This window comes from Mytilus edulis, chromosome 4, assembly GCF_963676685.1.
Source record: "Mytilus edulis chromosome 4, xbMytEdul2.2, whole genome shotgun sequence".
Lineage (NCBI taxonomy): Eukaryota > Metazoa > Mollusca > Bivalvia > Mytilida > Mytilidae > Mytilus > Mytilus edulis.
Window position 1 is genome coordinate 44945432 of NC_092347.1, and position 144179 is coordinate 45089610.

Here is a 144179-nt window from a genome sequence, read left to right on the forward strand (position 1 = left end):
GTGTTTCAGCTTTTGATTTTGCCATTTGATAAGGGATTTTCCGTTTTGTCTTTTCCCCGGAGTTTAGTATTTTTGTCATTTACAACGACAAAATGTATTGTCATTGCTTTTTTGAACTTTTTATAACTTGGAAAGGCGTTTTTAATATGTAATAAATGAAATATCATTAATATATCTTTTTTATCAATTTTTCCGAAAACACCCTCGCAAATTAGGACGGAAGTGGCCGGTACATGTGTACTTACCTTTTAATCATAAAAGTTTTGAAATATTTGATTATCATATTATTACATTGCATATATGCCTCATCACATAAGTGAATATGATGGGCTGACAATAATCGGAGGGACTCCATTACCAAATTTTATTTCCATATGAGATGATATCAAATTCAACAACTTTGACTGCACCTGCAAAAGATGATGCATTGCAAAACAAAGGAAAAGTTTGAAATGTTCCTTAATTTAATGGCTGTAGCATGAAAAAAAATCATAAGAATTGAATAATTGACCATGCGCACATCTTGAATATGACGCGTAGAGATACAAACAGGAATATGCTTTGGTCAACGTTTTTAATACCACTAAAATTATAAAAAAAGAAGCATTTAATCCTTAATAATAGTTTGATAAAATAGTGAAACTTTGATAGAAAAGTATTAAAACGTACTCAATATAATTTCATAATCTTTTACGAAGTGCACGAAATACCCTATTTTATTACGACATAGTAGATCAGTTTACAATTTTGTATGCAAACTTCATCGTATCGAAATATGAAATAACATAAATGTCTTAAAGTGCTAGGGATAAGAGAACGTCTTCTTCATAAAACTAAAAGCTTTTTACCTTTTTTTGTGCAATGAAAATCGAATTTATTCAGATTTGCTTTGGGTTTGTTTTGTGCTAATTTACTGTGAATTTATTAGGATAGTTGACAGACCTATCGTCTATCAATCTGCCAATATTCTTGAATTAAAACTGTAATAGTAAAAGGTGACGTGGCCAGTATTCGTCATTGAAACAGCAACCTAACGACAAATATAACCAAGGGCAACATACAGTTTCAAGTGTCAAGTGTTAACTGTCAAACTCTAAATAGCTAAGAATATATATTTAAAGTTATGAATAAATTTAATTGAAACATTTTAAGTTCCGCCCTTCTATTCTTCTACAATATTGTACAAGAGAATTCAACAGTCTATCGCATAGATGTTAGCCTGGAATCATTATTTCCATAACGTGATATGCTATGTTTTAGTTGTTGATGACATAATGTCTCATGTCTAACGGAAAATGTATCTATCATATAGGACGATGCGTTTTATAACGAACTGAAGATAATCCTTCCACTTGTAGTTTTGTCCATCTGATGAGTTAAGCCTTTTTCAACTGATTTTTATCCCGCTAACATGTTTTACCCCGTCACATTATTTATGTATGTGCCTGTCCCAAGTCAGGAGCCTGTAATTCAGTGGTTGCCGTTTGTTTATGTGTTACATATTTGTTTTTCGTTCATTTTGTTATATATATATAAGGCCGTTAGTTTTCTCGTTTTGAATTGTTTTACATTGTCTTATCGGGGCCTTTTATAGCTGACTATGAGGTATGGGCTTTGCTTATTTTTGAAGGCCGTACGGTGACCTATAGTTGTTAATGTCTGTGTCATTTTGATATCTTGTGGACAGTTGTCTCATTGGCAATCATACCACATCTTCTTTTTATTTTATACTTTATTGTCAAGTTATATTTGTTTAAAAAAACAAACTTTTAAAACTTACTAATTGACGCGAAAATGAGGTTGAACCAGTATTCTAGGCTACCTATAAAATGTAGTACTTCGTTTTGGTGTCTATCTAGTAATTATATAGCACAAACAATGTCATGACGAAGTAAGATAATTTGTTGGAAAAGCACTTCATATTAATTTTAATTGGCAACTTCTGTGGTCTTATAGTAGCGAGTTCGCCTAGAGTTACGGGAGGTCTTTGGTTCGAAGAACATTTACATCAACAGTTATAAATAATAATTAAGAAACAACACGAACTCCACTAAAAACCGGGAGTGAAATCAGGTGCTCCGGAAGGGTAAGCATTTCCTGTACCGTATACGGCACCCGTCGTGTTATTTCTTTGTTCAGTTCGGTAATGATGGAAGGTTATTATGACTAAGAAAGAATATCAGATATGATTTCTGACACCTTTTGTCATAATGGCCAATCAGCTCCTGATCGTGACCGAAAATTTCTTTAGTGATGACCTTAGTTTGATTGATTCATAGCCCTGTCTTAGCAACTTTTGAGAAAGCAGTATTCCTCGTTCAACAAAATCAACGTACTTTGAGCTAGCTCTAGAGTAACGTATCAATTGAGACAAATATACTCCATATGCTGGTGCCGCTGGGATGTTGCTACACAGAAATGGAAAGTTGAGTATAGGAAAATTAAAATCATCGCGTTTGTCATAAATTTTGGTATTCAACCTACCATCAGTAGTCATTTCGAGAAAAAGGTCTAAATATGAAGCAGATTTATCTGTGTCGGTAGTATCTTTAATTTCAAGTTCACTTTGATATATTTAAAAATTTAAGTGATCACTGAATCTATTATTTTTTAAGTATGTGACATTTAAGAGTATCAGAGCAAAAACTGGTCGGCTCGGAGTCAGAAAGATGTGTCCAGGCAGGGGGACATGTCTATCTGCGGTCTGTTATCTTATGAACTATCGTGTCGATCTAGTGCAAATTAAGGTTGATATTCATATCACATAAACATGTTCTCGTCCTGAATATGCATTTATTTGACAATGAACGTTAAACAGCCTTCCATCAAGATCATCATCATGGAATTCTGCAGAGAAAAATCTAAAAGAAGTAAGATGAATTAATAGTAGGGATCGCGAATTCTTAACCGAAAACTGAATAAGTATTCTATAGTACATTATAAGCCAATATATGAAAATATCTAAATTGAAATGAAGAAAATAAAATAATATAAGAGTGATTATTATAAAAAGGCGAGTATTAAAAGTCAATCAACATGACTAAATGTGCATAACAGGGGGTAAATACGTAACACATAAAGTTTAATTAACAAATAAAATTGACACGTGTGACGAACATGAAAACATGTTTGTATCTAGAATTAAAATCGCAAACGCAATAAGTTTACTATGCTAAGTTATATATATATGAACAAAATATTCCTTCAAGGTCATATATTTCAATTTCAATAGCATAATTATGAGCTTAATATTATTACGTTTAAAAAGAGATTATATGAGTTATTGACACTACAATCAAACTTTTCTAAATCTTTCATAGTCAAAAAGATTTATAATGAAAACAAGAAACATTTTGAATTTTATATAAAATACCTATTTTACTGTTATACATTAGTTCTACAAATTCAGTAAGGAAGGTCATAGAAAATACTTTTATAATAAAATTAATCTGTAAAAGACATTAATGGTAGAATATTCAGTATAATAAATTAAATAACACATAGCTGACAAGTTGATAGAGTAGATTGATACCCCTGGAAAAATATTTGTTAACCTTCGCCGCGGTTGACAATGTTTTCTCGGGGTAACAATCTGCTCTATCACCCTCTCAGCTATGTGTAATTTATATAATATCTATAACGATATATAAAACAAGAAGCTAAGTGGATGAAAAGTACAAGTTTTCTAATGCAGACCCTTAATTGCACATACATGTACCAGTTATTTTAGGAATTGGTTACTATATTTTTCTGTAATTCACCATTTATTTTAAATAACTGCAAAACATTAAAAATATAAATTATAGGATAAAATCCAAAAACAGGTTGTAAAATTATTTGAAATATTCAAATTCAAGTTTGCCATTTTTTATGTGTCTACCTTTCTGAACTAAATGTGTTCAATTTCAGTAAAATGTAAAACAAAATATCCATCCATGACACAAAATATTTACAGGCATAGCAAACAACACGCAAACAATGTTTTAAGTCTCAAATGACATTGAGACCTTCAACACGGAGCAAAAAGAAATCCACTTCAGCGTAAAAACGGTCCATACCTTTTAATAGTTTCCATATGTTTATTTTGAATTTCAACTTTTAATACCATTAGGCAAGACTATCAAAATACGTTATAAACATGATTGAAAAAGAAAATCAAATTATGATTTGTTTGTTTCGTATATTATAGTTTTTTTTGTTTTTTTTTATAAAAGCGGAATTTCAAAATTAAGTTTCGTTTTAAATAGTCAAGTGGATATAATTTGTTAAAATAAGCTCAAAAACATCGCTGATTTATTATTATCTTGCAAGTTAAAATGTCAACCTAATTTAAATCCATATCCATTCGCCCGTCAATTTGACCCTTAGTTGGTGCTTGTCTGTGTCCCTAATTTTGTGCTATATGTCGGTGGTTAATTAGATTGCGTCTAAACAAAATATTCACCCAATATGAAAACAGTTGTTGTCCATTCGTTTGATGTGTTTCAGCTTTTGATTTTCCTATTTGATAAGGGTTTTCCCATTTTTAATGTTCCTCGGAGTTAAGTATTTTTGTGATTTTACTGTTTACAATGATACCATGCATTGTCATTGCTTCTTTTGAACTTTTAATAATTTTTTATATACTTTTTTTATATGATCTTTTTTATTATTTTTTTCCGAAAACACCCTCGCAAATTAGGACGGATGCGGTAGGTACATGTGTACCTACCTATTAATCATAAACGTTTTGTAATATTTGATTATCATGTAATTATATTGCATGTATTTCTCACCACATCAGTCATTTTGATCGGCTGACAATAATCGGAGGGACGCTATTTCCATAGTTTATTTGAAAATAAATTAAAACAGCTTTGATTGCGCCTGTAAAAGATGATGCATTGAAATCATTATTACCAAAACGTGATGTGTAATGTTTTAGTTACTGATGAGCGACTCGGGTAACCCTACTTGACCCAATCGAAGTGGCTTATTATGTCTCATGTCTTATAGAAATGTATCTACCATATAGGACGATGCTTTTTATAACGAACTAAAGCTAATCCTTTTTTGTCTAGTTATATTTAAGAATTTTAAAATCTTTTAAACTTACTGACTGACGTGAAAATGAGGTTGAACCAGTATCAAAGGCTACCTATAAAATGTAGTACTTCGTGTTGGTGTCTTTCTAGCAGTTGTATATAACACACAATGTCAAGACGAAGTAAGATAATTTAATTTGTCGATAAAGCGACTTCAATTTTAATATCCATCGGCTACCTCGGTTGTCTCATAGTGTCGTGTTCGCCTAGATATGCAGGATGTATTCGGTTTCGAACCCCGGTCAGGTCAAACTTAGTTTTTGAAATAGGTATTTGCTGCTTCTCTGCTAAGTATGCGACATTAAAGAGTACAAGAGCAAAGACTGGTCGACTCGGAGTCAGAAAGATGTGTCCAGGCAGGGGTACATGTCTACCTGTGGTCTGTTACCTTATGAACTAGCGTGTCGATCTAATGCAACGTAAGGTTGATATTCATATCACATAAACATGTTCTCGTCATGAATATGCATTAATTTGACACTGGACGTTACACAGCCTTCTATCAAGATTATCATCATATAATTCTGGAGAGAAAAATCTAAATGAAGTAAGATAAATTTATAGTAGGTAATTCTTAACGGAAAACTGAAAATTTGAAGAAGAAACGTTTTGTCTGTAGTACATTAGAAAGAAATTTATCATAATATCTCAATTGAGATGAAGAAAAAAAACAAAATTTAAGAGTGATTGTTATAAAAAGGCGAGTATTTAAAGTCAATCAAAATGACTAAATGTACAATACAGGGGGTAAATACGTGTGAGGAACATACTTTACTCATAGTTGTTAATGTCTCTGTCATTTTGGTCTCTTGTGGACAGTTGTCTCATTGGAAATCGTACCACAACTTTTTTATATATAACATTTAATATACATATAAAATTAACACGTGTGACGAACAATCCCCTCGTGTATTGAATGATTATAAAAACATGTTTGCATTTAAAATGCAAATGCAATAAAAAAAAACTATGCTTTGTTATGCATATATGAAAAACATATCCATTCAAGGTCATATATTTAAATTTGAAAAGCATACCCGCTTGTAATTATGAGCTTAATATTATTACGTTTAAAAAGAGATTATATGAGTTATTGACACTACAATCTTATTTCAAATATTTTCTTTTAAATCTTTTATAGTCAAAAAGATTTATAATGAAAACAAGAAACATTTTGAATTATTAATAAAATCCTCATACTATTGTTACACAATTATAGTTCTACGAATTCATTAAGGAAGTTTATTCTTGTCGTTAATACGTTCTAAATAACTGTTGAATGATTGATTGCATAGAAAGTATATATGTACTGGTGTATAGTTGTTTTTAAAAAGCCAATATTTTCAAATATGTTTATGATGTATAAAACAAGACATTGTATTGTTGTGTCTGTCCCAAGTCAGGAACCTCTAACCTATGTTAGTTTTGTCTGTTTTTTTTCTTCAAATTTTGGTTCATTTATATGTTTTTGAAGTTCAGTGTGGCGTCCATTTTGCTGAACTAGTAAACATTATTGTTAGGGGCCAGTTGAAGACATACCCGGATCTGAATTATATGTTTGCCAACCATTGGATGTATATGACAACTCTCTTTTAGAGACCAAATTACTTAGAGGTAATTAACTACATATATAAGTTACCTCGTTGCGCAATGATTGACCCTTCCAATGACTTCTAAATTGCTTATAGATGACCTGTTAAATCAATATTTACGGGTAATTGCGTCTATAAAGAGGCATGTTCGACTTATTCTTACAACATTCATTGTCGATGGTTATTTCAATTAAAAAATATCAGCTTTCTAACAACCCCCCCCCCCAAAAAAAAAAAAAAAAAATGATAAATAAAATCATAACTATAAAGCCGTAACTTATGACAGTTTAGGTCGAAAATGGATGTTGATATATTCTGACATTCTGAACATTTCTATCCCCGTTCAATTTTCTCAATCTAAAATACTATAATGGCTCTGAAGACACAAGACAATTATGAAATGATTGACATTCGGCGGTCATGTTGGTATGCAGATCGGATCGCAATTTGTTTTTACTATGTATTCTAATGATGATTGTGGCTAAGTTTGGTTTGATTTGGCGTAGTTATTCAGAGGAGAAGATTTTTGTAAAAACGTATATAGATAGCAAACGACGGACACTAAGTGATGACAGCAACTTACATCAGCGCCTTTGGCCAGGTGAGCTAAATACGAAATGTCCATTTTTCACCTTAAATGTCAAATTAAATAAATAGATATTTATTTTCCTTCACGGCAGTGAGGATTATTTTTTTTTAAACCAGGCCGATGCTAACACTCAAATATTACTTAAATGACCACTTTTAATTGTCCATATAGTGTCGGCAGTTGTTAGTCTTCCTGTTCAAACACCTCTATAGAATTAGTCAGTACGTTATAATTTGAAGGCATGAAGGTTAATTTAAACTAGCTCGAATGTGAAACTATTTGGGCATCCTTGAATACACATATCGTCTTCTGCTCTTACGGGTAGTAACTGTTGTCATTCATAAGCAAGAGCAGTGTGGAAGCTAAAAGGTGAGTTAACGTAAATTGTTTTATTTTGCATCATTATGAGTTTGTTTTCAAATAAGAAAAAAGAGAAAATAATTTAGTTGGAAAGTCATCTTTCCCTTATCATATTTTTAGATGAACACTATCTACTGTACGTTTAAAAAGTTGATTTATTTCTTTTAGTTTTTTACACTCAAGATTGTTTGAAACAGAGATGCCATTATGTGGTATTTTTTTTTTAACCTGACAGTTTTTTTATATAACTTGGGAGAAAAATGAACTCTTTCCCCACCTGCTTTTTTATTCATGAATAATTTAGTTTTCTGCCTTTCTGCATTTTGCTTTTAGAGGTTGTATGTAATTTTTTCGTCCGCGCCATGTGTTTTTATATAGCGAAAAATGTAAGTCATTAGGACTTTTAAGTAAAGTAAAAATTGTCGATATTTACTACGATAACGTTTTCATGTCATAAATCTGAGCATACATTCTTACTATTTTTAATATATATATTATATGTATTCATTTAGTGTTATGATTAATTGATTATCGGTTACTTTGCGTCCCGTAGCAAATATCTCATACATGTTCAGGACGAGGAAAAATAATAACAATTATACATATAATAGGTAGGTCATGTAAAAGATGACTTCTAGAATAAACGACGGGGAAATTTTTAATAACTGGTAAATGAGGGTATATTAGCATTGCAACATGTTCCATATAAAATATCGACTCTTCAAAGTCTTGTTGCTAAACGTTCAACAACACTATGACCAAAAATTAAACCGACAAAAGAAAAACAATACGCAGTTTAAAAAACTATGAAGTTATGTATAACTTATGATAATGATAGGATTTCATTTTCGCTTCAACTTTTTTTCTTGTCTGAATTAAACATAAAGTTAATAATTTTTTTTAAAGAAAATAAAAAGATTTTAATTTTAGTCTAACTTCTTGTGTGATGGATCTAAAAATACGTTATACAGGAAAAGGTTCACGCAAGATCAATACATGATATTCAAACATGTCAAAAGGTGCAATTTAAAAAAAAAACAGGAAGAAAAATCGTCAGAAATTTCAAAGACAATATCAACATTTAATCTTTAAGGTTGTAATTCGTTTATATGATTGTAAACTTTTGGTTATTTAAAAAAATTGACCCGAATCGACCAATGAAAAGAAATTTGAAAGGTACGAATGAACGCATTTTTTTTTAACTTTTAATTGTACATGTAAATAAACTAAACCTACGATCCGCTGAAAGCAACGATTATAGTTGTAAAGAAATTTTGCAGTTGAAATCTTTAAAAGTTTTATGGCGTTGTACATTTGGAAAGGTTAGGTGTCAGCTATACTATATATATTGAAGACAGATATATTATACTTATTACATGTAGCGATATTGTAAATATAGTGTCAAAAAATTATTTAAAAAGACGTTTTCTAGTAGGTAAGTAAGCAATATTAGTATTTTCATTATAAGATTAGTTTTTATTACAAATATCGTAACAAATTTTTCGCCGGATCACTATTTTTACATACTCCTAAATGTACCAATATTTCTTTGACATGCCGCGATGAAAGCGTTTGTGTTTAGTTAGACAATGCAGGCACACATGCTCGTTTTATTTCACCAGATTTAAAGGCTGCATACTAACTTTGAAACATGATTGAGTATATAGCAGCAAGAGTAAATCAAGTTTAGTATGCGAAATCAATACTTAATACTAGTAATATCTTCTGAATAATTTCGAATTAATTTGCAATGCTATTTTGATTTACACCGTGAAGTAAAATATTCTTTTCCAATAGCAATTCGTTAACAACCTATTGGAGCACCTGTTTTCCTGAAAAAAGAAAAAAAATTGGGGGGATGAGGGGGGGGGGGGGCTTGTTTTGTACATAAACTAGGCCGTTAGTTTTCTCTCGTTTGAAATGTGTTACATTTTAGAGGCCTTTTATAGCTGACTCTGCGGTATAGGTTTTTGCTTATTGCTGAAGACCATACGTTGACCGTAAGTCGTTAATTTGTATGTCAATTGGTCTCTATAGTGAAGAGATGTCTTTTTGGCTGTAATACCACATCTTCTTTTTTTTTATATTAACGATTTGTAAGGGTTATTGTACATCTGTTTTCAGGTATCTTATTCATCATACTTTTTTAAGAAATGCTTCTTGGCTTTCAGTTCTGAGATTGTTTTATTTGCATTGTTCTTAATCTCCTATATGAAGATAAAATAATAGTTTAAAAATATCAAAATAACAAAAATGCCGATTTACGAGGAAAATTCAAAACGGAAAGTCTTAGCAGATGGAAAAAAATCAACTCAAACACATTAAACGAATGGAAAACAACTACAATGAAACATGGCTAAACCGAACCTCTTCTGGACTTAGATTTTGTTCGATTTTGGTCGATGTTCGGTTTTATCGGGTGCATATTTGAATACAATTTGATATGATGGTGCTTAAGAACATGTTTGGTTTATACAGGTTTTCGGTTTATGCAGGATTCGGTTGGGCCAGGTTTCACTGTATATTTTAGTTTCCTGATGTATTCTTTTATGTAGAAATAAGGTACATTTCATACTTGTCTAAAACCTCTCACACGTATGACAGTAGCATAGACATCATATAAACAACAATAGATGGGCAAAACAGAAGAACATAAAAGGTAAAGAAAAATCGTCCGAAATTTCAAAGACAATATCAACATTCAATCTTTAAAGATTGAATAATAAGGTTGTAATTCGTTTATATGATTGTAAACTTTTGAACTGGTCTTAACATTTCGTTTAAAGTCAAACAAGAATATTAAATATACCACAATATTCTGTTGTAAAAGGAGTAGGTCCGGTAAGGACCGATTTTGGCCTCAAATTTCAGGTTCATCTGACGAAAGATTTTGACCACTTTTTAAACACTTAAGTGTCTATTTTATTTGAATTAATTAGTTTATGTGAAAGATTTTAACAGATTTAGTCATTAAAAACGATCCGATTCAAGCTCAAATATGAAAAATCTACCTAATATGCCGAAAAATGTCACTTTTCAGATGGTTTTTGGTAAAAATGAAAGTGAATGAAAATACATAACATATATAAAGATTGAGGATGAACACGGATGCGGCATCCGTGTTCATCCTCAATCTTTATATATGTTATGTATTATCATCAAATACAACTTACATTTCAATATTAAGGATGAACACGTGCACGAATGCTGCCACTTTCGTTTTACACGAAAACCGTCTAAAATTTAACTAAAATTCTAGAATTATGAGGATTTCAGTAATTTAGCATGACTTAATGGTGCTAGTACCGGATATATGTGCATTGTATTGTCAAAATCAGCCCATATTTATGTAGCAGAACCATTCTACTGTACAATAAATAACTAAAGGTTTACATTTTAACAATTTTGTAAAACTGCTATATTTTGGGGCCAAAAAGGGGTCTTACTGAACCTACTCCTTTAAAAAATCCAACCGTTTTCTTTATAACTAGAAATAATAAACGTACTTTTGCCAAATTTTAACATACAAAGTTCTGTTTTCCTTACGTCATAGATTTACAATGCTTTTGATTACATAAATGTGTCAGAAGCTGTCAAATATATTATATGCCTAAGTCTTCAAAAAATAATAGACAAAAAGGGACATCAGTAGCCAAATTGTCTAGTAATTAATTGAACAACTGAATCACTACTGTGTAAAACTTGGGTTTGTGAGTTCGAATCCTGCGCATGGCAGGTGTGCTTGTTACTAAGGATTGTCAATGCTCGGTGGTTCAACCGGATATCATGGCCGGCTTCCTCCTCTATTAAAAACTGACCACTTCTATTCGAGATACCACATAATTAATACTTATGTATAACAGAATGTTGAGACAAAATTCCTACAAGTTTAGACAAAAAAATTCTCATTCCAAATCTAGTGACTTTGCAGTGTCTCGATTTAACAGAATAATGTTTTATCGTTACATATATACTCGTATAAATGTTTAAAATTTAGAATAGAAATGGGGAATGTGTCAAAGAGACAACAACCTGACCAAGGTAGAAAACAGCCAAAGGCTACCAATTGGTCAATGAAAAGCGGGCTTTAGCTGACCCCGGCTAAATACATAAACAAATAATTTGTATTCGGCACAAAACTGGGGAAGGGCTCGGTAGAAGGGTTCAGGATGTCCTATCAATACGCTCAAATGTCCTCCGCCGGTTTCTCAGTCTAATGAAAAAAAGTTTTTTTTTTTTTGACATTGACCTTATATTGTATATTTATTTACGCATTTTTAAAGATGACATTTTGTAATCGTGGCAAGGTGACGTTTTCGCAGATTTGATTTTTTCCAGTGATCGCTTCATCTGTTGATATACATTGTGAACATTTTGTGTAAATTTAAATTTATTAACCTATGTTGAAAGACATGTATAATGTCAAATCATTAGAGTACATAGACAATAAACTGTTTAAGTGTCTTTATCCTGCAAATAATTCTGTATTTTTTTGTGCTTTGAGAGACAGAAAAAATCACATTAATTGCATTTAGTTTCGATTTAAAATTCCTGGAGGCCCGCGAAGTAACATTAAAATCACACTCAGTTGAAAACTGTTTCGCTAAACGAATTTCGAATGGTCAACAATAAAACATCGCTCAATAATTATCTATGCTATCATAACACCTAATTTCAACTGTAAAAATAAATAACCAAAAAAAATTCCGATTTGAAACAAAAGTGTATGAGTTGTACTACGCTTCAGAATTTTGAACTGAACTTTACATTCACTCAACATTCTGAAATTGACATCCCCTATTTCATTGTTGATTTTGTGTAACACATGTAACATATTCAAGTTTTGAACTCGATGATTGGTGCCGTAGAAAATGGAGTTAAACCTGCTTGTCATGTTTGTCTATTAACAGAAGATGGGGTTAATTCTAATTGCTCTAGAAATGCTTGAAAAAAATCAGAATAGTTCGCATAAGGTCAAGCAATACGTCATTGGAATGCGACTGCAATATACATTCTGAAGTCATGCAGGTTCATACAACACTTGTCAACAGCAATACACAAACGTAGTCCGGCAGTGGGCGGAGCTTTAAATCGATATCTGTATAGTATACAGATACAGTCTTGTAATAGGGCTGTATTTATAGTTTATCGCTATTTTACCTATGACGACGTTGTCAATTTCATGTCAATTTCATTAGCAACGCCACGTGTCTACTTAGTTTTTAGCGATAATTTTCCATCTCAAGCAAGTAGCATGATATGAAAAATTATCACAAAAAAAGATCAAAGAAAAAGTGCACAAAATAGCGATAAATGTATATAAATACATAATAAGACACCCAATTGCAGGATAAAAACTGTTAAGTCTCAGAGAAAAACTTGTAAGATTTCAACTGCTACATTTTGTATTTTTGTTAGAAAGGTGCAATGTGGGTACTCGGTGCAATTTGATTTTTTGACGTTATAACTTATTCACCTTATTTTTTGTTGAGTTGACAAGTACACAAGAACTGATGAAGAATTTCTTACTTTAGTACTTTTTTGAAGTTGAAATTAAGTGCACATATACACTGCATAACTTGATAAAAATTGTTTGAAATATGTTTTAGATTAAAAATTGTCTGCTCTGTAGAGTTTTCAAGTTTTAAAAGTTATACAATCATTGAAATTGCATCACAGAACTAAATGCACCGTTACAAATGCTAATACATGTATGATATTACATTTAATGATATAAGTCATAAACTGTTTGAAACAGTTAATTCTATGTGGAAGAGTACTGCACCATAAATGAATAAACGAATAAAGATATTCAACCTTTCAACACAATTTAAAAAAAAAAATTCAAGCTTAAATTGAGACAAAATCTATACTTATTTCAATACAACGAAAGCAGAATGGTTACCAAAGATGAGTTGACGTTCAGCAATTCAGCTTTATGAGTAGATGCTTTTTTGTTGTCGACTTTTATGTTCAAATCTAAAGGGAAAAAGTAGAAAAATCGTCTTTCACTTATCAAATTATAAATGAATACTACACTTAAGTTTATCTACTGTACGTTTAAAAAGTTGAGTTATTAAGAATTTCTTTTTTGTGTTTTTTACACTTCTATAATACTAAAATAACGAGGTCAAATTTGTCAGCCGTCATCGGGTAAAAACAACAAATCAAAGAATTCAACTTTATATATAGCTAATATAGGACAATGGTGTAGATTAAAAATTACACCACTCCAGACCCTTTTGTTTTCCACATAATTAATATTGCCAATAATTAACAAGTTTCGGGTCGAATCCGATACCGACACCAATAGTATATTCACCTGTTACCTATTACCTTATCTGTACGTTCCGCATCTGACAGGCGCACCACCAAACGGTGTATTTAGGATTTTGCTAAAAACACGGGTCATAATCACGGGGTTAACACTACTAAATTCAAGCATTGTCAAATTGTTCCCTATTGTAGTCACTGTATTTCAATTAGTAAGACTTTCTAAAATAACAATACGAATACTAAAAATCTGGACTTGAAATAAGGCGTATAGGTACAGTTTTCAATTTGATAGCGGGCATGACGTAAAACATCGAATCAAAGAATTCAACTTATAAATAATAAAGGACAATGCTGTTGATTAAAAATACTCCATTCCATGCCCTTTTGTTTTCCAAATAGTTAATATACCAATCCAGGTCGACGGATTCAAACAGAAAAAATTTGAAAGCAGAGAAAAGAGTGTATCTTATAATCGGCATGACTTTATCAGATGACAATACCAATACTAAAATGAGGCTTACGCATTGTTATATACTTTAATTCAGTCACGGATCCGCGATATCACGGGTGTGTTCTAGTATTATAATAAGATTATTTGAAACAGAGATGTTATTAATATGGTATTTTTTTTAACCTGACAGTTTTTTTATATATGATTTGGGGAAAAAATGAACTCTTTCTCCATCTACTTTACTATTTATGAACAATTTAGTGTTCTGCCTTTGTGCATTTTGCTTTCAGAGGTTGTATATAATGTTTTCGTCTGATTCATGTGTTTTTATATAGCGATAAATGTAAGTCATTAGGACTTGAAAAGTAAAGTGAAAATTGTCGATATTTTCTAAGATAACGTTTTCACGCCGTAAACCTGGCCATACATTCTTACTTTTTTATTATTATATATAAGATGTATTCATTTAAGTGTTATGATTAATTGATTATGGGTTGCTTTATGTCCAGTAGCAGATATCTCATACATGTTTAGGACGAGGAATAAATTAACAATACATATAATCGGTAGGTCATGTAAAAGAGGATTTTTGGAAAAAAAAACGTCCGTGAAATTTTTAATTACTGGTAATTTATGGTGTACTGAATGAGGAAAGAAATTTAGCATTCAAATATACCACATATTGACCCTTTAAAGACGTGTTGCTAAACATCCGACAACACTATGACCAAAAATTAAACCGACAAAAGGAAAAAATATATATAGTCAGTCTAAAAAACTATGAAGTTGTGTATAAATTATGATAATGATAATTATGATAACGTTTTCTCTTCAACTTTTTTCCTGTCTAAATTAAACACAATAATAATAATAAAAAAGATTTTAATCCGAAAATAAAAAAGCCTAGCTTCATGTGTGAAATATCTTCAAATACGTTTCAAATAAAGTTCACTCAAGATCAATACATATTCAAACATGTCAAAAGGTGCAATTTAAAAAAATCAGTAAGAAAAATCGTTAAAAATTTCAAAAACAATATCAACGCTCAATCTTTAAAGATTGAATAATAAGGTTGTAATTCATTTATATGAATGTATACTTTTGGTTATTTAAAAAATTTGACCCGAACCGACCAATGAAAAGAAATTTGAAACGTACGAATAAACGAAATTTTTTACTTTTAATTGTACATGTAAATAAACTAAACTTACGATCCGCTGAGAGCAACGATTATAGTTGTTCAGAAATTTTTCAGTCGAAATCTTAGGTTTTATGGCGTTGTACATTTGAAAAGATTAAGGGTGAGCTATAATTATATATAAAATTTAAAAGACAGATATTATACTTATTACGTGCTGCGATAAATTGTAAATAAGTGTCAGAAATAATGTAAAAAGACGTTTTCTAGTAGGTAAGTAAATCATTAGTTTAATATTTTCATTATTAGATTAGTTTTTATTACAAATATCGTAACATATTTTTTGTATTTTTTTTACATAATCCTAAATGCATACTTAAAGGGCCAAGTGAGCTTCAGTTAACTGCTGTTATTTATGTATTATTGTCATTTTGTTTATTTTCTTTGGTTACATCTTCTGACATCAGACTCGGACTTCTCTTGAATTGAATTTTAAATGTGCGTATTGTTATGCATTTACTTTTCTACATTGGCTAGAGGTATAGGGGGAGGGTTGAGATCTCATAAACATGTTTAACCCCGCCGCATTTTTGCGCCTGTCCCAAGTCAGGAGCCTCTGGCCTTTCTTGTATTTTTTTAATTTTAGTTTCTTGTGTACAATTCGGAAATTAGTATGGCGTTCATTATCACTGAACTAGTATATATTTGTTTAGGGGCCAGCTGAAGGAGCCTCCGGGTGCGGGAATGTCTCGCTACATTGAAGACCTGTTAGTGACCTTCTGCTGTTGTTTTTTCTATGGTCGGGTTGTTGTCTCTTTGACACATTCCCCATTTCCATTCTCAATTTTATTTTCTCATCATTTTCGTCCTGCGTCCGTCGTCGTCCGTCGTCGTCGTCCGTCGTTAACTTTTGCAAAAATCTTCTCCGCTGAAACTACTGGGCCAAATTAAACCAAACTTGGCCACAATCATCATTGGGGTATGTAGTTGAAAAAATGTGTGGCGTGACCCGGCCAACCAACCAAGATGGCCGCCATGGAACATAGGGGTAAAATGTAGATTTTGGCTTATAACTCTGAAACCAAAGCATTTTGAGCAAATCCGACATGTGGTAAAGTTGTTTATCAAGTGAAAATCTATCTGCAGTGAAATTTTGAAATGAATCGGACAACCGATTGTTGGGTTGCTTCCCCTGAATTGGTAATTTTAAGGAAATTTTGCTGTTTTTGGTTATTACCTTGAATATTTTTATAGATAGAGAAAAACTGTAAACAGCAATAATGTTCAGCTAAGTAAGATCTACAAATAAGTCAACATGACCAAAATGGTCAGTTGACCCATGAAGAAGTTATTGCCCTTTGTAGTCATTTTTACCAATTTTTCGTAAATTTTTGTAATCTTTTACAAAAATCTTCTCCTCTGAAACTACTGGGCCAAACTTAACCAAACTTAGCCTCAATCATAATTAGGATATCTAGTTTAAAAAATGTGTCTGATGACCCGGCCAACCAACCAAGATGGCCACCATGGCTGTAAATAGAACATTTGGGTAAAATGTAGATTTTGGCTTATAACTTTGAAACCAAAGCATTTAGAGCAGATCTGACAAGGTTTGAATTGTTTATCAAGTCAATATCTATCTGCCCTGACATTTTCAGATGAATTTGACAACTGGTTGTTGTGTTGCTGCCCCCCAATTGGTAATTTTTAAGGAAATTTTGCCGTTTTTTTGGTTATTATCTTGAATACTATTATAGATAGAGATAAACTGTAAACTGCATTAATGTTCAGCAAAGTAAGATCTACAAATAAGTGAACATAACCAAAATGGTCAGTTGACCTCTTAAGAGTTATTGCCCTTTATAGTCTTTTTTTACAATTTTCATTAGTTTTTACAAAATATTTTCCTCTGGAACTAAAGGGCCAAGTTAGTTATAGATAGACAAAATTGTAAGTAGCAAGAATGTTCAGTAAAGTAAGATCTCCAAACACATCATCATTACCAAAACACAATTTTGTCATGAATCCATCTGATGATCTGTTTTCTTTGTTTGATATGCATATAGACCAAGGTGAGCGATACATGCTCATAATTACATTAGATGTATGTTTCATTATAATATTTTATTCTGATTGGCTAACTGCACATCACGTGTTATTCCGTAAGCAGTTGCATTGCTCAATACAACTTTTAACTCATGATAACACGTGCTCCAACAATAAAGTGCACAGGTGAATTAAATAATAAAATATATAAAATTCTTAATTAAGAGCCTCTAGTTTTTGTTTGTACACAAGCAAACGACTGGCAATGTGATTTTGCAGAGGGAGGAGTTTTGAACAGCCAGCATAAACGGTTGTCGTATCTATGTCAAATATGTAAATTTCGAATTGCAACACATACAGTCATACTAAATGAATAAGTAACAACATGTGCATCATTTTAGAGTTTGGAAATGTTTTAAGTTAATGAAATACATTAAATGCATGCCAATTTGATAAAATTCATTAATCTGCAGTAGTCAATATACATGTACGCATGTGCAAACAAATTTTATAGCTGACTGTGCGGTATGTTTTTTGCTCATTGTTGAAAACCGTACGGTGACCAAAAGTGTCACTGATGAGTGTTATGTAGACGAAACACGCGTCTGACGTACTAAATTATAATCCTGGTACCTTTGGTAACTATTAATCTCTCACATGAATGACAGTTATAAACAACATAAAAGGTAAAAACGTCCAAAATTTGGGTGCAGCAGTCAATATTGCATTATTTAATCCCTAAATGTCTTGTAGAAATTAACTAGGAAGTCGGACACTCATAAATGTTATGACCATACGGAAGGGAAAAATTGTTACTAAGTAACAATTTAAGCGGGTCTAAACATTTCGTTAAAAGTCAAACAAGAACATCAAATATACCACAATATTTTGTTGTAAAATTAAAAAATCCAACTGTTTTCTTAGAAATAATCAACGTATTTTTGCAAATTTTAACATACAACTGTTTTCCTTACGTCATAGATTTTCAATGCTTTTGATTACATAAATGTGTCAGAAACTGTCAAATATATTTTTACATATATTATAAGTCTTCAAATCGACAAAAAATTTGCATCAGTGGCCGAAATTGTCTAAGCAGACGAACAACTGTATCACTAGTCTCTCAGCACTGCGGTTGTGAGTTCGAATCCTGCTCATGGCAGATGCGCTTGATAATATAAGGATTTTCAATGGTCGGTGGTTCAATCGGAAACACCGCCTTCCTCCACCATAAAAAACTGAACACTATGGGATTGCACAATTGCTAAAAGTGGCGTTTAACACAAATCAACCAATCAATAAATCAAGAGAACAAGGGTGCGTTTTATTGGTTTTTTTTAAAAACTATTCAGACTTTATTATGACTTTTATCACAGAATGTTGAGACAAAATTCATAGAAGTTCAGACAAAAATTAAATTCGTAATTTCAAATCAACTTTGCGGTGTCTCGATTTAACAGAATAATGTTTTATCGTCACATATACCGGTACTCCTTCTGTATAAAGTTGAGAGTAGAAATGGGCAATGTGACAAAGAGACAACAACCCGACCAAAGAGTAGAAACAGCCAAAGGCCACCAATGGGTCTCCAAATTATTCATGATTCTGTAATGAGGAGTACCCTAATTGTGTCCATGCTTAAATTCGCCCTTGACCAGTTTCTCAGCCTCATACAAAAAAGTTGATGTTTTTCTGACATTGTCCTTATATTGTATACTTATTTGCTCATTTGCAAGGCGATGTTTCCGCAGATTTTACTTTTTCCATTGATCGCTTCATCTGTTGATATACACTGTGAACATTTTGTGTCAATTTAAATTCATTGACCTATGTTGAAGGAAGTGTATAATGTGAAATTAGAAAAGAACTTGGAAGATTTCAACAGCTTCATTTTGTACTTATGTTAGAAGGGTACTCGGGGCAATTTGGTTTTGTGACGGTATAGCACTTTATATACTTTATTTTTTGTCACGTTGAGAAGTAAATTAGAACTGAAGAAGTATTTCTTACTTTAGTACTCTTTTGAATTTGAAATTAAGTGCACATAGAATGCATGAATTGATAAAAATTGTTTCAAATGTGTTTTAAATTCAAAGTTGTCTGCTCTGTAGAGTTTTCAAATTTCAAAATTATATCATCATTGAAATTACGTCATTGAACTAAATGTAGCGTAGATAATGCATGCATACATGTATGAGATTGCATCTTATCATATCAGTCATAAACTGTTTCAAAAATGTAAGTTTTATGTTGAAGAATATTGCAACATGAACGAATAAACGGATCAAAGCCAACCTTTCAACACAATTTAAAAAAAATACTTCAAGCTTAAATTGAGACTAAATTTAAACTTACTTCAATACAAAGAAAGCAGAGTGGTAACCAAAGGTGAGTTGACTTTCATTATATTTTTTGGCATCCTTTTGACGGCTTTCGTTGTGGAAGTTTATGTTCAAATCTAAGTAAAAAGTAGGAAAAATCATCTTCCATTTATCAATTCAGGAAGTTTGATTTTAGTTTATTTTAAAAGTCGAATTTTATTCAAATAGATTGGGCAACCGGCAAAGCATATGTAAGCCCTCTCAGTGAATTTGATTTTACGTTTCAAAAATTTATTATATTATATTATTTTATTTTCTACTATTTATATTGTTTTAAACAACAGTGTTTAACTTATCTATTTGATATTTATTTTTCAGTTGACCTCAATCCTTAATTTTGAGAAAACTCTCCCCTTTTACTTTACCATTCATTAATAGTATTGCCTATTAGGATTTTTATATTAATTAAGGGGGGGGGGCTTTTTAAGGACGTCGGGATCGAGTATTTTTAAGCTGGGGATTTCGGGATTGATCCTTTCGGGATCCTGGAATTATTTTTTCGAATTTTCCGGACCTCAGGATTTCATGTTTTTAAGCTCGGGATTTCAGACACCTCCGACCCCCCATTATTAATGTTTCGGGTATCAATTTTGTCAGCGCGATACATTTTTGATTTTGAATTAAATATATGCAAAATGGTTAGAAGATTAAAAGACTAGAAGGTGTTCAGCCAAAACTGTCGTATATCCATTTGATTAAACATTTTCAGCCTTCTTTTAAGTTCAGTGTTAAATTTATAGAAGTAATACCGCAGTCCCACTAGGCCACGATTGCACTACGATCTGCCAAAAAAAATGCAAATTTTGATGATCGTAGTACGATCGTGTAGGTCACAGTAAGGTCGTACCACGGTCGTGGTGAGGTCTTCAAGATCGTAATGAGCGTGGCCAACTTTAAACATGTTCAAAACAATCGTGGTGCGGTCGTGGCGAAATCAGGTCGTAGTAGAAGCGTAGTGAAGGCGCAGTAAGGTCGTAGTAAGATCGCAAAGGTCGCTGTACCATCGTAGCGAGAGCGTAGCGAAAGCGTGATTCTATTCGAAGAGACTGCGCTACGATCTCACAGCGATGTTATTACGACCTCACTACGACCATCACGTTCTCACCGCGACCTAACTACGCTTCCACTTTGACTATACCACGTTTACACCACGCTGTTCAAGACCATAGTACCATTCTAGCACGCCTTTGCCATCCTCATCACGCTCTTCTTACGACCTGGCTACGTTCATACTACGACCATCATTCTCATTGTCATTTTCACAAAAAATGTATTATATGTCTCCAGGTTTTGTTTGTCTGTATGTAGTCCATTTTCTCTAACGGCTCAAAAATGCTTCTCGTTCATATAGATTAGACCGTTGGTTTTTCCGTTTGAATGGTTTAACATTAGTAATTTTTGGGGGCCTTTATAGCTTGTTGTTCAGTGTGAGCCAAGGCTCCGTGTTGAAGGCCGTACCTTGACCTATGATGGTTTACTTTTATGAATTGTTACTGGGATTGAGAGTAGTCTCATTGGCACTCATACCACATGTTCCTGTATCTATTGACACATCTGTGTCATCTCTGCTATCGTTCACTAAAATGTCGTCATTTTAGCTTTATGGAACAGCAAAAGGTTGTAATATACGTTGGATTGGTCGGTCCGAAATCTCTGCTTGATCAGGATTCGTTACTATCAGATGTATTAATCAGAAATAGAAGGAATGGAATTGTATTGATATGGAACACGATGTTGACGTTATTACTGATAATGTAGTAAGATCGCGGTATGAACGTAGAACAATAGTGGTAAAAACGTAGAATAATCGTGGTAAGAACGTACTATAATCGCAGTAAAAGCGTGGTAAGATCGTGTTGCAATCGGATAACTCGTGGTATGGTCGTAGTGAGAACGTGATGAGCGTAGAAAGATCTTGATAAGCGTAGTGAGGTCGAAGAACAAGCGCGGTGAGCACGTGGTATAATCGTAGCGGTATTGTTGTAGAAGCGTAATGAGGACGTAGTAGCATCGTGAAAGCAACGAAAATTTACATTTACAGGCAGCTCATACTGCGACCTCACCACGATCGGAATTTATTTTAGATCGCGGTGAACGTAGTGCGATCGTGGTCTAGTGGGACTTGGGCTTAAAGGATGTTCATTCCTCTTGTTTTTGAATGTTTGCTAGATATTCGAAATCCTCTGGTTTTATCCATGCAGTCCAATTAGAAATGTTGCCCACTAACCCTTTTTTTTCTTTTCATAATTTATTGCACATAGTTTGATAGGCCATATTTAAAAATCTGGTAAAATCCTTGTTATTGTTTTCATAGTTTTTGAAAGAAAAAAGGTTCCGTATTAAATATAAGAAAAATCTAGAGAGAAACATTTCCCGCCAAATTTTCATTGGCTAACATCTCATCTCGAAAAAAGAAACACCTTACCCCTATTATATCAACTGTTCTGTTTTATATTTAAATTAATGTCAAGTCTTTCTAAAACTAAATCTCTTGATTTCTTGGTCCAAATAGTAAGATTTATACTGATAGAAAGAGGAAGAGAAAAAAAACCCAGTAGGACAATTTAATCAATGATCACAAGACGAAAATAAAAAGCAGAAATAGACATCATGACCAAAAACGACAAAAAAAACATCGATCAACAAATCAATTGAGTTGTGAAATATTAAGATATGATATCATTTCTTCTACTTCTATATATCCCGTTGTGATATGACGTGATGGAAATAATAAAACCATTCATATCTAAAGACTTATTAATTTGCACTCATACCACATCTTATTATTTCTATATCTACTTAACCAAGAATTATATGCTCGTTATTGTACGTTTATTACGAATTCATAACATACTCTTAAGAATAAAAACTCATGCATGTACACGCGTTTTAAATAAAACGTAGCTATTCAAGTATATTAAACATATTTAACTTTTTTTTGTATATGAACTTTCATATTACTTTTAAAAGGAAAAAGGAAAATTGACAAATACTGACATAACCTCATCTACCTACATGCATGATATACGTTATGTAAGAAGAGTTCACGATAAGTTAATCTATATCTAAGAATGAATGAATATATTCAAACATGTCAAAAAGGCCAATTGAAAAACGAATGAAGATAAATCGTATATCGATAAAAAAAAAGATATATAAAAAAGACAATCCCAATACTCAATCCTCTTTTAGGGGTCCAAAGGTGGCCATTTGAAAGGCTTAATTTCGGTCCCTTTCCAATTATATACCCTCATTTCTCCGTTGCAGTCCACATTTCAACAACCTTCATCCCTCTATTATAGGACCTACATGTTGTCTTTAAATTAGTAGAACTTTACGTGTAAATCATTTTGTAGCGTGAAACATAATGCATAAATACATATATATTATTATTTATCTCGGTGTAATCAGGGATGTATAGAATTATACACGGGTGTTGAAAATGCATACTAAAATTCTGCACAGTCATCACTGATTACGCATTAAGAAAACGAATGCATTTCTAATAAAGTGTTTCTTTGCTTAATAACCTGGATGTAAAATTGAAAAGTGCTTATGAAAAATTCCCACTTCACCTTTAACTCCGATGTTGCTGTGCGTTGTCAAATCAAATATATTTTTGTGTGTTTTATTTTACGCTGCAACTATTTTTTATTTTGAAATGTATTTTTTTTTACCTGAGTCTTCGATACATCCATTACAAAATCTATGAAGTCTAGATTTATTTACCGTGTGGATTCATTTATTTTCGCGGGTACCAAATTTCGTGGATTCGTAAACTTGCTGTTTCGTTGATATTTGATTTCGTGGTTTAGCCAAAGTATGCATATTTTTATATAGAATATTTGTACTTCGTTAAACTTTTTATTGGTGGTTCCCCTGTAAAAATCACAGGTTGGCATTGTGCTAGTTAAAATTCTTGTTAATAAAACGGTTATGCTCAGCATGCTCTCAGACATACACGTAATTGACTATGTGGTAAAGTTAATTACATCATATGTCAAACTTATCCGACTATTTAAAAATAACCACACGCAGATGTTCAGCTTCATTGAAATACATTTATACCTACTTGAGGAGCTTATAGTTATTTGTACCGAAGTACAATTTTTTTATTCAAATATAGAATTATCTACGTTCAATAATTGCTATCATGTCATTTTTAACTCAGCAATTTAACATCCATAATGTTCTTACTTGACGTCCAGTGGCAAATAGATCAAAGACACTCCAAGGTCGAACAAATATAAACAATAGATTCTGCAAAGTTGGTTGACATGCACCAAGGATCACACTATGTAGACTGTAATTAATACTTAAAGATCATTGTGCATGTGTGAAAAGTCCATAAAATTCGCTTTGAAAAGTCCATTTTAGATTGCCTATTAAAAAGTTATTAACTTGCCCAACGGAAAAGTTATATCAATAGATGAATGCTTGTAGTTTAGCGTTCATGGTGGCTAAAGGACTAGAACATGTTAATTTGACATGATTATAAACTTATTTCTTTGTATAAGAACGATTATGCTGAGCTGGAGTTTTAAAGGTCGAGTTAACAAGATATAACGGTCCGTAGGAAGACTGTTCACATTTCACAGACACAGTTAATGATCGACCAGTCTAAGTTTTTACTCCTAAATCTTGCATGATAAGCAAACAATTAAAAATACCAATTTTCAATACTTTGATCAGACCCGGACGGGAATCTAACCACGCCATGAAACACTCGAGGTGAGCAAGCTACCACAGGACCACCAATTGGGTTAAAACGGGACAGATAGCTTCATTTCTATACCTCAATTTTACATTAAAGCTATGTGAAACGAGTGATTGGTAAAACATAATTTTAATCCAATCATTAACCAATACACGTATATATATATATATATATATATCATAAACTTAGTCTTCTATGCACGATTTTATCATGCATCCATATCGTATAAATTAAATCGCCAAAAATGAATCACTTGGACTGGTTTGATATGAAAACATAACAGCTAATATAATCAATTGTCATGTTTTGAAGTCAAAGTTGATGGATTGTCACTTTAGTAAAAAAAATCAACAAAAAAGCATAGATACTGAGGTAAGCACGTGTATAACATGTACAATAAGAAATAGTTTATTTCGATGACGGGGGTATTGTGATCACCAGATTTTTACGAGTAAGGTCACGCTGAGGTCACTCCATACGGAAAAACATGTGCGCGAATTATTGTCTGGGAAGCCAAATATTCAAATAGTAAATATCTTCTTAATATGGACATATTAAAGAATTTTCTAGAGAAAAAAGAATATGCACATAATTTATATAATAAAAACTAACCATTAAATTATAAAAAAGATAAGTAATATTTTTTGTTAATTTGAAGTTTCATATGACTTTAAGCCGAGTAAAGAAAAAGTAAATCTAAAACTAAATGACGAATCTCTCTTGTATTATCTTGGTTCATTCAAAAGAAAAATAATCAGCTGGAAAAGATTGAAACATAAAATGAATTTGAATTACTTTGATAAGTAAATACATGTAAAGCATTAAAACTACTTCCAACATCATACGTAAATCCATCACAGAATTATTCAGCGATGGACATATTGCAGCTAAAAAAGATTTTGATATAACATTTCAAATTTTATGTTTTCCTTCTTATATGCCACGAAGGACACACATGACCGTAATAATTGTATATGAATCTGAAAGATAATGTATAACTGTACGGTATGATGCAAAAAACTTTTCTACCCGAGTGTAACATATGCATGTGACTTCGGAATCTAGACCACACGTCGGGCAGTAAGACCTAAATTAAGGGGTTTCAGTTTAGCTGTTTGACTATCAATACGAAGAAAGGGGGCGACACTCTACCTACACTGGATACAGGGTTAAATATCTTTTACATGTATCTGCTCTAGTTGGCTTCGTATTTATGCATCCCACACAATCAAACGAACGTCGCATCTGGAAGAGGTCTCACTGTTGAATTTTAAGAAAAAAAAAACACTTTATTTTATACCTTCTTTAACATTAGAATAAAAAAGGTGTTGTAACTATGATTGTCAATGAGACAAATATCCACTAAAGTTCAAATGAAGTGGATGTAAGCAATAAAAGGCAACCGCGCAGGCTTCAATAATGAGAAAAACTGATACCGTTTAGTCGGCAATAAAAGGCCATGACATGAAAAATAAGGTCTTCATTTTATAAATTGAATGATACCTGATTGTTTTTTTTTTTTTTATGTATAATTGCAGTTGCATGATTCTTTGAGAGGTTGCTCCCATGTAGCGACGGTTTTCGCTTTCAGTCTTATCGTGTATTGACGACAATGTTTATATGTCACATCGCATTTAGTCGAGATCGCATTGAAACAAAAACAAAAAAATACAAAAAAAAATAAAAAATCTAAAACAATGGATATTTTTTTTCTTAACTGGTCATTTGAAATGTAGGAAACCCCCTCCCCAAATTTTTAATTGTGCAAACGTACATGCATACTTTATTTTCGGCGCAAATGATACCAGATATTTTAAAACTTGAGGCGCAAACGTACAATGTAGCATTGGTGCAAATGAGTTGTGGCGCATAAGAACACACTTTCGGTGTTACAAAAATGTAATGGATTTCACACAAAAATTCAAGTTGAACCAAAACTGCTCTTGTTATTTAAAGTTTATGTTCCTGTAGTCAGAAACTGAATTTCTTACATTTTCTGTTAAAGTCATATATTTTTTAATTTTAATTTTTGCAATCGAAGTTTCATTATGACAAGATATGATTTTTTATAACACCTTAATTTATCAAGAACTCCAAATGATTATTACATTTCTAGTCTTTCTATAATCTCACCCAAATGTGTTTTCAGATGCATAACTTGAAAAAGTGCCCCGTGACCCAAACTTTATGGTATGTTAAAAAAAGCATAAACGACATGTTGGCAAATAATTAAAAAATCTATCAATTTCAATTTAGACACCCCATTTAAGTTATTAATAGTAATATAAGTAAACGCGTGTCTAGTTTCCTGTTATCTATGATGAGTTTATTATCTGTTTGATTATTTTACTTTGAGGCGCAAATTACAGCTTGATAATTCGACAGTTTTTACAAATTTATTCATTGTCCGTGTCAAATATATAATGAAAGTCCCTCCGATGGATCTGTTATCATGTAACTAGAGTTAATCTTATGTATAATGTCTGCATATTTTTTTCTGTATCACTTTATCTAAAAATTATGGAGTCTGAACATGAGAAAATATTTTTTTTTTTAGTTAGTTGATTTATAATCGAAAGTTTCATTGCACTTAAAATGTTAAAAGAGAAACAACCAGCTAAATAACAACCTCCTAACTTGGGTATAAATACTGCCCTTATGTAATATATTTCCAGAGTCATATATATGTCAGCCTCGGGTTGAAGCAAGAATGATAGTAGGTTAAAGTAGTATTTCACGGGAAGTCAAAACCTTCATTTAGTTTCGGTCACGTTATAGTCAATGTATGTAATGTGCGAATACTGAAATGTCATTTTCACCGTTTCTTATGTAGAATGATAACTAAACAGACGACAAATTCATGATTTTTTAATAAAATAAGAAATAATATATAATAAATTAATGATATAGGTATTTAATGCGGACGGGTTTTAATCGCCCCTACAGCCATCCAGGTGTATTGATACACATATAAATAAATAGTTCACGAACAGAGCAAGCAAGAGATTTAAAAGAAGCAGTTACGTTTCATTTGCAGAAAAAATGTACCTTTTTACATTATTAATACTATTGTATAACATCTAGCAGGTTTGTCTAAATTTGAGAAAAGTAGGCTATGTCATATTTGTTTTAATCTATAAGCTTTTTTTGGTAAATAAGGAAAAAGAAAATCCCATAAAAGTTTTTAGTTCATGACACAATTAAAGAACTTTGAGTTCAACATCTGTAAAAGAGTATGTCAACAATCTAATATCATTATCATTAATGTGATTTTATATAATTTTAAATAATATATCAAAACGAGGCATCCCGGTGTGCAGTTTATTTCTAGTGAACAACCCTGGAAGGTGTTTGATTATTTTTGAAGGTCAATTTTTATTATATAACTGTCATTTAAACATTAATTGTTTCCCTGTATAAAGCTTCACCAACATTTGGATTTGAACGTTTGTCGGAAGATTGACTTCTTTTGCATCAAATGCGATATGTTTGGTATCTATTATGCAATATTTGATTCTTTCAAACGACTCCATAACACGAAATTGTATTTATGTTTTAGTGTAGAAATGAGACAGTATAAACAAACAGTTCAGATGTTTGTTGATGATACGTTATGTACAGTTATCACATCTAAACGATAACGTTTAACCGACACGAAGTTTGCTTTTGTTATGAAAAGACGAACGATTGAGATCAAGATATCTGTGGTTTAGCAAAGTATTTAACTAAAGAATAAATGGGGGTATGCATTGTTTGTCAATAAATGGACGCATTGGGTGGTTTATTGTTTTATTACACAAATAAAAAAAAACCAACATGACATATAACTATAAATTGGTACATACTTACTGAATATCGAAAAAAAAAACCCCATGAACAACAAATAAAACTTATCAATATCAATCCTGCATTTATCCTCATAATCAATTGTTTTTCTTACCTATTAAACTTGCCTATAGTTGAAATAGGGGTCGGGTCGTATGGTGTGCTATGTAATTAGGCAGCAACCATTTGATTTTCGGGGGGGCTATGGTTTTTTTTGAAAAAAAAAGTTTGTTTCCAGTTTTTGGAGAAAAAAAATAATTTGTTTTTGATTCTGAGAAAAAAAATGTTTGTTTCACCCTCAGCTGCCACTATATGTGATGCTAAAATTGAAAGAAAAAAATTGTTTTCGACTTATCGCGAAAAAAATAGATTGAAAAAAATTTGTCCAGAAAAAAAAACTATAGCCCCCCCCCCCCCCCCCCCCCCCCAGAAAATCAAATGGCTGCTGCCTTAGTGTGTACTGAAGCACTTGGGCAAAATGATGATATCTCGATTTGCAAGGACACATTACTTTAAATTGCTTTCACTCTGCAAATTCAAAATCATATATGTATCAATAGGTAGAGAAATTAAAACAAATACATGTTTATGATACTCGTATTAAACAGCTTTGTTAAGAAGCTGTAAATCAATCATTGGTTACAAGGTATTGTAAAATACTTCTAGTTTAATACGTAGGTTGTTTTTATATATGGTTCTAGCAGTAGTTTAAGAAGCGTATCCAGACAACGTCAATTGATTTGTAAGAGTTTACTACAATTTCATTGACCTAGCTGATTGAAATATTTCCTTTCAGTATTTTTTGTGAAAATGACTTTTGTCATTACACTTTATGCTTAAGAAGGATCAGTTATCAAAATAATATCTCTACTTTATCTATTATCATGCATGTAAAAATTATAATTTGTATCCAAAAATCAGAATACTTTCTTCTCCGTTCATCCGAAACAGCATAAAAATTGTAACCTACATTTAAAAATATGAGATACAATTCTTTTTGATCTTATGATTAATAATAAAACTTGTTACGATACAACGATCATCTTAAAAATGATAACGTTAAATTTTCCAAGGTGTGATACTAGTGGGACTATAAAAAGTCAACGTATAATAATGCTTACATACAAAATAGTAATATCAAGTACGTTTGAACAGGCGGAAACCCGGTTGAAATAGAACAAAAGAATCGAAGCTCTTTGTTAGAGAAGGCGATAAATGCTTACTGTAATGTTTACTATAGTAACAACAAAATTAAAAGTTAATAGAAACAAATGAAATGATAATTTTCTTCTCAATTACGAAGTGTTCTATTTTAAAAACGCCATTTGCACGAGGTTTCAATTTATCTATTACATAGTTAAGCAGAACAATTAGATATCAAGTAGTCGACATGGGTATCTATCAAGTTGGATGTAGAAAATGCATAACCTCCAATTTTTTTTGAATTAATACCACGGACGGAGAACATATCAATCTATAGGTTCAGTAATTTTCGTGTCTGCCCTTCCATTATGTGACTCAAGAAAACATTCTAAAAAATGGGTAACAATTGTATCGAAAAGAGAAAATCGAGTGCACCGTTTTATGTTAGGGCGTGTTTGAGTTGAATATTTTGTCTTGAAAACGCACAAAGCAAGAATATTTGATACATCATATCGCTTTAGATTCTATCATTTTTATATATCAAAGCTACAGGTTGACTTTATAACCTAAAAATCACGGTACAAAAAGATGAAATATATGAGTCAAGTGAAATACCTATTTAATGAATCTTATTACATTGGTTGCAATGAATTACATTGATTTCCCAGTTAGATAAAAACCGATAATTTCACATGTGAAATAAACGGGGTTATTTCACTCTCTGACGTCATACAACAATAGGCGTTGTCAAGACGTCGATAACGTCGGATCAAAACAAATTGTCAATGCGTAGGAAAAAGATATAGTTCCTTACATTTTCCACATTAATTTCATAAAAAAAAAGCCATTTGCCAATGTAATAAAAAGAATAACTAATCGCCGTATTTGAATATAAAAAATAAGACAACTTGTGACCGAACGCCGCTATGGATTAAACTCGTGCTGCGCACTCGTTTAATCCATGCGTCGTTCGGTCACGCGTTGTCTTATTTTTGATATTCAAATACGGCGATTAGTTATACTATAAATAAAAACAGAGTAGGTGTGTTCGAATAGCTATTTTTTTTACTAAAAATACTTGACGACAGCCTTTCAAGTTGGATGATGAAAATGTATATCTTCAAAAATTAATATTTTTTTGTGTGTGATAACTAAGGTTTATAGTCTATAACCACTCAAAAAATCTAGTCTGCCCTTCCACGAAATATTTAATTAGAATTTTTTTTTAAATATCTATGAATTTTCAAAAATTCCACCTGACAATCGATTAGACAATAATTCTAAGATGAATCAATGCAGACAAGATCATTAACTGATTCTTATTAGCTAGTAGATACATTTGTCTTTTAAAATACAACTGACATATAAGGATCGTAATGGTGCTATGCGGATTTCAAGAGCAAAATTGGCAGCGCGTCATCCCTACAATGGCTTCCATTTCTACGATTGTGAAAATTATCTGGCGTAATGGGGAGATAATTTTGACGAAGTAGAATCCTGACTGTGAATCAGTGACGACTTAACAACAGATTTTATCCATCGGAGCACAAGCAGTGATGGTGATACAAGGCTGAAAGTACATTCTGTATATACAATTCGTATAAACATCAGCCCAACAACGTTGGATCTGTAAATTTGCTTTCGCAAATGTTTGTTCTTCCCTCGCCGGGATTCGAACTCATGCTTTTGAGATACCGTGACACCAAATCGCCTGTACTGTGCCTGACGCGCTAGACCACGCGACCATCTAGGCTCTATATGTATTTACATTAAAAAGTAATACACATTAAACATAGACAAAATAATAATAATCAAATTTGTTAAAATCATAAGTGGGGAAATAGTGGTGACCAAGAAACATTTTTTTTCTATAAGCTAACCAAATACTTCTTTAATCTAAAAACAAAAAGAAAACAGTAAGTCTAACACATGTGAACAAATAAAGAAAGTACAGTCAGGGAATAACAAGGTATTAGTCGAAGAGAGACAAATAACACTGCGGATGAAAGAAATTTTGATTTTGCTATTTTAACGCCACTTTGGGCACTATTGGCTCTTTCTTGGCGGGCAATTTCGATTGGCGGAGGAAGCCGCCGGAGTACATAGAGAGAACCTCCGACCTTCAGTTAAGATTGTAGTCGAACGTGTTGGATTTTATAAATATTTTGATATGAGCGTCACTAATGAGTCTTGTGAAGACGAAACGCGCGTCTGGCGTACTAAATTATAATTCTGGTACCTTTGATAGCTACTATTGAACCCACAATATCATTTTTGACAGACTAGTGATATTCTAGTAGAACTACTTAGACAACTTGGCAAGCAAGGCCCCCTAAACAAAACCTAGATATAGTTATCAAAAGCAACACGACGGGTGTCAATAACACAGATACTCCGGACGAACAACATGTTCCTGCTCCACTATTTGAACTCGTCGTGTAACTAATGTTAAAATAAAACTCATGTGATTGCAGCAGATTAGGTATACAATTTATAGATATTCTAAAAAGGACACTAAGTTTATTTCTACAAATTTAAAACATGTTTTTGTACATGTTAATATAGACCTGTACATTTTTGAAATCTTTAAGCACAACACAATGTATCTAATGGTTAAAAATCGAGTATTTGCATTATCATTAAGTACACATCTTCATACGGTCATATTGTTTTTTTGTTTTTGTTTTTTTTAGATTTACAACATAACCCTTGATACTGCTTTATGTAATTGTGGAAACACCCTAAGTAAACTTTCCTTATGCTGGTTCTTATGCCTTTTTTTTTTTTTATTACGATCAAGATTGAGAAATATATCTTGATATGACGAAAGTTATATATGTTGACTATCAATGGATAACTATAAATCCATTTTTAATGATTTTTAAGTCATACTTTAAACTTCTACTTTGTAATACTTAAGCTGAAGGTTGTTCAAGGACCATTCGAGTTATCAACTGTTTTGCGAAACTCAAATAAAACGGACCAGACAACACTTTTCCTTATAATTATCTGTATCTCTTTCAAAATGAAGCGTAGCCCAACCTATCCATATGCAGATTGTAATATATGGAAATTCCAGGAAAGGTGTGAAAATTATAAACGGAATTTAACAGTTAACACGCTGTGTATTCATGAAAATAGATAAATATGTAAAAACTACGTGTTGTAGAAACGATTAATCTCAACTTTAATGCAAAAAATGCCTGGATAACTACGGGTTTGAGAATAAATAAATATGCCATAACCATGGGCTGTCAACGGTCTGACAAATTGCCGTTCAGATTACGACATTCTATTTAAAGGATCACATGATAAGTGTTACTTTTATCAAAAGAATATAACGCCATCCGTTTTCTGCTAGTCATTCAGTTAACTTAAATTATGAATGAGATTTAAAAATAGAAATGCGTACATAAAGTTACATTTTTTAAAACTTTTTTTTTCTCTCAAAACTTTAAATACGTTAGTGACCGATTTGTTCGCATTCACATCATTCTGATTGAATGTAATAACATTTTTCGAATAAAAATAGCTGCTAGGGTATTACAAAACGAATCAAAATGCTGGAGTAAACTTTTTGCAATTATTTGGTGACCATCGTCTGTTAACTTTGCACATTTTCGTCCACTTTTCAGAAATGTCTATACTTATTCAGGAATATGACAAGAGTTTTCAACTTCGTACTTTATTTGGGTTTTTAAACATTTTTATTCGAGCGTCACTGATGAGTCTTTTGTAGATTAAACGCGCGTCTGGCGTAAATGAAAAAAAATTATCCTGGTATCTATGATGAGTTTTTTTCCATTAGTTTGATGTGCTCGACCTTTTGATTTTGCTATTTGATAAGGAACTTTCCGATTTGATTTTTCCTTGGCGTTCTATATTTTTTAAATCATTTTACGTTTTTAAAAAATTTAATATATAAATGTACACCTGGCGAATGATCGAAATTTTAAACATAAAAAAAATTATGACATTTTTTTTTGATCATAATCTAACATTTCTTTTCAATTGACAAATCGAGACATAAATGCAATGCAGATCATCCCCCATAAAAGGTAAATCACCATCGTGTTCAATTTACGAAATGTTGTAAATCAGTTTCCAAGAAATCTTTAATAATAGACAAACTAATTATGTCTAAATAATATACATTTTTTTGAAGAAATTGTTTTCAAACGGCATATTTGTGGTAGTATTAACGTTTTATATTTCACAAATAAGATGATCAGATAAACGCAGGTTATATCATTCAAGATAAGCAGATAAAAGCAGGTTATAATTAATCCCTTTAAAAACTCATGTGACACATCCTTTTTCTCGTTTTTCAATTATTCAGTATGGCAATAGAAAATGACAAAATAACATGCACTTTTCAATGATCATCATGATTGAAAAGATGACTCATATGTATTCATCATTTGGTTTCAATTTAAACTAAATATAGATATTGCATTTGCTATAAATACGCAGCAGATTTAATTCCAGTGCAAAAATGACAAGGCTTATCATATTGAGTCGTATTCAATATAGTAGTTGACCAAATTTAGTCTAAAGATTTATTGTTGAATGATGGAACCCGTAAAATAAGTGAGTTGTATTACACCCTGCTGCCATATGAACAACCATCTATGTTCTTCGACATTGGCATGTTTCATTTGCAAATATCAGAGCCATCATATTATTATCTGTGATACTGATATACAGAAACATTTTCTTTTTGTGAGACGTATTATTGTAACTCTGTTTTTGCCAGTCCATGCACATATGCATATATTTTATTCAGTGTCAAGTTTTTAAATTTTTTTATATTATAAACTTATAAAGTTATTTAGATTGTGCAATGTATATTCTTGCACTATGGGTACGAAAATCCATATATACATACTGTAAGTAAAGTTTTGTATAACAACTGATTGAAATAGAAAGATGAATTGTATATAAGATAAGGGAGATCCATAAATTATGTTCCAAGAGTGGTTTTAACCATTATAATGCATCAATAAATGTCTAACCCAAATTGATTGAGTGATTTTTTTCTTTTTTTTCTTTTTCTTTTGAATTGAATATTTCAAAATGATTGTCAGGAATAAAATTTGAATTTGAGTTATGACATATGATATCAAATATGCGATTGAATTCTTGGTAGCACTATCAAAATCTTCATAAGACTTTCAAGATTTTTCACAATGAATGCACCGCCGATCATTAGGTAGCAAAACCTCAAACAGCGCCCTTTTCAGATAAAGACGGTCGAACCTTTTATTAGTATTTTGCAAGTCATACCTGATGTATTTTTCTAAAGCAAGATACCATACAAGAGTGGGAAGGTGTTCTTTAAATTTCGTGGTATTCCCAACGTACGAGAGAAAGATGTCGTCAATTACAAAGTTATTGCAGGATGATCGTTATTTTGTCATTCCTTTCGTAATCGCAATCTTCACACATAATAAAACACATCATTAAACAATTGTGAAGTATTGAAAAGAAAAGAAAGAAGTGTAATATCTCAACTATTATAATTTCTTCCATTACAAGTTCTAAAATAGGTGGATGAAAAAAATATATATTAAAGAAACATTCGTTCAATTTAAAGAAAAATATGTTAAAAAAAACTCAGGGTGTATTGTTATTATTTTTTTTATATCATTTTAACTTATAATAACGTGGACAAACACTAATATTAGTTTTATAAGTCGACTAAATTTATTTTTTAATTGAATCTTTGATTGTAAACAGTTATATAAATAAAGTAAGCATACCTTGACATGTACATACAGTCACAACAGCAGATACAAAATCGGTAAATCGTATGTGTGGTAATTTTATAAGGAAAAGAAAAACAAAAAAAAAAAAATTTTTCATCCCTATACGCTAAAACATTGCATAGAAGATGCTTAAAAGTATAAATAGCAGCACATTTGACTTGTACCCTGCTAACAAATCTGTAGAGTGTATATTTAATATGAATTCGGAAATTTGGAACTTTGCAGTTCTGAAACATAGCCAGTTTAAGAAAAATAACTTTATTTGATTTGCCTTCAATTAATATTATAAATTATATTTGACACAAATTCAACGCATATTTCAAGGATCAGTTATAAGAAAGAGTTATGAAATACTATCACCAACAAAATGAAAAAGTACTTTATTTTATAATAGTTCTATTATATAATTGATTTTAAATAAGAGGCCATATATTGATCACTTCTGTCAAAATGTTAAATAGATAAGTGCAACCATAAACCAAAATTTGAATAGAGGTAAAAAAGGAGACTCTTGAAATGTTTTTGATATTTGGACTACACCCTATTAGTGGCTCCCACGATTTTTTTTATCATGCGAGGTCCATGTGACAAAAAAAGTAATATAAAACAAATAAGTTATAGATATATGTTCTCAGAGCAAGCAATCGTAGCCAGCGAAGGCCTAGAGAATGAATGAAGATTATTCTAAGATGACGTATGCCACTAATTATGTATGTATGTATAACAAAGATTTGTTCTTATTTGCGTATTTTTGTTTGTTTGTCAGAAATACATATTACAGAACTATTAAAAAAGATAAGCTTGTCTGATAGTTTAGATTTAATATTTAAAGCAAAACTATAAGATCTTTTATCAGTCATGTATAATATTGCAACCTAATGTACTCCGAAAAATGTAAACGAGTTTTTGTAACCTAATATACCATGAAATTCTTTAGAGAGTAAATGTTAAATTGTATACAAAATTTGACAAAGGTATTGAATTTACTGACCTTTTGTCATATAGAAACTTAACATCTATTCATTTGTGTGTGTAAACACATAAATACATTTTATGCAATGGTTTGTTCTAGAAAGAATTACATATTAAGAATTTCTTACAATGGGTTTTACATGTTATGATTACGCTTCCGGAGCACCCTATATCACCCCCGAAGTGTTTGTGGAGTTCGTGTTGCTAAGTCTTTAGATTTTTTTTATGTTTTTAATAAGAAAACGTTGTTTGTCTTTTAGTCTTTTTCAATTTTGCCATAGCTTTGTCTTTTTATTGGTCCCTTTTGGTATTTTTCGTCTCTCTATTACAAAATGGGGTACGTTAGAAAATACTTGAAGTGAAAATACCAAAACCAAAGATTTTACGATTACTGCTATCTCTTTGTTGTGATTTGGTTTGCATAATTTCTATTTCGAAATATGCCCCAAATGAACAGAAACTGCTTATCCAGGGATTGTTTAGCTGCGTATTGGTAATAACATACGAACTTTGTTTGGTATCATGTCCTCTTTTTGATGACTTCAGGCACTTAATCAAATTAATTTAAAAAAAACACGATTTGTTAGCTGAGACAACATATACGATTAAAATACCCATATTGAACGTAAGGAAATCATATGATTCAATAGCAACTTGACTGATGCCTCAACTGGTTAAACAAAACAATCACAAATAGGACTGTGCGCGCAAAAACCATCATAGGAAGGATTTGACTGTGTATAAATTGTGAAACTTTGCAACAGATACGTAAGGTATCTCCTTCTTGGTTCTTTTATTCATATCTTTTTAGATTTAAGTAATATCCAACGATTTATATTTTTGGTATGTAGTATGTAGTTTGTTAGTTACGTACTTTTGTTTTAATGTAGTCCTTACAGGCTTCCGTATGTTTCTTTTTTTTCATTATTCAGTATGACAATAGGAAATGACAATACAATAGAACAGGTACTTGTCAATGCACATCATAATGGAGAAGGTGTCTCAATTTGATTTTATCTTTTAGTTTAAATTTAAACTAATTATACATTTTGCGTTTGCTTTTATATACATAGGTTTAATTTCAGTCTTGAAATATGTAAAACATTATTGTAGACCGAGATCGTTTCTTTTATATATAGATTGAATATAAACTAAGTGCAAAGATTAGTACATTCAATTCCTCATAGAGATTTTTGTTTTACGAAAACAAATTTATTATCTTTATGAAATTACATTATATGTCGAATACATTACCTACGAAACTTAAACACATTGAAGTAGTTTTCCCATATATATAGCAGTACGGACGAATACAATTCATATTTTTCTGCACTATTTTTTTATGTAGAAAAACATGTCTGAAACAGCTAACTGTAATACTGAAAATCAGAAGGTGATTTTTGTTGTAGTGACCAATATTTGCATCATATTATTTTACTAGCCTATACACTGGTACATTTTTCAAAAAAAACTATTTTCCCTAGTGGCTAGTATTTTACTTGCTTAAAAAGACTAAATATAGTCACTATGCCCAACAATTTACTTAATAAGATTATAGATATGTATTCCATTATCATCATATAGCAAAGAATACCGTTCAAACCGAGAGAACCTCCATCTTTTGCCTTTGCGTCGTTTTTGACGATTTACTTTATTTTTCGGACGTCGAATGGCAATAATCGCTTTGTAATTTTGTTTTGGGAAGGCGGTTGTTGTTTTGTACGTGGAAGGATTTTTTCGTTATAAATCAACAAGAAAGTTCATGATGTACAATGCATTATTGTTCTTAATTTAAAGAAATATGGTGCAGGGCTGTCAATATCTGGTATGAAGATTTCAAATACGAAGCTTATATAAAACTTTTTAATTTTTCAATATCATTGGATCTATGTAATATTTTTATAATTTTACACACTGAATGTACTACTGAATCCCAGCTAATTAGGTTTAAATAGCGCTTTTCTAAAATTAAAGAAGACGTAACATTGTTTTCCAATTAACAAAAACTATGTGTTTATCAAATGATCATCTTCTAAATATAGAAACCATGCAAGAGTGAGAATGGGATTTTTTACATGACATCCCTCAATTGTTTTCGCATGGGAAAAAGGTTTCTTAATTTCTAAAATGTTTAAAAGAATGTTAACTATTCTATCATTCCTCTCGTTATTTGAACTTAATCGTCACACATATTTAATTTTGAAACAAAAGCGAAGTATTCGAAAAGGAAGTGCAAATAAGACATCCCAACTACTAGTATTTGATTTTTTTCATTGACAAGATCTCACATGGATAGAAGAAAACATGAACAAAGAAAATTAAGTTCAATCAATTTAAAATGGTTACGAAATACTGTTAACAAATAACAAACAAGTTAAAAAATGATAATAGAAAACAAAATAGCATTCTTTTAAAAAACATTATAATGATTTATTTACATTAACTTGCAAGAATGAGAATTTCAGGCTAACAAAAATCGTATAAATTCAAAACAGGAGAACGTGAAATTTCAAATAGAAACCCTCACCTTTTATCTGCTGCATTTTTTGTATGTGCAAATATCCTTCAGGAATTATATTTTTTTCTCTGTTTTAAGTGGACATTTGTGAATATTTGCTTTTGTTGACAAATATACTTGTATTCAATATAGCAAATTGTAATCATACCTTACATAAATCGATACAAACAAATATGAAAGGATAAAAATAACTTCATGTCAATAATTTCATAATGATGTGAAAATAACACTCTATAAATTAATGCGTCCAAGGCATTCTTTTTTACTTAATTATTTATCAGGAAAAGTCAATACATAAATTGGAACACAAATGGTGTACTACGTCTTTAAAAATCCACAAGAAGACTAAAATGTGATCTTACTAGAAAAGCCAAATATATTAAGACAAATTTGCATGAGGGGAACTGCAGCTCCATTTTCTTTTAAAAAGTGTTAAACAGCTGCACTGATTATTATTCACCGGTTCAGACTGCCTTTTCAAGAAAGGACAAGTCTGACGACGGTTATATGCCGTAGTATCATTTTTAAAGATGTGTAATAAAACATATACCCACTTTCATAGTGCAGTAATTTATGTCTCTTTAATTAATAGACTTCATTGAATAATTTAATATTTAATATCCGCATTGCTGTTTTTTTTCGGTTTGTTAAAATATGAGCTTATATTACGCGATAAATAAGATTACGTTTCAAGAATGTTATATGAGGAATATGGGATAGCAGTAAGATAATTAATAACTAGATGTTTGTCATTTGTGGTAGATTATTCTTTTTGGAACGACACTTACTTCCCTGTCTGAAGCTAACAAATCAGAATTAAGAAACTGAATGGGTCTATCAATGCCCATGCTACGTCAATCTTAAAGACCATAATACTGCAAAACACCTATTCTACTTCCATGACAAATATGTTGTTGTCCCCGCAGATAAAGCCCCAAACATCATCGTTTTTGTGTGTAAAACTCATTACATTAACTGCTTGATAAACGAATTAGGTATTGACAATTCACTTGGAAACTCAACATATACCCTCACGACACTTACCAAAGAGGAAATCCTGGATAATCATAGGTCTGTTCTATGTTTCTTTTGAATTTCAACCAAAGATGATCTGGATCTTCCATCACTGTATTGGATACCTAAACTACATAAGTGTCCTTAAAAACAACGGTATATTGCTGGGTCTTCCAAGTGATCCACGAAACCTCTTTCTAAATTATTAACATCTATTTTATCAGCAATCAAAGACGGGCTTCAAATTTATTGTGAAACTGCCTATTCTAGAGGTGGCGTGAATCAGATGTGGATACTTTAAAATTCCAAAGATCTCTTAGAGTACATACACTCTAACTCTCTTTCATCTTGTAATAGTGTTAAAACATTTGACTTTTCTACTCTTTACACAAGTATTCCACATTTCAAACTAAAAGACAAATTGAAAGAGTTGGTATTGCTTTGCTTCATAAAAAAGATTGGCCAACGTAGATACAAGTATCTTGTCTTAGGGAGGGATAAATTCTACTTTGTAAAGGAGCACTCTGATTCAAACAAAAAATTCTCTAAAACTGATATTATAAAGATGCTTGATTTCTTGATTGGCAACATATTTGTTACGTTCGGAGGACGTGTTATTCAACAGACTGTCGGCATTCCAATGGGAACAAACTGTGCCCCTCTAATTGCCGACTTGTTTCTTTATTATTATGATACGATATTCCCGTGCTTGCATTTCCTATCATGATTTTCTTGATAGAGGGTTGCTGCTCACAAGGAAGCTATTAAACCAAGAGTTCTAAATGGTGAAGTTGAAGTCATCCCTTTGTAAATTTTACGGACGCCATCACGAGTTGGTTGACCGTTATGGAATAACCGTTTCACAAATGATATCGGATATGTTTCTTACGTCGTAATTACAATCCCCTTCCCTTTCATGAATGTGACCTACCGAATTAGACTATTTACCGGATTTGTTATCACATAAGCAACACGACTGGTGCCACATGTGGAGCAGGATCTGCTTACCCTTCCGGAGCACCTGATATTACCCCTAGTTTTTGGTGGGGTTCGTGTTGTTTATTCTTTAGTTTTCTGTGTTGTGTCATGTGTACTATTGTTTTTCTGTTTGTCTCTTTCATTTTTAGCCATGGCGTTGTCAGTTTATTTTAGATTTTAGAGTTTGACTGTTCCTTTGGTATCTTATGTCCCTCTTTTAAGCTTAGTGTCGAATATCCAGTCAGTCAGGTCGCCACAACGGTCAATAGGTACGAAAATTTATCTATTTATCATCAGTTAACACTACTGTACAGCAATATCAGGTTATGGTCTCATCTATTAGAATAAAGTTGATACAAGTTCTACTTATATTTTGTAAGAGACGTTATTCAATCAAAGGTTTGTCAAGCGGAACTAAGTGATAACTAAATCGTCATAATCAATAAAACAATCCCACCAAAACGGCATCTGCAAAAGAGACAAGTACAGTTGTTCTCGTTTTAGAAAGTGAGTTTAAATGACATATACCTATTCGGATCTATTTTGAATTTCGTAAACGTTGCCGTGTAAAAAAAAGTTAACTTTCTCTAGTTCGCTTCTGATGCACTTCATACAAATTTTGATTTTTAGTTCAAATAATTTCAAGTACAAATGTATCTGTAATAAAAACATATTCGAAACACAGTTATAAAAATGGGAAGAAGTGATTTATTATATAATAGATATATCATAACAGGTCATTTATTGATCACTTCGGTCTAAACGGCCAATAGATATGTGTAACCATATACAAAAAGGTATATACTATAAAATGATCTGTTAATATTTCCTTGTGTTATAAAAAATTAAATCAGATATGTATACTGAACCAACCTTAAAAAATATAGCTTGTAATCTAAATTGACATTAAACATTTGAAGCAGCACCACCCATTATATTACCATTCATGCCTAATACTGCAACCTAGCATTCTTTGAAACTCGTAACAACGCATACGTTAATATTAATTCCAATATTTTCAACCTTAAATATTTACCCTGAAATATTTTACAGAGTTAAAGTTATTTTTTTTATTGGAGATTTGATATAGGTATTGCATTAAAGTTTTTTCTTTCTTTCGAAACTTAACATCTATTCATTCAGGTTTATATACATATACTAGTTAACAAATATAACATCTATTATTTCATGTGTATTAATAGATAAATATATTTAATCCAATGTACTTTTCCTAGAAAGGATTTAATACACAGCATATATTACATCATACAGTAGGTATTAAGCAAACACATACATTTAAGATAACTTGAAATAAAGATTTCACTATTACTGCTAACCCTTTAGCATTTTATTGTTGCATAATTACCAATTCGAAAGATGCCACCCGTGGAGCAGAAAGTTCTTATACTGGTGTTTTTTTCTGCGTATTAGAAGTATGAGACTTATTTTTTTCTAATGTTGCTGGCTGTCTTTCTGAGACTTACTTATTTTGTTTAGTATCTTGTCCCTTCTTTGATTCATTCCGACACTAATCAGTCACTTTAACAGAAAACAGTTGAAAGATAAGGTAACAAAAACGATTTAGAAACACGTGTTGACTATATTTAGGAATTCATACCATAATAGGTTTTTAAACACTATGCCAATGCATCAACTGGTATGATAGAGTACCTTGAGCTCAGTTGCCATGTCAATGATCGATTTGATACATTTTGACAGTTATTAAAGAGGCACTTGCTACGAGATATATAAAAAATCTAATATATTATTTTGTTTGCTCAATCATTTATGAAACGCAAATAGGAAACTAATAATTCGCTTTAAACAGCTAGTATGATTCATTTTTGTCAAAATAAGCTTAAAAAACACACTTGCAAGTGAATAATTTGACCTTATTGAATCCGTATTCATGTGAACTTTAATTTCACCCCTTAGCTTCAGATGAATTAGCACGTGAATTGTATGTGTAAAGTTATTTAGAATTAACAAATGACAACATCGAAAGTTAAACAAAGGTAAATCATTTGATTGACTGATTCGATCCACAAAAAACCCATTCTTGTAAGGTAAAAACGATGATAAACATTAATTTTCATCTATAATATAAAATTAAATATACCTAGAAATATCCAACATCACGAGTTTGGTTAATCTATTGATATCTATATTTATGTTTACATCGCTTATATGGTCATCGGATGACTTTAGAGGTCAACTCGGTGGTTAATTAGATGGCGTCTAAACTAAAAAAAAACACACGAAACGAAGCTACGTATTTTCAAAAGTGCCCTGTTTATTGTTTATTCTAGACTTTTAATAGTTTGGATAAATGTTTTACATTGTTATTAATCAAATATGAGAATTTGATTAATATTGGTAAACATGAATTTGACAGCTAGTGCCACTTTAAACTTGTGTAGCTGTACAAGAGATAAGGTCGAAATTCCTCAGTGATAAGTTCACTTTTGGTTAATTTTTACATTTTGTTTTGTTTTTGTGATCTCACACGTTTTATATTATATGAAGTTTTCCAAACTTTGAGTTTCGAGCAAATCTGGTGCATATGCCACAAACACATGTCATGAAAGTAAAGGGGATGCTCAAATCAATGAAGTACCATTGATACACTACTGTCAAATTTCTATTTTGGAGTTCAAATGGATGGGTCGGCTTATTCTTGGACGACGACTTCTTGCAGAATGTTTGTAAACGTTTACCATGTGTCTTCAACTCAGTTAGGCAAGGGGCAAACTGCTGCAAGTCGCACCAGTACTTAATTGACAACGGTTGCTAATTACCATGACTATGGTCCACAGTACTTCCGGATATAACGGATTCCTCTACTAATAAATGCAAAATGACCGCTATGATATATTTAAACTGTAAAATGACTTCAACACTTATGATTAAATCTTTAATTATTTGGTGCATATCCATTACAAAATTCATGATTTTTTTCAACCCAAAGCGCTACTATTTTCAGAATGCAGGTGTTGTATTTCTTAAATTAATTCGGACAGAGATATTAACATAAATGTTTACCTTCTTAAGCAGTACTTTAAGTAATTATCACTATTGTAATTGTTATACTTGGATTATATAATGTGTAATTTGATACAACTCGAAATACCGTCTTATATTTACCCATCAAATATCTTTATTGAAATAATTTGGACTAAAATGCATATGGATTAGCAAAACAGAAATATCGAAAGTATAGGAAAAGAAGAGGTTAGCATTTTTGTTTTTCTTTGCTTACATATTTAAAAGTATTTTGGAATATATATTTTTCTTAAATGAGATAAATCATCTTCCTCATATATATAAATATCTTTATTGAAACAATTTGGACTAAAATGGATTAGCAAAACAGAAATATCGAAAGTATAGGAAAAGAAGAGGTTAGCATTTTTGTTTTTCTGTGCTTACATATTTAAAAGTATTTTGGAATATATATATTTTTCTTAAATGAGATAAATCATCTTGCTCATCTATATAAAATGAAACATAGAAGAATATTCGGTAGTAGGCATATGATCAATTTAAAATAGAAATAGCTTTTAACAGTTTATTTTGAAAAAAAGGTGATATTGATATTTAAACATGTTGTATTCTGCATAAGCATGATTCATTTAACGTAAATTCAAACAACGAGATTGACAATAACCGTAACATTGCAAATTAGTTACTACAGTCGATTTATTCTTTTTATCTATTGAAAATTAGATAACGTGTTATTCAACCAAGCATGAAAGACTCTGTTATCCTAACCAATAAGGAAAAACCGTTTTTTAAACGTTTTGTTTTAATTGTATGCGGCGGATACCTATATTTAAACTTTTCTCCATAAAACATTTTCTAAAAATAAAAATTGCAATAGTGGGAGGCACTATAAGTTAAGTCAATCAGCATTATATTGTCACATATTAGAAAATTGGCAACTGGATGTACAGGATAATACACGGTAATGAAGATGTTAAATTTTACAACAAAATTTAACAATTTAACGATTTTGTTTTCATTTTCCTAATTTTATAAACATAAACATTGTGATTAAGTTTCATTGAGATATTTTTCCTGTAACTTAAAAAGCTATATTCATAAATAAGGTAAGAATCTTAAAAAGCAGATGAATCATTAAGTAATGCTTTATGAAAACGTTTACTTTATTTTTCTTAACTTTAAAATGGAAATAAAAATTCACAGTTGGTAAAATAGTCTACGAAGTATTAAGCCATAATTTTGTATTATGAAGTATGTTACTTTACAATACAGAATAGGTTATTGACAGCGCTATGTAACAATTTATGTTTAAAAATTACGGTCCTAATTGTTATAAGTTTAACAAAGAAAATGTTGTCTGTGAAAGAGTATAACAAAAGAAAAATCACTTTTTCTTTAAAAAAATTATAAAGTACTTTTCCTAATTTGATTTCTTTTTTTCAGATCTTTGAAATGTGAAAGAAAATACTTATAGTTTCCGCGCATCAAAATGTCGACAAATGAAGGCAGTGTCAGCGATCTAGCCAAACTTTTAAACTTAACCAACGAGGAGATACTCCAACACCTGAAAGACAGTTTCTATAAAGGACGAATATATGTATGTGCAAGTTAATTTTATACATAAACTAGTGAAAATATGTTTATTGTAATATCATTTTATATAGGAAAAGATACCTTTCCCAAAATACAAAAATTAATGAGTGCTTGTTTAAGTCACACGTATATATTTACATTTTGGAATGTAGAAATTTTGGGTTTGATGTGAGATATAATTAATAATTACTTTAGAACGTATTCATAACGTTGTATAGATTCCGGACAATTCTAACCTCTTGTATTATATACGTGTCTTCTGTTTACGATCGTACAATGATATGGACATTCAAAATGATATTTGAGGGTTTTGTTGGTTTCCTGTATTATTAAGGGTTGACCGCGATATCTTTTTATATACACATTAATGTATGACATTGTTCTGGGGATCCATTACCATCAGCAATGTAGATTTGTTTTAACGGATAATAACTTTTTCAGATTTATCCGAAGATTTTTATTTGATTTTCTAAAAATAACGAATTGAAGATTTCCTATTTATCAGTGAATATAAAAAAGATTTACCGAATATGATTTTCATATATCAAAGTATAATTCCTTTAAGTAAAGTGAACGGACAAAAAATATGGAATGAAAATGTTGAATAAGCAAATGGGATTATAACTCAAAGTAAGATTTATTGTCAACCAAATCCTATTAATTAAGAACCCTTATCTTTAATTTAATATTGTGACTCAAAGCATCACAAAAACTTGATGTGTATCCTTGGACAACATTTTTAGATACGTTTAAAATAAATGCCTATAATAAAAATTTTATACGATTTTCGAGATCTCAGTGTTCGAGAATAGTCGCCATTTTCTGCATAAAGATACGAAAATTAAGAAATCTGCAAAGGAAATCAAAATAATAGATAAACGCCACCGATACAACTAATAAACGATGAAATTAAATAAAGACTACAGATCGAAAGGTTCCATCAAACCTTCGCAGATACGGAAGTATAAAGCCCTAAGATGATATTTTCGGCCACTTTGTGTTTGGACGATCATTTTAAAACCCTTCGAAATCAGAATCAAAAGGTAGCGTAGTTTTTTTTAATTTGATTTCTTTAATGATCACGAGAAGTCAATGGTATCAGAGTTCAGTATTTACGTTTCTGAATTTTGTCTTAAAAAAAGTTTTTTGAGGCTTTTTTCATTTGGTGTAAAACTGCAAAAATATCATTTACAATGCTTGTAACCAATATGCCGGTGTTGATTAAAGATATTAATTGTAAATCTGTAGCTCACGTGTTACTTGATAAAAACTGTCTTTCAAAATGTCAGAAAGTAACATATGATAATTATATTATAAAACTGAGGTGTCCAGATGAGTTTTCCCCATTAATGAACACATATTTAATAGATTCGATGCAACTGTATGATTTTGCTTTCTTCTATTTTATGGTTAAAAAAGTATGAGATAATACTTTCTCTTTCATATGTTATATAATGCGTTTTTTTTTAAATAATTAAGTAAGCACTAACATGAACGAAATTCTAAAATAGAAATATTTAACAGATTGTGTGTCTTTAAAAAAAAAAATTTTTTTTTGGGGGGGGGGGGCATTTTGAAATTTTGAGGGGATGCTTGCAGGTGTTCATATTCACTTTCAATGTTGCAAATGTAGCTGTTTCATTAACACATGCATCTAGGATATTCGAAGTGGAATTTCACTGAGTTGTATGGCAAGACTTTTAAATACTTGAAATATTTCTGTCAGTACCAACTGTGTGTTTAAAATGTTGAATTACAGATTGAAGTAACATGAAGTTTCAAATATAGGTTTTAATTGGATTGCAAAATAAATATTATATGACAATTAATTGTGAGATGATTACGATGGATTGCATGGTACATAAAGTTAACTAATTAGAAAACAGTATACGCTGTAGGTGAATATGTCTTTACCCGTATATATTAGCTTATATGTCAGTTTCAGCTGGCTTCATGAACATTCGATAAGTAAATCCATAACTGCAGTTTCTAAAATAATAACTGATGATGAAAAGTTAGAAGCAATACTTGTCAATGTTGAATTCATATTACATTTTTTCAAAATAAATCAACGTTATCTTTACGTACTTTACATGATTAAATTTGTTGATTCTAGAAATTTTTAAGAATGTGAATAGGGAGAGTGAATATTGAGACGACAAAATAATAATAAATAAACTCATCATAGATATCAGGATTGAAATGATAACATTAACGGATCAAAAGTAACCATGTGAAATACAGTAAATTTCCATTTCTATAGATGCCTGTTATAGAAGAGTTTTGGGTTACCTTTAACAATTTGTTTAACGTTGAATTGATAGGACTTCCGCATTTGATAATTATGATATGTCTATAAAAGCTTGCGTGAGATTGTTGGTAATTGACAAAAGAAAACCGTTGGTCGAATAAGATTTAAAAGATTATGAAATAATGTCACTGCAACTTCGTTACGCTAATTTAGAACAATGTTATATCGGTTTGTCAAAATAAATACATTCATGTTGAAAAAGATAAATTATACTTTTTGTAACTTTGTCTCTTTAAACAAAATGAATGTTGAAACTGATAAAAGCAATCACTAACGTAGAGATATATAGGTATACATAGTGCCTATAGAAACAAAAAACATCATATTTAACTTACCTCTTGATTCCTCTTAGAATAGCAACATATAACTACAGATTATTTAAACGGTTTTGTTTCGAATACAACTTTTTGTATTTTCGAAAGTTTCGGTTAGACTTTTCTTGCTTATACGGGTCGAGATCTAAATTTACAAAATTTCCTTCAAATTTTATCACACCGGACCGAAATGCGAAAGCAAATTAGTAATCTGCATCACTTTTTTGGGATAATCATTCCTTGGGATAATTATGGTGGAACTCTGTTATTCAAAAAGTAAATTTCATTTATTTTGATAAAAACGTCAATATTTTTGAACTGTAAAATCAAGAATGTCTGCAATCTATGAAACCTTTTTCTTTATGCAGATATAAAGAGTCTTAAAAATCTCATATCAATTAGTCAAGTGCAAACGAAGATTCTTTAGTTACAATTTTTACCAATTAGAAAAAAAATCATGTAGGGGTTTCATTTGTGTTGATATTCAGTATGGCTGTTGGAACGATTTAGTGTGGTTGTTTAAATATAACAATTTTGATATAAAAGCTGTCATCAAATTCTTAATGATTAAAGAGCGCAATGTTGAAACCTTATATGTCAATTATAATAATTGACCAAAATGTACAAATATTGATCATAATCAAAGTAAACACACGGATAAGAAAATTAAGGTGACAGAGGTAAATATTGATATGACAGTAACCAACATTTACTTATGTTTCCTCGGGTCATAGCGGATCAAGGACAGCCTAGTTAACATTAGGTACCAGTAACCGTCGTATTAAATTGAAATGTTGAATGCCAAGAAGAATTAGACCATGATACATTCATTATTCGGTTTTTACATGGTCAATTAAGGAGACGGTAGTTTAACGATGTATAAATAAGGTAAATCGACGAGGAATACTAATATATGTAACATAGAAAAGCGGAGAGAATCGCATCAACTTCAAAAGATCACTAATGTCGGAGTAAGCTACAGGAACCTTTATCTTGTTTTACGATAGGTTATGGAAGACCTACTAGGAACTAATATGATTAAGAACCGCTATCATATTGGTTCTGGTATTACTTACGTTTTTTACCATGACCAGGCTGAAACTATCCACGTATCCCATCCAAAACACATCTCTTATAAAGGCTTCTTTGTCTCTGTAGGTAATTGCGAAATGCACAATACTTACCTGATCTATCGTGAAAAAAGAAAATAATCTTAAGTTGAAAAAAAAGTAAATATGGATTTCAGTATGGTCCTTCTATCGATCAAAGTAAATCAACTTTTAGTTTTTGATAGGTCTTATGATTACTTTCATCTATTAACTGGAAGTTGTTGAACCGTTTGATGTGTTTGAACTTTTATTTTTGCCATTTTTAAGTGACTTTTCGTTTCAAATTTTGCTTGGAGTTGGTTTTTTTTTTTTGTTTAATTTTTTGATTACAAACTTTAACGACAAAAGAGATAATCTCAATATTCTCAATGTACTTTAATACTTACGTAGCAATTTCACGACAACACCAGTTTTAGGAGTAAACAACTTCGTTTTGAAACGATAATCTAGGGATTGTGTTTCTAATTATTTCCTTCATTAAAGGTTAGCTACAATGACACTATTAAGCAGAAGATTCTATTTGTTCGTACATTTAGCTGTCGTATGTTGTGCTAGTTATTACAAAAACGCGCGAGGAGATAGGAGATACATGTAATTCACACATCGTTGTCAATAAAATGGAATTTTGTTCGACTGTCATACAAGTAATAGGTTTAGCTAGCAATACAACCATTTTTGATTCACCAACTTATACATAAGAAAATGCCTGTACCCGGTCAGGAATATGACAGTTGTAGTCCATTTGTTTGATGAGTTTGAGCTTTTGATTTTGCCATTTGATTTGGCACTTTCCGTTTTGAATTTATCTCGGAGTTCAGTATTTTTTTGACTTTACTTTTCATATAAAATTCCTGCTTTTGATATTGCCATTCAACGACAGGAATCAACGTTTATCCTTTCTTCTAATTAAATCCCTGTTTACATTTTTTCTTTTTTTAATATTTGACATTGTATTTTTTTTTTATCAACAATTGACTTTAACGGACCTTTTCATCATTATTCATTTTATTAAAAGAGACTCACCAGTAAGATGTCTCAGTTCATAAATTTTTATGTATTTTTTTTTATTTGCGTTCATATGTGCTTTAAAACACATATCTGATGATTTGAATAAACCAGTAACTGAACAATTATAATTTGTGACAACTACATATATCAAAACGTAATGTCACAATTGATGAAATAATAAGATTTACGTTGTAACATAATATGGTAATTTAAATAATGACACCAAATATATAAATATTGGTCACATACCGACATCTAGGTTAACATAAGAGGATAGAAAAGTACGCACTATTCATTAAATATTTATCTTGTTTTGAAATAAATGATATAACAGTGTTTAATCCGAGTTGTCAATAAACTTGACAATTTTGCAGGTATCCGCTACCGTGAAGTACCAGTAGCCGTTTTGATAATTTTAAATGTTTGTTTTGAATTTGAGCCATCAAAGGCCGCAATTATCCAAAGATTACATTATAGGTACTCTAGAAGACAATTTTTATTTCATCGAATGCAATTCATTCATGTCTTAATTTTATTATGACATGCCACACTTTCATATAGAATTAATAAAGAGCGCGCGTTGAATGAGATTGTCACATTATGTTTATGATAAGTAAATATGATTCTTAAATACAGTTGTAAAAATATATAAAATTCATGACTTTTTTCTATTGTATCAGGAAAAATCTTAAATATAATTGAATTAAATGAAATTAATTTTGGAAAACCTAAACGTTTTCTCTATTATTAGAAATTGCACTGTTTTCCTTAATGCGAGTATATTGTAAAATTGTAAAATTGATTTTTTTTTTCAATCAAATGAAACAAAGCTCAACATTTTCCGAGATATAAAAATTGAAAGTTCAAAATATGAAGACCCATTCTTTCAACACGTAACTTCATACAAATCAAAGGATTAACACTTATAAAAAGTTGTCAACAAGTAACCGTCATACATATTTGTCCGTGAATGAAGTTTTGTCTAATTATATGAACAATCAAAATTGTAACATAATCTTTCTTTTCCTTGACCTATTATCATTAAAGGTAATTGAATATACAATCCTATAGTTATTGACAATGATCGAAAACTGTACAAAGTTGGAACAACCTTTAAATCTATTTAAGGACCTCACGAACTTTAAAGCTGATACAAATGAACTAGAACATGACATATGCACTAACAATAATCTATGATTTTTATATTTTTCTAAGACAATTCAAAGCACAGTGTTTGGCCTGAATAAGGGATAAAGATTAATGTAATATTTACATTTCAACGGAGAATATTCTTCATGTAATTATGTAATTACGTTGTTCATGTTATACCATGACTTACAATTTGAGTTTTAAATCACTAGCTTTGAGATGAATCTAAAGGATCATCATATAGATATTCACGATTAATATTCGCAAAAATTACTTTTTAAATAAATACCTGATTTTAGCAAATAATAAAACAGAAATAGAATAAAGCAAGACTAAAGTTGTTTTAAACAATATCTTAAAATTGCATTTGTGCATTTATATAATTATAAACATCTTTTCGAACAGTCAATTTTTTTTAAATCTTTCAAACAATTTTAGTGAGTCTAAATGGACAAAAACGGCAATGATTGTTTTGTTAATTGATAAATACACACTGCAGTACCGTGTAGAACTATTATCTTTTACTATCATTTAACAAAGGAAGAAAAAAATATTGGGAGTTATACATATATCATCTTTATATGTTTCAGACGTACATTGGAGATGTTTTGGTTGTAGTCAATCCTTATGAAACAATTCCCAATCTATACAATAATCAGGTGAGTATTATTATCAGGTACACGTTCTAATTAAGAGGTTCTAAAGAGAATTAGTCGCACACCAATGTCTATGCTCATATCTAACAAAAGACACTCTTCAACATTGTAGACGCGTATAGACAAAAATCTCATTTGTGTTGATATTTCTGGTTGTTATGTCAGTTTGATGCTCCCTATCTTCTTTGGTTTTTGCCAAATAGAATAGAAATGCTCTTATACAGAGAAATAGTCTACAAACTTTATCAGCAGAATTTGACTTGTTTGTAAATCCTTGCCTTCCTGATAAGTTTTGCTATTTTAAAGTTTCTATTTATCTTTAAAAGTTTTTATCATACATGGTAAAACGTCCTTTGGGCCTGGTGACATAAACACAAATTTTAAACAACATCAACAGAACAAAATACAAACAAAAATAGAAAAGATTTGGGGAAACTATGTTAAAGTATTTTGTGTTTGTCAAAAGCCGTTTAAGACCCACGTCACGTGCATATGATTGTTGAAAAGAAGGATATGTTTATTCGGATCACAAATTTGATATAACTTTGACTGAGATTCATCCGTTGAGTTGAATTTCATCTAATTTTGGCATCTTTTATAGCAACATGATTATTATCAACAAGCAGCCCGAGATCCGCCACACATTTTCTGGACAGCAGAGCAAGCATACATACGTCTACGGGTGGATCAGAGAAATCAATGCATTATTGTGACTGGTGACTCAGGAGCAGGAAAAACTGAAAGTACTAAACATATATTGCAGCATCTGACCAAAAGATCTCCATGTGAAATCACTAGATTAGTTGAAAAGCTTAATCATGTAAGTGTATTATTGCAACATACTATTTTTAGTGTAATAAAAGTTGTATTTCACGAGTGTTTCATCATTTTTGTTTACGTTCCATGTTTATAAGAACCTGTTTAGTTAAAACACTATTTGCTATAATCTTAGTTCAAAGAGTATCTTATCGTTATAAGTACTATTTTCAAATGCCGTTCTTATATTGTACTGTTATACCACTGTCCCAGGTAAGGGGGAGGATTGGGACCCCGCTAACACGTTCAACCCCGCCACATTATGAATGTATGTGCCTGTCCCAAGTCAAGAGCCTGTAATTCAGTTATTGTCGTTTGTTTATGTGTTACATATTTGTACATAAATAAGGCCGTTAGTTTTCTCGTTTGAATTGTTTTACATTGTCATTTCGGGGCCTTTTATAGCTGACTATGCGGTATGGGCTTTGCTCATTATTGGAGACCTTTCGGTGACCTATATTTGTTAATTCCTGTGTCATGTTGGTCACTTGTGGATAGTTGTATCATTAGAAATCAAACCACATCGTCTTTTTTTTATACATGTATATGTTTTATTTAGTTTTTCTTTAACATTGATTAGAAATATTATAACATGTATATCAAATATGAATATAAGTTTTAATTTAAAAAAAATCATCAAATAATATATTTAAATAAAAAAAAAACTTATTCTGATTCTAATATAACCTATAAAAGTAGAAAAGTGAAGTTGCAAAAGAACCCTTGGATTTCATATAATGTATATCTAAATTATATCTTATGAATGATAATTTACGACTTTTTCAGTCTGATGTGTATTTATGAAAATAATATTTCATGCACATATAGTTAAAATATTTTTTTTAGGTCAATCCTTTGATTGAACTTTTCGGAAATGCTAGTACCTTACTGAACAACAATTCTAGCCGGTTTGGGAAACTAATAGAACTTTCATATAATGAAGAGGACAAATTAATTGGAGGTAAGAATACATTTTTATATCTATTTTCTTCACAAACGTGGTATTACATGTTGTAATATTTACAAGATTGGGTAGAAAATCGGTTATTTTTTTTTGCCCTGAATAGTTAAAAAAAGAAATAAAGTACAGTGGTTTCCGGAAATGCAGATTTTTATGCAAGTCACTTCATATTATTACATAACCTTAAATTTGACAGTATTCTCTTCTTACATCGACCCATTCATTGAAGATTTAATGCGGATACATACATTTACATATAATGATATATATGTAAATTATATAATTATTGTAGGTAAACTGAGAACATTTGTGTTAGAGAAATCTCGTGTAGTTCACCATAAAGCTCGGGAGAGAAATTTCCACATATTTCATGCCTTGTTCAGTGGAAATAATGATCATGACTTACAAGAAAAATATGCATTGGAAAGACCCAATGAATACAGGTACCTGAGAGAAAAGTTAAAATTTTACATGACGATCCATATATATAATGAGTTTAACATAGTTATAATTTTTAATATGATGATAAACCTCAGTGTAAATCTACATTATCCATGTTTTGTGATTTACAGCTATGTGTGCAGTTCAGTTTTGTTTCAGTTGTTCTCATTAAGTTTGCACTATAAATGTTTATCGTGTGTTAAATTAAAACCTTTTACTTGTAATATTTGCACAGTAAACACATAGGTTTTTAATTTTTTTTTTAAATATTATCATTAGTTTACACATCTAAAAGTTACAGGATACGAATAGATTTAAAAAAAAATTTATAATCGTTTTTCGTATTTTGATAGAATTATGCGTGAAGATGAAAAAATGCTTCATTTACACACTGGCATATTTGGGAGTCAAGAAGAAAAACAGAAATACGGGAATAGTTTCTCTAAAGGCTGTACAATCTTAAAAGAAATCGAATTTACGGAAAAGGTATTTTAAACTTTGATACTATAATATAAATCTGTATTGAGATCAAACAATATACCAGATGCAAACACTTGATAAAGTTCCTATGAATGACATATGTCTGTGCAATACATTACAGTTACACTGAATAAATTTAAGAAAAAGTACAAAATAATTGAAATATGAAATATGAATTATATAAACTTACACATGTAAAGATTTAGAAATGGGAAATGTTCAAATTTTAACAAATGGCTAACGGAGCAACTTGTACATGTGCCTCTACCAAGTGAGTTCTTTCTAGTGGTTTTAAATGATAATTAAATATTTCATCAATTACAGCATTTTTCATTGAAGCCAGATGTTTGATAGTATCTATTAAATTGATGTTCATAAATACTTTGGCACGGTTAGTTTTAAGATAAGCAAAGAATATACACCTTTCTACTGTTGAAGCCTGTCGTTTGGTCTCTAAATGTCTTTTAGTTGTGGATGTGGTTTGGTAGTCATTTCTTCAAAAAGTATATATACATCTTGTTATCACTTTATTATGTTTACTTATTAAGGAAATATCTGAGATACTGAGTATTTTAGCAGCTTGCCTACACCTTGGCAATATTGAGTTTGAGGAAGTTGGGGATGAAACTGATGGTGTTGCAATTCGGGATGACGACTCCATACGACATGGTAAACAGATGATATACACTCTGATATTTAAATAAGAAACATAAAAATGAAAAAAGCCTAATCTAAAATGACTCTCAGACAAATATGTTTTATATAGATATTATAATTTTTTTTATTATAACTTTTATATATTTATATTTTTCTTTTATGTCGATTAAAATCAGGTCTTTGAAAGGAATATTAAACTTAACAAGATATAAAATTAAACAATACACAAGACAAATCTGGGATCTGTAGAAGAGTACGTGTTAATTTACAAAAAAAAGCTTACACATACTTATATTTTTAGCAATCAAGTTACTTGGAATAGAAGATGACAACTGCGATGATATCAATGAAGTTTTTATAAGTCGACCTATATGTGTTCAAGGTATGTTCATCTTTTTTTTAAAAACATAAAACAAGTAAAAGTCCTATTCAACGAGGGAGGAATAAGATAATAGATACGTAGGATATTCTTCCCAACAAGAATATAACATAAATTTACAAAAAAGCAAGGACAATAACAAGAGAACAGTACCAAATCATAAGTGAAAAAATTCCATGGCAAAAAACGAAAACCAATAGCCTACAAAACTCTGTATATAAGGTCCAAGGACACAGTTATCGTCCTTTGGTTTTCGTTGTCTACGAATATAGTCCCTAGTGTGAACAGTGTATAACTTGCATTTTTTTATTTGATACACTTTCACAATTTATTTCTTGATATTCAATGTATGGAATATTAAGTAGGAGGATGTAATTACATGTTGAAAAAAATTTGGTGCTGAATCTTTATGCTAAGTAGTGATTTGGTTAAAAAAAAGGTCAAATTTTATTACGTCGGAAGCTGTCAAACAGAATTTAAGACCCCCTTAACACAGAATGGTCAATAATTTGAGTTAGAGCTGGTAGAATTTTCTATAAAATTTATATTATTTGTCCCACTAGTAGTTACTCTACACTGTAAAAATCTTTTTGGGAGTGAGCAGGTGCGATTTTTTAAAATTTGAATTTATTGTCTAAAAGAAATACACCAAGAAATAATTGTGTTCTCGGGCTATATATGAAAAATATTTTTATGGTTATTTTCTCATTGTCGTCAGTTACTTTAGAAAACGTGACAAGGATAATTTTATTGGACTTTTATCAATAGGTCAGACTACTCGGAAACCGTTGAACCAGATACAAGCTGCTGATGTGAGAGATTCTATTGTGAAAGCTTTGTATTCAGGGGTGTTTAAAGCTATTATTGATCAAATAAATAAGAGCATCGAAGGCAGCCTGTCTTTTACTAGAGCAAGGTATTTATCAATAAAAATACTTTTTTTTTAAATGCACATAATAATAATAAGACAAATACGACATAAATTTTTGAAATGTTACATTATTGTGAGTATGGTTGGACTGAACAAATCCACTGCAGTAATTCGACTGTAATGAAATGGGCTTCAAATTCAAAGGAGAAGGGGCTCTAAGGGGCAAAATTGGCCCCACTTCAGAATCTATTGATATTTCTTTCAATTGATATCTATGATATGGAGCTTATAAAACACCAAGAATTTTATAGTTATCTCTTACCGTTTTCTTGTTATGACGTCATAAAAATGGTATGCCGACTAAGCTAAAATATCAGCTTTTTACGTATGTTATCCTTTTTTTTGATGTATTGTGTACTTTTTACAATAGATTACACAGTAAATAATCAACGTGAATACACTATTACTTGTGAAACATTGTGTTTATACAATGAAGAATAAAATTGATATAAAATTTAACCATTTAATATCAGTTATACAGTTGCTATGGTTACAACAAAATTAACATTCGTTCTATGTATGACTAAATTAGAGGGAATCTACAGTTATTGTTTGTGTTTTCTTTTACCTTAAATTACCAAAAATGAGTTGGTGTGTACTTTTATGTACTCTGCTGATAAAGTTCACAATTTCATAAACTATGCATTTCAAAAATTACTCAAATTTATTGAAATATTGTTAGCACATTTATCTTTAGAAACTTTTCACATGTTCCTCATATCAAACTAAAAATACAATATGCAACCCCCGATCGACAAAACTGTTACTACACTATGATTCTGAATTTTTAAGCAACAGTTATCATAAATTCAGGTATTATGTTATCAATATCAATATTATTATACCAGTTTGGTGTGACAATTCAGTGTTAGCATTTACCAGTTGAACTATTGCAATAAATGTCTTCCGTTCTATATTCGTCATCTAGGCATAATAGTACCCTGATATCGACGTACGTCAGTTTTTTCCCAACAAAGACATACAAAACAAAAATGGAATATTATATGCCTATATATGTCCAAGTAATTGTTCAGTTAAATACAAATGCTAAACATGTTTACTCCTCCGGTTCACTGTCACTATCATCAACTACTTCCGGCTGGTTAGCATCATGGATATAGTCCTTCCATTGCTTTGCTTGATTTCCTTTGGTTTGATGCCGGTAAAAACTTAGAAACCATATAACTGACGAAATATGACTACAAGTACCAACAATTCGAGCACCGGCCTTGCAAGTACAGTACCAAGTTTTTATGCAGCAGTCATCATATGTAATCCATAGGTTATGCGTTTTGCTGCTTGTATGTCTACTTGCCATTCTAACTCTAATAAGTTGATGTCCCTGTTGCATGACTTCATAGTAATCGTCATTTTCTAGATGTTCCTCAGTATAACTCTTTGCTAGTTTAACCTGGTATACACCGAGAGTTATGTCCCTGATGTCCTCCTCCGACAGTTTCGGAAAATCTTCAACGGAATCGTTGCCATCTATTTTTTGCCACCTACCACTTCTGGAATGCAAGTTTTCATTTGAAACTCGTTCCATGAGCTCATTTTTCTTCTTTGACATGTGAAGCATTTTTGTACCTAAGAGAAGGTCATCAGTTTCATTACCAGCATTAAGTGGTGGTCTATACTTATTACATATGGCACTTACAAAACGTGTATATTCACCAGCATACGGTATAAGGGAATTTGGTAATACCTTGTCAAGCAAGCGCCACTGCTTGATTCTACCATTAACGGACTCAACAACCCAGCGGACCTTTGTAACTAAACGTGTTGTGTTACCGTCTTCAACCGAAAGTTGCTTCTCGTTACGTTTGAGAAAGCTTGGCATTTTAGTTTGAATACCAAATTGTTCTAAGAGGTCGATACTGTCTCGAAATCCCCGATCAACCACAACAACATCATCTTTATCGAACCATTCCTTGATTTTCTCCAAGTTATTTTTGAAAATTGAGTTTAAAATTTTGGCATCATTGTTTTTGCTGTTACAAAGGTAGGGTCCAATCACACTTACAATGTATCCTGTAGTTGTGACAAACATCATTGGCTTAATGAGGTTGCGAAATTTGTGCATGCTGTATGTACTACGTTGAAATTTAAATTGTCCACTCTTTTGTATGTAAATATATGTACCATCAATTACGAGTATGGCAGTTGTGTTTGTGATATCACCAAATAATGTTTGTGCCAGTGGACGAGTGTGGTTTTGTATAACACTTTCTCTGGATACATGATCAAATCCTAAATATTTTGGTGTAAAGTGCTGTTTAACTGCATCTCTTGCGGATGAAATAGCTTTCCTGATAGAATCTTTGCTTATATTAAACAAAGTTGCTAATATTTTATTAGACATACCCGAACGAAGTTTGGTCAAAAATATACCAATACATGTTCTCATGCTTCGTACTCGGGTATCTCTTATAGCTGAGTTTGGAATGTGAGAACATAAGTCTTCAAAATCAGTAATAGTTAAGCCAGTCAAATTTCGAAAGTCTGTGTCATTTAAAGAAGAAGATTTATCAAAATCAATTCTTGCGTTTTTATTTTTTAATGCATGTTCTCTTATTGTATCTATCAATTCAAGTAGTCCGCTGCGATTGAAGTCAGAAACAGTATACACACTAGTTATGTCTTCGTTAGCTTCTTTTGTAAAACCTTCAGTACATAAATGACGAGGACAACAGCGTGATCCGGCAGGAATAATTATATTTTTTTCCAAAAATGTATGAAATCGTGCTTCTTGTGGAACAACCATAAGTTTTGGACCACGCTTTTTGCAAAGACAACATTGTGCATGACCTTTAATTGTTGAAGATATCGGAAGCGATATTGATAAAGGAGAACTTAATTTTGCTCTTTTAGGTGCAGATGGTGGCATAAAATCAGGATCATTTGCATTTGTATCATTTGTAAGGACAGTGGGTGTATTTACTTGTGCTTGCCCTTCTCTGTAGTATTTCCGTCGACAAGTATCGCAGATAACGTCATCATCATTGGGTGAAACAAGGAAATTCTTACTGAGAAAATTGCGCAGATTTTTATTTGTTTCTCCACACAAAGGTCTTCTTTTTCCGGGTTTTGTTCTTTTTTCACACAATATACATTTAGAATCTTTTCTTCCCTTTCTTATTTTATCCATTCTGAAAAGAAAACCATAAGAGGATACAATTAATATTTGGTACATTTAATTACAAAATCTATTCAACTCCTAAAAAATTTCATTGCTATCTTTTTTTGGCAAATACATATGTGTTAACTGTATTTGAAAATCTAAAGTTAGCATGCACCTTAAAACGGTGTTTAGATCCTAAACACAATTCTTAGCACAATGTGTTTAGGGTTGTGTTTAGAATCATGTTTAGCTTTAAAACATGTGTTTAATTTCTATACACTTTCATTTTTAAACGTGTTTAAATTCACGGCAAACTTAAATATTATGTGCTTACTGAAAAATGTGTTTAGGAATTAAATACAACCCTAAACACGTTTAGATCTAAACATGTATCACTAGTGTTTAAATTCTAAGCACGATTTTTACAATGATAATTAAAATTTAATTGAAGAAAATAGAAACATCCATGTTTATGAATATAGGCGAAATGTTTTTTACAATGTGGTGTGCAAAACAGCCATATCAAATGTGGAGGCGAATGAATAAGACAGCAAACCATGCAACTACGGAGAATACCAGAACATTTTCGACATCAGACAAGCCCGGTATTATAATGAATGTTCAACTAAAATTGCTTTTTTTTTTAAGAAACAGTCTAGTGTTTGATGTTTGTTATTCACATAACACATTATTTTGATCAAACATAACAATTTATTTTTAAGATGAAACTCTGTCTTTCACTCTTCTTAATAGCGTAGATACTGAAAGTCAGTGCATCAAAAATTTCATAAGATTTTCCATAGTAAAAATAACATTTTAAGTTGCCAAATTTATTTCTCTGTTTGGTTATATGAATATTAAATGAATGTATTGACGTTTAACATCCAGTGGCAATTATTTCAAACATTTTCAGACTATAACATAATGTAATACATATTTTGTAATTTTACTTCTGGATGCTGCGCATAAATAAATAATTTTAAATCTGGGTTCACAATGCTTTTAATTGAACTATGAATCTTCTGCACTCAGTATCAAATAATCGACTGCACGAAATTATACATCTTCTCCACTCCTGCTTTCTGGAACGGGAGTGGATCGTAACCCTTAGCTAGCGAAGATGGAAATTATATAGATACTCACTCATTTCTATGAGGAAATTGTCATGTAATAATTTAGGTCCGCTGTCTCCAGTGATCTGCAGTATCCATTTATGTCTACAACATTAAAAATACAAGGTCTTAATGTATATTGGTGCATGTTGTTTTTGTTTTTTTTTTTGTATCTATCATGATCATGTGATTCAAAACGACAAATGTAAAAAATTACGAAATGATGAAAAAAAAATTTGGCTTGGATGAGATTCGAACGTAAAATATTTTCTCCGCAGCGTAGCGTGTAGGCGATGTGAACCACATAAACACAGTAGCTTAATGTAGTAAATAAGTCATATTTATGATTTTGATTCATAAACCGTAGGAACAACAATTTTGTTTTGTTTTTTATTTCTTTACTTCTTATTTACGATTCAACTTAATATCAATGAAATTACCATTTCATTGTTGTTGATTATGTCATGGTAATTTTTTTTTTTACATAACAGACGTCAGTGCAAAATGGAAACTGAAGTTTTCGTCTGCTGTGCCGTGGAATTTATAAATACGAGTTTTGTAGATCGTGTTCCGGCCGTCTTATTATTTTGTGTAGTACTTTAAAGCAATGAAAAGAAAAATAATCATAGAATTAAAATTTTGTTTCCATTTCGCTTTTTCGTAAGAGATAATAATATGAAAAGACGGAAGAACTTTTTACGTGACAAGTTCATGTGATGTAGACTAGTTTAAGCTTAACTTACCTTTCACGGAGTACGAATTCCACCATTTTCAAAAATATAATCACATCTTTTAAATTATATTTAGTTCTTTCAATTCTGTCTGTTAATACCAAGTATTTAATGAATGATACGCTGATTTCTGTTCCACTATAAAAAGCTTCTTAACAACAGCACCAGTAAAATTCCGTGCGTCAGTTCCGTAATCACTTACAATAAATATAGACGGTAAGGGCTAGGCTTAACTTGAGAGGCTATGTTTTACTTTAATATGAAGAAATACGCTTTGTAATTTACTTTCTATAGCCAAACTTTATTGTTATCAACCATTGACCAAAAAAAATGTTAAAAAAATACATATATGTTCCTTTTTTTTCCGATACCGGGAAAAACGGACGATAATTAGAGAACTTCGATGCCGGTTTTGAGCAAGTTTTTAATTAAAATTCAGTATGAGCGCAGCTTTGCCCCACGAAAATATTTCAACATAAGATGCATTTAGTTGATAATATTGCTCTGACAAAATATTTCGTTGGGGCAAGAATGCGCAGGTACTTTTTTCGTAAAAAAACTTGGCGAAAATGAGTAAAAAATTGCGAAAAGCCAACAAATATGCACGTGAAGTGTTGTCAAAACACGGCATTGTGACGTCATAACTACAAAAAAACATTTTTTTCATAAAATGAATATGTCCAACGGAAAAAGAAAGCCATACACATACGAATCAGTAGAATTTAAAAAATTCTCGAAATTGAGGCCAATATTGGCCTTTATAGCCCCTTCTCCTTTGTGGTATTTTGCAATTTGTTAAAATTAGAATTAAAAACTAGCTTAGTTACAATTCGGTCATTAACAATACCATTCAATGTTTGTTTTCATGATTTCATTATTTTGTCAGTCAAAACATCATTGGAATCCTCGATATCAGCGGATTTGAGAGTGTTTCAGAAAACAGTTTGGAACAGTTGTTAATCAACAGCACCAATGAAAAAATACATCAATACCACCAACAGCAGATATTTGAAATAGAAAACAGCGAGTATACCAAGGAAGGGATACATGTGCCTGCAAACACTTTCCATGATAACACATCAGTTCTTGGGCTAATATTTGGCGTAAGTTATTAATTACTTACTAGATATTTATTTCTATCAAAATCAATAAGTAAATTTATTTGTTTACACACTGCGACTTTAACATTTGTCTTCTGTAACTATGTGGTATCTGTCCATTGCTTACAAAGTCTTTAAAAAATCACAATAAATGACAGAATACTCTTTAAAAGAAGTAAAGATCTCCATAAAAGTATATTGGAGGGCTTAGCAATTGATGGTTTTCAATATGATAGAAGTAAAATAAACCTCTTCTTTCCCCTTTACAAACGATGCATTGAATATTGGAAAATTTTTACTGTGTACCTTACATAGCAAACTGTAAAATTTAAAGTGAATTAAACAGGGTTAAATATAGTTTTTGGTTTCAGGAATTAAATAAGTTAAAAACTTTGTAGACATCTCAGCTTAAAAAAAATATCTTACGAATGCGGCATTTTTCATTTCACACAATTCAAGTATTTACCAACTAATTAGAGTTCCAGAGAAGAAACACTACGATCTACTAAATTGAAAAAACCTAAACTATCAGTCATGCTTAATGAAAGGACATATGAACATGTTTTGTATTTCGGTAACTACCTATTCGGTAAACACAAATCTAGGTGAATTGCCCATTAAATGTTTTTTTAATTGAAATTATGTCAGGCAGACGGGATATTACCAATAGTTGAAACACGCTCAATTCACTATTCCTAATGCATTTGTAAATTGACATTATGTCAGGTAGACGAGAGATAACCGAAAATTCAAAGATACTCTATTGACAGTTCCAAATGCATTTGTTAATTGACATTATCTCAGGTAGACGGGATATGACCGAAAGGTAAAAGATACTCTATTGACAATACCAAATGCATTTGTTAATTGACATTATGTCAGGTAGACGGGATGTAACAGAAAATTAAAAATTACTCTATTGATAATTCCAAATGCATTTGTTCATTGATATTATGTCAGATAGACTGGAGATAACCGAAAGTTAAAATAAAGGCAACAGTAGTATACCGCTGTTCAAAACTCATAAATCCATGGACAAAAAACAAAATCGGGATAACAAACTAAAACCGAGGGAAACGCATTAAACATAAGAGGAGAACAACGACATAACACTAAAATGTAACACATATAGACAAAATCCCACGAGAATAACAAATATAACACATATAAAAGATACTCTATTGATAATTCCAAATGCATTTGTTAATTGATATTATGCCAGGTAGACGGGAGATAACCGAAAGTTAAAAGATTCTCTATTGACAATTCCAAATGCATTTGGTAATTGACAATATGTCAGGTAGACGGGAGATAACCGAAAGTTGAAAGATTCTCTGTTGACGATTTCAAATGCATTTGTTAATTGACATTATGTCAGGTAGACCGGAGATAACTGAAAGTTAAAAGATTCTCTATTGACCATTCCAATTGCATTTGTTAATTGACATTATATCAGGAAGATGGGAGATAGCATATGTTACAATTCGAAGTCAAGTTCAATGCGTTGTAACTATGCATGTATAAAAAATTACATTCTTATGTTAAGTGAAACTTTTCTTTAACGTCTACAGATACATAAAATTGAAAGGATATTTTCACTATTAATGACAATTTTGTGCCCTAGAATATAAGGTACTTTGCAGTGAGAAGATCTATGTGAGTTAAATGCATATCAATAATATATTATATTTTTTTGTTTGTTAATTTTGTGCTGCAGTTCTTTAATACTATTGCAGTTCAGTTTGTTTCTCATTTCCACTTTTTTGCATTATAGAAACCAGGAGTACTATCTCTTTTGGATGACCAAATCAAACTTTCCAATTCTGATGGGTCTTCGCTCGTGGCACAATATAATGCAGAATTTACTGACAAATATGATGTTTACCAGTCGACTGGACATAATATGTCATTCTATATTGTGCATTATGCTGGACAGGTATTATTCCATTATATGTAATATCTTATTGGTGTTAGTGTCTTTAAGGTGATAATTTTTTCTTGTAGAATGAGGACAAAAACAAAACGATGATGCAATAGAAAATAATAAGTTAGGCCCCACCAATTTAATTTCGTGTTCTACGGATTTTTGGACTCCACAAATTGGGGCGAGCGAGCGATTTGAAAATTTTAATACAAAATTATTTAATTTGCAAATTTTTGAGCAAACAAACAATAGTAGGTTTTGACGATATTAAAACTTGATTTATCACTTGTACTTTGACATTTCTTTAATTTATGAAGTATTTTCCCTGTTCAACAAGAAATAATTGAATAATTAATCTGGTTTATGTATGTGTGACTGACAATGAGGCAATTTTTCATCCAAGTCATGATCAGGTTCAGAACAACCCCTTAATGTTATAAATATCCCTTTTATGAGGGGTCAATATAAGTTAAGATACATTTTTTGGTAAAAAAACACTTTTTAGTACAAAAGGGCTCATATTTTCCCAAAGAACTATAATATCTATCTGGTATTAAATGGTCAAAATATGTCCAAGAATTTTGTAATATTCCTGGACTTTAACCATGTTAACACATTCACTTTAACAGTTTGATATTATTCAAAATAAGTGGACCCCTTTTTAGAAAAGTTGTTTAAAATATGATGTATTCTCCTCTTTTTCAGTAAGTTGTGAAAGGTTTTGTAAAGTAGCACTATACAAATCCTTGGTATTTCTATTTTCTTTTTTACAACAGTAAAATGACCTCTTGTCTGAGGGAGGGTTGTTCCCAACCTGATAATAACAAACATAGGTCAAAGTACGGCCTTTTACATAGTTCTTGATCCAGACCAAACAGCAAGCTATAAAGGACCCCAAAAGTATTAGTTTACACAATTCGAACAGGAAAACCAACGATCTAATTTATAAATTCAAACGGGAAAAATACCGATGAGCCACATCAACATACGATAATTAACTGCTGAACGACAGACCCCTGGATAAATCAGGACAATTGCACAAACCCACAGCGGGTATGGATAGTTTTGTTTCGCCAGCATACAATATAATTGCAGTTGAAGGCAAATCCTTCAGAAGTTCTTTGTAAATCTTTTATTCTAACAACGAACATTTTTTGATAGGGAATATAAGTGAGGGGGAAAGAAACCAATGTTTTGTTCTGTACAGGTATTTCCGCTGTTATATATTTAAATCGGAGCACTCCCACTTGGGATAAATTAGTTTCATGCTGAGACAAATATTCTTTCAGCTATCTACACAGTGTGGTGGGGTGCTTATAGGTTTAAAATCGTTATATACAGGTTAGACTGTGATTTAAAAACAGATGTTGAGATCTTTTTATAATATTTACACTTAAAAAAAAACGATGCGGGAAATGGACATGATTACATTTCCGTATGCGGGAAGCGGGAATAAAAAAAAATCTGTTTTGAAAAAAATAGGTGCTGGCAGGTCCGTTCAACAAGGAATTAACCTGGCGTGGCCTTATTGGAAATTAGAACGTTAACCGACAAACCGACGTTTGATAAAATATTTTTAAGGTACCGATGTGTCAGCTTGTTTGAATTGACGTACGCGTGATTTTACATGACCCGAAGTCTGAGTCAACCATTGAAATGAGATAAAAGTTGTCTCGATGTGACAAAAACACCATAACGAGTTGCAAATAAAACGTGAACTAAGCTCTATATGAATTAAAGCAACAGTAGTGCAATGCTGTTCAACTATTTTAACTCGATTAAGAAGATATAAATCAAGTTAATAACAAAAAAATGGCGTCAGGAGAACACATAAACAAGTGCGATGAGGCACGGTAAACTGATTCGAAACGTAAAATTGACGTGTAACGTAAAAAACTTTCGTCAATAAGATAGACAGGCACCACAAAAAAAGTGCAGAAAATTGTCATTAGAAAAGATGGAAAAGTTGTTGTATTTTCTCGAAATATTATATTTATATTTTGGTAATATATCTTCAATTTCGTCCATTGCGTCTATCATACACATTAATACACAAAAGGTATATGTTCTTGATCAGAATCATGTTCTTGTCTTATAATGTCTGGTGTTTGTGGTATTTGAGTTAGATAAAATATCTTTGCCCAGGTATCAACTTATACATAATACAATTAAATTGAAAATGGTCTTTACGGTTGGGTCAAGAAAACACTAATTATTAGTTGAACTTCATGTTACTTCGTTTGTTTCCGAAATAGGTGAAATATAGCACTAGAGAATTTCTAGACAAGAATAGAGGAACTGTTCCAGAAAGGATAAAGGAAATTTTTACAGAAAGGAGTGATTACTATATTGTCAGTGAATATTTCGATACACAGGACTCGTTTTTGACTCACCGGTAGGTATATCCTAATGCCAAGTACATGAATATCAGTTATGTATTTAGTTTTTTTAAATTTAAACATGACATAACTATGAACTTATCTATCCATAGTTTTACACGGAAAAGAATAAATATTGTTTTATTTTGATTTTAGATTTTTGGAATTTAATAATTTCATTTAAGAGATATAGACAATTTTTAAAACGCTTCACAAGTAGTCATGCTCTTAAATTTTGTTTTGCAGGGGTTCGCTTAGAGATACTTTGTCAAAGAGACAGGCCAGAGAAATTGGCAAAAAGTATGTTAAACTTTATAAATATCACCGATTGCTAAATTGTCATGCTAATAATTAGTTGTTAATTTGATTATACATCCAGTACAGTAAGTTGTTTTTCTGTTATGTATAACTGTATTTGTATTTGCATATTTCAATGCATGGTACCCATCTTTTAAAACTGTTCGCTTACAAATGTAACACGATATGTACTTAACATTTTGCGTAAAAAATCAAATTATGTGTTTGAACGATTAAACTAGGAATTCTTAATGTAGTGCACTGATCAGAAATTGAAACATTGAATGTTTACGTTTACATTAAATTCAGTAGTAAACAGTTCATAGGTAATAAAATCCATCAAAAGATATAGAGCAATATATATAATAAGTAAGTTCTAAAAGTTGCACCTTGGTACTTTGGACAGGATTCAACTTTACTTTAAAACATCTGGTCACCAACACAACATTGAAAAGGTTAATGAGCATGGTCTGTACCACAATTTTAAATGTCAAAGATAAAATAACCAGATCGTCAAATTATAGAGTTGAAGTAGTTAAAGAAAGCTGATATCAGACTCCAATATTATTTTGATTCCTGACGTATTTCTTGTAACTATTTTCTAAAAATTACAGATACAATCAAACTGTAAAAAAAACTGACGATAAACAGCAGTCAAGATCAACGAACAGTGCAGCCACACAATACCAGGTATTATAAAAAAAAATACTTCATAGAAATGTTCTGATTAATTGATATAACTACTGGCGTAGATCTGTTTGGGTTAATTCATTTACCAAAAATGCTTTCAACGAATATACTTGTTAATTATGCAAATGAAAAGTATTTCGTTTATGTTTGTTTCTTTATATAATTTGCAGCATCAAAAGTTACTAACATTTGACCATTGACAAGTTTTCATAACAAGATATTTTTCTAAATATATTTGAAAAAGGCCATGTTTAAGACATTAATGCGTAAAAAATAATTAAATAAAAAACATATAAATTGTAAAAGAAAAATATTTTATCTTATTATGTTTTTTTGGTCTTTTTTAGACATCATTGACTTGCCTTGTTGACATCTTAACCGATGCTAGGCCGCTTTTTGTCAGGTAAAGCATATTTTTTATGTTATATAATACATTGTTTCTTATGTTGTTTATAAATGATTTTGCATATGATATGTTTATTGTACGATAAAAAGGCATGTAAATTTGCAATTTTTCTATCAGGACGTTTCGACATTTGTATTTACTTTGTCAAAATAGTTTAACATAGGCATTTTTTTTCAATTATAATCTTAAATAAATTAATGTAAGGTGTTTTTAGTTGCTAAAGAGTTTATGAAGTGCGTTCATTTTTATACTTTCGATTTAGATATCTAAATGTTAATATTAGAACATGTTCTTATTTACAGATGTATCAAATCAAATGACAATCAACAGCCTAATTATTTCGATGAAAAAGTTGTATTAAATCAGCTGCAAAGTGCCGGTATTGACGATATTACCAGAATAAGAAGAGATGGATTTCAAAGCAGAATGCCATTTGACAAATTTCTGCAAATGTAGGTTTACCAAGAAATTGATCTCATATTTTTATTGATGGAAATTTAATGCAATTCCGTGTAAAAATTGATTATAAAAATGATACAAACAGTGTTCTTTTTATGTAGTTGTCATTTTTAAAATAGCTTCTCGTGTGCACATTTATGAATATCAATAGCAAAACCATCATTTAAAATGCAGCATTTTCCAATTATGTACTATGCACCGAAAACAGAAAAAAAACTGTAACTGCTAAAAGCGATTATAAAAAAAACTCTAAAGAAATAAGGTAAAATTAAGAAACAAGGAAAAGACCTTGGAATTGTGAGAAAAAATATCAAGTATCCCATTCCTACCTGATCTAACTCATAGATAGTATAGATGATAGAGTAACAAGAAAGTTAAATCACAAAAATACTGAATTCCGAGGAAAATTCAAAACGGAAAGTCTCTAATCTAATGGAAAAATCAAATGACAATCAACATCAAACGAATCGACAACAATTGTCATATTCCAGACGTAATACAGACATTTTTAAATTTTGAAAATGGTGGATTGAACCTGATTTCAACACACAAAAATCTGCGCTCTGGTATTAGATGTTTAGTATGATTTGTGTGATCCAAATACCATGGAGTGTTTTGTAGATCATGTTTTATTGCTGTTGCTGTTACAGTAGTTGCTATTAAAGTTGTTATTGTCAATACCTTCATGCTTATCAGACAATCTAGATTTACCCATCTGTTAATATCTCTATCAACAAACTGCTTATCATATTAACCAATATGAATTGAAAATTTTATAAAAGACTTCCATCATCGTTACGTGAAACACGCAGCTACTACTATATTGTTAACCTTTGTTGTAGTTGTCAAATATTTCGGGATTGTGCCATAATACCAGAAGGTACTAACCAGAAGCAAACAATAGAAAACATATTACAGGCTTGTAAAGTCCACACAAATTCTTACGAAATTGGTCGAACAAAGGTAAATTTACAAATTGAGCTAACGAAATCAGTAAATAAGTACTTTCTTATTTACTTTTCAAAGTTATCTTTACTAAAGCCTCTTTATTATCTTATTGAAAAAATTACTCAGATTAGCCATATTTAATGAGCGAATGATTGCCTTTAGTGTTATTAAAAGCATTACATAGATATTCCTAAAGGTGGTGTTCATTATTGAACAACTGCTTCTATGAAAATATTCATTGAACAGAATGCGTTTTGAACTCTTACTCTTGAGTTTTAAATGATAGACTATGGGAATATTTGAATCCTGAAAATTTCAAAGAATACCAAACATATATTAATTGTTGATTTTTTTTAAATTTTCGTTTAGGTATTTATGAAAGGACATGTCGTAGAGAAAATTAACAAGGAAAAGGCAGTACTGATACAGGTTTGTTCATAACGAGACATACAATGTATATACATTTAAATATTAATTGTGAAATCCAAATCGGAATAAGTTGTAGAAAATTATTATCCTGTGTTTTATCGTTTATCAAATGGTATAAGGAAACTTCTCATTTATCAGGAATTCACAATGAAAGCATTCGCTGAATTTTATATGACATTTCTCAGAATATAAATCCTGTTTATAGATACTATGTTATGAATATTTCAGATGTTAATATAGTTTACAAACAACCCTACCAAATAAACATTTATTAAATCGTATAATATTTATACATCAAATACGCCAAAAACCAAATTTCCCTTGTTAATAGTGTTAGAATAGGTGACTCTTTTTTTATCTGCTTTTATGATGAATGGAATGGAGGAGGTATGATTAGGGACATTATTTGACCCTGACAATTAAAAAGCTTGTAAACGTGTTAAGCTTTCAAAAAAAGATTATAGATTAAATCTATAAATGAATATGTTAATATAATGTCGACACTTTAGTGAAGAGAGATTAATTGAATGTGATGTCACTATGACGTTATTAACATGTCGAAATAATTAACAAATTGATCTTAAATGGCTATTTCATGCTTCTGTTTGTTTTTGTAAATAATTGCTGTCCAATGCTTTATTCAAAAAAGATATTGCGAAAATATTGGCATTCTTGTAAAAATACATTTTGTAGCTACAATTCGTTTTGGTTGAAGCTGTTATTCCTATTTTTAAATTACTCATGACATGGTCTCAAAATGAGTCTACTATTACAGTGTTTCCACTTAATATAAAAAGTTTGAATTAATCTTCGAATATGCAAGAAAAGAATTCAAAATTTAAAAACTGAAATTCGATAGACACATCATATGTAACTTCTGTATACATTTTTTGGTTAAATTTGATGAAATAAAGTGGGCGATATATACAGAGCGAACATTCAAAACTCAAACGCATAAAAATGCATCCATTAATTTACAATGCATCAGTCATTGCAGTAACTTTATATTTGACAGGAGAAAATTAATGGTCTTCCATGGAAACGTATGACTATCGAAAACATGTTATTTGTTGACATCATATTGATTTCGATCAAACATATATACACATTATATTGAAATACTCATTGTACTATTTGTATTATTTAAAGAAAAGAAAGGAGCAAATGATAAAACAAGAAAGAGAAAAAAGAGAAAGGGAACAAACAAAACTAAGGGAAATAGAACAATCGGTTGTCACACATAATCCACAAATCAGCACACCAATTTACACAGGACCTGGTGATATTCCAATGCAGAACATGGCTAGTACTACGGTTCAAGAGGATACAACAGAAACTCAGTCCGTGAATAGTTTTCCTCCAACTTATGTTGATGTAGAAAATCAAAACAAAAGAAACGAAAATACGAGATGGTAGGTTTGATTAAAATTTAAGTGTTATGTTCAATAGATTTTTTGTTACAAAAACGAGGAAAAATAACGAAAATAGAGGGTCAAACCTATTGAAATGAAAATCACCACGCAATGACAAATATAATACAATTCAAACGAGAAAACTAACTTATGTATGTACATAAAAATGAAAAAAAAAATATGTAACACATAAACAAACGACAACCACTTAATTATAGGCTCTTGACTTGGGACAGGTGCATACATACAGAATGTGGCGGGGTTAAATATGTAAGCGGGATCCCAACCCTCCCCTAACCTTGTACATATGTTCGTATTTCGGTTCTAATTACAATTTATAATTTTAAATTCCAAAAACAGTCTCTCATAGTTTTTAAATCTAACAAAAAACACCGAGAAGATATGGACAACTATGTTATAATGTATACATACATAGTTGTGTATACATAAGACAAAAAGATGATATTACTCTCGTAATTTTGTGTATATTCGAAAAAAGATGGAATTTCTTGAAATGATTAGATTTCTATAACTAAGAACTGTTGTTTTAAAATCATACAATGAATATTATGGCTTACTCCTTAGGGCATGGGATGCATTTAGAAATACCGAAAGAGATTTCGAAGGCTGTGTAGAAGTGGAGGAATATTTTTTAAAGTTCTGTCGGCTTTTGCTATGTGTTGGATTATTTGTGGGAATTGCAGCAAAAGGTGTTGCCACCATTCTAATCCCGCTGCTTCTGGCGTCACAGTTGAAAACAGAAAAGGTAAGGAATATATATATATATATATATATATATGTTAGTGACATTCCACATACAAATCCATGTTGCAAAAACGTCCAGAGACCAAAATTTGGAAAAGGACAGACTCGTCTTTTTGGTTGATTGAATATTGGTCCTGTTTATACCATGTTAATATAATGGGTTCAAAGGTTGCGCTTATGGAGGAGGTATAGTTTCGATACACAAAAGAACAGTTAAAACATTAAAGTTAAAAGTTATCAATGTGTATATCTTTATATATAACTCCTGAAATGTCAAATTAAATATGCATTGAATCTTTGTGAATGATACTATCGGAATGCGACACCAAATTAAATTAGAAATATTTATTTTCTTAATGGGTGTTTTTAAATAATAAAAAAAGCATTACAATATACACTTTTGATGCAAAAGATGCATATTTGGTTTTTGTTTAGTCGATTTTAAATGTAGTTGTTATTAGTTTTAAAAAAATCATAGTATTTTCATACTTTAAAGGAGGATGGTCGGAAGTCTAACGCTTTGACAGAACTGATTCTTTGTTACTCAACACCAATTGCCTTAACATTTATACAGTCTATGTTTAAAGTGTGTTTTGGGAGAGCTAAAAACATTGGATGGAAGTCTTTTTTACCAGTAAGTATGTTGCAAGATGTGTTGTTAATACTCAGGAAGAAAAATATAATGTTTTGGCCTCCATTCTTTAAATATTATAATTGAGTCGAAAAATTGAAATTGCATAAATTTATAAATAACAGCACTGTAAACACATCTTTGTTTTGTATTCCTTATTTTGATTTGTCTTTGTATTGAGTATTGCAATGACCAACATGGTAATAAATTACGTATTGGAGGAAAAGGAATATACTATCAAACATAATTTTGCAGATATACCATACACTTTCCTTTAGTTTTAAACTTTTTGAACATAATTATCTTTACTAAAATAAGGAAAATGAAAATCACAATTTTATAGCGTTCTTTATTATGTCTGGTTTTTTTTAATTGAATTAAAAACTCAATAAACAGATTTTTTGATAATAAAATGAAATATATACTAAATCCAACGGCTAGTCAGCAAGTGAAATCTTTAGGCTTCTTTATTAAACAGTCTATGGAACTGAAGACAGGGGGCTCTTGATGTCATTTTGTTTAATGTGACTGTTAGTGTCACCATTATATTGTTTATATTACATGTAATTGTCATTCCTTTGGCCCTCTTAAAAGTGTTATATGTGTGCTTAAATAAAGTCATATTTGTTATATCTCATATTTTTCTATTTGTCTATAGATATTTATATTAGAAAGTGCAGAGGCGTGTGGAACAGCCTATTTGTTGTTCAAGGTTGTGCATAACCATTCCATGACATCCGGAATAACTCTCGTAATGTCGTCATTTACTCTTCCGTCAATTCTGAACATTTTAAAACAAATTGCATTAGCAAGGAATAGACAGAAATTTGTTATACGACTGTCAAGTGTAAGCATAGCTTTAATAGCAATGCTAATTCAATGTGGAGTCGTAGTTTTTGCGATTGTTAGACCGACCATAGTGTTTAGCGATACTACTACAGATCAGATCCATTATACTACACAAGAGAAAATTTGTCTAGTAGCAAGTTTAGTCGGAATTTCAATGGGATATTGCGAAAATTTTCTGTTTTGCAACTTGAAAATTGGATCCTTCAACTTAAAAATAAAAGACTGGAGGATAGCAGTGGACAAAGCAAGACCAAAAATAAATTTGAAAATGTGCATCATTAAAGTTGGTATATTTTTATTGATGGCACAATTGTTGGTGCCAGATATAAAGTGGATGTTTACAGAAGATAGTGAAAATTTAAATGACGCTTTTCTTAGCAATATCAATGAAAATCGAAATGACACTTTTCTAAACAAAATCAATGAAACTTTAAATAATAACACTTCTCATGACAAGATTATTGAAACTCTAAAAGACACTATTCCTGACACGACAAAGGGATATCTAAATGAAACTTTTCTTGACAAGATTTTCAACATCTTCAAACACCATAAGTTAATGTTCATATATATTTATTGTGCCATTTTCGCTTCATATGAAGGCGTACTTGCTTGCAAATTACAAATGCAGCGGATATCATTCTTTGTTCCTTTGGCGTTAGTGCCTCTTGGGTGTTTTGGTGGAGTTATAGGATTCTGCTATAATTGGCCAGACGACAGTAATGTGTTTGGGTTAGCTGTTTCCTGTCCAAGGGTTGACATTGAAAGTCTATCTCAGTGGATCGGATCTTCTATTGGATTGTGGGTATCTGTTCTATTGTTGACATGGTATGTTCTATTTCCACAGTGCAACCGGATGGAACGAGAGCAAAGGTATGATCTACGTTAACAACCAATAAATTACTTGCTTTAAGAAAAGAGATTGAAGAAATAGGCAATGTCTACACTGCATAATTAGATATAGGAAAATATGCATTTCATGAATTTTACCTTAACATTTATTAAGTTCGCAGATTTAGAAAACAAGAGACCAAATAATGAGTAACCATTATCAAGTTGCCATGTTTTGTGTTTTGTTTTGACTTTTGAATGGGTTAAAAAAGAGAGAAAATCACTCAAAATTAAACATTATCTTTTGGCTTTACTTGATAGTGAAATGCATAGTATAATTGTACGTTTAAAGCTCCTTTTAATTTCCTACATTTGTTTCTCCAAAGGTTATTCGTATTACCAGTTAGAGATAATTTCTTCTCATCTCTTGGATTGCTGATGAAAAGGAAAGATGATACGGTTGAAAAGCGACTTCTCAAACATGCAAAATTTAAACCTGTCTTTAAAAAAGGAAATGAAGACGAAAATGAATCGTTTGTGAATGGAAAACGTAGAGAAAGTAAAGAGAGAAGGAAGAATAAAAAGAAAGCCAGACCGTACATTTATATTTGTGGAACTATGTGGCATGAAACGAGACAGGAAATGTTACAACTCCTCAAATCATTATTCAGGTTTGTTCAATGAATCAATTGTTGTAATAGGATTTAAAAAAATAGTTTTACGTGAAAAAAAAACCTTTTACATGTACGTAGAAATACAGACAAGCACGATTACAAAACAAAAGACTTTTGCTCATTGTTGAAGGTTGTACGCTGACCAATATATATCAACTTCTATGATATTTTATCTCTGTGTTAGAATTCTCTCATCGGCAATTATACCGCTTTTTGTGATTTTTAAATGTACTTACTAAAAACAAACAGAAAACAAAAGATTGACTAACACAAACCAAACCAGAAACTGTGGATAATGTTATTGCTGCAAAAGAACCTTCATCGGGTTATTCTTGATTAAAACATATTTGGTGATGCATCGAACATTAGAGGACGACTTGTATATGTCTTCTTGAGCCCTACGACATTATAAAATACTAAGATCATTTGTGCATGTAAAGTTTTTGTTTGTGATACTGAATTACACAAATGCAACACAATTTACTGAATTGGTTGGTGGTAAAGACACATCACCTTACAAACTGTAATTTTAAAAGCTAGTACATGTATATACAATATCAGACTCGGTGTAATGTCATATTTCAAAGTGGTGTATTAAATTATTCAGGAGGCTGATCTGTAGTACAGCACTCTACGATGCAATCCCTTTTTGATGGAAATAAATATGAAAAATAACATTGTTATCAAATTCAAACAAAAAAAATGTCATAACACCTTTTGTAGCTAACATCTTTTCTTTTTTTCAGATTGGATTTTCACCGAAGTAAATATAAGCTTGCAGAAGAGATTTTTAAAGTAGATGTTGATTACTTTGAACACGAAAGTAAGTATTATGCATATTTTAGGGGCCAGCTGAAGGACACCTACGGGTGCGGGAATTCTCGCTACATTGAAGACCCATTGGTTGCCTTCGGCTGTTGTTTGCTCTATGGTCGGGTGGTTGTCGCTTTGACATATTCACCATTTCCTTTCTCAATTTTATTTTTTACAGAGTTTGTCTTTAGTGCCGTGTGGAGACAGTAGAGTGCCTCCCCGTGCTTAAGGTTTATGCTCTTATATTATACTAGATTATGGAGTGTGTGTCCGAGCGAGAACTTCTCTATGTTCATTACTTTAGGAATATCTATCAAAAAGTAGTATTTTAATATTCAGCCCCATTCATCTATTTAGTCAGACGTCAGTCGCTACCTTGATATACCCTTTCTTTTTTTAAATTTGTCGGGTAACTTATGACAATAAGCATTTGACGTCTTGAGCCGAACAGTTTTATCATTTTTACACAATTTAATCTACTGTGTGATGGTTCATATTCTGGACGCCAGTCTTTGCTCCTTTGTAATAAATCTACATACCAAAAAACAAATATGAAGCTTAGAAATGGAAAAATATTAAATACTAAACTCGTTCAAAGGGTATCTACACGTCTCAATCTTCAGAATCGCTTATCTAAAAATACTACTATAGCTAACGTTTTTAACAATAAAAATCGTGGTTACCCTTCTATCGATAAGTGTCATGCCAAAAAATGACTTACGTGTCCCCGTCTTTCCACCAACAATACAGTAAGGTCCACATTTAATGGTCGCACATTTTCTCTAAATTTTGAAACTGATATTACTTGAAAAACAAACAGTATTATTTATTTACTCACATGAAACAAACCGGGATGCGGTATTCAGTACGTAGGTGAAACTGGGCGATATTTATCTAAACGCACGCAAGAACACCTGTATCGTTTTAAAAGACCCAATAAATTCAAAAGTATCATTTATCAACATCTTAAGAAGCACAGTCATCCTATTAAATATTTAACAGTTCAACCTTTAGAAGTAGTAAATAAGCAGCCTGGTGAATCTCATTCCAAGTTTGTACGATCACGAAAAATAAATGAATTAAATTGGATTAAAAAATTACAGACAGTCTACCCTCTCGGTCTTAATGATAATATCATGGGAATTGGCAATATATCAAGAACCGATTCTGTTAACATTTTGGATATAGTTTCTAAAACTGTTCGTAAAAATCGTTCTCATGGACGCAGAAAAAATCGCAATCAAAGAAAATTTCGGACCAACCATACAAATATTTCGGACCTAATTTCCATTTCAAAAAACAACGGCAGACATTATCTGTTAACCAAGCTTTGTTCTTTACCTATAAATAAATTAAATAAAATTTTAGAGGATTGCAACACAATTTCATATTACAGTCCTAAGTATGAAATTGTCCAAATTATAATGGCATATTGTTATTCTAAACTGTTTCCAAAAATTGATCGCCCTGAAGATCATAAAAAACATTTTATTAAAATAAAGTATGTCAATAAAGGTTTTGATTTTGTAAATATTGCCGGTATTTTTAACGACCATTCTGTTAAAGACCAAATTCCTGGATATTTTGATAATACTGAACTCCCTCTCATTTGTTATATTTACAAGAAATCTACCCGAAAATATGTGTTTAATTATAGCCAATTGTGTAAAGATGTAAATATCACTGAAAATACACCTATGTCGTGTAATTGCAGTAATTCAGAATACACCTATGGACCAATTTCCCATGTTATAACAGGAGACCTTAACATCGTTCGCGACCGAGAGTTAAAATCATTCCTCAGTAAAGGACCTAAATATCGTCCCCCGTCAACTATTAACTGGAATGAGTGTCGTAATATCATCAACGACTCACTCCGCGCCTACTGTTTGAAATGGGTAAAACGGGAAAAAGCTGACAAAAAATCTTTGGACTCTTTTATTAATTCAGTAATGAAGATAGTTGATATTCGAATACAACATTTTAAAGAACATTTTACCCTCAACAAAAACTATAAAAACCCTATTTCGCGTATCAAAAATAAACTAACAGAACTAGCCAAGGAATTTGTTTTTGTCCCGGCTGATAAAGCTGCTAATAATATCATTATTGTTTGACGTAAATTTTATATAGAGGTTCTGCAAAAGGAAATCACGAATTCACCAACATTCCAACTGACTTCATTTTCAGAAAACGACATCTGTAACAAACATAAACTTTTAGCTACTTCTTTACAAGCAGAACCAAACACAATGAAAGTCCCAACTATGTACTGGCTTCCGAAGCTGCACAAAAAACCTTACAAATATAGATTTATTTCATCTTCCAGCCATTGTTCAACTACTAAATTGTCTGTTTTACTTACTAGTACACTTGGTACAATAAAAAACCTGATAATAAATTGTTCAAATAAGGCCTTTGAAAATAGTGGAATTAATTACTTTTGGAGTGTCAAAAACTCGTTGGAAGTACTTGATAAATTGCATGCATATATTGGTGATTTTGAATCTGTTCAAAGTTTTGATTTTTCTACCCTATATACCACTTTGCCTCATATTCTTATTAAGAAAAAATTCACATCCCTAATTAACTGGGCATTTAAAAAGTCGGACTGCGAGTACATATGTTCAAACTCTTTTAGATCATTTTTTAGTAGCAATAAACAAAAGAACTATGTCAATTGGACATGCTTTGATACTATTTATGCACTTGAATTTTTACTTGATAACATTTTTGTTCGCTTTGGAGATTCCGTATATCGTCAAGTTATTGGAATTCCAATGGGGACTAACTGTGCACCACTTATTGCGGACCTGTTTTTGTATTGTTATGAGTTACAATTTATGACTAAAATTAGCAAAGACCCATCAAAACAACATTTGATACAAAAATTTAACAATACTTTTAGATATTTGGATGATATATTGGCTCTAAATAATGACGACTTCAGTATGTATACTAAAGAAATTTATCCTGTAGAACTTACTTTAAATAAAGCTAATGATAACAATGACCACTGCCCTTTCCTCGATCTTGATATCTATATCATAAACGGGAAGCTTAATACAAAAATTTATGATAAAAGAGATGATTTTTCATTTCCTATTGTTAATTATCCATTTTTAGATGGTGACGTTCCCTTGTCACCATCTTATGGTGTTTATATATCTCAACTTGTACGATTCGCTCGTGTATGTAACAATGTATTAGATTTTAGCGAGAGAAATTTATGTATTACTGAAAAATTATTACACCAGGGTTTTCGATATCACAAACTGGTCAAAACATTTACTAAATTTTATCACCGGTATAAGGAAATAATTCGTAAATATAACTCAACATGCAGACATCTTATACGTTCAGGTATTTCACATCCAAAATTTTATGGAAATATTCTTTACAAAGCACAAAAATGTCAGTATTCTCCTCAGAAACTAACAAAACCTTTAAATAGACTTATTAAAAGGGGATATAGTTACGATACTGTTGTCAGGTCATTAAAGATTGCTTATTTTGGATTTAACATTGATTCACTGATAGGGTCTTTGCATCGGAACTAAACACATTTATTTCTAAAAAAAACAGTTGTTGGCATGACACGGGTTATGTTCTTCTCATATATTTTATGATAGTATGATACTAAACCCCTAACGGGAGGGATTGTACCTGATATTCATATGATGAAGACATAATCTTTCAATCAGTTTAATTGAGGTCTGGAGCTGGCATGTCAGTTAACTGCTAGTAGTCTGTTGTTATTTATGTATTATTGTCATTTTATTTATTTTCTTTTGTTACATCTTTTGACATCAGACTCGGACTTCTCTTGAACTGAATTTTAATGTGCGTATTGTTATTCTTTTACTTTTCTACATTGGCTAGAGGTATAGGGGGAGGGTTGAGATCTCATAAACATGTTTAACCCCGCCGCAATTTTGCGCCTGTCCCAAGTCAGGAGCCTCTGGCCTTTGTTAGTCTTGTATGATTTTAAATTTTAGTTTCTTGTGTATAATTCGGAGTTTAGTATGACGTCCATTATCACTGTACTATTATGCATATTTTAGGGGCCAGCTGAAGGACACCTACGGGTGCGGGAATTCTCGCTACATTGAAGACCCATTGGTTGCCTTCGGCTGTTGTTTGCTCTATGGTCGGGTGGTTGTCGCTTTGACATATTCACCATTTCCTTTCTCAATTTTATTTTTTACAGAGTTTGTCTTTAGTGCCGTGTGGAGACAGTAGAGTGCCTCCCCGTGCTTAAGGTTTATGCTCTTATATTATACTAGATTATGGAGTGTGTGTCCGAGCGAGAACTTCTCTATGTTCATTACTTTAGGAATATCTATCAAAAAGTAGTATTTTAATATTCAGCCCCATTCATCTATTTAGTCAGACGTCAGTCGCTACCTTGATATACCCTTTCTTTTTTTTAAATTTGTCGGGTAACTTATGACAATAAGCATTTGACGTCTTGAGCCGAACAGTTTTATCATTTTTACACAATTTAATCTACTGTGTGATGGTTCATATTCTGGACGCCAGTCTTTGCTCCTTTGTAATAAATCTACATACCAAAAAACAAATATGAAGCTTAGAAATGGAAAAATATTAAATACTAAACTCGTTCAAAGGGTATCTACACGTCTCAATCTTCAGAATCGCTTATCTAAAAATACTACTATAGCTAACGTTTTTAACAATAAAAATCGTGGTTACCCTTCTATCGATAAGTGTCATGCCAAAAAATGACTTACGTGTCCCCGTCTTTCCACCAACAATACAGTAAGGTCCACATTTAATGGTCGCACATTTTCTCTAAATTTTGAAACTGATATTACTTGAAAAACAAACAGTATTATTTATTTACTCACATGAAACAAACCGGGATGCGGTATTCAGTACGTAGGTGAAACTGGGCGATATTTATCTAAACGCACGCAAGAACACCTGTATCGTTTTAAAAGACCCAATAAATTCAAAAGTATCATTTATCAACATCTTAAGAAGCACAGTCATCCTATTAAATATTTAACAGTTCAACCTTTAGAAGTAGTAAATAAGCAGCCTGGTGAATCTCATTCCAAGTTTGTACGATCACGAAAAATAAATGAATTAAATTGGATTAAAAAATTACAGACAGTCTACCCTCTAGGTCTTAATGATAATATCATGGGAATTGGCAATATATCAAGAACCGATTCTGTTAACATTTTGGATATAGTTTCTAAAACTGTTCGTAAAAATCGTTCTCATGGACGCAGAAAAAATCGCAATCAAAGAAAATTTCGGACCAACCATACAAATATTTCGGACCTAATTTCCATTTCAAAAAACAACGGCAGACATTATCTGTTAACCAAGCTTTGTTCTTTACCTATAAATAAATTAAATAAAATTTTAGAGGATTGCAACACAATTTCATATTACAGTCCTAAGTATGAAATTGTCCAAATTATAATGGCATATTGTTATTCTAAACTGTTTCCAAAAATTGATCGCCCTGAAGATCATAAAAAACATTTTATTAAAATAAAGTATGTCAATAAAGGTTTTGATTTTGTAAATATTGCCGGTATTTTTAACGACCATTCTGTTAAAGACCAAATTCCTGGATATTTTGATAATACTGAACTCCCTCTCATTTGTTATATTTACAAGAAATCTACCCGAAAATATGTGTTTAATTATAGCCAATTGTGTAAAGATGTAAATATCACTGAAAATACACCTATGTCGTGTAATTGCAGTAATTCAGAATACACCTATGGACCAATTTCCCATGTTATAACAGGAGACCTTAACATCGTTCGCGACCGAGAGTTAAAATCATTCCTCAGTAAAGGACCTAAATATCGTCCCCCGTCAACTATTAACTGGAATGAGTGTCGTAATATCATCAACGACTCACTCCGCGCCTACTGTTTGAAATGGGTAAAACGGGAAAAAGCTGACAAAAAATCTTTGGACTCTTTTATTAATTCAGTAATGAAGATAGTTGATATTCGAATACAACATTTTAAAGAACATTTTACCCTCAACAAAAACTATAAAAACCCTATTTCGCGTATCAAAAATAAACTAACAGAACTAGCCAAGGAATTTGTTTTTGTCCCGGCTGATAAAGCTGCTAATAATATCATTATTGTTTGACGTAAATTTTATATAGAGGTTCTGCAAAAGGAAATCACGAATTCACCAACATTCCAACTGACTTCATTTTCAGAAAACGACATCTGTAACAAACATAAACTTTTAGCTACTTCTTTACAAGCAGAACCAAACACAATGAAAGTCCCAACTATGTACTGGCTTCCGAAGCTGCACAAAAAACCTTACAAATATAGATTTATTTCATCTTCCAGCCATTGTTCAACTACTAAATTGTCTGTTTTACTTACTAGTACACTTGGTACAATAAAAAACCTGATAATAAATTGTTCAAATAAGGCCTTTGAAAATAGTGGAATTAATTACTTTTGGAGTGTCAAAAACTCGTTGGAAGTACTTGATAAATTGCATGCATATATTGGTGATTTTGAATCTGTTCAAAGTTTTGATTTTTCTACCCTATATACCACTTTGCCTCATATTCTTATTAAGAAAAAATTCACATCCCTAATTAACTGGGCATTTAAAAAGTCGGACTGCGAGTACATATGTTCAAACTCTTTTAGATCATTTTTTAGTAGCAATAAACAAAAGAACTATGTCAATTGGACATGCTTTGATACTATTTATGCACTTGAATTTTTACTTGATAACATTTTTGTTCGCTTTGGAGATTCCGTATATCGTCAAGTTATTGGAATTCCAATGGGGACTAACTGTGCACCACTTATTGCGGACCTGTTTTTGTATTGTTATGAGTTACAATTTATGACTAAAATTAGCAAAGACCCATCAAAACAACATTTGATACAAAAATTTAACAATACTTTTAGATATTTGGATGATATATTGGCTCTAAATAATGACGACTTCAGTATGTATACTAAAGAAATTTATCCTGTAGAACTTACTTTAAATAAAGCTAATGATAACAATGACCACTGCCCTTTCCTCGATCTTGATATCTATATCATAAACGGGAAGCTTAATACAAAAATTTATGATAAAAGAGATGATTTTTCATTTCCTATTGTTAATTATCCATTTTTAGATGGTGACGTTCCCTTGTCACCATCTTATGGTGTTTATATATCTCATCTTGTACGATTCGCTCGTGTATGTAACAATGTATTAGATTTTAGCGAGAGAAATTTATGTATTACTGAAAAATTATTACACCAGGGTTTTCGATATCACAAACTGGTCAAAACATTTACTAAATTTTATCACCGGTATAAGGAAATAATTCGTAAATATAACTCAACATGCAGACATCTTATACGTTCAGGTATTTCACATCCAAAATTTTATGGAAATATTCTTTACAAAGCACAAAAATGTCAGTATTCTCCTCAGAAACTAACAAAACCTTTAAATAGACTTATTAAAAGGGGATATAGTTACGATACTGTTGTCAGGTCATTAAAGATTGCTTATTTTGGATTTAACATTGATTCACTGATAGGGTCTTTGCATCGGAACTAAACACATTTATTTCTAAAAAAAACAGTTGTTGGCATGACACGGGTTATGTTCTTCTCATATATTTTATGATAGTATGATACTAAACCCCTAACGGGAGGGATTGTACCTGATATTCATATGATGAAGACATAATCTTTCAATCAGTTTAATTGAGGTCTGGAGCTGGCATGTCAGTTAACTGCTAGTAGTCTGTTGTTATTTATGTATTATTGTCATTTTATTTATTTTCTTTTGTTACATCTTTTGACATCAGACTCGGACTTCTCTTGAACTGAATTTTAATGTGCGTATTGTTATTCTTTTACTTTTCTACATTGGCTAGAGGTATAGGGGGAGGGTTGAGATCTCATAAACATGTTTAACCCCGCCGCAATTTTGCGCCTGTCCCAAGTCAGGAGCCTCTGGCCTTTGTTAGTCTTGTATGATTTTAAATTTTAGTTTCTTGTGTATAATTCGGAGTTTAGTATGACGTCCATTATCACTGTACTATTATGCATATTTTAGGGGCCAGCTGAAGGACACCTACGGGTGCGGGAATTCTCGCTACATTGAAGACCCATTGGTTGCCTTCGGCTGTTGTTTGCTCTATGGTCGGGTGGTTGTCGCTTTGACATATTCACCATTTCCTTTCTCAATTTTATGTCTTTTTGAAAAGTGTTATTTTGTTATAATAATTATTTATAATCAGTTCATTTATGTATCTTTTTTTTAATATAAATTAAAACGTACAATTTGTATACACGTTATCTATATATATCCTTCTCTCTTTTTAGTTCATTTGATTTTTGATGACGCATTTGAAACTGATAAAAAATCCAGACAAAGATTACCAAATGAGTGGGTAAAACAGCTGGTAGAATGCATGGAAGAGGCATCAACGTAAGTTTTTTTATTTAACATTTTCATAGTTTAAAAAAATACTATCATTCTCAAATCTGTAAACTCATATTAAAAGAGTTATCAAGCACATCAGCAATGTTGGCAGTTGATAATTAGTCTTTTTCTCTCTTTTCCACAGACATCGTTATTGCTTTGAAATCAAATTTGTGAAGTGTTTATCGAATTTATTGACGATTTGGCTTTGCAGAATAAAACTGAAAGCTTAACAAAGGGACTCGACTTCATACTTGCATTCATTCATATTTCATATTCTATTTTTTATATCTGTATTTTCTTAAATTTAATTTTATTCTGACCTCAATTGGAATGAATCATTGTTTTTTTCTCTCTCAATAACAGATCAGTCGCAAGGGGCCGTCTTAAATGGGAAAATAAGCCAACAAAAACAACTACACCATATGGGGGACGATTACATTGGACCATGCCAGGGGGAACAGATATGACGATTCATTTGAAAGATAAAGACAAAATCAGACACAGAAAACGATGGTCACAGGTATAATCATTCTATCGGTTTCTTTTAACACATAATTATTCAAAGGACAAACAGTGACATTGGTTAAAGGAAAACATGTAAATATTTATCAAAGGTACCAGGATTATAATTCAATACGCAAGACGCGCGTTTCGTCTACATTAGACTAATCTGTGACGCTCATATCAAAATAGTTATAAAGCCAAACAAGTACAAAATTGAAGAGCATTGAGGACCCAAATTCCAAAAAGTTGTGCCAAATACGGCTAAGGTAATCTATTCCTGGGAAAGGAAAACATGTAACAGTCAATATTCGACACAACACGACAACGGAAATATAATTGAGCCACACAAATCCCTTAAATGTCGACTAAATATTTTATAACACATAAGTTTACAATAAAATACGCCGGATGGCTATCTCAAAGTTCATATGATTTTTAAATAATTGAAATAAAAGATGAGAATCGATATATTTGATAGTATTTTAGAGTTAGACATAATTTTAAAACACAAATCTTCAGTGTTTATAGCATATTTTGTGGTTCAAGAATGTTTAAAGTATATTCAAACTGAAAACAACAGGTATTCGTTCTACTATGCAACTCAGAGCCATTAGATATCGCTTGGCAGTGTACATTTTAAAAGTTGCATACTCACTCAACCATATTATAATACACTGTCCTACTTGATTACAATTTTAGATAATGTACATGTACTACTTATTGGGATATAAGATGATTGGCGCCATTTTGGAAAATAACTTACTGGAGAAGGACACAAATAAAAGATATCACTACAGACGCATAACATCATTACTCAACCAATTGCCAAAAGACAAAGTTAAAAGGGTTAGTACGATTTATAGTATAGGTTATCAACCGACACATTCAATTTCTCTCTCTCTCTCTCTCTCTCTCTCTCTCTCTCTCTCTCTCTCTCTCTCTCTCTCTCTCTCTCTCTCTCTCTCTCTCTCTCTCTCTCTCTCTCTCTCTCTCTCTGCTGGGTTTCTTTTGTTTTAAATATATCAAATTTCTTTATGTTGTTTATCATATTGATTTTAAAAGAATCGTTACAAAAAGAATATATTAGTAGTACTAAGCAAGAAAATATACAATAAATACATCTTCCTTTTATTCGGATGGAGAATAAAATGTCTTATCACCATAATAAAAATAAATATTTATCTTTCAGAAATTACTCTTTGTTTTTATCTGATATATACTTTTAATATTTAAAATTGTTTTTATTTTAGGCTCATAACAGTTTCATTTTGGCTTTGGACGGAGATGTAGATTTCAAACCTGAGGCAGTACAGAAACTGATAGACAAAATGACAAAGAATGACAAAGTTGGCGCTGTATGTGGACGAATACATCCTATTGGATCAGGTACGCGGATATCGGTTATTCCTCTATATTCCATTGAATATTATCCTATCGAAGTTTATAAGTAAATTGTTATCAATGTTTCCTGTTTACATGCGGAAGTAACCAACAGGTCACCTCAATGTTTTATACGAACACCAAATAAAAAATATTGCTGCTTCAAAACACACAAGATATCTGCTTATAGCTCAGAATACTAGAAATGTAAATGTTTTTTTCTAACTTGTACTTTTTCAAAGGAATATCAAAATATTATGAGGCTTTCCTCATTAGCAGGAGGAAGTAACGGAAGAGTAGAATAAGTTGCTTCGATGTAAGAACCTTTAAATTTTCATTCACTTAATTTTGGTTAATAAAAATAGTTTCAATTGGAAACAGATATTTTGTTTTTAATAATAATAAAAAAAACTCCTTGTGGGTTTGTGGATTTTTGTTTTTGAAATCAGTGTCCGTTGTATATTAATAAAATATAATTATTTAAGTATAGATAGCAAATGTATAGCCCTTCCTTTTACACAAAGAAAAGTTGGATGTTCATTTCTTATTTTCTGTGAACTCCACCATGTTATGTTTTATTTACAATTATATATTCAAAACTCGTGACATTTTGATGTTTTTCAAATTGCCTCAAAAATGTAAAGTTTTTACTTTATCTAAGGTCGAAGATCCCCTCACAGTTTAGACCAAATTTAGAAATTGGTCATAAATTTTCAACCTTCTGAAAAATGACAAGCTGAATGTTTGAGATGTTCCTGTTTCATTATATTTTTTTTGAGTATAGGCCAGGTCAACGTTAAAATTGCTCTATTTATTATCTAAAACATTAGGAGTAGTTATATTGGTTGTAAAAAAAATATACTGTGACGGCATAAGGTTGATGTATCCATCCAGGACGGTGATCACCAATCATATTAATATTGTTGTGAGTTCATTTTTTAAATAAAAATAATTTACTGTGAATAATTTTTTCGAATGTCAAGAATAACTAGTTATTGGCTGTTTGATGTAAAATTGAAAACAATTACATTGAATATCGTTTTATTGTTTTAATGCAATGCTTATATATAGGTCCAGTTGTATGGTATCAACAATTTGAATATGCTGTCGGACATTGGCTACAAAAAGCTACAGAACATGTGTTTGGGTGTGTGCTTTGTTGTCCGGGAGCCTTTAGTTTATTTCGTGCTTCTGCTGTAATGGACGATAACGTGATGAGAATGTATACAAGTCCTCCTACCGAAGCACGCCATTTCATCCAGTTTGAACAAGGTAAACATTTCTTATTAGCTAAGCTCTCTTAAATGTCTTGCTAATAAATATAAAACAAAATCAACGATACATATTTTAATTTCAGCACGATAATTGGTTAACAATTAAATATAAATGCATTCTTATTTACAAATGTAGTACCTCTCGGTGGTTTGCTATATAAGCCTATCTTTCTGGCCGCTTTTGTGTACGATAAGTGAAAATGGGTTCAACCGTAATGTTTATGCACATCATAAAAGGAAGGTACCTTTTGATTTAAATGAAATTCGGACAAATACAGTGTTTAACTTACTTTTTAGTATAAAAAAAAACGATCATTTATTTTTGAGAAATGTCTTGGTTTGCTAGAATTTCATCGAAAATTGAAAAATAGCTTCGTTAATTTCACATGACAAAAACTAATGCCCTTAACATTTTTGGGAATGATCGTTAAATTGGGATATTTAAAAAAAAAAAAACACACAAATTTGATGAAACATACTTTCGCTCCAATATCAACAAAATTATGATTAAGTTAAAACATTCTTGATGTCATATTTTCAGAAAGTGTAATTTGTAATCTTAGCATAATCCATTTGTTTAAACCTAAAATAAAAAAAAACATTTTTCACCAAAGTTGATATACATATATAGGTAGACTTGGTTATTTCAAATTGATTTTTAAAGTCAAAGTAGGGGTAAAAACATTTTTTATTATTTGTAAGCAAAATCTCAAACTTTGAGAAATGTTTGTATTGCAAATATTTTAAATGCAATAATTGTTTGGGAATGATATGTCAAATTTATTCCCCAAACATTTTTTTCATTCATCACTGGTATCAATATTTAAAAAAAGAAAACTTATTAAAGGTAATTATCAGTTTTGTTTGCATCAGTTCTAACTCATTTATTTCTGCGCCTCACACACAAACTTTCTATTGAACCCCTGCTGTGATATTATTTTTCTGGTCAATTTTTGATTTGTTTTATTTCCGACATTCTTAAAGCGGCATATCTCTCATTTGTGCTAACATTAATTTTACAGGGGAAGATAGATGGTTATGTACATTGATGCTACAGCAGGGTTGGAAAATAGATTATGCTGCTAGTGCTGACGCCTTCACATTCGCGCCACAAACCTTTCAGGAGTTTTTCGTGCAGAGGCGACGATGGGCACCGTCAACTCTTGCAAATATTATTGACTTGCTTTCATCTTGGAGGGTAACAACGAAAGTGAATGATAATATCAGCACGTTGTTTGTCTTATACCAATTCGTAATTCTTTCTTCAAGTTTACTTGGTATCGGAACGGTTACGTTAATGATTACCGGATCTTTCAATGCTGTACTCAAAATAAATATGTTCCATTCATACATCCTCGCTGTAACACCAGTGGTTTTGTATGCCATCATATGCATGAAATGTAGCAATGACAAACAAATTGGAGCAGCAGCGCTTCTCTCAACAGTGTACACCTTAGTTATGGTTATCGTCACGGTAGGGTTGTTCGTGAATCTCGCAACAGAAAAGTCGTACAGTCCAAATGTAATATTTTTCATAGAAATACTATCTATTTTCGTAATCGCTGGTTTTGCACATCCAAAAGAGTTGATGTGCCTTGTTCATGGTTTGCTGTATTATCTTATGGTTCCATCTACTTTTATCTTCCTAACTGTATATTATATGTGCAATATTCATGTTGTCACGTGGGGTACTCGTGAAAAGAAAACAGAAGACGACATTATTGAGACAACGGAATCTGGAAATGCTACAAAGTCAGCAAAGTCTCCCATACTAATAAGATGTTTGCAGAAACTAGGCGTTAATGCATTAGTGAAAGAATCAACAAGGCTTATTAAGCAGTTAGTTGGAGCAAGAGTTGAGCAGGAATCAGATGGTAATGAAATAGAATCAGGTACGCCACCACCTGTTGGAGTAATACCTGTACCAAGTGCTGCAACAAGACGTCCAAAAGTAAGACAAGAGCCTGATGCTTGGCAGTCGATGGAATACTTGGGAATAAAAGAAAAGGTTAATATTGAGGACAATGAAACTGAATTTTGGCGTGATATCCTTGAAAAGTATCTTAAACCAATTGTAGAAAACAAACAGAAAAAAGAGGAAATTCAAAAAGAACTTAAAACTCTCAGAAACAATGTCGCTTTTGGATTCTTATTGATGAATTTTCTGTTTGCAACTGCAGTATTCCAACTTCAGAACAACGAGGATCAGTTGAAAAGTTTTTACATATTAAACGAATACGAACCTTTGTCGGTCACATTCTTAGTGGTGTTTGCATTGGTTATTTTATTGCAGTTTATTGGAATGCTTATCCACAGGTGGGGCACCTTTTTACATCTAATATCAAGTGTAAAACTCTGGACTTTTTCAAAAGAAACAGAAGAAGGATGGGCTAAACAAGCCCTTAAGGAAACAGAAAATTTGCAGTCTGCTGATCAAGAAGTTGACTACCAAGAAACTATTAGTTTATCGACTATATCATACGATTCAAGAGTAAATGGCCACGAGAGACAAAGTGCACCGGAAGAGCATTTGCCTGATTATTCAAGTGATGAGGAACCGGATCAGGATTATCCAAGTTATAACGAGCAAACAAGTAACGAATATGAAAGAAACTTTCGTCGAAGATTTGAGACAATAAGAAAACATTTAGGTCCGTCTAGAGGAATCAGTACCAGAACTGTACAAACACATAACACAAGTGTAAACAGAGCTAATCTTTACCAAAGAACATTTGGTCGGCGTGCCGGCGCTAGAATAAATCATGCGTTTAACGTTTGATAAGGAATGTAAAATACATGTGTTGCTTGATTTAAGCTTATTATTCCTGACGTCAAGATTAATAAAGTAATTACAAAGAAATAAGAATTTACACATGTACATGTATTTTAAAATATTCATGTGGTTTCTTTAAAACCTCTATGGGGTTTTAGGAAAGGAGTTTTTCGCCAAAATAAGAAAAGTTAACAGTAAATTGAAAATTGAAAATAAGAGGATTTTATTTTTTTAAGTATTAAGTTTGAAATATTAAAAGTTGTCAGAATTTTTTTTGTGATAATCTAGGACCCACATATTTATTTTTATAAGGAAAAATACCAGAGCATGAAGATTTTAAATCTTATAGTACACGGAAAGAACAAAAATTTAAGATTATACAATCATTTTTATTTGCTATTTGATATGATTTTAAAAGAATCATACATTTATTAACAATTTCAAAATATCTTAAGGGATGAAGTAAATAACTTATTAATCTGATAATTGTACTGTAAAAATCGACGATGGTATAAGCGTGGGGTACTTTTAGTTTACAATCCTGTTTGATTTACAACCCAACACGCAAGTAATTTTTTTAGTGTTTTTGTTATACATGCATCAACAATTTTCATGATATATTCAATTCAAGTTCAATTATTTACAATATCGTGCAATAAATACAGTACATTCCGTTCTAAACACAAGCATTTATATGGAAACATAACTATAATTTATTATACTATTGCGTACCTATCATCCGACTCTTCTTTGTTCTTGTTTTGTTAAATAAAATAGCTTTATACTGTTGAAATGTGTTGATTGATAAAATAGTCAATAGATCTAGTACTTGACCAGAATGATCATACCGTTTATTTGGATTTCTCTATTTGGTAAAAAAAAAAGTTGTCAATGCACTCGTTATTTTCGTATACATTATATCTATAATATATCTATACAGATCTAGCAAATTCAGTTTTAATGTGTCAACGAAAAGGTGCTTTAACAGAATATTTGTCAATATAGCACACAAAAAAGTTACAAGAGTTACACACACTGCATGCAAACGTACATACATGTATACATCAGCAACAAGAGTTACACACACTGCATGCAAACGTACATACATGTATACATCAGCAACAAGAGTTACACACACTGCATGCAAACGTACATACATGTATACATCAGCAACAAGAGTAAAACATGGGTGAAAATACCGTATATAAATTCAAATAAATTATTTGCATACATTCTGTAGCTACCAGGAGCGGATCCAGGATTTTGGAAAGGGGGCGAAGTTTTTAAAGTTCGCCGAGCGATTTTGGGATCTTTTTTGGGGATAAAAACATAAAATATGTGTAATATGCACTTTTTTAACGGTTCCTGGCGCGGGGCATGTATATTTTGTAGTTGCTGTAAAGTATAAGGGTTGGACATTTTCGATGCTGTATCTATCAATTGGCTATCATAAAATGATAGTATGGATCCAAAGCTATGTACTGATAAATTTGATGTTGGACTTGTCAGTAAAAAATAGACATTGAAAATGCTCGCCGTTTTGTTGTAAGACCTCACAGATTTCTTGTTGTAAACAAGATATACGCCGGGCTATTCAATAAAACTTACAATACGACCGACACCAGTTTAAAAAGACAAACAAGCAATTTTTATCCAAATTTAAGAGAAGTGAGGAGGGTTTCCAAATCAACCAAAAGCTACGAATGACGGTCTGAAATGACAACGAATTTATGAATGACGGTTGACAAATTAAGACATACAAGCCACACCCAGCAGGCAGGTTGCAGTCTGGTCTTGAAAAAAAGTATTTAATATATCAGTTTGGTGAAACAGACATTTCGGTCACACATGCAAACCCCTGACAATAATAAAAAATGTGCCCGTTTTTTTTACATCATGTTCATTTAATGCTAAATAATTCTGTTGGAAATTTTCGTTTCTAATAGCAAAAACAGTGGACAAGATTATTGTTTTCAATCAAGTTACGGCCAAAATTTTTGTTTAAGGCAAAAATCAGATTCATTTTTTTCTCTCAAATATCTCAGACTGTCTCCTCAAATCAAATGGTTCGTACCTTAGACTTAAAATATATCTAGAGCTTATACTGACTGTAGATCATAATGATTATTCAGCTATTTTATTTTAAATTTTTTTTAAAATAGGCTGGGATGTTTAGGGTTGAACATGTTTTCGTAGGTAAATAATATTGCCGTGGAACTTTTTTCATGATATGCTAAAGAGTATTACATGTACTTTCTGTTTGGTGGAATATTGAAATAGAAGTCAATACGTTCTTGCTCAATCCTATGTCGCCTTGAAGGTTTCATGATTGTCATCGTCAGCCTAAGCAATGTGTTATTGTAAAGATATGAATTTCAAAATGACTGAGCGATGTTTTTTCGACGCACTGGTCAACTCTACCATAGCGAATCATATGAATTGACAATCAGTAAATTCCAGCGAAAAGTATTTTTATAAGTAAAGAATTGTCGCAAAAACATTAAATACTAGAGTACACGGGAATTGGCAAAGTTCACGAAGTCTAGTCTGATTAACCATTTAAAAAAAAAAAAAAAAGTCCGAGCAAAAGGGGGGGGGGGGGGGGCGTACGCCCTCTTCGCCCCCTCTGGATCCGCCACTGGCTACCTTAGTACAAGTAAATTTGATGTACAGTTCTAAAGATGCATATTAACTTTACATCTGTAAAGGGGTCCCTGCAAAGCTGTATGTAAACTGTATATCCGTAAAGTTGTATATAACCTGTACATCTCTAAAACTCTATATAAACTGTGGATAGACATCGTATCACACAAGATGCAGTCGTAGAATCTATATTTTTAGCTTATACACATATTTAAAAATGTGCAGTTAATGTACATTTTTACAGAATGATGTGCAGTTTATATACAGCTTTACAAATAATATTTGATATACATCTATAGATCTGTATATCAAGATTACTTATACTGAAGTAGCTGTGTGCCCGTCGTTTGTTTGTTTTCATAATTATTTGATCATTTTTGAAAATATAGGAACAGCGACTTCAATAAATTAAGCTTTGCAGTAATGTTCACTTATTTCATCCATGAACTCACCTGGTCAGTCCCTTTGCAACATATATTACAGGTGTTCAATTTACATATATTATTGTAATGTCTAGAGATACATCTTCAAGGAGAATCCAGGGCATAATTTCAATAAGACAGTAACCTATCGATAAAAAAAACCTGCGTACTTTTTAAATGAATATCTCAGAAACCACTGCTTTGGTTGCAACCAAAGTTTGCACCAAATAATACCATATCAAAGATTGTTACTTTAGTTGGTCATGCAATTCTATCATTTAGGAAAAAGCCTGAAATCAGCAAAACAAAAATCAATATATCCCAGATAAAATTCATGTGGTTTCATTAAAAAAAATTAGATATTGACTAATAGAATATTGGACACATTCCCCCTATTTCCATTTTCAATTTTAGTATGGGATTAAATCATTGTTGAAGGCCACAGGTTGACCTATAATTGTTCACATCATTGACATTTGATCTTTACTTGGTTCATTGGCTACCTCCTACACATGATATTTTTTTTTATATCAACTCAAAGCCTCTTTATCAGATTTGATAAACAGCACCAAATTTTCTTTGTTTCTTCTTTTTTTCGAGGGGGGAGGTCTTCTGGAATAGAAACATGATACACGGACCATTATTAATTCTGATACATATACATTGTAATAGAAATCTGAAATTGTCTTGTTTACTTTTTCCCTGTCAACTTTGTACCGTGTGCGACTTAATAAAAGCATTTCATATAACCAAGTATCCCTTCTTATCGGTTCACAATCTGAATATTAAAACCCCATCAACTTTCGATGGACCTATGGTTGACCTGATGTAAGCATAAGTTATAATTATGCTTATTTACAAAATCGACAAAGAACAATGACCACTCCGTTATCAGAACCATTTCCATTTTTATATAGTATTATAGTTGACCTAAATATATATGCAAATATACTTACTGTACGTTGCATTAACAATTTGTCCGCAAATAGGTGAATGTACATTTTTTTGGCTTCAATTCTTGTACAAATGAACATTGGCTTGAAGTAAAGAGGAGGGTTGAGACCTCACAGAACATGGTTAATATCGTCGGTGTTTTGCGTCTGTACCTAATCAGAAGCCTCTTGCGGTAGTTAGTCTTGTATTTTTTTTTGGTTTTTACTTCTAGTATTCATTTATACGTTTTTGAGTTAGTGTGACGTCCATTTTCACTGAACTAGTACATAATTTGGTTTAGGGCAAGGTAAGGCCCGCCTTCGGGTGCGGGATTTTCTCGCTGTGTTTAAGACCCATTGGTTGCCTTTGGCTGTTTTTTGCTCTTTGGTCGGATTGTTGTCTGTTTAACACATTTCCTATTTCAATTCTCAATTGTATTACCCACTTACAAAACATTCGGCCTGTACTGGTCGTAGTTAGGTATCCAATGAACTGTAGGCATAAATTTTGGCATAGGCCCCCACACGATTCAGGGTAGGGTCCCCCCTGCGTAGGAAACGGTTTCCGACATTGTAAATTTCGTATGCTCGCACAAAGTTATGCGTACACAAAACTATAATTTACTGGTAATTCTTTCATGAAAATGTACATGAGAAAACTAATCTTTGCGTTAATCAGCAAACATTCACCGTTTGATTCTTAAACCATTCCCCTCTCTGGTTGCACAAACACACACTAACAATCGAGGCCATATGCAGAAGTTCGGTTCTGTTGATGCTGTAATGGGCATTTGAATAATTATGGTCATTTCACGTTTTTTTTATAATCAATCTGATAAAAAACCCTAATGTTCATATTTCGCAAACAAGGCTCGCAAACATTTTTTACCGAGAACATCCAATCTGAATTTTAAAGCGAAAATTCGCGATGTTTTACTTATAGTTTGATTATGTTTTGTTTTTTACTGTGTCATTTATCCGAAATAGCCTTCGGATGTAAAATTAAAAGATTTGGTATGAATGACAATGAGACAACTCTCCACCAGCGATAATATGTCGTAGAAGTAAGCAAAATGACAATTCAAAAGACAAAACTAACTGTCTTACTTATGTACAATACAATAAACGAACAATAAATGTGATACGCACCTGATTCATAGACTCTTGATTTTGGAGCAGAACATATAAGCAGATAAATGTATGCATTGGTGTTAAACTTGCTTACAACCGACCAACCCTACCAAACCTGAGATATACAGTGTATGTAAGAACAAACTGTAAAATTCAATTGAAAAGAACTCTATACATCAAATTGATACCAAGCACACACAAAAATAATTAAAAGTAGAAATAAAGTATAGATCTGAGAGTACTCGCAGTTACTGAAAGCTAAATCATTGATTGATTGTTGTTCGCTTAATGTCCAGTGACAAATATTTCATGCATGTTTAGATAAAAAATACAATTAATTCATAAGGTAGGTTCTGAAGTAGGGGTCGTCCGGGGTGAATGGCTCGAAATTTGAACTGACATTGGGAAAATGAAGGTATATTGGATTGGAACAGAATATTTGCGTTGCAGCGAACCACATAATGACGCATTAAAGAGTTGCTGCAAGTAAATAACAACATATTTTGTCTTCTTAGAGCTTTTATAACTTAATGAATTCGACTGACAATTTCAGCTATGTTGAACTTATTTCTAGTTCTTAGATTCCTTATCATTTTTGCTGCCTCTTTCTAAGATAAAAAAAAAACTTGAATATATGTTTTTTTAGTTATGAACTATTATAGTGTAAACATATTTTATTAAAGAAACCGTTATAAATATATAGCTACAAGAGTGAAGACATAAATAAGAAATAAACAAAAGATTCAATAATTGGGATTAGGAAACAAGAGCAGTGCTCTTATTTAAATCCGTCTCCCTAAATTCGAAAATTAAATTACAAGCTACATGTATGAATACATGCTGAACAGCAAACGAATAAATATGTAACAAAATACAGTCATTGATTACAAAAACAAAAGGAAAATTCATAAGAAAAAAAATATATAGTAAAGGAAGGGGGTGAAAAGTGTTCTTAGATAAATGAGAATGTTATTAAAGAATAAAACAATATTTCTTTATATAGGGGATGAGTGATTAATTAGATTTACTTGATTGTGGATGTGAATCGATTGCTACTGATGATAAAGTTTTGCACAGCTTTGAATATTAGTATTTGTTATACTGTGAGTCTATCGGAGCCAAAAAGTAAGACATTTGTGGAAATTTTTATTAGAATCTATAGGTCGAAAATATGTCTTTTGCGAGGTACATTGAATATTTTGCATTTTAGTGAAAAGTGTTCCGTTGTTTCAGGGTCTCCGCAAACACACTTCGGGAATTGTATCAAGTTTCTGTCATAGAGGTGTTTGTTTAGTCCATTAGAGTTCATTCTTATTTCGCATTATAAATTGACCGGATCTGGAACCACAATAATAAAATACCGGCTTATTTTACGGTTGTTTTTAAAATCATTTTTAAAGGCGAGAAGTAGTTCAATTGTATGCGAGTTCCAGGATTTTTCTGTTGATGAGAGAAAATAGTGAGTATAATGTTGTTCTAGCTGCAATAGGTTGAAAATCATTCGCATTACGCGTATTATAAGAACGTTATTGAATGTCAATAACTTCTATTAAAATAGTGTCAACTTATGATTTTGCAAATTTAGATTTATTGGTAGGTTCAGTTTTTCTAATAATTTTGACACAAATCAGGGAAAAATGTCATCAAGAGGCAATAACTCCTAGTAGGATCTTATGTATTATTTTGCCATATTGACTAATTTGTTACAGTAGATCGTCTGAATTTTTAAGCTTCTTCTGTATATTATTTTCTCAGGAAAATGTGCACAAATTGTCGTTTCTAAAAGTGGAATAATTCCTATTCAAAGTGGTCACACATTTTGGTTAAAAAAAACAACATGTTAATCTTGAAACTTTTATCCAATAACCCCTTCGTTTTAAAAAAACTATATAACGTTGTTTTTTTTTAAATAACAGACGCTAATTGCATTTTACTCTCTTTCTAGCCTAAGTTGCCGTGTTGCTTAGTCGGTATGATCATCAGACAGATTTCTAAAACCAGATATCCCGAGTATCATTATCGCCAAGTATCATTATCGCCAAGTATCATTTATTATGGTTTAATTGGATTTTTTTTTCTTCAGAAGATACAAGTTCTGTAAAATTAAACGTACGCCGGAGGAGGACGATGACGATTGAGTAAGAACGGACCCTAAGTAAATGCAAAAGCTCAAACTGGTCCTACTTTGCTTGACCAAATTAAATATAATGTTATCACTTTACATTATAAAAAAAAAGATGTTTTATGATTGTCAATGAGACAACTCTCCAAAAGAGACCAAATGACACAGAAATAAACAACTATAAGTGACTGTACGGCCTTAAAGTCATATGAAACCTCAAATTAAAAAAAAATATGCATATGTTTTTTTAAAACTAAATGGATAGTTTTCAATAAAACTTATGTACATATACTTTTTTCTGAGGAAAATTCTTTAATTTGTCCACATTTAGAAGAAGTTTACTTATTTTTAATTGCTTGCCGCCAGGAAACAATTTGCCGACATATTTTCCGTATGCATAGTGACCTAAGCGTGACCCTCCCCGTAAAAATCCGGTGATAGCAATACGCATGAATCTGTCATTAAAATAAACAATTACCTGATTGTATATGTTAAACACGTGCTAAATTTCCATGCTTTTTGTAGATTATTTACTATAAGGTGACAATCGGTAAACTTCGGCTTCAAAACACGGGATTTAATGAGTAGCCATATTTGTTAAATCATAACAGACAGATAGAAAAAAAATGACGATTATACGACATATTTGCGTAAAAAATGATAAAATCGTGCACAGAGGACTAAGTTTATGATATATACATGCATTGGTTCAAGAATTGGATGAACATTATTTTTCACCAGTCACTCGTTTCTTATGACTTTAAACAACGAGCAAATTCCAGACCTCATAGTCAGCTGTAAAAGGTCCCGAAATGACAATGTAAAAGAAGAAAAGTAACGGCCTAATTTATGTACAAAAATGACCGAAAAAAATATGTAACACATAAACAAACGACAACCACTGAATTACAGAATCCTGACTTGGGACAGGCACATACATACAGAACCTTATTTGTTTATTCTGCATTAATCCTCGTAAAATGTTGCGGTTTTGACTAAAGATATGAAGTTAGAAGAAGCGTACTAGTCCAACTAAATTTAATCCTTCCATACAAGTATGCATAGTTCTGGGTAAGCCAAGGCTCCATATTGAAAACCGTACCTTAACCTATAATGGTTAACTTATAAATTGTGACTTGGATGGAGAGATATCTCCTTGGCACTCATACCATATCTTCCTATATCTATATAGTATAATATTATAAATAATGTAATGAGACTACAGAAAAGGTACTAACATGACCAACGGAATGTATCCGTCAACACGTGGAATATGCATGAGAGAAACAGAAATGATTATGTAATAAGGCTCTTATATTATTCGATTTATTTTACTTGACTGGACAGAGTTTAACTAGTTCGCTCATAATAGACTAGTCCATCTATAGGTAACACTGCATATGTCGTTATGTTATAACGTTTTGAAATACTTTTTCCTCTTCATTATATTCCGAATGATTATAGGGGGGGATACACGGGGATAAGTTGCAAATGGAAATAATCATATTCAAGCTAGGGCATATAGGGTCCAAATATTTGTTTTAAAATAAATCTTACAATGATCAGAAAAAAAAGTTTCAAACAGAATAAAATGAAGACATCTTGATAGTCGATTGATCTTTACGTTTCTGTCTTCATTTTACGAATTTATCCAGCGTTTTACAAAGAAATCGTCTGGCCAGAAAGGGGGTGGGGTGCACTTCAATACTCAATTGATAAGGGATGCCGCTGGAGTTCATGTACGCTACCCTTTTCGTATAATCAAGATTTTAAAAATGTATAACATTTAGACATTTGCGTATGTAAAAGTGTCACCTTTTTACATTTTGGTTTTGTTTCATCTGGTGTGTTAAAAAAATGACTACCAAAGTGTCGAAGAGGGACTATTTATGGATAGAAACACAGCCATGCAGACTTTAGTCTGTAAAAAACAAATACCGGGCTTTTTATATAACAAGTAATGGGGACTTTTTTGTGTCATATCATATATTTTTTATATAATCTACCTATTCACATATTATTTAGCTGAAAAAATGTGACATTTTTCAGCTGAAATAAAATTGAGAATGGAAATGGAGAATGTGTCAAAGAGACAACAACCGTCTCGACCATAGAGCAGACAACAGCCGAAGCCCACTAATGGTTCTTCAATGCAGCGAGAAACCCCCGCACCCAGAGGCATTGATGTTTCGATTTTTTATTATTTGAAGTTGTTTCAAAAAAGAAGTGTTCAGGTGTTAATCTTTGATATATACTGTATCCCGTTGAGTTTTAAGTTTTAGACTGGATTGTTAATTGAAAAAAATGGATGAAAATGATGAGCTAGTGTTTAAGGTCCAGTAACAAATATTACATTCATATCGGAACAGGAGTCAGTTATGGTGGTTTGAATTTGAACATGTTTCATACAAGGCATACATGCCGAGTTGGATTTTATACGTGTCAAGTGCACAAAAACGACATTTCATCCTTCCATGACGCATTTTTCCTACACATAGCAGACATGCTCTCCCAGCTTAACTGCACTGACACGTATATAATAAGTAGCATTTCAAGTTGATTATTATTTTTTTTTCTGGCGACAGCACAAATCCTTTCACATTAGAGAAAGTGTAACAGCCACCGGAATAACAGAAGAGGTAGGCGAAAATATCAGAAATATATAAGATTAAAAAATAAATCCTATTTCTTGCTATATAAAAAGCCAGGTATTTTTTCATAGCCAAAAATCTGGGTGTTCATGGCTGTGTTTCTGTCCACAAGTTTTCTCTCTTGTCACTTTGGTAGTAATTTTTTCAACACACCTCATGAAACCAAATTTTGCAATATTATGCATTTTCAGAATCTTAATTATACGAAAAGGGTAGGACACTCCGAACAATTAAGTATTGAAATGCACTCCTCCCTCTTTGACCCCAAGCTGTCTTTAAGACGCTAGATAAATTCATAAAATAAATAGAAAAGTAAAGATTTGTCAACTTTCAGCATTGTTTTGTTAAATTCATTCTATAGATTATTAAGATTTTAACAATACTGTCAATTTAAACATATGCCATTCTGGCTCTCAAATTTTTGTCAATACTGATATTCCAAAATACAGCTAAATTGTAATAGGTACGGGGAAAGTTGGTACGGGATACGGCTTATACATTTTGCCCCGTACCTGTCAACATGATTTGCAAACCTGTGCTTAAAGTAAACTATCGAAAAAAGACAGGTTGCTTTAATGTTAAAATTTGGGGAAAAGAATATAGACCATCTTTTTGTTTAAAGCTTGTATGTTATTCATTTTTTTGTTTGTTTATTAGCTCACCTGGCCCAAAGGGTCAAGTGAGCTTTTCTCATCACTTTGCGTCCGTCGTCCGTCGTCGTCGTCGTCGTCCGTCGTCGTCTGTTAACTTTTACAAAAATCTTCTCCTCTGAAACTACTGGGCCAAATAAAACCAAACTTGGCTACAATCATCATTGGGGTATCTAGTTTTAAAAATGTGTCCGGAGACCCGGCCAACCAACCAAGATTGCCGCCATGGCTAAAAAAAGAACATATGGATTGGGTAAAATGCAGTTTTTGACTTATATCTCAAAAACCAAAGCATTAAGAGCAAATCTGACATGAGGTAAAATTGTTTATCAGGTCAAGATCTATTTGCCATGAAATTATTTTCAGATAAATCGGACAACCCGTTGTTAGGTTGCTGCCCCTGAATTGGAAACTTTAAGGAAATTTTGCCGTTTTTGGTTATTATCTTGAATATTATTATAGATAGACTGTAAACAGCAATAATGTTCAGCAAAGTAAGATTTACAAATAAGTCAACATGACCAAAATGGTCAATTGACCCCTTAAAGGGAAATCACACTATTTAAACTACTAATAATAATTCATTGAAATTTTGCATTTAGACAGATCATACTTATTTAAATATTTTAGGCGAAAAAAAATTTGGGGTCACCGATGTTGTTTTCAGGATATGACGTCATCAAAAAATAAAGAATTGCGTTATACCGTAATATAGAAATAGCGCTCAGAAATGCTAAAAGAAGGCAAAATTATTGAAAAACGATGTTTAACTGGTTTAACTAAAACAGTCAATTGTAACTTTTATCTTATACACATTTATTTTTCTAAGTTTCCTTATTTATTAAGGCCTTTTTACATTTCCCGCCATTTTTAATAGCCGTTTTGTTGTAGATTTTTCTTGAAATAAAAAAAATCTACTAATGTTTTTTCCTTCAAACTTCTGCATTAGTTGCAGCTTCAGGGGAGATTTTAAAAGCAATAATAAAAAAGGGGGGTCACCGATGTTTTAAATCCGCTACAGTGGAAATAATCTTATTATCAATTTTTGGCGGGAATTATAACTTTTTTTCTTAACGTTATAGAACAACGTTGCTAGCATAGCAGCACTTCTTGCAATGCTTGGAACTATTGGGTTAAAATTCTATTTTTTTTTTTTAAATAATAATATATTTTTTAAGGTATTTTGATTATTCATTATTAAACATACAGTAACATTTTTATTAAAAAGTAATTGTCAAAGTTGGAGTCATCTAAATTTTTTAATTGCATTTGTTGTATAGGAAAAACTAATGTGTGCCTCATGCCGTATTAAAGAATTAATTTACGGCTTGCAGATTTAGAATCTTCCACTTCGGAAGACTGAGGGTATCTGGGCTGAAAAGTAACACATTCCATTTAGACTACAAACAGAATAAATTCACTAACTTGTCCATTACACCGGGAAGATAAAACCCAAAATGTCGTGTTTAAAAAGCCCTCAATGAAACTGTTTTCGGAAGAAATTTAAAATTGGCTAACATTTCTGTTATTACACAACGCTCCATAATCGACACAAATTAAGTTCGAGTTCCAGTTTTATTTTGATTTCGAATATTTTTTCCAGTAAGATTTCTAGTTTAAGCTCGAGTTACACTTAGAAACTTCTTGAGTTATACTGTTAGATAGAGTAAAAATTCTGGTAAGAGTTTAAATTTTGAGATCTGATGAAATTAAGAGTAAGAATGTGGTTTCTATTTTCTGTTGGTGCAACTCTTTTTGTTTGAATGTATATTCTTTTATCACATTTATCTTTCATTGTGGTAATTGCACCTATTTTTGCCAATACTGATTAATGAGGGGGACAGGACCTTTTTTGGGACGTCGGATCAAGTGTTTTTAAGCTCGAGATTTCGGGATTGACCCTTTCGGGATCTGGGATTTCTTTTTTCGATGTTCGGGATGTCAGGATTTTTTTTTTAATTCTGGACCTCGGGATTTCATGTTTTTAAGCCCGGGATTTCGGGATCAGGACCCCTCTGACCCCCACTCCTCATTAATGATAGTTAATTTGAAAATAATTAATTGAATTTAATTTGTGTGCCAATATTTAAGTACTCTCTGATATATCATGTTGGCTATTTTTGTTTAAAGAACCAAAGAATAAAGAGTCAAAAAATTGGATGTCCTTTTCGCAGTCACGGTCTCCGACAATATCCCTTTATCACTGTCGACAGTGATCACATTGAGTGATCTAAACTCGAATCTACATCTGAACTTTTATTACTATTTATTAATTTTTTTACCATTGTTTTCTTGATTTTTGCAAAACTTTCAGTGGCAAATATTACATGAACATCAGCACTAAACATTTGTCTATATGAGTGAAATATTCTTTCACCAGACGGACCATTAATGTGTTTGTTACAGTTTAGCAGTACTCTGTGAGACATGTGTATATCTCTACATAAATACATGTGTGTGTGTGTGTGTTAAATATTTCTCTTGTTGGAGACTGGTAAAGCCAAATGTATATACGTGTTGAATTATTATACGCACGGTTACGGGACGTATTATGGTATATCTGTCCGTCCGTCCGTCGTCAACATGTCGGACATTAACTCAAAAACGCTTTAACCAACTGGCATAAAACTTTAAAGAAATTGTTTATATCTATTGACGTGAGCTCCCTTTCTTTTTTTTTTTATAAATTTTGATTTTACGTTTCCGAGTTATGATCCATTAAAAAAGGGGGATTTTCCAGTTTTCGGACAATTATAACTCAATATCGCTTTCATCAATTTTTATACAACTTTGATAAATTGTTTATCTGTTGATGTAAATACCCTTTTGATTTTCATAAATTTCTAATATGACATTGAGAAGTAATGAATCTTTCTGAAATTGTACCACAAGGTTCCATATCACAAATGAAAGGCTGAAATTGATTTAAGGGGTACATGCAATTGCTCAAAACGTTCAGGAATTAGGGACCAAAAACAAGCATTTTACTAAAATTACTATTTTACAATAACTTGTCTTATGGATCTATCTAAAATTGTACTACAAGGTTCCATACCACACAGGGAAGGCTGGGATTGACTTTGGTGGTAATTACTCCAAGGGGGGAGGGGGTGGCGTTTCAAATTTTTTTTGCAAATTTTTCGAAATATCTCCAAAAGAAATCTCCAATTGCACAGTATGGCACAAAAGATTTTTAATACCTTTGACCACATTTATTTTGTGTCGGAAACCTATATCATGTCAAAATTTTTATCACAATCCAAATTTAGACCGCATCAAGCTTTAATATTGTATCCAAACTTGCACCAATTGTTCAGGGTTCAGAGGCGTTAGATATCAAAGGAACATTTGGGAAAGATGGACGACATGTGGATGATTTCTGTCGTCACATGTGAAATAAATAACGATTTCAAATAGGACTTCACACATCTACGTTCAGTGGCAAGTTTAATGCATATTCAGAACTAGAACATATGAATTTGACTCTGCTTTGTAAAAACCCGACAGGCGGAGCCGGATAAATACTTATATGAAATGAGATGTTTGATGAATTATTTATACATGTAGTATAGAAGACTATAATAGTTATGACGTTGCATGCATGTGATATGAGAAAACTGTAAGTTGAAACTCATTGTTCTTATTTACAACCCTCTTTTGAACAAAAAACTACAGATTCCGATAGCTATACGCTAACATGCTGGTACTCTTGGTCTATATGTACCCCCCCCCCCCCCCCCCCGAAAATATACGCTGAACCCTACATACCGCATCGCGGCGATACGCTGCCAAAGTTGTGCCATTTCATGACCACTTTCGGCTATTTTTTTGCCATACATTTTGTCCATTTCGAGTAGCATTTTCATTTTTGCACTTAAGGTCAAGATCAGTCCATAATATTTTTGGAAATTTAGAATTCAATTAAATATTGAACATATACATCAGAAAATTAAAAAAGAAATTATATGTCACCGACTTCGTTATCGAGAAAATGGTCGGAGAGGATGAAATTCCAACGTTCTTAGTGTTGATTATGCATGATGATTATGTGTTTTGTATTGGTAGATCCTTTTTATCATAATGGTCTGGATAGTGGGTCATTCATTTGTTAATGTTTATTTTGTTTTTCCAATATTTTTTATTCTTTATATTTTAGCACCTCATCATTCAATCTTTTTTTTGCCTTTTATTCTGCAGTATTTGCCCATTATTTTGTATTCCGCAGGCAAACCCAAATACAATCTAGAAACTCGCTAGTACAACATATCAGTTGTAAAAAATATGATATGTCCATTATCATTTCGCCTGCTTTAGTGGAACATCCCTTCGAGCGTTCGCTTTTTCATAAATTAGCAACCTTTACGGCGGAATCGAAAACGGCGCCGTCATAATACAGTTACGACACTATGGCGGCGCCGAGAGCGATGCGTATAAACAATAGTGTGATTTCCCTTTAAGGAGTTATTTCCCTTTATAGTGAATTTTTAACAATTTTCATAAAATTTGTAAATTTTTACTTACTTTTTCCACTGTAACTACTTGGCCAAGTTTATTATAGATATAGATAAATGTAAGCAGCAAGAATGTTCAGTAAAGTAACATCTACAAACACATCACCATCACTAAAACTCAATTTTGTTATGAATCCATCGGTGTCCTTTGTTTAATATTCACATAGACAAGGTGAGCAACACAGGCTCTTAAGAGCCTCTAAGTGTTTTTAGAGGTATCAACCTGTTAATTAACTATGTGAAAATATCTGATTTTGATTGTATAGTAATTTGTATGTGAGGGCCACAGGGAAGATTCGCTTATTGTAACTATCTGATATAAAGAAGCCGAAGATTTGGTGTGATTGTCAATGAGACAACTTTCCACAAGAGACCAAATAGCACAAAAATTATAGGTCACCATACGGCCTTCAGCAATGAGCAAGACTCATACCGCATAGTCAGCAATAAAAAACGCCGAAATGGTCGAAATGACAATGTAAAACAATTCAAACGAGAAAACTAACGGCCTAATTTATGTACAAAAAAATGAACGAAAAATAGATATGTACATTAACACATAAACAAGCGACAACTACTGAAATACGGGCTCCTGACTTGCGACAGGCACATACATAAAGAATATGACAGGGTTAAACATGTTAGCCGTATCGCAACCTTCCCCTAACCTTGAACAGTGGTATAACAGTACAATATAAGAACGAATTATAAAAATCAGTTGAAAAAGGCTTAACTCATTAGATGGATTGAAGAAATACAAATACTACAAATACAGGTGGACGTTGCCGGGTACTTGTACATCCCAACAACAAAAAGATGCTTTTAAGCACAGATCTGAGCGTACTCGAAGTTACTGACAGTGTTCAAAGTCACTAACAGCCAATAAAAACAAATCACGCATCTTAGACTAAATTATCAATCAGTACACATCCAACATCCAATGGATTTAGTCGGTGTAAAGACGTCATACACAGTCAGCGAAAACACGACCTTGTACAATGCCATGATACAGGTATCGACAGATTGTAGATCCATGAATGTGTACATGTATATAACATAATAGAAATATTTATATAGATGATAGTTCAGGCAACGATATTACAACAACTGTTCAGCCATTACATTTAATATACAAGTACGTATTTCCGCCCAAGGCGACGTCACTGACAATACGACGTCGACAATAGACATGTACAATAGTTGGAACGTTATGTTCCCGCGATAATCTCAACAATTTAGTTTGCTTTTAATTTACTGATACCAAAATCAATATTAATACCAATAAAAACAATATCTAATGATCTAATTACAGTTTTGAATTCGTAACCTTTTAGAATAAGTTTACTAGTATTTAAAGGATCGATAAGTGTTCCAGGCACGGTACGTAAACAACATCCGTAAAAATGAGGATGTGCTATCCCGTTTGAAATAAGTTTTCTAAAGGTACAACCAAACTTCAAAACCAAATCTTTAATTATATCTATGGAAGAAATTAGTAAAAAGTTCAAGTATTTGGTGGTAACGAAATTCCTGGCTTGAGTTTACCCTCTTTAAATAAAGAATTTATTATATTATTACTGTATGTGTCGCCTTTCGTGTCTTTTCAGATCCGCATAGCTAAAGTCGATAAATCCATTCATCTTGAAAGCGATTTCCTATGGTCCGCAAAACAACTTCCTTCACGGTCTTTTTTTTATTATTTACAATTGATGTTGCTGATGAATTTCGCGGGGAATTTTCGCCGCTATTAATAGATTTGTCTTATGGTATGATAAAATGGTCTTATGGTATGGCGAAATCGTCTTATAGCGTTATGAAAAAGTCTACTAGTATATAGATGACACCTCATGAAATAAGAATTATTAGCTTGATATTAAAATTTGTCTTTATAAGATAGTAATAAGACAGAATAGTATGAAAAAATTGGTCCATGCCTAATGTTATATCAAAATGCCTTTAAAGTGTGAAATGTATCTTTATGACGTAGCAATATCACATAACAGTTTATCAAAATGATAAATCAATATGAAAATGTAGCTCCATGTTATATCAAGATGTCTTTATAGTATGCATAATTATCTTCATAACAAAGTGAAATGACAGAATAATATGAATAACTAACTCCATGTTGTATCAAAGTGCCTTTATGATATATAAATTTATCTTACCTCCTATACATTTCCAGGAATATGATTGGTTAAAAGCGTCCGCGTGCAAACCGTGTATATTTGATATTAGGTTAGTAGGGAGGCGGGGCTTATCTCATACACGGTTAGTAGTGGAGTTACGTCCCTTTATATTCCTTATTAGGTAAGAAGGGGGCGGGGCTTATTTCATACACGGTTAGTAATTGTGTTATGTCCCTTTGTAAAAAACAAAACGGTACTGAGAAAAAATCTTAAAAGTTCCAACAGACAAAGAAATTGATGATTAAGATTGAAACAAATTCATAAAACACATTTAAACCTTACAAGTCGTTATTGTTGGCATCTGTTTTTGTAGGATCAATGGAAGTATTTTCTTAGCACTGACAGTATTGAAGACTTGCTCGTTTTGAGAATCACTAGTCTTAATTTCACACGTTAAGATAGTCGGTAAGATAAATTCGTTACATAGTGTGCTAGTGACGTAATACGGTATATATGGGGTCAGTAAATTCCATATGGGGATTCGAGCTTCGCTCTCACCCCATATGGAATTTACTGACCCCATATATACTGTATTAGGTCACTAGCACACTATGTAACTAATAATATCTTAGGGATATAGCAAATTGACAGAGTATTATAGTCAAATGCCGTTATAGTATATACATTGATCTTAGTGATATAGCAAATTGACAGAGTATTATACTCAAATACCGTTATAGAATATAAATTGTTCTTAGTGATATATCTCTCCCCTTAATGATATGGTTATTGTTATCATAAGGCAGCTGTGGCGTTTCATATTATATTTAAAACCGTCAAAGTATTTCACGTGCATATTTACCCATCTATATTTATTCAATACCGAAACAAGAACTCGTTATACAACTACTCGTTATACAACTACTCTCACTAACTAGTCTTGAACTTATAAATAGTATAACTATACCACAGGGGAAAACCCAAGTCTCAACGAAAAGAAATTTAAGAAACGTAAGATCCGCCTAAACAGTTGAAATAACATTAGTAATAATGACCTGAAAAATTACGTTTCATATGTCTATTACACAATTCTTTAAATAAAACACAATAAGTGAAAAATGTTATATATAAACAAACCACATCTATTGTTAAGTTTACAAAATTAAGTACAGTTTATAAATAAATACACTAACAAATAATAACATTTTGATATATTCGTATGTTTTGTTCGACTTGAATAAGATAAGGAAACTATCTTTTAAACTTTACTTACACGGATGGTAATCTACACACGCAAAACATTTGGTTCTGCAATGAAAACCGTGAGAGGATTTTCCGGTTGTGCTTGAGTGGAGTAATTGTCACCGCTTCAAAAGGTATGTACATTTCTAAATCTCAATTTTCTTATTCAACTGATCAAAATATTGAAAATCAGAGAATGCTATGCTGTGGTGAATACTTTAACGAAGATCGAGATACATGTATCATTTACTGTTGTACGTAGAGTTGAACTCCTACAAAATTAGTTGCGCCACGAGAAATTGCCTAAAAAAGTGGCATTTCAATTTTGAAATGGTTCTATTTACAGACCTACAAGTTCAAATTTAGTTTTTTTTCGGGCAATTGGTATGAATGTTGTTTTGGCGGCGTATACGCTGTCCGGTGTTGATAGACGTCTTAAAAAATCCCAAAAAACTACATTTTTTCATTAAGTCATGCGAGAGGGAATTGGTTCTGATTGAGGACATCGTGAATGCGTGAGGGGAAATACAAACATTTTTTTAATCTTGGACTTCGCGATTTTTGTTGACTCAATAAATGTGATCAATGCTGATTAAACGCACAGATCTATCCTTTTACTTTAATAGATGTAAACTGATCACTGATTCAATGAAATCAAACTATAGATTGTTTGTTCAATTTCAGAAAATGCCATTGTTTAAAGGAAAAAGGAAAAGAGGACTGAAATTGACTCTCTACAAAAAGCCATGAAGATACAAGTTATCCCCGCCCTCGAAGCGAACTAAACCATCTAGATCTGGGAGTAGTCCTGTCGTCAAATATACGTCACAGAGATCACCATATATACTTAAGAAAAGTATATCGCCGATCAAACTTCAACACCTATATATATTAGACATAATCTGTTCACCCAAAATCACGAAATTTTCGAAACAAAAAAGGCAGATGTACGGAATTTATTATTCACGAACATCGATGAAAGCCAAGGTAATCTCGAGGAATATCATAAGGAAGAGCATGTATTAGAAAACGAAGAAGACCACGTAGTAGACCACGAAAAGACCACATGGAAGACCTTGAGGAAGAATATAAAGTTTTTCAAAGTGGTTTAGATAAACTTTCAGATATAAGGAAAAGGGAAAGATTTTTGATTTGTTTTTCATTAGTACAGAGTGGACGTTTTACTTTAAACAACATTGCATTCGACCTGATTTTGGACATTGTTGAGTGGTTTGAAAAGGACGAATCAAGACGAATAAGATACTCCCTAACATCTCTGCAGTATTTTTGTTTATCGTTGATAACATTTTTTGTTTTTATTCTTCGTGAAACCATGGAAGTAGTATATTGTGAAACATATTTAACCTAGGTTCCCACAATTTATTTCATAATTCAATCTCATAAATTTTTCTAAACACACATAATAATTATCATGTGTTTTTTCATGAACAATGTAGCCTAATTTATGTAAGTTTCAACGACTCATAGCTTGAATATAAAGATATGATTTTTACTTCCCTCACGCATTCACGATGTCCTCAATCAGAACCGATCTCCTCACGCATGTAGTTTTTTTTTAATTATTAAGACGTCTATCAACACCGGACAGCATACACGCCGCCAAAAACAACATTCATACCCATTGCCCTAAAAGAAGTAAAGTTTGAACTTGCAGGTCTGTAAATAGAACCATTTTAAAATTGACATGTCACTTTTTTAGGCAATTTCTCTTGGGACAACTAATTTTGTAGGAGTTCAACTCTATGTACAACTGTAAATGATACATGTATCTCTTCGTTAAAGTTTTCACCACAGCAAAGCATTCTCTGATTTTCAATATTTTGATCAGTTTAATAAGAAAATTGAGATTTAGAAATGTAAATCACCAGCCCAGTAGTCAGCACTTCGGTGTTGACATGAATATCAATTATGTGGTCATTTTTATAAATTTCCTGTTTACAAAACTTTGAATTTTTCGAAAAACTAAGGATTTTCTTATCCCAGGCATAGATTACCTTAGCCGTATTTGGCACAACTTTTGGAATTTTGGATCCTCATTGCTCTTCAATTTTGTACTTGTTTGGCAATTTAACTATTTCGATATGAGCGTCACTGATGAGTCTTATGCCGACGAAACGCGCGTCTGGCGTACTAAATTATAATCCTGGTATCTTTGATAACTATTTGAAGCAAAATATGAGTCAAAGGATTATATAAGTGTGAACAATTTCAACCACTTGGTATTTGTCGTGTCTCGACTTTCATTTTCACGTCAACGCTTTTCACCTATTATATGAAAATTTTCTGTTTTATAGACCACCTAAACCAATTCCATATTAATATAATTGCTCATAGTGCTAATTTTCTTTTTCTTTTCCTCTGAAAAAAATCCACGTTCATGTACTTCAAAATACACGTACGTATGAAATGAAGAATTTGTCAATTTTCCGGATTATTAACAATAAGTAGCTGTTTTGACACATATAATTTATGTTCCTTGTGAACATTTTTTATACGATTGTCTTTAAGTGGATTCTTTCAGAAACATGAACATTAGCTATCATCTGAAAAAAATATAAAATTATGTTGAAATGAAGGCCATAAAATTACCTTGAATATTTTTTTTACCTAACCTACGATAGTAGAGGGGCAATATGTTTTCTGGTCTGTTCGTTCGTCGTACCGTTCGTCCGTCCGTTCGTTTCCGCTTCAGGTTAAAGTTTTTGGTCAAGGTAGTTTTTGATGAAGCTGAAGTCCAATCAACTTGAAACTTAGTACACATTTTTCTTATGATATAATCTTTCTAATTTTAAAGTCAAATTAGCCGTTTGACCTCAATTTCACGGTCCACTGAACATAGAAAATGATAGTGCTAGTTCAGGTTAAAGTTTTTGGTTAAGGTAGTTTTTAATGAAGCTGAAGTGCAATCAACTTGAAACTTGGTACACATGTTCCTTATGATATGATCTTTCAAATTTTAAAGCCAAATAAGATTTTTTATCCAATTTCACGGTCCATTGAACATGGAAAATGATTATGTAAGTGGGGCATCCGTGTACTTTGGACACATTCTTGTTTTTAATGTATTCACTTTAAAACATTTAAATTGCATATTTTTTAACATATTTTTCATATTTTAGGACTTTTTTTTATCAATATATAATCAGCATCCCCATAGGAACCAACTGTGATCCCTTCCTTGGAGACATGTTTCTATACTCACATGAGGAATATTCGGTATATTGCTGGGTCTTCCAAGTGCTCCACGAAACCTTTTTCTGAATTATTAACATCTATTTTATCAGCAATCAAAGACGGGCTTTAAAGTTATTGTGAAACTGCCTATTCTAGAGGTGGCGTGAATCAGATGTGGATACTTAAAAATTCCAAAGATCTTTTAGAGTACATACAATCTAACTCTCTTTCATCTTGTAACAGTATTAAAACATTTGACTTTTCTACTCTTTACACAAGTATTCCACATTCCAAACTAAAAGACAAATTGAAAGAGTTGGTATTACTTTGCTTCATAAAAAAGAATGGCCAACGTAGATACAAGTATCTTGTCTTAGGGAGGGATAAATCATACTTTGTAAAGAATCACTCTGATTCAAACAAAAAATTCTCTGAAACTATATATAAACTGATATTATCAAGATGACAACATATTTGTAACGTTCGGAGGACGTGTTTTTCAACAGACTGTCGGCATCCCAATGGGAACAAACTGTGCGCCTCTACTTGCCGACTTGTTTCTTTATTATTATGAGGCTTACTTCATGCAGGAACTTCTTAGGAAGAAAGATAAGAAGTTAGCAATATCCTTTAACTCTACTTTCCGCTATATAGATGACGTTCTTTCACTAAATAATTCAAAATTTGGTGACTATATGGAACGCATCTATTCCATCGAATTGGAGATAAAGGATACTACAGATACAGTTAAGTCGGCTTCATATCTTGACTTACATCTAGAAATTGACAATGAGGGTCGGTTGAAAACAAAACTTTACGACAAAAGGGATGATTTCAGCTTTCCAATTGTGAACTTTCCATTTCTAAGTAGCAACATTCCAGCAGCACCTGCATACGGGGTATATATCTCCCAACTGATACGATATTCCCGTGCTTGCATTTCCTATCACGATTTTCTTGATAGAGGGTTACTGCTCACAAGGAAGCTATTAAACCAAGAGTTCCAAATGGTGAAGTTGAAATCATCCCTTCGTAAATTTTACGGACGCCATCACGAGTTGGTTGATCGTTATGGAATAACCGTTTCACAAATGATATCGGATATGTTCCTTACGTCGTAACTACAATCCCCTTCCCTTTCATGAATGTGACCTACCGAATTAGACTATTTACCGGATTTGTAATCACATAAGCAACACGACGGGTGCCACATGTTGAGCAGGATCTGCTTACCCTTCCGGAGCACCTGAGATCACCCCTAGTTTTTGGTGGGGTTCGTGTTGTTTATTCTTTAGCTGTGTTGTTCTATGTTGTGTCATGTGTACTATTGTTTTTCTGTTTGTCTTTTTCATTTTTAGCCATGGCGTTGTCAGTTTGTTTTAGATTTATGAGTTTGACTCTCCCTTTGGTATCTTTCGTCCCTCTTTCCATACACGAGCTTCTTGAGAAAACGGAAAAGAAGCCAGCATTTATAGATCTCTACGTAACGTTTCGCTATACAGACAATATCCTCTCACAAAAACATAGGAGGTCACATTCTTTTTTTTTATAAATGCGAATTGGTAATTTTATAAAAGACGATTGTCAAGTGTTGACCACTAAACCTGGATTGAAAAAAGAATGGCCCGTGTTTCGCATATTTTAGCATTCAAAGGGCAATAACAAACAAAAACATTTTTTTGTCTCAAAGAAACGTACATGTACATGGGAGAGCGTTTACAATGCCATTTACAAAAAAAAAGAATGTTTTTTAAGGGTCATTACTCTTCAGTAAATAGATGGTCCGCATTGCTGGTATACACCTTTAATATTTGATATAATTTTGATAAAATATCTTGCAAAAATTGTACCTGTGAAAGCGAGAAGAATGCAATATTCCATGTAATTAACATTTCCAAGGAGCATTGTTTTTAAAATGATAGTGAATCAGGACTAATTTGTTGAATTCGTCTGTGACATTTTTCTGAATAAAAACCTTCGATAAAAAATGTAAAAACCTGTCAAGAATGCACTTACCTTGCAATATTCCTTTGAAGTTATATTCAAAATGTCTAAAGAGCATAATTCTTTAAAAAAAAAAAGGTCTTCGGCACTGTTTTTTCGAATTTGTCTGAGGCATTGTCGTAGTTAACCTTTGATATACATGTGATAAAATTCAGGCAAATATTGTACACGTGAGATCGCTTAAATTGCAATTTTCAATACTTCCAAAGGCAAATGCATTTAAAAATGGTTGATCGGGACTGATTTTCAATATAAATTTGATAAAAATCGGGAAAGAATTATGAACATATATAATATTACTTACATGGTGTTAGCGACCTAATGCGATATATTTTGAGTCAGTAAATTTCATATGGTGTGAAAGCGAAGTAAAAAACTGTGTCCATTTGCAGAACAAAAAACCAATTACGAAAAGCCATAATCCCCCTTTTAAGTCAGTTGGGTCTTCCTTTAAACTTACGTCCAGACTTCTTTCTCGTTATTAAGATAAAATTCAGGCAAATATTGTACACGTGAGATCGCTTAAATTGCAATTTTCAATACTTCCAAAGGCAAATGCATTTAAAAATGGTTGATCGGGACTGATTTTCAATATAAATTTGATAAAAATCGGGAAAGAATTATGAACATATATAATATTACTTACATGGTGTTAGCGACCTAATGCGATATATTTTGAGTCAGTAAATTTCATATGGTGTGAAAGCGAAGTAAAAAACTGTGTCCATTTGCAGAACAAAAAACCAATTACGAAAAGCCATAATCCCCCTTTTAAGTCAGTTGGGTCTTCCTTTAAACTTACGTCCAGACTTCTTTCTCGTTATTAAGTTCTTCAAAAAAAAAATGACATAAAGTTATGTCTATTTTTCTTTTCTTTGAAGAACGTATTAACATAACACATTTTTTTTTCTGGATTTTCCATTATTTAATTTGACAACAGGACAAGTATTTATCTTTTTGTTTAAAGATAAAAATCAATTATACACATTGCATACTAGATATATGTAAACATGGTAAAGTTACATCAGGTTTATATCAGAGGAAAACTACAGAAATTGTTATTATAATAGTGTTTACGACATAATTATGCTATATAATGGCAGACCGAGTTTTATCTTTTAATAATAAACAATCTGAAGTTAAACAGAAAAAAAGGACGGCAGTTTGACAGTCGCAGAGAAACAATTTATTTTTGAATTGAATTTACAATACTTATGTCGAAGTTTTTCGAGCATTAAAGCTTTTCTTAGAACGCGAAAGGTAGAACATAATTTCTTATTTTCCAATAAAAAAATAGCCTAAACTGTTTATGATTCTAGACACAGTTATTTAGTTGTGATTGTTTTCTCTTAAAAAGATACAATGCAAAATAGGTGAGTTCTTAAATGTTATCACTTAACTTCTGGGTCATTGGTCACGTATAAAAGAATGGTGTGGTATTTAATAAAAGTGTTAACAAATGATAGTTATTTAAACTTGTCTATCGTTATTTAAATATAATCCTTATATAGATATCAAAAGACTTTAAGGGGGTATTGCGACAACTGAACAGTTATTATTTCTCCTACTAGTATTACAAAATTTGAATTAAATTAAAGAAAAATGAAAATGAATTCCATTTAATAAACAATAAAAAAAGTCGACGTCAAGTTATAGAATAAACTTGTACTTTTGTAATCTCGAATTTCTGAAATCAATTCAAGAAAAATCAACACAGAAAAACAAGTTGCATGTCAAGTTATTAAGAAATTAAAACTTCAAAATGTGGATTAAATACAACAAACGTGCAAATTATTTTCGTTTTAAAGTGAAATTAAAAATAATGAGTCTTTTTTTTTTTAAATAGATGTTGGTTTTTTTTTACATTTTTATAAGAATTTGTCTTTTGTAAGCGAGGACAGTCATATTCCATGCAGTTATTTCACATGTATACATCGACATCAACCAACTTAAAGTGGTTCATCACAAGGAAGTTATCATGGTTCTTACTAACACCTCTTTAAATTGGATTAGTTTAAACATGGAATATGATTGAGTGAGCTTTGGAAGCCCTTGAAGCATATTAATTTAATACATATATATACATTCTACAGTTTTTACTCGTCAACTCTTTTTACTTTACTTCCATACAATCTAATCAAAAGTTTTCGAATTATTTGTTTGTTAAATGGCCGTTTGGTAAATCTGAATGACAATTATTTGCTGCAACTGACAGAGGTGGACCCTTGGCACCATTTTATGGTGTTTATATATCATAACATGTTCGCTATACCCGTGTCTGTTGTAACGTTAAGGATTGCAATGAACGTAATCTAAAATGTTTAATTCTTATATGATTTGCATATTAGGGAATACGTTGATATGATTGGTGGAGAGAACTTTCGGTAGTTGATCTTGGCGTTGGTTATTTTTCAATAGACGACGTTGACCGAACTTCTTTCCGTAACCAATGTTAACAAGATGGCGGCGATAAGAACCGACGTTAACAAACTATGGCAAGCCGTTCTCGTCAAAACTATGTTTAAACCATTTTTCGAAAAATTTACACACTGAGAATTACAACAAAGCACACTGAGATTTAAAAACTTCAAAACGCACATTGAGAATTGAGAATTACACACTGAGAATTGAAAATTACACACTGAGAATTGAAAATTACACACTGAGAATTAAAAATTACACACTGAGATTTCATAAAGACGCACTGAGATTACAAAAATGAAAAACGCACACTGAGAATTGAAAATTACACACTGAGAATTGAAAATTACACACTGAGAATTGAAAATTACACACTGAGATTTCAAAAAGACACACTGAGAATAAATAAACTGAAAACACACACTGAAAATTTGAAATTACACACTGAGAATTTAAAATTACACACTGAGAATTTAAAATTGCACACTGAGATTTGTGCGCTTTTTTTATTCGCACATATCTAATTAGCATACTTAATCTGAATCTATTACAAGCTTAAAACAACAAGGGGACAAAACTCGTTAGTCCTTCGATTTGGTTCCAAATTATCAATAAAAAAAACTTTAGAAATACAAGAACAGGAAAAATACCCACTTACTCTTATTACAAAATATAACCAAATGGTGAAAAACTTAAAATTATAAGAAAACATTGGAACAATCTGCAAAAGAATGCAGTGAAATTTTTACTCAAGTGTCTATTATAGCATATAAACGTAACAAAAATATAAAAAATTAACTAGCAAAATCAGGGAAACAGTTGGAAGACTTTGAAAAGGGACACATGTTTAATTACTGGTAGTAATGATCTGAATTATAGGCAACAAACTTATGGATATGAGCGATGTTAAGTCTTGAAATTTACTACGAATGTTGGTTGAAGGAATCGCGTTTCATTATAATGACAAGAGTTCTTGAGATCAAGATATAAATCTGTTGAATTATTCATCTCATGAATATTCATTAGTAATTTGCATATTAATCTCAGTGCGTATTTTTGAAATCTCAGTGTGTAATTAACAATTCTCAGTGTGTGTTTTTCAATTTATTTCATCTCAGTGTGTCTTTTTAAAATCTCAGTGTGTAATTTTGAATTCTCAGTGTGTGTTTTTTATTTTTTTTAAATCTCAGTGTGTAATTTCGATTTCTCAGTATGTTATTTTAGGTTTTTAATTCTCAGTGTGTATTTTTTTTCGAAAAAAGGGTTTAAACATAGTTTTGACGAGAACGGCTTGCCATAACAAACATTATTTTCACTGCACGTTAATCGTTAAATAAAATAATACACAAAAACATTCGTACATATTTTTGAATTAACCAACAATTATATTCATGCGTCACGCCTATTTAATGACGTCAATGTACAATTTACGTGTGATAGAGGTTATGAGTGTGGAAAAATATATTCCCTATCTCCAATTTTAAATAATTATAAAGATTAAACGCCTTTTTAAAGGGATTTATTGATGTATAAACTGGACCAAGTCACTCACAAACATATCATAAAAGTCCTTCGGACTTTGTGCGTGAATTGGTCGAGTTTATAAACCAATAAATTCCTTTAAAAAGGCGTTTAATCCTATAATAATGAATTATCAAGTCAAGGATTCGTTCAAATAAATTACGTAAAACCTGTACTAAATTCTTTCATAGGTGTAAACTTTAGGTTTTGAAGTTTAATTGTTCCTGAAGATAACTGGTAACAAACAGGATATCACATCCTCATTTTAGGGAGATGTTGTGACTAAGCATCTTGTATCAAAATATCAATATCTTGGCAGTTTGACAGAATGGGGATTTTATTGACATGTTGAACGATGCAGCAACAAGAAGTTACCTGGTTAACGCCATAGGTACACTCCTTTGAACTTTATCTACAAATAGAGATTTCCAATGAAATGACTTTACTCGACATAACCGACCTAACTCAACGTATTTCGTCCTATTGCATTGAAGCATGACGGAGGGGAGCATACACTGCATGCATGTTTTTCTCTTTGAACACGCATTGTTTCCTGATATAGACTTAATGTTAAAATCAACCCCATCTACTTTTTTTTAATCTTTAAATATTTTGTCATTAAACTATGAATGATTTTATTGATACACATATTATAATGGAATAAGTAAGTTAGCAACTTGTAATGAAATACACCCATCATTTCTTGTCATTTCGCTTGACCCATATTTTAGTTCTTCTCAAATTATGAATTTTAAAAACTACCAAGACAAAATTTAGTATGAAAATATTAGAATAATGAATTCCGAAGCGAGAAGGTTGCCTTTTTATTGTTTTTACAAGTTTTAACGTTTAAAGTAGATTCCAACACACCTAAATGTAAAAGGTGTACTCGACTTAATTTTTTTTATAGAAATAATTTGATGTGGGCAGAAGTTCATATCATTGATATATTTATCATATAGTACTTTTTTCCTGTTTATCTATACTAATGTATGGGACGAGGTTTTTGTCCATATATACCTAAACGTGCATTAGATGATACAGGGGTAGAGGGCATTCTCCCCCCATTCGATCGCTTAAATAATTTTGAAAATCTCATGTTTTCCACAATATCTATACACATTTTTAGCGTATAATCGTCCAAATTATTTTTCGTATCGCTCCGCTCGTCAGTATAAATTCAATTATCAGGAACTACACCCTCTTTCAAATATCTTGGATCCGTCCATAATCACAAATTGTACATGTATTGCACGAACAAAAACTAAATGATTGTCGTGTGACTTTGATAAATACTTTTTAAAAACAACAATGTCTGAACATTAGGCATCTCGCATGAGATTTAAAATTTTAGGACTACATATTGAATTGTTTTTTTCTCGGTGATTAAGTAGCTCACTGAACACAGAAATGTGAAACTGACGTATAATCTAATGGACACATGGAAACTACATATAATCTGTTATACAGTTAAGACCACTAATGGTCCTACAGACACTCTGTGCTTTTGAAATGACAAAAGGTCTTGCTTTTCTAGACTGTCTTTGAATATTAACGTGTAGTATGATTGCCAATGAGACAACTCTTCACACGAGAGCAAATGACACACAAATTAACAGCTATAGGTTACCATACCGCCTTCAACAATGAGCAAAGTTATAACCGCAAAGTCAGCTATACGAGGCCACAAAATGACAAATGTAAAACAGCTAAAACGAGAAAACTAACAGCCAAATTAATGTTTATAAAAGAAGGAAAACACAACAACAAACGATAAGCACTGAATTACAGACTCCTGACTTGGAACAGACATATCAACACTAGTACAATGGTGTAACAGTACGACATGATTGATCAATATTATAAACTGGATAATTATTCTTTATTTGTTAGTTGTAGTTGTTTTTAAGATAGTGTTCAGCAGCTGTGGATACTATCAGATCGGTACATGGAGTTTATTTGGAAATACTAGAAATTCCTGTCTTATGCTTCGTTTCTGTCTCACGATTCACTGTTTTACTTGTGACATGATCATTTGATACATCTTTTTCTATGATATCTATTTAGGCGAGTGTAATATTTGAAAAAGACGTCCAGTTAAGGACTTTAATGCACCCACCTATCACACGGCTAATTTCTTTTTTAAATGAAAGAATAATGATTTAACTTTGATTTTTGCCCGGTCGTCACAAAATCGTAGGGTGCAGTTTTTGTAAAATTGACGTTTATTTCAGAAATTAGTTGAAAATTAAAAATTACGACATGTTTTTCAAGCAAAGGAAATTAGTCGTATCTCTTCTTTTAGACAGAATAATTAAGTGAATTAGATTTTTAAAATAATGAAAAACAATATTTACAACTGTAAGTCCGCATGCTTTTGCATTCCTTCTAAATATTTGACATTTGTACGAAAATTTTCATAATCCTGACCTTTTCGGATCTACAATTAAATTTGTATTAAATGCTTTTGCACTCTATTCGTTTTAGAACACACCAAATTACTCACCAGTTATTGGTTTTTTTTCATTCAAAGTCAAGACTTTATCTCAACATTTCTTAAAATCACGAATTTTTGTAATTTTATGATGTTGGGTAAAATCACTATAGTTTCCGGAATCCCTTATCTATTTCGTTATCGTTTTTTTACTGAATATATTAGTCGATTTCCGTGTACTTAATAGTGCTATTAGAGTACAATAAATCATATTTAAACGGTTCTATTTCTATCTTTAACTTCAGTGTAGCTTAAATAGATATAAAATCGTCCGAAATTAAGATCAAATCATTTAGAACAAAGTAAAACATAGTTTTAAAATTTTAGTTCTGTAGAATTCACCCCTTTCTAAATAAGGAATCGTATCGGAAAATCGTCGAAAATCTTCCGAGTCGTGTCAAATTTTCACAGTCCAGTTCACAATGAAACCCTTTCTATGCTAAAAGGCAAAACTATCCATTGATTGACACAGATGTATAGTCTGTCATGTATTTACTACATAGAAACTATAAAGTTAAACACTTAAATGAAGATACAGTTGTATTGCCGCAGTGGGAAAACGAAAAGATGGAGTTTACAGAAGAATGGTCGATGAATATGAAAAAAATGAAAACATCCCATTTGAAAATACAAAATATCATAAGATCAGCTATAAATATTTCAAAAGTAAGCACAACCTATCATCTTCTGTTTTGTCTGTACAAAGACTTTGTACTACATGTACCAATTCTACCAACCAGTCTCTTCTAATATATCAACGAGGGTAGTAGATCTACAACTCATTCTGATTTGTCTCGGTTTGTATATTTTGCAAATGTATAAAGCCTATAAGCAAGTTACACAACTTCATAAGGTATCCTCTGAGGAACAAACTCAAGCTGTATTGAGTGTTACTACATATATCTCCTACAATGATCTGATTTACAAAATAACTCATGATAATTATACTATTAAATCTTTATACCATCGAGCTTGCATCGCTAAATATTTGCTACAAAATTTGAAATCAGAGAGTAAAGAGCTATTTAATTCTGAACATAAAACAGCTTTTATCAACATTTCGACGATTAAAGATGACGTGCCTGTACGCAAGGAAGTATTCTGGTTAACAACTTTAATTACTTGATCAGTTAACCGGGCTTTATTTCTGCCCGAGGATCGCCGCAGAGAAAACTACACAACATATTATCAGCTTCAACAAAAACTAAAAATTTATGGTCAATTTATAGTTACATGTATACAGCCTCAACAAGGCCAAGGTACATCCAATATTGTATACAGTAGCTCTATAATTTTGTCTTATGCCGTTATGACGAAAAATTACCGGTTTAAAATGACTGTGATATACAGTCTGTCAAATTTAAAGATCTGAGCAGTGACTGCGAAACTGGTTGCAAGCACTTTATGCTACTAGTATTTTACGGAAGCAGATATAGGGTAAAGTTGTAATCGAATCAGATGAATGTCCATTATTTAAAAACATGTCACTGGATTATTCAATTGAAATTATGCCACCTGCTTTAAAAACATTTCTGTATTGTCTTTTGGATGACGGCGTATCTGCGGCAGTTAATAAAGCGTACGATATGCCTATTGACAAAGTTCTTAGATGTATGGCTTTAGTAGAATGTATATTATCTATAAATATTTTTTTTAACTCTTTTTCATTTAGGTTTATCATTACAAGTATAACGTATTTATGGACACACCTTTGATAACTATTAACAAGTTTGACTGATCAGGAGATTAGAAAAATTGAAAATGGGGCATACATTCTACATGGCATTATTTTTCTTCTGGGGGTCAAAATTTTATCTAAGACAATGTCGACCTAACCACAGAAACAATAAAAGTTCTCCGTATGACTTTGGTTGGCTAAAAGGCAACATCGGTCCGGTATGATGTCATCCAACTTTCTACAAGATTTGATCTGTTTACGCATTGGTTTAGGTATAGGGGAGGGTTGAGATTTCCAAAAACATGTTAAACCCCGCCGCAATTTTGCGCCTGTCCCAAGTCAGGAGCCTCTGGCCTTTCTTAGTTTTGTATGATTTTTTATTTTAATTTCTTGAGTATATTTCGAAGCTTAGTATGACGTCCATTATCATTTCAAACTTGTACATTTTTGTTTAGGGACCAGCTGAAGAACGCCTCCGGGTTTGGGAGTTTCTTGCTGCATTGATGACCCATTGGTGGTCTTCGGCCGTTGCCTGCTTTTTGAACGGGTTGGTGTCTCTTTGACAAATCCCTTATGTCCATTCCCAATTTTTAATTCAATCTGTATACTGTAGATCTTGTGTCCGCTTTGAGCGAAACCTCTGCTGTACTAATATATGACCATGCCAAGGAAGTTGTCTTTGTATGGATATGTTGACCGATAAGAATGATGAGATTACAAGTTAAAATGAAGCTATAATATTCCGATATCGCAATATTCCGACACCTAAATGGTCAAACATCCCATTGGTCCGACGTTTCGATCATTTAGGTTATACGCTAACGGGATTTTAACATAAAAAAAACAAATAAAAGGTTCAATATTAGGATAACCTTGTCCTCCGTTTGAACCGGTGAAACAAACTGTAAAAAAAGTAATACTAAGTGCCAAAGTAGCTGAACGTCATCACTAGCGTAATTTAAAAAAAGTACAAACTACTTTGCCAAGTGTTGTTTGATTAATTAGATATCTCAAGATACACGGCGGCCGACTAAAGTAAAATCGAAAACAGTTTGACGTACAATGAGTGATCATATTTTCCTTGTGATGTTTTATATCAAAATTGTCAATTTGTTGATATAAATATACTAATAGCACTTTACTCATTTTAGTAATGTTAGTTAGTACTCTAATCATATCTGATTTAGTGATGTAAATGAAATTGCGGTATGATCCAGACTCAACATATTGCACTACAATAATAAAAAAAAATCTGGCCTATGGTTGTCTGATCTTGAAGCGGTTGGCAGGCCTTCAAACTAATAGGAGACCATACGCTTCCTCAATTTTGATGTACAGCTCATCATGGGACTTTTCTGAACAATTAAAGATATGTCATATGTTATATTTCCCCCTTGCTTCAAATATTTTGTTTCGGATTATTTACTATCAAATTTGCAGATATATGTTTGTAAATACGTGCAATCAAATGATATGGAGGCATTATAAGATTTAGATGATACAAGGGCGACTATAGATTTTATGTGACCTAATGGTTGATTTTCAAAGACTCCGAAAGAAAACGTTACATAACATGCGTTACCGTTAAAATCAACCAAAATTAGTTAATACTATGATAGAAATATGTTTTACCAACAGTAATACAGCATTCCTATAAAAATGTTTCGTTTTTGCATTTGTTTTGACTCGATTTTTCTACTGGAAGTATCCGTGAATAGAAATTGCACCCATGACCTTTGACCTCGATTAAAAAGAAAATGCACCATACTTTCTTTTGACGACCGGGATATTTAGAAAGTACACATTCTTAGCTTTCCAGTGATATATAATTTAGCCGTGTGTTAGGTAGGTGCATTAAAAATGTAAATTTGGCTCTCATATCACTCGCCTAATTGGCTTTAACTTGGATATTTATAAAAACCATGTAGCATAGAGATGCATGCGTAAAATATGTTATCGAAATAAATTGGCTAAAATATCAGATAAGAATTAAGCCTAAAGTTATAATACTTACGACGAAGAAGCCTCAAGCTATAATATATAATACATGTACTTACTATGGAGATTAAGCTTGAAGCTATAGTGCTTATGATGATGAAACTGATGTATGTCTTATATCCAGCGCCAAATACTACATTTATATTAAGGATGATGAAATGATAATGATAAATGCATATACCTTTTTATACATGCCCAACATTAGAGTCGCATTTTCATATGCTAGGTAACAAGAGAGCGTAACCACCATAATGACACACTTGGCTTTATACGAGTAAACCAATACCTGCTCTTACTCGTTAATGCATCATGCTTTGTGGAGAAGCCGAAACATGCAGTCTTAAAGTCATAGATCAGGGGTCCAACAAAAAGATTGAACCCGTATTAGAGGCTATCCTGCTACCAGTCAATCCCATATACAAGTATATAATCATGAATATAAAATTTTCAGTTGTGTAACACCTTCACTGGTGACCTTGTCGCATAGTTGTCACGTTTATATACATACCCCAAAGCGAGACAAAAACTGAACCTAAAATTTTTCGCTAACTCAATCAATATATGTGATAGCTTTATAATCTACTTCTAATTGGATAAGTAACAGTAAATGAAAAGTACCGTAAAGACTGAAGTGACATTATAGTTGTCTCAAACATGTTACAACTATGTAAATTGGCATTCTCATCCACTTTTAATCAGAGATACTTAGGGACAGGATATTTTTAGCCAATAACTATGTTCTATAAATCAGTTGATAGTTTACTATTTATGTAGTGGTCAATGTTTGTAAGCAGATTATTAGTCATCAGTAGGTAATCAAGTACACCTTCAAAATTACAATCTATATATATAATTGGTGTACAAATTTATTTCATTCGTTATTATCAATTACAATATTCTTTTTTTTCTAACGTTCGTTGACTTTCATTTGAAAGAAAAGTGTATGTCAACTATTAAAATTTAAAGAAGTACAAGACCTGTATTAACTATTTTTTATAAATATACACAACCCGTTGACGTACGTTTTCCCTATTGAAAAAAAAATCAGAGATTATAAATTAAGGAGATTAAATAAACTGCAGAAGAACAGAACGTTTTAAATGATGCTTAAAAAAGTATGGTGCAATCCCAGTTATCAACTTTAACAGAGTCACATTTTGATTAACACTTTGAGTTATTATTTTCTGAAATTAAATATTATAAAACATTTAAAAAACGAAAAATAAGAAGGCACACCAATCTGATAGCGACAAACAAAAGCAATATAAATATCAAATAATATAAAAATAAACTTATGACATTGAAGTTTAGGCGGGAATCTCAATAATCACGTGATATATAAGAATCATGATTTCTTTCGTTTTTCATCATCTCAGAAATATTTGTTATTGATAAAATTTATTTTGAATGAGTTTCATTGTTTAGGAATACTTAGTTAAAATTTTAGAAACGCATTTAACAAAACTATTTGGTTAGCAATAATCGGTCCCGTTACGTGCGTACGTCAAGTTAGGTATGTATGTCATTTTATTGGAAATCTCTAATGAGACGTGATATGATTACCAATAAGACAATTCTCCATAAGGGACTAGATGAAATACAAGTTAATAACTACAAGTATATGTCATCATACAGCCTTTCGTCTATGAACAAACACCATACCGCATAGTCTTCTATTTTAAAAGACGTGAAATGATAAATGTAAAACAATTCAAACAAGAAACTAACTGCCTGATTTATGTACAAAATAATTAAACGAAAAGCAAATAATTTTAGGATATACATCAATTACATAAATGTAAACCAATTCAAACAACAATCTAACTGCCTGATTTCTGTACAAAATAATGAACGAATAACAAATAATTTGAAGATAAACAGCAATTACAAAAAATGTAACGACAACCACTGAATTACAGGCTCCTGACTTGGGACAGTCACCTTCAGAATGTTGAGTGGTTAAACTAGTTTGGTTGTTCTAACGCTCTATTCGGGCATTCTCTCAGTGTTGGGTTTTACTCTATTTTTATCGCAATTCGCCGTTTCAGAATCTAATGCATCCTGGGTAATATTTTCAAAAGTGAACACCAAAACGTCGTGATTGGTTAAAAATGCCATAAACAATGGAAATTTAACCAATGACGTGACGTTATTTTCATTTTGGGGTACGAACAATGAAATTACCCATGATGCTTTAGATTCTGAAACGGCCAATTGATTTGAGAGATTTGAACATCGTTAAACTACATAACGACAAAAGAGATGATTTTTATTTTGCAGCTGTAACGATATTCTAGGGTTTGTGTTTCCTATCAGGATTTCCTTAATAAAGGGTTGCTTCTCACAACGAAGCTATAAAACCAATAGTTCAAAGTGGTGAAGTTGGAACATCTCTTCGTAAGTTTTACGGAATCCTTACGAGTTGGTTGACCGTTATGGCATATCTGTTTCAAAGTCAGATGCCGAGGAATATGTACCTATGGTCTTAACTACAATCTTGTCCTCTTTCCCCGATTGAGACCTACATAATTAGACATATCACCGGGCTTGTACTTACAGGAGACACACGACAGGTGCTATATATTGAGCAGGATCTGCTTACACTTCTAAAGCACATAGATCACTCTCAGTTTTAAATGGGGTTGTGTTGCCTATTCCAAATTTCGTCATTTTGACTAAGTGTGAATTCGCGTGGTAGGTTATACATGTAAAGCAGGAGACGCAATCCTTTGTCAATTGCACCGGTCTTGCTCCTATTGGAATTCCCTTAACATGTGTTTGTTATCTGAAATTGACATTTTAATCGATTTATGAGACTTGAGCATTTGTTAACTACCATTGCAATTATATATTATGTTAGCAAGTTTTAATCTCGCGTCAATTCTGACAATAATATTTTGATGAAACGCTTTTAATTTTTATATATTCTTAAACAAAATTAGTTAATTTAATAAAAAATATTTTCACAAAGGTGATTCTACATTTTAGACATTTAACCACTTGGTTCATGTAAGTTCTAAAATGAAAGCAGCAGTAGCCTTCAAGATTGCGACAAAGTATTTTTAGCAGTGTTAAATGCTTTAAATATTCTATTGAAGAATTGAATGATTTGTCATATGATAAAGGAAAAAGGACGTTGTTAACAATCGTAACAATCTAGAAAGATTGTTTAAACTTTGTTTTTAATTGTATCTATATTTAAACTTTTTCCAATAAAAAAAAATCTTCCTAGAAGGATTGGCTGGGAATTTTGGGACTAGCATTATATATTGCCTTATATTTGAAAAACTTACCAAAAATGCATACTGATCACATGGATGTGCACGCGAAAATATGGTAGGGAAAATATTATAATTTAACTATTTTTTGTCCCTTGAAATATGTTTTACTGATTGAAAAATACATAATTTTCCTCATTTTGTAAACAATATCAATGATATAAAATAAAATATTTATATATGATAATAATCAGAGAATATGATTTGGAATAGGACGAATATATTTCATAATTTCACGTTGTGTTGTTCATTTGAAAGCATTTGCAGACATTTGTTTTTTTAGTTATTCAAAAAATGTTATATCAGTTGATAAAGTTCTTTAAATTGTATTTTAGCCGTTCATGTGTATCGAGGAAACGTTATGCTTAACGACACGGCCCAGAAACACTGTTATGTGGAAAAATACCAAACAGGGCCGGACGTTTTTTCAAAATATTTAGCTCACATAGATTGTAGAGCTTTCAACATTATGAAAACGGCGCATTGAGTTGTAAAATAAAGATATTCCTTATATAAGCATCATTGATCAGATCTCAAAACTTGACCAATGATTATATGTTGGCTGTTTCAAATGTACTGTACATTTAATTCTGTTTTCATACAATTCACATTACAATTGTTAAATGACCATGATTTCGGATAATGTCACAGATCGCACCAACGGATATGAAATTGTGGTAGGGAATGATAATAAATGTTAAAAATAAAGGCAAACAGTATAAATGAAACAAATTGTTTTCTGTCTTTTATTGCGATTTATAATGCTCAAAGAAACTAATAATTATAAGTTAAACTTACGATTAAAAGTTTAGATTATCGATATATCGCACTTCATTCCATAGATAAACATTTAAAACGGAGATAAAAGTCTAACGAAACAGTGAGATAATAATCTAAGTTTAAAAACCATTGAAAACCTAATTAAAATACTAAATTGTGTAGCCATGCTTCACAAAGTTACTTAAGAAGGAACATTGATAATCAAATTGGCCCTCATCATAGTATCATCACTTTGTCTTAACTACACCGGCAAAAAATTGGGCTCGATGGTGTCTAACATCCGGCACGGTAACGGAACACCAATATACAGAGAAAAGGTAGGTGTCTGCTTATTTTTTTTAATGATATTGAATAATATATATATATGTATATACAACTATTTTCCGTTTCGAGATGTAATATTTTCCACAACCGTTCTAGATTAACGGGAAAATAAGTAATAATGCATGTCAAAATGACGAATTGAGTGAACCTTGCGTCGAATTAGTTTGATTTCTCGTTTATTTGTTCACATTATACGGAAAGAACGGTACGAAAAGAAAAATACTGACATGGCGATCACTTTGAGCACCTCATTACTTGTATTTCTGTCCATAGAACGAAAGGAATGGGTCATGTCATAATGGAACTGGCCAATTTTGTCAATGTTTACCACCTGGCTTTTTTCCTAAATTACACAATGCATAGCCCGGTTTTGTCAAAGAAAAAAAAATCATAATTGCATTACATAATTTAACTTCAGCGTTAAAAAGGTGGCTCGTTGGAAAACGAGTTCTTCCAGTGGACAACTTATTATTTATTTGAATCTGTAAACACTTGAATTCCTGGGGCCGTGTCAATGAAAGTATCCTAGGATATGTCCTAAGATATGTCTTCGGACGTTATTTATGATGGTCTTAGGACGTGTCTGAGACATGTCTTAGGATGTAAAACAAAGCTGTCTTAGGACAGTCCTAATTACGATGGTCCTAGGACCATCCTAACACATTTTTTTAATTGAAAAAATATGTTGAGATTGCTATGACATAGATTTAATGGTATTTTAGTATCTATATGTATAGGGGAGGGAGGAGGACTTTTATATGGAAAACAATTAACGCAAAATAAAAGTTAAAGATTTAACGTTATTTTAATAAATAACGTTGTTTAATAATATGATAAAAGATATATAAATGAATTTAATACGAAAACAAAAGTAAATAGTCACGAAACTTTGTTAAATGCGATATTCGTGCTGCAATTTTAGTCGATGAACTAGTTTTGTCCTTAGGTCCACTCGATTTAATTACATGTATCGAATGAGGATTAGTTAAAAAAAAAAGTCATATTTTTATTTAAATTAATATTGCACCGTTTTTAGTTTAGTTGCAAAAATGTTGCTTTTATGCTTGTATGTTTTAGGCTTCAAAAAAGGCAGCACGAAATAATACAATGTAATACAATTAAATCTTTAACAAAAATTGAAAAAAAAATTGTTGTATTAATTTAATTCTCATAACAGTATGATAGTTTAATATTGTATATGTATTTTTAGTATTGAGTTTATGCCATATTTGTTGTTTTTATTACGTTTTAGGACATTGTAACCTTTAGGACTATCCTAAGACACCTATTTGTATGTCCTAACTTTAGGACCCAATTTAGGACATATCTTATTTTAGGAGACTTTCGTTAACCTGACTTAGGACTAAGACGTGTCCTAATACCATCCTAAGACATGTCCTAGTCCTAGGACAGCTTCGTTGACACGGCCCCTGATTAGTTAGAACAAAAATAATTATAATTTAGTTTTGCATTCCAAAATTTGTTTTAGCTGCTAAGTAGAAAGAAATTAAGGTTATAACATATATTGAGATTCAAGATCTCTATACGTTTTTTTTTATGAATTATGTTACAGTAACTGTGTAAACTTGAAACTAAAGTTAACGGTCTGAAAAATTGAAGCACGCAAATTTGATTTGTGATTTTCTTGCACAATAGGATGGTTATCTTTATAAGTAATCCAATAACACTAGGGGGTAATCTCTCTTTCCTATGATCGTTCAAAATAAATATTATTAAGGATGATAATAAGACAAATGTATATGCATGCATTATTGCCATAGAAAATCAATGTTTATGGGTAGAAAAGAATTAAAACTTTCGTGCATTTAAAATCAATTATATTTTGGTAAGGTCGTAACAGTGCGACCTTTACGCAATAATGATATATAACGAAATCGTATACCAATTTTAAATTTTATAAGAAATAAGAATAACAGAGATACCTGCGAAATCGAATGTGTTTGAATTGGATTATTATGTTTATTATAAAATTTATATTGATATTTAACAGCCAGAATGCGACACCAAAGAATGCAAATTCGTGGCGGCTTGAACTAATTGTATAAGCTTCATATGTCACAAGTTATAATGTTAAACTGCAACATATTTCGCACACAGGCCTCCCGATGTTTTTTTGATCTGCCATATGTTCATTGCCCATCATCCTATGACATCTTTTCTATATTATTGCTCGTATTGCCACATGACGATTTATGCATGCTACTAGTAATAAGTATGTACATGCCATTTAAACTTAGTTCGAAGAAAAGTGCAATTGATACGGTTAGCATTCGGAAAATGTAGATTACCGATTTCGAAAAGTGCCCGTTTAAAATAAATTTTAACACATTTATTTTACAATAACATATATATTGGAATTGGTTCGATAGACAATGTTACGATCCGTGGTAAAAGTTCATAAATTGTTGACTTAACAAAAACCTTGGTAATATACATAGACAAAACCGAGTGATTGTATAGTAAACAATAATAACACAACCGCCCAGTTCCATTTTGACATGACCAATTTCTGTCGTTCCATACACAGAATTACAAGTATTGAGGTAATCAAAGTGACTAGTTTTGCAATCTCCATGTTAGTATCTTTCTTTTCGTACCTTTCTTTCCGTACAATTGGAACAATTGAACGAGAAATTAGACAATTACGAGGCCAGGTTCACACAATTAGTCATTTTAACGTGCATTTGTGCTTCTTTCTCCGTTAATCTAGAACGGTTTTAGAAAATATCACATCTCACCATAGAAAATAGTTGTATATGTATATATATTCTTCCATATCATAAAAAATAACAATTACGCAGAAACCTACCTTTTCTCTGTCTATTGACGTTACATCACCGTGCCAGATATTAGATACCATCGAGTCCAAACATTTTTGCCAGAGTAGTTCAGACACAGTGATCATAGTAGAGATAGAGTCGAGATCAAAATCCATATGTAAGGTTGACACCTTTTAAATTAATCTTTCAAATAGTTATTGCATGCATATCATGTTTCATATAAACTTCACTCAATTTTATAAAGACTCTACATGAAGATTTGAGTTTGGTATGGAGGGTTTAATGACATAAGAAACGTATAGTCGATAGTAGGTTATTTGTTGACATTGCATTCGCTACGACAAATATTATGTATATGTATTTACATTGTATCACAGATCAAATGTATTCTTTCATTGTGTATTAATGTGTGAAACTACGTTTTTTGATTGAGCTAAGTCATTTCAATTGATATTTTATGGTGTGTCTTTCCATGTTGTGATGTTATACTATTGTTTCAAAAAAGGGAGAAGGTTTGGTACCATTAAAAAGTTTAATCCCGCTGCAATTGTTCGCACCTGTCCTAAGTCAGGAATCGGATGTTCAGTGGTTGTCGTCTTGTTTATGTGTTCCTTAGTGTTTTTCGTTTCTCGTTTTTTATATAGATTAGACGTTGGTTTTCCCGTTTGAATGTTTTTACACTAGTAATCGTTGGGGCCCTTTATAGCTTTCTGTTCGGTATGAGCCTAGGCTCCGTGTTGAAGACCGTACCTTGACCTATAATAGTTTACTTTTATAATTGTGACTTGGATTGAGAGTTGTCTCATTGGCACTCATACCACATCTTCCTATATCCATAAACTCTAATTTTATTTAACAAACTCATTGTACTGTTTATATTATTTACAGAAAAAGGGGTGCAAAAAAAAACAACAGGAAAGTGAAAGAGAAGAAACAAGAGTCACCTAAAGATTATCTTGGCATATTTAGAATTATAATAACAGCACGATGACTGATTATATTCCAAATTCTACGATTCAAGACTATACATCAGAAACACAATCTGAGAACAGTGTTCCTCCATCGTATAGATCTGTAGAAAACCAAAATAGAAGACATCAACATAAGAGAAGGTAGGATTGCTAAATATTTCAGTTTAATAAACAAACTGAGTAAAAACAAAGTCCGAAAACTATATAATATTGAAGTGATACATACTTGTAAGCGGGAAATAACTTTATGCATGTATGCAATTTATCGATACATGTTGACTAAAATTTGGTATAAAACAAAACAATCAATACGTACTGCCTGCCAAAATCAATCAATACGAAACCAATCAATCAAAACAATCAATACGTATTGCCTACCAAAATCAAAATAATAGAACCAATTAATAAATTTTCAAATTCCCAAAACTGCAAACACTTCATTTACACTATACCTTTGTAAATAATTGTGATTTGAAATTTGTGACTACTTAAGATTTAGAGATGATATGACTAACGGTAGTAGAATTTATCAAATTTGAACAAATTAAAATTTCTTTAAATGAATGGATTTCTATAAGAGAAACTTTGCTGTAAAATCCAGATGATCAGTATGGTTTACTTTCTAGGGCATGGAATGCATTTAGAAATGTAGAAAGAGATGACGAAGGCTGTGAAGATGTAGAAAAATATTGCTTAAAGTTCTGTCGGTTTTGTATGGGTATTGTATTGGTAGTTGGAATCACAGTAAAAGGTGTTACTTCAATTTTAATCCCGCTGCTCCTTGCATCACAGTTAAAAACAGAAAAGGTACTGAATAATTATTATTGTTGACCCATACAAATTTAAAGTCATATGAAACGAGTGACTGGTGAAAAATAATGTTTATCCATTTCTTGAACCAATGCAGGTATATATCATAAACTCATACTTCTGTGCACGATTTTATCATTTTTAACGCAAAAATATCGTATAAGTGTCATTTTTTTTCTCTCTGTCTGTTATGATTTAACAAATATGGCAGCTCATTGAATGCCGTGTTTTGACTCCGAAGTTAACCGATTGTCACCTTATAGTAAACAATTAAAAAAAGCACATATATTGAGCACATTTTAAACATGTACAATAAGATAATAGTTTATTTCAGTGACAGATCCATGCGTATTGCGATCACCGAATTTTTACGAGGAGGGTCACGCTTAGGTCACTTTTCATACGGAAAAATATGTCGGCGAATTGCTTCCGGGAAGCACGCAATTAAAAAAGTAAACTTCTTCTAAATGTGGACAAATTAAAGAATTTTCTTCAGAAAAAAGTTTCATATGACTTTAATTTGCAAAAATGTTTAGAAATAAAAAATTTGAAAAACACAAACACAATAAACTATGTTAAATTGTATTTTTTTTGTTATGTACCAAAGCATGATAGCAAAATGGTTTAAAGAAGAGGTGGAGGATTAGTTTTGACACAAAAATGACAACAGTGATAGATTGAAAATTCTAAAGTTTCAATAGATGTTTAAATGATAAAAACATCATGATTAACTCTGTGCGAATCCTTGTGGATTATTCTTACAGAATGCCACAAAAAACTAAAATGTAACAACAATTTTTTATGTATTTATTTCGTCTTTTTCGTGTTTTTTATGCATACTTGTTTTGTATAATTTATTACACACAATTATATCTTACATACATGTATGTGAATAATTATATTAAAACTTTTTAAAGGAGGACGTTCAAAAATCTTATGCTTTAATAGAGCTGATTCTTTGTTACTCGATTCCTATTGCCTTAACCTTTTTACAGTCTTTGTCCAAAGTGTGTTTTGGGAGAGAAAACAATCTTAAATGGACGTTCTTTTTACCAGTAAGTATTTAACCAACTAGATAAGTATTTAACCAACTAGAACTAAGCATAAACGCTATTTGTAATTTTATAATGGAGTAGAAAGTTTGACATTTAAATGAAATACTTGCCGCATTGTAAACGATGGAATTTCTGTTTTCATTAAACTCTCCATGGACTAGAAAGCCATATTTGTATGAGAAGCAATTCACTATTCAGAAGTAATATATATATACTATAAACATCGAAAGATGTAAACATGTGTATTATTCATCCATGACCGTTATCATCAAATGATAAAAAACATAACTGTATTTTTTCTAATTTATATATAGGTTTTGATATTAGAAAGTGCCGAGGCATTCGGAACAGCCTACCTGTTCTTCAAAGTTTTTAATACCCATTCCATGACTTCAGGAATAACTCTCATCATGTCGTCATTTACACTTCCGTCAATTCTGAACATAATAAAACAAATTGCTTTAGCAAGGAATAGACAAAAATTCGTATTACGGATGCTACGTGTAATCATAGCGGTAATTGCAGTGCTAATTCAATGTGGAGTCGTAGTCTGTATGATAGTAAGACCAAATATTGTGTTTAGCGATACAAATCAAACCCACTATACCATACAAGAGAAAATCTATCTAGTAATAAGTCTAGTCGGAATTTCAATGGGATATTGTCAAAACTTTTTGAATAGTAACTTAGAAATTGAAATCTTTAATTGGAGAATAGAAGTAGACAAAGCAAGATCGAAAATAGATGTGATCATGTGCATCATAAAAGTGGGTATATTTCTTTTGATGGCAAACATTTTGCTGCCAGATATAGAGTGGACATATACAGAAGACAGCGCAAATTTGAAAGACACTTTCCTTGAAAAATGTTTACAAATCTTGTTTCACCATAAGCTAATGTTTATATATATTTACTGTGCCATTTTCGCTTCCTATGAAAGTGTACTTGCTTGCAAATTAGACATGCAGCGGATATCATTTTTTTAGTTCCACTCGTGTGTTTTGGTGCAGTTATAGGATTCTGCTATAATTGGCCAGATGACAGTAATGTGTTTGGATTAGCTGTTTCCTGTCCAAGTGTTGAAATTGATAGTCTATCAATGTGGATTGGTTCTAGTATTGGATTGTGGGTGTCTCTTATATTTTTGACATGGTATGTTCTATTTCCACAGTGGAACGGTATGGAACGAGACCAAAGGTATATTTAAACTATTTTATAGTAACAAATTATATTTAGAAAAAAGTATTAAACGGATAGTAAATAGTAACATTGTAGTATATCCTTTTTAGAAATATTTTAGCAAATGTATCAATGTTTTGTTGTTGAACGTATGACGTTTTTTCAGCACAACAACAGAGTTATAACCCAGAATCAAAATTATCATTTGTGGTAGTAAAAGGCATTTGTATATTCGTTATCAAATGATTAGTTAGAAATAGATAGAACATGTGAAGCTCTTATGATCTCCCACAATTTTTGTTTTTAGGTTATTTGTATTACCAACTAGAGATAATTTCTTCTCATCTCTTGGATTGCTGATGAAAAGAAAAGATGAAACAATAGAAACAAAGTCGAACAAAGGACAAAAAGACGAGGAAAATTCGTTTGTGAATGAAGATTGCAAGAAACCAGAACGACGGAAAAAGGCCAAGCCGTATGTTTATATATGTGTAACAATGTGGCATGAAACAAGAGAGGAAATGTTACAACTCCTCAAATCATTATTCAGGTTTGTTGATTAAATCGATTTTGTAAATATTTTATAGAACAAGAAGAATTTTAAAAGTCACAACATAAACCATACGCACAAAGAAGATTTTCAGAACAACTTCCATTGAAACAGATACACTTTCCAAAAATTGATTAAAAGTTAACGAAAGCTAGCTGCGAAAATAACATAAGGACCTAAGAGCTACGGTTCCGGAGCTACACGAAAGCCACAAAAACTGTGGATGTCCGCAAATGGTCCGAATTGACCTGCTGCTACTCTTGTCAACATTATCGATTTTGTGATACGACATCGATCAATGGCGGATTAGCAAATTTCTGGGCTAACCGTGAGCCATTACAAAATGTCTTATTCATAACCGAATATGAAAGTGTGCAAATGCTTTAAAAAATAAAAAAAAACGATAGACCGATATTGATAGAAACCTTATACAAAAATTCAAGTACACACATTCAACTTAATAAGTCTGTGGTATAACCATGTCCGGCAACCTAGAATTTTGTGAGCTAGTACTTCAAGTAACAGACTAATATAGTTGGTAATAATCATAGCAGATTTATGTAACATTCATTCGAGAGGGATAAGCACGCTACAAAACCATCCCTTATTATTCGAAACATAACAAAAATATTATCGATTTATTTTATTTTCTTATCAATTCAGACAACAAACGGTCTTATTACTCTTTGTAGATTTATGATTCTTCTTTTTTTGTTTTATTATTTTTTTTTTTAACTATTTCCAGGTTAGATTTTCATCGGAGTAGTCGTAGAATAGCAGAAAAATATAGCAAAGTAGATACAGATTACTTTGAACACGAAAGTAAGTATGTCGTGGTTATAACACGAGTATTGTTTTGTTAACAGATTTGATACCATGCCATTCATTAACATGTTTGTATTTTTTTTTTATCTTTTCAGTAAATAGATAAAATAAATTTACAATTATTATTGTAATGTAGCCTTGAAAATAGCCTTTGATTTTTTTTCAGTTCATATAGTTTTTGATGACGCTTTTGAAACTGATAAAAAATCAAGACAAAGATTACCAAATGAATGGGTAAAAAAGCTGGTAGAATGCATGGAAGAGGCATCAACGTAAGCTATTATGATATTATATATGCTTTTAAGACAGATTGATTTTCACGAATGTATAAACGTATACAAAAGAGGTATCCCTGAATGATGGAACATGATAATTTGATTTTCTTTTTTTTTCAACAAAAATGATAACTGCGTTGGTAACAGTTTTGTACTTTTGTACAAAAAATGAGATCTTACCACAGGGAAAAAATATGTTTTTATTCGTTGATTGTTAATAGATCTTTTAAATTTAATTTATCTTATTATGTGGTTCCAAATCTAATTTTATTTCAAGTTCAATCGAATTGATTTCCTGAATTGTTATTTATCACAGATCAGTCGCTAGAGGCCATACGAAATGGGAAATTAATCCAACAAAAACGACTACACCATATGGGGGACGATTGAATTGGACAATGCCAGGGGGGACAGAAATGACGATTCATTTGAAAGATAAAGACAAAATTAGACACAAAAAACGATGGTCACAGGTAAAATCAATCAATTATCTTTTTTATAAATTGAAATAAGAAGATACTAATGTGGTAAAACAATTTAGTCGAAGACAGAAAGTGAAGATCGCCGAAGTAAAATCCCAATGGACAAGCCATGCTCGACATAATGAAAAAAACAATTAAGCTACTCAACCCTCAAATGTTTTTAGTAAACCATATTGACAAAATAGATAACGATAAAATTGTGGAGGTAGTCAAAACAGTTGTTGGATCTATCAACTTTCGTTAATACATAAATGATAGATATGGTTGTTCTATGAAATATCATGTTATTACTACTTTCCCAACTTCGAATCTCAGGAAACGACAATTTTGCGTAATGGTGACCTCGACGATCAGATGCGTCTTTTAAATAAAATTGAAATACATACTTATATTGAAATGATTGATCATGTTGATAGTAGTTATGAGACATATATCGTGTGCAGTACTGCAGTACATATGTCATTCAAAGGTAGCTGAGAAAGTAAAATACCCATTCAAGTTTTGAATTCAAAATCAATTAATGTAACAGAACGATATTACACGATTTTATACATTGATTGAGTAACGTACTCCTAAGCCATCTGGATATATAATATACTACTTTATTGTAAATCTAGATCATGTACATGTACTACTTATTGGGATATAAGATGTTGGGTGTCGATAAGGAAGATTCAATATTTTCGAAGGAGAAAAAGAAAAGATGTGCATACAGAAAAATACCATCGATGCTGAACCAATTGTCTAAACATAAACTTGACAAGGTAAGTTCCTGTTATAGCAAAACATATCCATCGACACTTTAGATAATGCCATTTAGTCACAGCCTCTCTGTTTTTCATTTTTCCTGGTTGATTGAATCCCTGCGTTTTAAAAAACAAAGAATAAATGCACCAAAATACAATGTTTGTATGTAGATGAAAAAGTATGTTTGCTAAAAAAAGTTACCAGTACTAAAAATAAGAAAAAAACCTGCTTTGCATTTATTTGAAATATATTAATGACATTTAAATCGTTATTTTTATCTAGGCTCACAACAGCTTCATTTTGGCTTTGGACGGAGATGTAGATTTCAAACCTGAGGCAGTACAGAAATTGATAGACAAAATGAAGAAGAATAGCAAAGTTGGCGCTGTATGTGGACGAATACATCCAATTGGATCAGGTCAGCAGATAAAAATTGTTCTATCAACTTGAATATTATTGAATGGTATATATGATAAATCATCCAAAAATTGATTAGAACAGGCAAATAGTTGGTTTACAACTGATCAAAATATTTGTTATACTTATGGAATGTATTCGTTCTTTGGGCTTCCATCGTGTTGTGGAAATTACTTAATATTGCTTTTAAGATTTAAACCATGTAATCTGTATAACTTTTTTATATGTTGTTTTTCTAAACATTCTTTAATGTTATAGTAGCTTCAGTGTAAGCACCTTAAATCACTTATTCATATTTTAGCTGAGTGATTAATAAATTCTTTGATTGCAGAATTATATTTTCCGTATAGTTTGCATGCATATCACTGGACACTTACCAAGTTTAGACTCTGACTCCTGTTTGGAGTACGTGTTATTCCCTCTGTTTGTTTTTGTTACCTTAATTTGCATCTTCTAAATGGATTTTGACAAATTTAAGCATCTGCAACCTTTGCTGTTGTCTACATTTGTATGGAATATCGTAAAACGGTAGAACATTGTAAACAATTGAACGCTGTTAACACACCTACACAAATAACGCTTTCATTGAAATTCAAGCTTATCGTCTACATTAGTTGTTGTACCGAATAACATATCATATGATGTATTTATTAATACTGCTTTACGCTGTCATATTTTGGTGAACAGCTATATCCTTATGTGTACATTATAAGGTTGGGGCGTTATTCTTGAAATACCCCCCTTTTTTAAAAGAAACTGTCTACCTAGGAATATGTGTAAGATGTGTGTGTCGAATTACATGTAAAATGGTGAGATGTGAAAGTTAAGTTTGATGGTTCTGTCATGAAAATATGGATTTTGCTGTTACAAAATGTTGGAAATTATTTGAAATTAAGGAATGTATCTCCCTCACGCAAAGCTCTGATTCCTTGCCCGACTTTGGGTATTGTGTTTGCCAATTTAGCTCACCTGGCCCAAAGGGCCAAGTGAGCTTTTCTCATCCGGCGTCCGGCGTCCGGCGTCCGGCGTCCGGCGTCGTCTGTCATCGTTAACTTTTACAAAAATCTTCTCCTCTGAAACTACTGGGCCAAATTTAACCAAACTTGGCCAAAATCATCATTGGGGTATTTAGTTTAAAAATTGAGTCCGGTGACCCGCCAAACCACCCAAGATGGCCGCCATGGCTAAAAATAGAACATAGGGGTAAAATGTATATTTTGGCTTATAACTCTAAAACCAAAGCATTTAAAGCAAATCTGACACGTGGTAAAATTGTTTATTAGGTCAAGATCTATCTGCCCTGAAATTTTCAGATGAATCAGACAATCCGTTGTTGGGTTGCTGCCCCTGAATTGGTAGTTTTAAGGAAATTTTACTGTTTTTGGTTATTATCTTGATTATTATAATAGATAGAGATAAACTGAAAACAGCAATAATGTTCAGCAAAGGAAGATTTACAAATAAATCAACATGACCAAAATGGTCAGTTGAACCCTTTAGGAGTTATTGCCATTTTTTAACCATTTTTCGTAAATCTTAGAAATCTTTTACAAAAATCTTCTCCTCTGAAACTACCTGGTCAAATTAATCCAAACTTGGCCACAATCTTTTTTGGGGTATCTAGTTTAAAAAATGTGTCCGATGACCCGGCCATTCAACCAAGATTGCCGCCACAACTAAAAATAGAAGACAGGGGCAAAATGCAGTTTTTGGCTTATACCTCAAAAAACCAAAGCATTTAGAGCAAATCTGACGAGGTAAAATTGTTTATCGGGTCAAAATCAATCTGCCCTGCAATTTTCAGATGAATCGGACAACCCTTTGTTCGGTTGCTGCCCCTTAATTGGTAATTTTAAGGAAATTTTGCCGTTTTTGGTTATTATCTTGAATATTATTATAGATAAAGATAAACTTTAAACAGCAATAATGTTTAGCATAGTAAGATATACAAATAAGTAAAATGACCGAAATGGACAATTGACCCCCTCAGGAGTCATTGTCCTTTATAGTCAATTTTTAACAATTTTCATAAAATTTGTAAATTTTTACTAACATTTTCCACTGAAACTACTGGGCCAAGTTCATTATAAATAGAGATAATTGTAAGCAGCAAGAATGCTCAGTAAAGTAAGATGCACAAACACATCACCATCACCAAAACACAATTTTGTCATGAATCCATCTGCTTCCTTTGTTTAATATTCACATAGACCAAGGTGAGCGACACAGGCTCTTTATAGCCTCTAGTTTGGTTTATAGCTCTTAATCTATTGAATAACTTTTGGAATTTTTAATATTTTGGCATCGGGCTCACTGGTGAGACATTGATTGGCGAAATGCGCATCTGGTGCACACAAAAAAAATGGTACTGTTTATTTTATTCTGTTGTGAAGATGCTGTAATTTGCCGTTTCTAATCTGAAGAATTGCGAGTTGTAAAAAAATCACAATGTTTTGGTTATAGGTTTGAAAATGTAACTGAGAATAAGATATTTTGCAAATACATTGAAGTTTGAATATCATGAATATTGATTAATCGCTGTTCGTAAAAAAATTACAAATATTTATATTGATTTACGTTTTTTTATTTAATCATTGTTTTTCTCTGTATTGTAGGGCCTGTTGTATGGTATCAGCAATTTGAATATGCAGTTGGACATTGGCTACAGAAAGCTTCAGAACATGTTTTTGGATGTGTACTTTGTTGTCCAGGAGCCTTCAGTTTATTTCTAATGGACGATAACGTATTGAGCATGTATATAACTCCTCCCTCGGAAGCACGCCATTTCATCCAGTTTGAACAAGGTATAACATTTTCATAAGCTTTCCTTTCTGTAAGACATAACGATCATTTCTTGATAAATTTGTTTGCTTCAGCACGATGGGTGTTTCAAATTAAATATCAATACATCTTAGGTTAAGTGGTCCCTGACGAACCTCTATAATAATTACTCTGTCCGTCAACAAAATTGTGTCCTACGGTCACTCAAACGAGTTCCATAGTTTGAATGTATAAAGATAATAATCATTAAAGGAGTTTACTTTCGATTTAAAAAAATTGTTTGTTAAAACATTTTTTGTTACAAAATCACATATTTTGAGGAACATCTGTTTGTTCATGAATTCAAACAAAAAAATATGTTTATGTATAACATACTATTGCAAATTTATTCCCGATTATCAAGAATTAACCATGGGAAAATTGGCCCTACCAAAAAAAGTTTTGTGAAAAACTCACACAAATCTCGTGAAAGATTTATTTTTGCTTATGTTGCTACAAAATTTTAGATGTAGGTAAATATTCTTTTAAAGTTTTCTGATCAATTTACAGGAGGAGTCAATTAGGGGGAGCATCTTTTTGTCGGTTTTCTATAAATTATATATATATGTGAGACTCAGATCGATGTCCGGTCTCTAATCGACGTCGGTTCCTCAAATCGACGTACAAATCTGACGTCACATTCTCTAATCGACATCCAAAATGTTGATACTCTAATCGGCGTCCAATTTGACTTCATGTATTACCAAAACGATGTCCAATTAATTGCAGTCGTCTTTAATCGATGTCCAATATCAATAAATAATAAATAATAAATTATTTGTTTTTGTAGGATTCTTACGACAACTACTTTCTCAAACAATTGCATATTAATGTTTTAATAATCTCGATTAAAAGTTAATCCAATCGATCTGCATAAAAGTGTATCATTGCTATTCGTATCAATGAATTACATGCATGTAAGTGTATGTCAATGAGAAAGCAACCCAACGACAAAGAAAACAAAACGACATCTAGAAGCATTATCTAGTCTTTAACAATAGACAGAATAAAGAAGAACAGCTAATTGTTTAGATAGTATTATAATTCGGACTCCTGTAAGATATCTTTCAACAAATTTCTGAGTTTTACACCGGCAGGGAGTGAAACGCATAAGCAAGAAATTGGCGTTATGTTTTTATGTTCTGCTACACCACTGTTCTAGGTTAATTAAGTGCTCGTCTTCAACCCCGACACATTCTTTATGTTCCTGTAGTTCAGTGGTTGCCGTTTGTGTATGTCTGCCATATTGGTCGTTCAGAATGTTTGATTATTTTTTTTATAAATAAGATCTTTAATTTTCTAATCTGAATTGTTTACATTATTCATGTCGTAGCCTTTCATAACCATTGTGGAATGGGTTTTTATCATTGTTGAAAGCCGAACGGTTGCCTATAATTGCTCACATTTACATTCAGTTAACCCATTCGAAATAATACCATATCTCCTTATTTTTATGTTATCTCTAAAATTTAAAAATTGATATCACAACCGGTTTAGTTTTGTTTCTAGTGAATTTAAAAGAACACACATTTTATTATAGATCTTACTTGTCACAGTGATACATAATATGTTTAAACATGTGCAAGGTCTAAAGGTTTCAGCTTTGCTATCGGTTCAGTTTAATTTTGTATGTATGTGTCCAAAACGGACGTTAAAAAGAGAAGCTAAAAATTGGACGTCGATTAGAGAAGCCAAAAAATTTTACGTCGATTAGAAAGGCGTAAAATTGGCCGTCGATTCGATATGTCATTTCATTGTGACGTCATATTGCGACGACGTCGAATTGAGGAACGGACGTCGATAAGAGATCGCACGTCAATCTGAGTCTTACATATATGAAGTCATGCTATTTCAAATTGAACCCGGATGTCAAATTTGTGTATTACCCTTTTTTTTTTAACAAATCACATTTTTTTAGAAACAAAAAAAATGTTGTGCTTATACTTCGACCAAAACTGACATTTTCGTATAAATACCCTCGCCCTAAAATAATTTTTTTAAATAGTTGCTAGATATGTATTTTCTTGAATTTAGTTAAAAAAAATATTTACAAAGAAAAAATCCGTGATAATAATTTCCTTGTGTCAAAATTTGTAAAAACTGATTCTCCATGAACAAAAATATACGTTTGTTTTTGCATCGGTATCAATACACAAGCATATGCAAGAGCAGTGGTGTAGCTTGCATGTATGCTCAGATGCTCAAGCATCCAAATCATTTTGACAGGAATAAAAATATAAATAAAGATATGTTCGCAACAGTTAAACTTGGAGGTATCCGTATGTAACAAGGGTTAGGATATGAGGATAACATCCATGTTTCATCTGAAAATGAGCCTAGCGGAGCGATGGCTTCTACAACTGACTAACAACATAACTGACAACTAAACCACCATATCCTGATATCGTTTCCTGTGACATGAAAGACGACGTGAAAAAAAACTAATCTGTAATAGAGTGTGATCATTCCTAGGCTTATCAGTAAATTCCAG

General features: G+C 31.8%; 3 protein-coding genes across 7 annotated transcripts in view; 2 read left to right on the forward strand and 1 right to left on the reverse strand.

The window, feature by feature from the left end:
- The first annotated feature begins 8853 nt into the window (after positions 1 to 8853).
- Positions 8854 to 91423, forward strand: LOC139519785 (chitin synthase chs-2-like). Of its 5 annotated transcripts, none has more exons than XM_071312048.1 (31): positions 8854 to 9060; positions 45299 to 45452; positions 51930 to 51998; positions 52597 to 52815; positions 53658 to 53772; positions 54065 to 54215; positions 54567 to 54699; positions 55242 to 55362; positions 55652 to 55732; positions 56498 to 56645; positions 62511 to 62727; positions 64499 to 64660; positions 66904 to 67043; positions 67273 to 67326; positions 67938 to 68013; positions 68361 to 68416; positions 68722 to 68871; positions 69721 to 69841; positions 70196 to 70255; positions 71405 to 71667; positions 72253 to 72433; positions 72929 to 73066; positions 73722 to 74785; positions 75130 to 75414; positions 76164 to 76240; positions 84597 to 84702; positions 85063 to 85219; positions 85903 to 86049; positions 86454 to 86589; positions 87655 to 87855; positions 88880 to 91423. In XM_071312048.1, the coding sequence occupies exons 2-31, from the start codon at positions 45345 to 45347 to the stop codon at positions 90634 to 90636; spliced, it is 6693 nt and encodes a 2230-aa protein (XP_071168149.1). In that variant the 5' UTR covers positions 8854 to 9060; positions 45299 to 45344; the 3' UTR covers positions 90637 to 91423. The 5 variants fall into 5 exon arrangements, with proteins under 5 accessions (XP_071168149.1, XP_071168148.1, XP_071168147.1 ...); XM_071312047.1 differs by lacking the exon at positions 8854 to 9060 and adding an exon at positions 19741 to 19924; XM_071312046.1 differs by lacking the exon at positions 8854 to 9060 and adding an exon at positions 24862 to 25006.
- Positions 57112 to 61805, reverse strand: LOC139519786 (uncharacterized). The gene is made up of 3 exons (XM_071312050.1): positions 61637 to 61805; positions 60925 to 60998; positions 57112 to 59809 (listed from the first exon to the last, which is right to left on the reverse strand). Exon 3 carries the CDS (start codon positions 59806 to 59808, stop codon positions 57718 to 57720), a length of 2091 nt encoding a protein of 696 aa, XP_071168151.1. The 5' UTR covers position 59809; positions 60925 to 60998; positions 61637 to 61805; the 3' UTR covers positions 57112 to 57717.
- A 47009-nt stretch (positions 91424 to 138432) lies between the features above and the next one.
- The window catches only part of LOC139521405 (uncharacterized), an 8354-nt gene continuing 2607 nt past the window's right edge, over positions 138433 to 144179 (forward strand). Inside the window, exons 1-3 of the mRNA XM_071314882.1 lie at positions 138433 to 138468; positions 138734 to 138869; positions 141484 to 141672. Of these exons, the coding sequence (XP_071170983.1) occupies positions 138433 to 138468; positions 138734 to 138869; positions 141484 to 141672 (361 nt within the window). The remainder of the gene's footprint in view (positions 138469 to 138733; positions 138870 to 141483; positions 141673 to 144179) is intronic.

Bases quoted from the DNA above. Each gene is read 5' to 3' on its own strand.
- LOC139519785 (XM_071312048.1), top strand. From the start codon at position 45,345: ATGTCGACAAATGAAGGCAGTGTCAGCGATCTAGCCAAACTTTTAAAC. The intron at 45,453-51,929 runs GTATGTGCAAGT...TATATGTTTCAG, and splicing joins TCTATAAAGGACGAATATAT to ACGTACATTGGAGATGTTTT. The intron at 54,700-55,241 runs GTATTTTAAACT...TTACTTATTAAG, and splicing joins AAATCGAATTTACGGAAAAG to GAAATATCTGAGATACTGAG.
- LOC139519786 (XM_071312050.1), bottom strand. From the start codon at position 59,808: ATGGATAAAATAAGAAAGGGAAGAAAAGATTCTAAATGTATATTGTGT.